This window comes from Taudactylus pleione, unplaced genomic scaffold, assembly GCF_031769625.1.
Source record: "Taudactylus pleione unplaced genomic scaffold, aTauple2 ptg000632l, whole genome shotgun sequence".
NCBI classification, from domain to species: domain Eukaryota; kingdom Metazoa; phylum Chordata; class Amphibia; order Anura; family Myobatrachidae; genus Taudactylus; species Taudactylus pleione.
Window position 1 is genome coordinate 2,131,563 of NW_028285034.1, and position 143,732 is coordinate 2,275,294.

General features: G+C 49.1%; 1 protein-coding gene across 3 annotated transcripts; it reads right to left on the minus strand.

The window, feature by feature from the left end:
- Nucleotides 1–17,196: 17,196 nt before the first annotated feature.
- LOC148479207 (uncharacterized) lies at nt 17,197–115,334 on the minus strand. Of its 3 annotated transcripts, none has more exons than XM_088454793.1 (4): nt 115,273–115,334; nt 59,233–59,303; nt 57,255–57,360; nt 17,197–17,703 (listed from the first exon to the last, which is right to left on the minus strand). In XM_088454793.1, the coding sequence occupies exons 1-4, from the start codon at nt 115,280–115,282 to the stop codon at nt 17,372–17,374; spliced, it is 519 nt and encodes a 172-aa protein (XP_088310919.1). In that variant the 5' UTR covers nt 115,283–115,334; the 3' UTR covers nt 17,197–17,371. The 3 variants fall into 3 exon arrangements, with proteins under 3 accessions (XP_088310919.1, XP_088310920.1, XP_088310921.1); XM_088454794.1 differs by lacking the exon at nt 115,273–115,334 and adding an exon at nt 73,390–73,412; XM_088454795.1 differs by lacking the exon at nt 115,273–115,334 and adding an exon at nt 65,346–65,395.
- Nucleotides 115,335–143,732: the final 28,398 nt, after the last annotated feature.

The window sequence follows — 143,732 nt, forward strand, 5'->3', positions numbered from 1 at the left end:
CACGAATAAAGGCACGACACATGATTACATACAAACAGTTTGTGGTTAAAAAAAATGAGAAAGAAAAACATACCGGGAGCCAAAACGGGAGCTCCGGAAGTCCCTCCATGTTCCTCCTCGGAGGAGCCTTCATTCCCCAAAGAACGGGGAGGGGTAATGATGGACTCCGGGGAGGGGGTAATTGGAAGAGGGGTGGGTGGAGGAGAGGGGGAAGTGGGACGGAGGGGAAGGAGGCCCGACAGTTCCGGGAGAGGGTCTGGGAAGGCTGGGGAGGAGTGGGGTATAGGGGAAATATTTGGGGTGGAGTGTTGTCTGGGGGTTGGGGATAGTGGCCGGGAACGCTGTCTGGCCGGACGGTGACGGCGTAGTCTTGGCTGTCCTCCTAAAATATGTCAAACAAATTGAGGTTAGTTTCTGGGCAAATCCGGGGCCCAAATAAAAAAAAAAAAACCAGCAACAAAAAACATGCAAAAAGGAGTAGAATGAAAAAAACAGAAATAGAGGGAAAACAAGCACACGCTGATATGAGGACAAATAATTAATAGGACAGACAGGAAAACATGCACACGCAGATATGAGGACAAATAATTAATAGGACAGACAGGAAAACATGCACACGCAGATATGAGGACAAATAATTAATAGGACAGACAGGAAAACATGCACACGCAGATATGAGGACAAATAATTAATAGGACAGACAGGAAAACATGCACACGCAGTTTGCCCCACAAACACAAACATGAAAACCACAATACATAACACTTACTTTCAAGGATCTGCATGCGAAAGCATGCCAGCAAGCGGGGCGTTCGCCGTTGCAGGTCTGACCACCTGCGCTCAAGCTGCCCGATGTTGCGGCGTGAACCCAACGACCGCAGGCGGGACCGTGCCTCCGCATACGCGGAGCGCTTCTGCCGGTTGGTGATGGGTGGAGGCTGGCTGGTGATCCGCCTATCCATCACCTCCGTAAGCACCAGCAGCTCGCGCCTGGTGAATGCGGAGGCTCTCATGATGGCAATGGAGTTTTTCATACAAAACATTTTTGATAAAGTGTGGCAAAAATTTATGATTGGCTAATGTATTTTGGAAATTAACAGGAGCAATTTTATTGGTTAGTGTATGAGTCATGTGTTCAACAGGGCCAGAAATCTCTGGAGAGTTAGGATAGGCTTGATGCAGTGACATGCGTAAGCAAATTTAAATAAAGAAATGAACCCCGGAAAATATGCGGGGATCCACAGCAATAGAACAATTGTTTAATTGTGGATCACATGTTTTTTGAACAATAAAAGCGAATGTTCCATCCGTACGTATTCTGCGGGTAAACACAAACACCGACAAGAGTAAAGTTTCTTGCATTGTGTTGAAAAAAACAAAACAATTAAGCTAATTGATACATTGATTGGCATGATACGATTGAGGGAGGTAGGCAGAATAAAGGAGCAGGTAATCGACATCTGACAAGGCCACTTCCGGGTTCACTTGTGCGTGCGTTCCCTTCAAGCCATTTCGGGGATGTACGCTCGCTATTTCGCACGCTCGTTAGTTAAAGGAGGGGTCGCCTGAGTTTAGGGAGGAATTTTAGATGCGAACGAAAATACGCGCGAGCCATTGAATTTAAATAATTTTGTACGTACGCCTAACGTACGTGCGCCCGCTTGCGAGTGGGTCTGAATCAGGCCCATAGACACAGATAGAGGGTGAGAATATTATGGAGGGAAGAGACACAGATACAGATAGAGGGTAGGATAACATGGAGGGAAGAGACACAGATACAGATAGAGGGTGAGAATAACATGGAGGGAAGAGACAGACACAGATAGAGGGAGAGAATAACATGGAGGGAAGAGACACAGATACAGATAGAGGGTGAGAATAACATGGAGGGAAGAGACACAGACACAGATAGAGGGTGAGAATAACATGGAGGGAAGAGACAGACACAGATAGAGGGGAGAATAACATGGAGGGAAGAGACACAGACACAGATAGAGGGTGAGAATAACATGGAGGGAAGAGACACAGATAGAGGGAGAGAATAACATGGAGGGAAGAGACACAGACACAGATAGAGGGTGAGAATAATATGGAGGGAAGAGACACAGACACAGATAGAGGGTAGGATAACATGGAGGGAGGAGACACAGATACAGATAGAGGGTGAGAATAACATGGAGGGAAGAGACACAGACACAGATAGAGGGTGAGAATAACATGGAGGGAAGAGACACAGACACAGATAGAGGGTGAGAATAACATGGAGGGAAGAGACACAGATACAGATAGAGGGTGAGAATAACATGGAGGGAAGCGACACAGATAGAGGGAGAGAATAACATGGAGGGAAGAGACACAGACACAGATAGAGGGTGAGAATAATATGGAGGGAAGAGACACAGACACAGATAGAGGGTAGGATAACATGGAGGGAAGAGACACAGATACAGATAGAGGGTGAGAATAACATGGAGGGAAGAGACACAGATAGAGGGAGAGAATAACATGGAGGGAAGAGACACAGATACAGATAGAGGATGAGAATAACATGGAGGGAAGAGACACAGAACACAGATAGAGGGTGAGAATAACATGGAGGGAAGAGACACAGACACAGATAGAGGGGAGAATAACATGGAGGGAAGAAACATAGACACAGATAGAGGGTGAGAATAACATGGAGGGAAGAGACACAGACACAGATAGAGGGTGAGAATAACATAGAGGGAAGCGACACAGACACAGAGGGGAGAATAACATGGAGGGAAGAGATACAGACACAGATAGAGGGTGAGAATAACATGGAGGGAAGAGACACAGATAGAGGGTGAGAATAACATGGAGGGAAGAGACACAGACACAGATAGAGGGTGAGAATAACATGGAGGGAAGAGATACAGATAGAGGGGAGAATAACATGGAGGGAAGAGACACAAACACAGATAGAGGGGAGAATAACATGGAGGGAAGAGACACAGACACAGATAGAGGGTGAGAATAACATGGAGGGAAGAGATACAGATAGAGGGGAGAATAACATGGAGTGAAGAGACACAAACACAGATAGAGGAGAGAATAACATGGAGGGAAGAGACAGACACAGATAGAGGGTGAGAATAACATGGAGGGAAGAGACACAGATAGAGGGGAGAATAACATGGAGGGAAGAGACACAGATACAGATAGAGGGTGAGAATAACATGGAGGGAAGAGACACAGACACAGATAGAGGGGAGAATAACATGGAGGGAAGAGACACAGATACAGATAGAGGGTGAGAATAACATGGAGGGAAGAGACACAGATAGAGGGGAGAATAACATGGAGGGAAGAGACACAGGCACAGATAGAGGGTGAGAATAACATGGAGGGAAGAGACACAGATAGAGGGTGAGAATAACATGGAGGGAAGAGATACAGACACAGACAGAGGGGAGAATAACATGGAGGGAAGAGACACAGACACAGATAGAGGGGAGAATAACATGGAGGGAAGAGACACAGACACAGATAGAGGGTGAGAATAACATGGAGGGAAGAGATACAGACACAGATAGAGGGTGAGAATAACATGGAGGGAAGAGACACAGATAGAGAAATAAGCGCAGGCCCAGCCGATGGTTGTGGAGAACTATGAATGAACTCTGTACGGGGTTGATATGTTGTCCAAACAGATTGGAAATCAGATATATAACATTTTAGGTATAATGACCGGTGTGTATGTTCTGTTTGACCCCATACTCTGCGGATAGAACAAGACCTGACACTGGGCAGAAGGTTTTCCAGATCTTTGAAACACACTTCAAAGTCGGGGGTCCTATAGGTCCATATCCCGATGCCGGAAGCCCAAAGGGAGCAGATGAGGACAAGGGAGGTAAGCAGGGCCAGATTAAGGTCTGTGGGGGCCCCTGCGCAATAAACTTGTGGGGGCCCCTATATACCACCATTTCTTGTCAGCCTAGGATTTTTTTTTCTTTCTATTCACCTTAATGCCCCTCTTGCAATGCCCACTGTAATGGTCCCCCCTATGCAGTGCTCCTTATGCAGTGCCCCATGTAGTAGTCCCCCCTATACAGTGTCCCCAGTAGTACTCCCCCCTATACAGTGTCCCCAGGAGTGTTCCCCCCTATACAGTGTCCCCAGTAGTAGACCCCCCTATACAGTGTCCCCAGTAGTAGACCCCCCTATACAGCACCCCCAGTAGTAGTCCCCTCATGCTCTGCCCCCAGTAGTAGTCCCCTCATGCTCTGGCCCCTGTAGTAGTCCCCCCTATACAGTGTCCCCAGTAGTAGTCCCCCCTATACAGTGTTCCCAGTAGTAGACCCCCTATACATTTTCCCCAGTAGTAGTCCCCCTATACAGTGTCCCCAGTAGTAGTCCCCCCTATACAGTGTCCCCAGTAGTAGTCCTCCCTATACAGTGTCCCCAGTAGTAGTCCCCCCTCATACAGTGTCCCCAGTAGTATTCCCCCCTACACAGTGTCCCCAGTAGTAGACCCCCCTACACAGTGTCCCCAGTAGTAGTCCCCCCTATACAGCACCCCCAGTAGTAGTCCCCTCATGCTCTGCCCCCAGTAGTAGTCCCCTCATGCTCTGGCCCCTGTAATAGTCCCCCCTATACAGTGTCCCCAGTAGTAGTCCCCCCTATACAGTGTTCCCAGTAGGAGTCCCCCCTATACATTGTCCCCAGTAGTAGTCCCCCTATACAGTGTCCCCAGTAGTAGTCCCCCCTATACAGTGTCCCCAGTAGTAGTCCTCCCTATACAGTGTCCCCAGTAGTAGTCCCCCCTCATACAGTGTCCCCAGTAGTAGACCCCCCTACACAGTGTCCCCAGTAGTAGTCCCCCCTATACAGCACCCTCCAGTAGTAGTCCCCTCATGCTCTGCCCCCAGTAGTAGTCCCCTCATGCTCTGGCCCCTGTAGTAGTCCCCCCTATACAGTGTCCTCAGTAGTAGTCCCCCCTATACAATGTTCCCAGTAGTAGTCCCCTCATGCTCTGGCCCCTGTAGTAGTCCCCCTATACAGTGTCCCCAGTAGTAGTCCTCCCTATACAGTGTCCCCAGTAGTAGTCCCCCCTCATACAGTGTCCCCAGTAGTAGACCCCCCTACACAGTGTCCCCAGTAGTAGTCCCCCCTATACAGCACCCCCAGTAGTAGTCCCCTCATGCTCTGCCCCCAGTAGTAGTCCCCTCATGCTCTGGCCCCTGTAGTAGTCCCCCCTATACAGTGTCCTCAGTAGTAGTCCCCCCTATACAATGTTCCCAGTAGTAGTCCCCTCATGCTCTGGCCCCTGTAGTAGTCCCCCCTATACAGTGTCCCCAGTAGTAGTCCCCCCTATACAGTGTTCCCAGTAGTAGACCCCCCTATACATTTTCCCCAGTAGTAGTCCCCCTATACAGTGTCCCCAGTAGTAGTCCCCCCTATACAGTGTCCCCAGTAGTAGTCCTCCCTATACAGTGTCCCCAGTAGTAGTCCCCCCTCATACAGTGTCCCCAGTAGTATTCCCCCCTACACAGTGTCCCCAGTAGTAGACCCCCTACACAGTGTCCCCAGTAGTAGTCCCCCCTATACAGCACCCCCAGTAGTAGTCCCCTCATGCTCTGGCCCCTGTAGTAGTCCCCCCTATACAGTGTCCCCAGTAGTAGTCCCCCCTATACAGTGTTCCCAGTAGGAGTCCCCCCTATACATTGTCCCCAGTAGTAGTCCCCCCTATACAGTGTCCCCAGTAGTAGTCCCCCCTATACAGTGTTCCCAGTAGTAGTCCTCCCTATACAGTGTCCCCAGTAGTAGTCCCCCCTCATACAGTGTCCCCAGTAGTAGACCCCCCTACACAGTGTCCCCAGTAGTAGTCCCCCCTATACAGCACCCCCAGTAGTAGTCCCCTCATGCTCTGCCCCCAGTAGTAGTCCCCTCATGCTCTGGCCCCTGTAGTAGTCCCCCCTATACAGTGTCCTCAGTAGTAGTCCTCCCTATACAGTGTCCCCAGTAGTAGTCCCCCCTCATACAGTGTCCCCAGTAGTAGACCCCCCTACACAGTGTCCCCAGTAGTAGTCCCCCCTATACAGCACCCCCAGTAGTAGTCCCCTCATGCTCTGCCCCCAGTAGTAGTCCCCTCATGCTCTGGCCCCTGTAGTAGTCCCCCCTATACAGTGTCCTCAGTAGTAGTCCCCCCTATACAATGTTCCCAGTAGTAGTCCCCCCTATACATTGTCCCCAGTAGTAGTCCCCCTATACAGTGTCCCCAGTAGTAGTCCCCCCTATACAGTGTCCCCAGTAGTAGTCCCCCCTATACAGTGTCCCCTGTAGTAGTCCCCCCTCATACAGTGTCCCCAGTAGTAGTCCCCCCTATACAGTGTCCCCAGTAGTAGTCCCCCCCCATACAGTGTCCCTAGTAGTAGTCCCCCCTATACAGTGTCCCCTGTAGTAGTCCCCCCCATACAGTGTCCCTAGTAGTAGTCCCCCCCATACAGTGTCCCCAGTAGTAGTCCAACCCTATGCATTGCCCCTAGTAGCACACACACCCCTAATACAGTGCCCCCATGAACATGAAGTGGTCCCTGTATACAGTGACGCTTGTAGCTGCCCCCCCCATAACAGGGACGCCGGTAGCGCTCCCCCCTATGCAGTGACAGTGCCCCACACACACAAAATAAAATTTACCTGAATCCCCGCTCCTGACGCGATCACCGCTGTCCGCTCCAAGTCCCGGCTCTTCAGTTGCACAGTTGGGAGAGACGTCAGGGTCATGACATCTCTCCCATCATCACCAGCTGCGGGGGAAGCCAGAGGGTGGAGCTCATGAGTGAGCTTCAGCCGGCTCCCTCAGTTGAGGAAGCAGCCAATGAAAGTCTGTGTGACTCTCATCGGCTACTGTAACATACACACAGCTGCTGCCGACGGCTGAGTGTATGTTACTGTGTAGTGTTGCCACGCTCACTGCGGTCTACACTAGCGGAGGGGACACTAGCGGCGGGTGCAGACAGCGCACCGCTGCTAGTGGGGGCCCCTCCATTTGTGGGGGCCCAGGGACGACCGCCCCTGTCGCCCCCCCCCCTTTAATCCGGCCCTGGAGGTAAGTACCCTAACCATACCACTTTCCCCCTCTAACCTTCCCTCAGTGGTGCCTTACCTCCCCCCGGTGGTGCCTAACCCTAACCTCCGCCCAGGGGGGGTGCCTGACCCCCCCCTTCCCGCACACTAAACCTAACCCTCCCAGGGGGGGGTGCCTAACCCTAACATCCCCCTGGGGCACCTAGCCCTAACCCCCCCTTCCACTAGCCTAACCCTCCCAGATGGTGCCTAACCCTCGGTCCCACGGAGGTGCCTAAACCCCCCCCCCCCCGCTGATAACAGCTAGAAAGCCCCACTTACCTTTGGTCGGGTTCCCGGGTGTCGGGATTTCATCGTTGGGCTAAAGATAGGTGTCGGTATTTCGACGCCTATCTTTAGTCCAGGGTCAGGATTATAACGTTGGGATTCCAATGGCCGGCATCCTGCCCGCTGGTAAATTAACTACATCCCTCCTATAGTGCCAGAAAATGTCCTGGAAAAAGAGGGGAGCTAAAAATTAGGCTGAAATAACTGGGTAGATCTATAATTCTGCTGAACTGATCCCCCCACCCACAGCGTTGAGCATTACAAAGAACAATGACGTGCACATTGCTAATATCAAGATATACTGCATAAGTACAACCTCTGAATGTATTTAACACCCACAGCCCCGGGGTGCAGGAAGAGCCTTGGTATAGGGCTGGTTTTCCCCAGTCCTGTTCTATCTGACCCAGGACTGGTATGACACTACGGTGAGGGGACCACACAGTGCGGGATTCCCAGCTATAGCGGTCCAGCCCTGACGGGTAAATCCTGGTGCTGCTGGAGGCATTTTCTGGGCGGGGAACACAGACCCCCCCCTCTTTTCTTCCCACCTACAGTATTAGTGCTGGATGTACTTTGAAACACATATTTTTTAAAACACAAATTATATCTATTTACTTTTTTTGTGTACTACTAATGCGAGATACGTGCTGATAAGTGTAATAAGGACCTTGCGCCAGGGGCGGAGTCACTGCAAGTCATCCGCCTGCACGACTGCCCGGTGTTCGGTGTCAGGCACATCTTACGCCTTTACCGTATTTCTGTAGCATCTGCACCCTCTCCCACCCCTCTTAGCCCTCCTCACATAAGGAGTCGTATTTGGTAAAGACGATTCGGCCCGCATGCGTACAATAATTGGCAGACATGGGGCGAAAATTCAGTAAAACCCTCAAAAATGCAATTTTCGGGGGTTTTACCGCATTCCCCATTTGTACCTTCAGGTGGCGTTACCCAATAGAAGCCTATGGGCTTCCTATTGGGACACTCTCCCTTGGGAGGGATCCGATCAGATCCCTCCCATCGTGGCCCGCGGCCTTCTGCGCATGGGCATAAGGAAGCCAGAGGGACTTCTGGGTGGTAAACTCCCTCTGTCCGGAGCCCTCGCAAAGGACAGTTCTTATCGGGAGAGCTGCCCCTTGCGACATTCTTGGTACATACCGCGGTAATGAACCGCGGTATGTACCCGAAGACGGGGAATGTACCACATTGCGGATGCGATGCTTAGTACATACTATGAAAAGATGCGTTTTGAAGGGAAGAACATCTGCAAAATGCATCTTGGGCCCCTTAATGTCTTCTGTAGTGACCACTAAACATTAATGATAAGGGGCCACACCGTGTGAACGAGGGGACCCCCGTCTAATAAATGAAGGTACCGTAGAATTTATTAAAGCCAGGATGAGGAACCTTATTACTTTTCCATCATTGTCTTTGTATTACGGATACAGCATTTCTCCGTACACAGCGTAAGTGTCGCAGTTATGTTCTTCCCCGCCTATGATGTTCGCATTTTACTACGCATTCCGGGGGGCGCTACAGGGAAAATACAGGTGGTAAATAAGGTCCCGTAAGACAAATACACCAATATTGCCAAATACCCCCTCTTTGTGCGCCATGTCCCGTGCAGCTCAGCCGCGCCGCCGGCCATTGTTTTCACTCAATGTTTGTCTTATTCGTATAGATAAAAGTGCTGAAGCGACAGAACTTTATAACTTGCGTGCGCTGGCCTTTGGGACATGTGTATGTCTGTATGTGACTGATACTGTATCTGTGGACAACGGGCTCCGATGCGTTCAGCCGCGGTAATTCCTCACGCCAAGGTGAGTTATGCTTCATCTGCGACACTGTATGTGTGTAACACCAATTCATGTGCGATTAACGTCGCAGAACAGCGTCTCTAGTACACTATGGGCATAATTATGCTGCTTCTGTGATACATACACGGCACAAAATGTAACAAAAAATGTGGCGCGCTCCTCCGCTTGCAGCATCTCGGTCGTGCCGTACAACATAAAGCTGGCCAATGAGGACACATCTGTATACAGATAATATACCTTAATGTCAGCGCTGACATATTTCCCGAGTGACTAGAGGGTAATGTAGGGGAATTAGCTGCACCGCGCCTGTAATTTGTACAATAATACATAACGCCGGTACTATCAGGAGACCTGAAAGGATTCAGCCAAACTTCTGCTGGGTCATTTATTGTCCAATCTCTCATTCCTCATCTCTCATGGAATAAAAGAGGTGACATCAGGAACAACCACAGGGGCCGGGGAGCCGTTTAGCTTCTTACATAGAGATGGTCACACAGAGAGTCCATATAATGGCTTAGATTGGCGCTGAGACCAGCTATCTCTGTTCTGCAATCTTCAGCTATTTAGAAATGTTAAATAATGTAATTCACACAAATAATGGAATCAGTCACCTGCGGCACCTTTCTGCAGTATATAGTGTTCTCCGTCTTATAGAGCTGACAGTGGGTGTACAGTATATAGTGTTCTCCGTCTTATAGAGCTGACAGTGTGTGTACAGTATATAGTGTTCTCCGTCTTATAGAGCTGACAGTGTGTGTACAGTATATAGTGTTCTCCGTCTTATAGAGCTGACAGTGTGTGTACAGTAAATAGTGTTCTCCGTCTTATAGAGCTGACAGTGTGTGTACAGTATATAGTGTTCTCCGTCTTATAGAGCTGACAGTGTGTGTACAGTAAATAGTGTTCTCCGTCTTACAGAGCTGACAGTGTGTGTACAGTATATAGTGTTCTCCGTCTTATAGAGCTGACAGTGTGTGTACAGTATATAGTGTTCTCCGTCTTATAGAGCTGACAGTGTGTGTACAGTATTTAGTGTTCTCCGTTTTATAGAGCTGACAGTGGGTGTACAGTATATAGTGTTCTCCGTCTTATAGAGCTGACAGTGTGTGTACAGTATATAGTGTTCTCCGTCTTATAGAGCTGACAGTGTGTGTACAGTATATAGTGTTCTCCGTCTTATAGAGCTGACAGTGTGTGTACAGTAAATAGTGTTCTCCGTCTTATAGAGCTGACAGTGTGTGTACAGTATATAGTGTTCTCCGTCTTATAGAGCTGACAGTGTGTGTACAGTAAATAGTGTTCTCCGTCTTACAGAGCTGACAGTGTGTGTACAGTATATAGTGTTCTCCGTCTTATAGAGCTGACAGTGTGTGTACAGTATATAGTGTTCTCCGTCTTATAGAGCTGACAGTGTGTGTACAGTATTTAGTGTTCTCCGTTTTATAGAGCTGACAGTGTGTGTACAGTATTTAGTGTTCTCCGTTTTATAGAGCTGACAGTGTGTGTACAGTATATAGGGTTCTCCATCTTATAGAGCTGACAGTGTTAGTACAGTATATAGTGTTCTCCGTCTTATAGAGCTGACAGTGTGTGTACAGTATATAGTGTTCTCCGTCTTATAGAGCTGACAGTGTGTGTACAGTATATAGTGTTCTCCGTCTTATAGAGCTGACAGTGTGTGTACAGTATATAGTGTTCTCCGTCTTATAGAGCTGACAGTGTGTGTACAGTATTTAGTGTTCTCCGTTTTATAGAGCTGACAGTGTGTGTACAGTATATAGTGTTCTCCATCTTATAGAGCTGACAGTGTTAGTACAGTATATAGTGTTCTCCGTCTTATAGAGCTGACAGTGTGTGTACAGTATATAGTGTTCTCTGTCTTATAGAGCTGACAGTGGGTGTACAGTATATAGTGTTCTCTGTCTTATAGAGCTGACAGTGGGTGTACAGTATATAGTGTTCTCTGTCTTATAGAGCTGACAGTGTGTGTACAGTATATAGTGTTCTCTGTCTTATAGAGCTGACAGTGTGTGTACAGTATATAGTGTTCTCTGTCTTATAGAGCTGACAGTGTGTGTACAGTATATAGTGTTCTCTGTCTTATAGAGCTGACAGTGTGTGTACAGTATATAGTGTTCTCCGTCTTATAGAGCTGACAGTGGGTGTACAGTATATAGTGTTCTCCGTCTTATAGAGCTGACAGTGTGTGTACAGTATATAGTGTTCTCCGTCTTATAGAGCTGACAGTGTGTGTACAGTATATAGTGTTCTCCGTCTTATAGAGCTGACAGTGTGTGTACAGTATATAGTGTTCTCCGTCTTATAGAGCTGACAGTGGGTGTACAGTATATAGTTTTCTCCATCTTATAGAGCTGACAGTGTGTGTACAGTCTATAGTGTTCTCCGTCTTATAGAGCTGACAGTGGGTGTATACAAGTTCTGTATACTGAGATATGTGACACTGCATAGTACTACTTCTCCTATTCTGTATACAGAACTGGGATATGTGACACTGCATAGTATCACTCCCCAAGTTCCACCTGCTGGGTTTTCTTATTCTGGGCCTCATTTAATATGGGATGTAGTTATATTTGGGAATGTTTTCTGTAAATTTTTAAGTTGCTAATTTTTATTTTATTCTATGTGGATTTGCAAGAAATAAGTATTCCCAGGTCACTAGGTCTTAGTAAGGTGGTAATAGGTCACTAGGTCTTAGTAAGGTGGTAACAGGTCACTAGGTCTTAGTAAGGTGGTAATAGGTCACTAGGTCTTAGTAAATTGGTAATAGGTCACTAGGTCTTAGTAAGGTGGTAATAGGTCACTAGGTCTCAGTAAGGTGGTAACAGGTCACTAGGTCTTAGTAAAGTGGTAATAGGTCACTAGATCCTAGTAAGGTGGTAATAGATCACTAGGTCTTAGTAAGGTGGTAACAGTTCACTAGGTCTTAGTAAGGTGGTAACAGTTCACTAGGTCTTAGTAAGGTGGTAATAGGTCACTAGGTCTTGGTAAAGTATTAATAGGTCCCTGGGTCTTAGTAAGGTGGTAATAGGTTACTAGGTCTTACTAAGGTGGTAATAGGTCACTATGTCTTAGTAAGGTGGTAATAGGTCACTAGGTCTTAGTAAAGTGGTAATAGGTCACTAGGTCTTAGTAAAGTGGTAATAGGTCACTAGGTCTTAGTAAAGTGGTAATAGGTCACTAGGTCTTAGTAAGGTGGTAATAGGTCACTAGGTCTTAGTAAAGTGGTAATAGGTAACTAGGTCTTAGTAAGTTGGTAATAGGTAACTAGGTCTTAGTAAAGTGGTAATAGGTCACTAGGTCTTAGTAAAGTGGTAATAGGGTCACTAGGTCTTGGGTCACTAGGTCTTAGTAAGGTGGTAATAGATCACTAGGTCTTAGTAAGGTGGTAATAGGTCACTAGGTCTTATTAAAGTGATAATAGGTCACTAGGTCTTAGTAAGGTGGTAACAGGTCACTAGATCCTAGTAAGGTGGTAAAACAGTAAGTTACTAGGTCTTAGTAAGGTGGTAATAGGTCACTTGGTCTTAGTAAGGTGGAAATAGGTCACTAGGTCTTAGTAAGGTGGTAATAGATCACTAGGTCTTAGTAAGGTTGTAATAGGTCACTAGGTCTTAGTAAAGTGGTAATAGGTCACTAGGTCTTAGTAAGGTGGTAATAGATCACTAGGTCTTAGTAAGGTTGTAATAGGTCACTAGGTCTTAGTAAAGTGGTAATCGGTCACTAGGTCTTAGTTAAGTGGTAATAGATCACTAGATCCTAGTAAGGTGGTAATACATTAGGTCACTAGATCTTAGTAAAGTGGTAATAGGTCACTTGGTCTTTGTAAGGTGGTAATAGGTCACTAGGTCTTATTAAAGTGATAATAAGTCACTAGGTCTTAGTAAGGTGGTAATAGGTCACTTGGTCTTAGTAAGGTGTTAATAGGTCACTTGGTCTTAGTAAGGTGGTAATACAGTAGGTCACTAGGTCTTAGTAAGGTGGTAATAGGTCACTAGGTCTTAGTAAGGTGGTAATAGGTCACTAGGTCTTAGTAAGGTGGTAATAGGTCACTAGGTCTTAGTAAGGTGGTAATAGGTCACTTGGTCTAAGTAAGGTGTTAATAGGTCACTTGGTCTTAGTAAGGTGTTAATAGGTCACTTGGTCTTAGTAAGGTGGTAAAAGTGAGTTTTTAGGAGTCTTTAATTTTATTAAAAGTAAAAAATGTGCCTGTTTTATTTGCGACGTGTTCCACATGTTGCATAATGGGCATAGGGATCTCACTATTAGTCTGTAGTCTATTTGGGGTGGCACATTTTCCACTCCAGGGTCCCCTGGCATTTATAGCCCTTGTGTGGCAGGAAGTTCCACCACGCTGTACAGCACAGGGCTGTTAATCTTTGATAGGGAGGGTCGCTGTCTTTGTGTGGACTTCCTTGTAAGAGGCTGGAGTCCTGCTCACTGGTCTCCCCCTTACTAGTGAGAGAGGTGCTGGCCTGTGTGTAGCCTGCGGCTGGTCTCCACCTTACTAGTGAGAGAGGGACTGGCCTGTGTGTAGCCTGCGGCTGATCTCCACCTTACTAGTGAGAGCGGGACTGGCCTGAGTGTAGACTGCGGCTGGTCTCCCCCTTACTAGTGAGAGAGGGACCGGGCTGTGTGTAGCCTGCGGCTGGTCTCCCCCTTAATAGTGAGAGAGGGACTGGCCTGAGTGTAGCCTGTGGCTGGTCTCCCCCTTACTAGTGAGAGAGGGACTGGCCTGTGTGTAGCCTGCGGCTGGTCTCCCCCTTACTAGTGAGAGAGGGGCTGGCCTGAGTGTAGACTGCGGCTGGTCTCCCCTTACTAGTGAGAGAGGGACTGGCCTGTGTGTAGCCTGTGGCTGGTCTCCCCCTTACTAGTGAGAGAGGGACTGGCCTGTGTGTAGCCTGCGGCTGGTCTCCCCCTTACTAGTGAGAGAGGGACTGGCCAGAGTGTAGCCTGTGGCTGGTCTCCCCCTTACTATTGAGAGAGGGACTTGCCTGAGTGTAGCCTGTGGCTGGTCTCCCCCTTACTAGTGAGAGAGGGGCTGGCCTGAGTGTAGCCTGAGGCTGGTCTCCCCCTTACTAGTGAGAGAGGGACTGGCCTGAGTGTAGCCTGCGGCTGGTCTCCCCCTTACTAGTGAGAGAGGGACTGGCCTGTGTGTAGCCTGCGGCTGGTCTCCCCCTTACTAGTGAGAGAGGGACTGGCCTGTGTGTAGCCTGCGGCTGATCTCCACCTTACTAGTGAGAGAGGGACTGGCCTGAGTGTAGACTGCGGCTGGTCTCCCCCTTACTAGTGAGAGAGGGACCGGGCTGTGTGTAGCCTGCGGCTGGTCTCCCCCTTAATAGTGAGAGAGGGACTGGCCTGAGTGTAGCCTGCGGCTGGTCTCCCCCTTACTAGTGAGAGAGGGACTGGCCTGTGTGTAGCCTGCGGCTGGTCTCCCCCTTACTAGTGAGAGAGGGACTGGCCTGTGTGTAGCCTGCGGCTGGTCTCCCCCTTACTAGTGAGAGAGGGGCTGGCCTGAGTGTAGACTGCGGCTGGTCTCCCCCTTACTAGTGAGAGAGGGGCTGGCCTGAGTGTAGACTGCGGCTGGTCTCCCCCTTACTAGTGAGAGAGGGACTGGCCTGTGTGTAGCCTGCGGCTGGTCTCCCCCTTACTAGTGAGAGAGGGACTGGCCAGAGTGTAGCCTGCGGCTGGTCTCCCCCTTACTAGTGAGAGAGGGACTGGCCTGAGTGTAGCCTGTGGCTGGTCTCCCCCTTACTAGTGAGAGAGGGACTGGCCTGAGTGTAGCTTGCGGCTGGTCTTCCCCTTACTAGTGAGAGAGGGACCGGCCTGAGTGTAGCCTGCGGCTGGTCTCCCCCTTACTAGTGAGAGAGGGACTGGCCTGTGTGTAGCCTGCGGCTGGTCTCCCCCTTACTAGTGAGAGAGGGACTGGCCTGTGTGTAGCCTGCGGCTGGTCTCCCCCTAACTAGTGAGAGAGGGACTGGCCTGTGTGTAGCCTGCGGCTGGTCTCCCCTTACTAGTGAGAGAGGGACTGGCCTGAGTGTAGCCTGCGGCTGGTCTCCCCTTACTAGTGAGAGAGGGACTGGCCTGAGTGTAGCCTGCAGCTGGTCTCCCCCTTACTAGTGAGAGAGGGACCGGGCTGTGTGTAGCCTGCGGCTGGTCTCCCCCTTACTAGTGAGAGAGGGACTGGCCTGAGTGTAGCCTGAGGCTGGTCTCCCCCTTACTAGTGAGAGAGGGGCTGGCCTGTGTAGACAGAGGTTGGTCTCCCCCTTACTAGTGAGAGAGGGACCGGGCTGTGTGTAGCCTGCGGCTGGTCTCCCCCTTACTAGTGAGAGAGGGACTGGCCTGTGTGTAGCCTGCGGCTGGTCTCCCCCCTACTAGTGAGAGAGGGACCGGGCTGTGTGTAGCCTGCGGCTGGTCTCCCCCTTACTAGTGAGAGAGGGACCGGGCTGTGTGTAGCCTGAGGCTGGTCTCCCCCTTAATAGTGAGAGAGGGGCTGGCCTGAGTGTAGACTGTGGCTGGTCTCCCCCTTACTAGTGAGAGAGGGACCGGGCTGTGTGTAGCCTGCGGCTGGTCTCCACCTTACTAGTGAGAGAGGGACTGGCCTGTGTGTAGCCTGTGGCTGGTCTCCCCCTTACTAGTGAGAGAGGGACTGGCCTGAGTGTAGCCTGCGGCTGGTCTCCCCCTTACTAGTGAGAGAGGGACTGGCCTGTGTGTAGCCTGCGGCTGGTCTCCCCCTTACTAGTGAGAGAGGGATTGGCCTGTGTGTAGCCTGCGGCTGGTCTCCCCCTTACTAGTGAGAGAGGGACTGGCCTGAGTGTAGCCTGTGGCTGGTCTCCCCCTTACTAGTGAGAGAGGGACTGGCCTGAGTGTAGCTTGCGGCTGGTCTTCCCCTTACTAGTGAGAGAGGGACCGGCCTGAGTGTAGCCTGCGGCTGGTCTCCCCCTTACTAGTGAGAGAGGGACTGGCCTGTGTGTAGCCTGCGGCTGGTCTCCCCCTTACTAGTGAGAGAGGGACTGGCCTGTGTGTAGCCTGCGGCTGGTCTCCCCCTTACTAGTGAGAGAGGGACTGGCCTGTGTGTAGCCTGCGGCTGGTCTCCCCTTACTAGTGAGAGAGGGACTGGCCTGAGTGTAGCCTGCGGCTGGTCTCCCCTTACTAGTGAGAGAGGGACTGGACTGAGTGTAGCCTGCAGCTGGTCTCCCCTTACTAGTGAGAGAGGGACCGGGCTGTGTGTAGCCTGCGGCTGGTCTCCCCCTTACTAGTGAGAGAGGGACTGGCCTGAGTGTAGCCTGAGGCTGGTCTCCCCCTTACTAGTGAGAGAGGGGCTGGCCTGTGTATAGCCTGCGGCTGGTCTCCCCCTTACTAGTGAGAGAGGGACTGGCCTGAGTATAGCCTGAGGCTGGTCTCCCCCTTACTAGTGAGAGAGGGACTGGCCTGAGTGTAGCCTGAGGCTGGTCTCCCCCTTACTAGTGAGAGAGGGACTGGCCTGAGTGTAGCCTGAGGCTGGTCTCCCCCTTACTAGTGAGAGAGGGACTGGCCTGAGTATAGCCTGCGGCTGGTCTCCCCCTTACTAGTGAGAGAGGGACTGGCCTGAGTATAGCCTGCGGCTGGTCTCCCCCTTACTAGTGAGAGAGGGACTGGCCTGAGTGTAGCCTGAGGCTGGTCTCCCCCTTACTAGTGAGAGAGGGACTGGCCTGTGTGCACCTCTCCTCTGTCCCTGAGTCCAATGCCTGGATATCAGCCCGGACCCTGCCCTGTTTGTCTTCCTCTGCAACCAGCGCACGTCTGACAATGGCGCCGGCCTGAGAACGGGCAGATAACCGGCACAATGATCTGACACAAGAGGAGAGAGCTGCTGCGCTGCGACAGATATCTGCTTAATTACAGCAGTAACGTAACCAACAAAGCCGCCATTGTCTCCCCAGACAGACACATCCCACTTCAGGCGCAATAAATGGATTTTATTGGATTACTGCTTAGAAATGGGGACAGACGCAGCACCACAACAGCGATACAGGGTCAGTCGGGGGTGTAATTGTATTGCAGAAAATTCCCGTTTGCATTTCCCCAGCAACACGAAATCATACAGAAACATAAGAACTAAACAGAAGTGATCTAGGACGTGAATGAACATAATAATGACATTAATATAAAATGGCTGCCAGCTAGCACCACTGGCCGGACAGCTCTCCGCACAATGCCATCGGCCTGGCTCTAAGTCTGAGAAGGTACGGTAGGAGCGTATCGCTGGAAGTCGCTGGGGCTCGCTTGGTGATGATATCGCTGTGTTCTCGCTTCCCAAAGCGAAGTCCAAAAGGGTTAATGTTAAACTTACTCCTGGCAAAGCGATGGCGACAGGCGACCCGACTCTCCGACTGACCCTCACGTGTAAAGTAACAGAGGTTCGGGCGCTCGGCCCGGATTAAGGCATCGGTGCTTCTAAGCAGCTGATAAGTCCTTCTTTTGTCCGGTATATCGCTGTCTGGGTAATCGGCACCTGCGGATATAACGCACAGTCAGGATATTCTGTACAGGAAACACAATGTCTAATGTAACGTAACGTAGCTGGGCCCCCATGTATCAACCAAGGCAAGCACCAGCGGTATCACTGTGATACAAAGGATAAAGCCACTGGTATTTACCAACACTTACCCCTCCGGCGAGGTCCCCCGCTGGGGTCTTGTATAATGCACATGCGCAACGGTCCGTCTGTACTCTGCACACATGCATGACACGGGGACCCGGCAGTGCGTGGAAGGCTTCGCTGAAGCCGGAATGGCAGCGCCGGGTCTCCATGCAATCAATGGGGACCTCATCGCTATCGCCATCTAAAGATGGGCAGAACCATGCAGTGAGAAACAGCGGTAATCTGAGATTTACCGCATTTTCCCCTTTAGTACATCCCGCCCTTAGTAAGGAGTGGGGGTGCTGCTTGGGTGATATTAGTGAATTAGGGGTGTGGGTGCTGCTGCGGTGTTATTAGTGAATTAGGGGTGTGAGTGCTGCTGGGGTGTTATTAGTGAATTAGGGGTGTGAGTGCTGCTGGGGTGTTATTAGTGAATTAGGGGTGTGAGTGCTGCTGGGGTGTTATTAGGGGTGTTGGTGCTGTTGGGGTGTTATTAGTGAATTAGGGGTGGGGGTGCTGCTGGGGTGATATTAGTGAATTAGGGGTGTAGGTGCTGCTGGGGTGATATTAGTGAATTAGGGGTGGAGGTGCTGCTGGGGTGTTATTAGTGAATTAGGGGTGTGGGTGCTGCTGGGGTGATATTAGTGAATTAGGGGTGGAGGTGCTGCTGGGGAGTTATTAGAGAATTAGGGGTGTGGGTGCTGCTGGGGTGTTATTAGGGGTGTAGGTGCAGCTGGGGTGTTAGTGAATTAGGGGTGGGGGTGCTGTTGGGGTGTTAGTGAATTAGGGGTGGGGGTGCTGTTGGGGTGTTATTAGTGAATTAGGGGTGGGGGTGCTGCTGGGGTGTTATTAGTGAATTAGGGGTGTGGGTGTTGCTAGGGTGTTATTAGTGAATTAGGGGTGGGGGTGCTGCTGGGGTGTTATTAGTGAATTAGGGGTGTAGGTGCTGCTGGGGTGTTAGTGAATTAGGGGTGTGGGTGCTGCTGGGGTGTTATTAGTGAATTAGGGGTGTAGGTGCTGTTGGGGTGTTATTAGTGAATTAGGGGTGTGGGTGCTGCTGGGGTGTTAGTGAATTAGGGGTGTAGGTGCTGCTGGGGTGTTATTAGTGAATTAGGGGTGTAGGTGCTGCTGGGTATTATTAGTGAATTAGGGGTGTATGTGCTGCTGGGGTGTTATTAGTGAATTAGGGGTGTGAGTGCTGCTGGGGTGTTATTAGAGAATTAGGGGTGTAGGTGCTGCTGGGGTGTTATTAGTGAATTCGGGGTGTGAGTGCTGCAGGGGTGTTATTAGTGAATTAGGGGTATGGGTGCTGCTGGGGTGTTATTAGTGAATTAGGGCTGTGAGTGCTGCTGGGGTATTATTAGTGAATTAGGGGTGGGGTGCTGCTGGGGTGTTATTAGTGAATTAGGGGTGTGGGTGCTGCTGGGGTGTTATTAGTGAATTAGGGGTGGGGGTGCTGCTGGGATATTAGTGAATTAGGGATGTGAGTGCTGCTGGGGTGTTGTAAGTGAATTAGGGGTGGAGGTGCTGCTGGGGTGTTATTAGTGAATTAGGGGTGGAGGTGCTGCTGGGGTGTTATTAGTGAATTAGGGGTGGAGGTGCTGCTGGGGTGTTATTAGTGAATTAGGGGTGTGGGTGCTGCAGGGGTGTTATTAGTGAATTAGGGGTGTGAGTGCTGCTGGGGTGTTATTAGTGAATTAGGGGTGTCGGTGCTGCTGGGGTGTTATTAGTGAATTAGGGGTGTAGGTGATGCTGGGTTGCTATTAGTGAATTAGGGGTGTGGGTGTTGCTGGGGTGTTATTAGTGAATTAGGGGTGGAGGTGCTGCTGGGATGTTATTAGTGAATTAGGGGTGTTGGTGCTGTTGGGGTGTTATTAGTGAATTAGGGGTGGGGGTGCTGCTGGAGTGTTATTAGTGAATTAGGGGTGGTGGTGCTGCTGGGGTGTTATTAGTGAATTAGGGGTGTAGGTGCTGCTGGGGTGTTATTAGTGAATTAGGGGTGTGAGTGCTGCAGGGGTGTTATTAGTGAATTAGGGGTATGGGTGCTGCTGGGGTGTTATTAGTGAATTAGGGCTGTGAGTGCTGCTGGGGTATTATTAGTGAATTAGGGGTGGGGTGCTGCTGGGGTGTTATTAGTGAATTAGGGGTGTGGGTGCTGCTGGGGTGTTATTAGTGAATTAGGGGTGGGGGTGCTGCTGGGATATTAGTGAATTAGGGATGTGAGTGCTGCTGGGGTGTTATAAGTGAATTAGGGGTGGAGGTGCTGCTGGGGTGTTATTAGTGAATTAGGGGTGGAGGTGCTGCTGGGGTGTTATTAGTGAATTAGGGGTGTGGGTGCTGCAGGGGTGTTATTAGTGAATTAGGGGTGTGAGTGCTGCTGGGGTGTTATTAGTGAATTAGGGGTGTAGGTGCTGCTGGGGTGTTATTAGTGAATTAGGGGTGTAGGTGTTCCTGGGGTGTTATTAGTGAATTAGGGGTGTTGGTGCTGTTGGGATGTTATTAGTTAATTAGGGGTGTAGGTGCTGCTGCGGTGTTAGTGAATTAAGGGTGTAGGTGGTGCTGGGTATTATTAGTGAATTAGGGGTGTATGTGCTGCTGGGGTGTTATTAGTGAATTAGGGGTGTGAGTGCTGCTGGGGGTGTTATTAGTGAATTAGGGGTGTAGGTGCTGCTGGGGTGTTATTAGTGAATTAGGGGTGTAGGTGATGCTGGGTTGCTATTAGTGAATTAGGGGTGTGGGTGTTGTTGGGGTGTTATTAGTGAATTAGGGGTGTAGGTGCTGCTGCGGTGTTAGTGAATTAAGGGTGTAGGTGGTGCTGGGTATTATTAGTGAATTAGGGGTGTGAGTGCTGCTGGGGGTGTTAGTGAATTAGGGGTGTAGGTGCTGCTGGGGTGTTATTAGTGAATTAGGGGTGTGGGTGCTGCTGGGGTGTTATTAGTGAATTAGGGGTGTAGGTGCTGCTGGGGTGTTATTAGTGAATTAGGGGTGTGGGTGCTGCAGGGGTGTTATTAGTGAATTAGGGGTTTGAGTGCTGCTGGGGTGTTATTAGTGAATTAGGGGTGTAGGTGCTGCTGGGGTGTTATTAGTGAATTAGGGGTGTAGGTGATGCTGGGTTGCTATTAGTGAATTAGGGGTGTGGGTGTTGCTGGGGTGTTATTAGTGAATTAGGGGTGGAGGTGCTGCTGGGATGTTATTAGTGAATTAGGGGTGTTGGTGCTGTTGGGGTGTTATTAGTGAATTAGGGGTGGGGGTGCTGCTGGAGTGTTATTAGTGAATTAGGGGTGGTGGTGCTGCTGGGGTATTATTAGTGAATTAGGGGTGTGGATGTTGCTGGGGTGTCATAAGTGAATTAGGGGTGGGGGTGCTGCTGGGGTATTATTAGTGAATTAGGGGTGTAGGTGCTGCTGGAGTGTTATTAGTGAATTAGGGGTGTAGGTGCTGCTAGGGTGTTATTAGTGAATTAGGGGTGTGGGTTCTGTTGGGGTGTTATTAGTGAATTAGGGGTTTTGGTGCTGTTGGAGTGTTAGTGAATTAGGGGTGGGGGTGCTGCTGGGGTGCTATTAGTGAATTAGGGGTGTGGATGTTGCTGGGGTGTCATAAGTGAATTAGGGGTGTAGGTGCTGCTGGGGTGTTAATAGTGAATTAAGGGTGGGGGTGCTGCTGGAGTGTTATTAGTGAATTAGGGGTGTGAGTGCTGCTGGGGTGTTATTAGTGATTTAGGGGTGTAGTTGCTGCTTGGGTGTTAGTAAATTAGGGGTGTAGGTGCTGCTGGAGTGTTATTAGTGAATTAGGGGTGTAGGTGCTGCTGGGGTGTAATTAGTGAATTAGGGGTGTGGGTTCTGTTGGGGTGTTATTAGTGAATTAGGGGTTTTGGTGCTGTTGGAGTGTTATTAGTGAATTAGGGGTGGGGGTGCTGCTGGGGTGTTATTAGTGAATTAGGGGTGTTGGTGCTGTTGGGATGTTATTAGTGAATTAGGGGTGTGGGTGCTGCTGGGGTGTTATTAGTGAATTAGGGGTGTAGGTGTGAGTGCTGCTGGGGTATTATTAGTGAATTAGGGGTGTGGATGCTGCTGGGGTGTTATTAGTGAAATAGGGGTGTGAGAGTGGCTGGGGTTTTAGTGAATTAGGGGTGTAGGTGCTGCTGGGGTGTTATTAGTGAATTAGGGGTGTGGGTGCTGCTGGGGTGTTATTAGTGAATTAGGGGTGGGGGTGCTGCTGGGGTGATATTAGTGAATTAGGGGTGGAGGTGCTGCTGGGCTGTTATTAGTGAATTAGGGGTGTAGGTGCTGCTGGGGTGTAATAGTGAATTAGGGGTGGGGGTGCTGCTGGGGTGTTATTAGTGAATTAGGGGTGTGGGTGCTGCTGGGGTGTAGTAGTGAATTAGGGGTATTAGTGCTGCTGGGGTGTTATTAGTGAATTAGGAGTGTAGGAGTGAGTGCTGCTGGGGTGTAATAGTGAATTAGGGGTGTGAGTGCTGCTGGGGTGTTATTAGTGAATTAGGGGTTTCGGTGCTGTTGGAGTGTTATTAGTGAATTAGGGGTGGGGATGCTGCTGGGGTGTTATTAGTGAATTAGGGGTGTGAGTGCTGCTGGGGTGTTATTAGTGAATTAGGGGTGGAGGTGCTGCTGGGGTGTTGTTAGTGAATTAGGGGTGTGGGTGTTGCTGGGGTGTTATTAGTGAATTAGGGGTGGGGGTGCTGCTGGAGTTTTATTAGTGAATTAGGGGTGTAGGTGCTGCTGGGGTGTTGTTAGTGAATTAGGGGTGTGGGATCTTCTGGGGTGTTATTAGTGAATTAGGGGAGGGGGTGCTGCTGTTGTTTTGTAAGTGAATTAGGGGTGGGGGTGCTGCTGGAGTGTTATTAGTGAATTAGGGGTGGGGGTGCTGCTGGAGTGTTATTAGTGAATTAGGGGTGTGGATGTTGCTGGGGTGTCATAAGTGAATTAGGGGTGTAGGAGCTGCTGGGGTGTTATTAGTGAATTAGGGGTGTAGGTGCTGCTGGGGTGTTATTAGTGAATTAGGGGTGTGGGTGCTGCTGGGGTGTTATTAGTGAATTAGGGGTGTGGGTGCTGTTGGGGTGTTAGTGAATTAGGGGTGGGGGTGCTGCTGGAGTGTTATTAGTGAACTAGGGGTGTGAGTGCTGCTGCGGTGTTATTAGTGAATTAGGGGTTTTGGTGCTGTTGGGATGTTATTAGTGAATTAGGGGTGTGGATGTTGCTGGGGTGTCATAAGTGAATTAGGGGTGTAGGAGCTGCTGGGGTGTTATTAGTGAATTAGGGGTGTAGGTGCTGTTGGAGTGTTATTAGTGAATTAGGGGTGGGGGTGTTGCTGGGGTGTTATTAGTGAATTAGGGGTGTTGGTGCTGTTGGGATGTTATTAGTGAATTAGGGGTGTGGGTGCTGCTGGGGTGTTAGTGAACTAGGGGTGTAGGAGTGAGAGCTGCTGGGGTGTAATAGTGAATTAGGGGTGTGAGTGCTGCTGGGGTGTTATTAGTGAATTAGGGGTTTTGGTGCTGTTGGAGTGTTATTAGTGAATTAGGGGTGGGGGTGCTGCTGGGGTGTTATTAGTGAATTAGGGGTGTTGGTGCTGTTGGAATGTTATTAGTGAATTAGGGGTGTGGGTGCTGCTGGGGTGTTATTAGTGAATTAGGGGTGTAGGTGGGGGTGCTGCTGGGGTGTTATTAGTGAATTAGGGGTGTGAGTGCTGCTTGGGTGTTATTAGTGAATTAGGGGTGTAGGTGCTGCTGGGGTGTTATTAGTGAATTAGGGGTGTAGGTGCTGCTGGGGTGTTATTAGTGAATTAGGGGTGTGAGTGCTGCTGGGGTGTTATTAGTGAATTAGGGATGGGGGTGCTGCTGGAGTGTTACTAGTGAATTAGGGGTGGGGGTGCTGCTGGGGTGTTAGTGGATTAGGGGTGTATGTGCTGCTGAGGTGTTATTAGTGAATTAGGGGTGTAGGTGCTGTTGGGGTGTTATTAGTGAATTAGGGGTGGGGGTGCTGCTGGGGTGATATTAGTGAATTAGGGGTGGGGGTGCTGCTGGGGTGGAGGTACTGCTAGGGGTGGAGGTACTGCTGGGCTGTTATTAGGGAATTAGGGGTGGGGGTGCTGCTGGAGTGTTATTAGAGAATTAGGGGTGGGGGTGCTGCTGGGGTGTTATTAGTGAATTAGGGGTGTGGATGTTGCTGGGGTGTCATAAGTGAATTGGGGTAGTAGGTGCTGCTTGGTTGTTATTAGTGAATTAGGGGTGTGGGTGCTGCTGGGGTGTTATTAGTGAATTAGGGGTGTTGGTGCTATTGGGATGTTATTAGTGAATTAGGGGTGTAGGTGCTGCTGGAGTGTTATTAGTGAATTAGGGGTGTAGGTGCTGCTGGGGTGTAATTAGTGAATTAGGGGTGTGGGTTCTGTTGGGGTGTTATTAGTGAATTAGGGGTTTTGGTGCTGTTGGGGTGTTATTAATGAATTAGGGGTGGGGGTGCTGCTGGGGTGTTATTAGTGAATTAGGTGTGTGGGTGCTGCTGGGGTGTTATTAGTGAATTAGGGGTGTAGGTGTGAGTGCTGCTGGGGTGTTATTAGTGAATTAGGGGTGTGGGTGCTGCTGGGGTGTTATTAGTGAAATAGGGGTGTGAGTGTTGCTGGCGTGTTAGTGAATTAGGGGTGTAGGTGCTGCAGGGGTGTTATTAGTGAATTAGGGGTGTAGGTGCTGCTGGGGTGTTATTAGTGAATTAGGGGTGTAGGTGCTGCTGGGGTGTAATAGTGAATTAGGGGTGGGGGTGCTGCTGGGGTGTTGTTAGTGAATTAGGGGTGTGGGTGTTGCTGGGGTGTTATTAGTGAATTAGGGGTTTCGGTGCTGTTGGAGTGTTATTAGTGAATTAGGGGTGGGGATGCTGCTGGGGTGTTATTAGTGAATTAGGGGTGTGGGTGCTGCTGGGGTGTTATTAGTGAATTAGGGGTGGAGGTGCTGCTGGGGTGTTGTTAGTGAATTAGGGGTGTGGGTGTTGCTGGGGTGTTATTAGTGAATTAGGGGTGGGGGTGCTGCTGGAGTTTTATTAGTGAATTAGGGGTGTAGGTGCTGCTGGGGTGTTGTTAGTGAATTAGGGGTGTGGGTTCTTCTGGGGTGTTATTAGTGAATTAGGGGAGGGGGTGCTGCTGGGGTTTTGTAAGTGAATTAGGGGTGGGGGTGCTGCTGGAGTGTTATTAGTGAATTAGGGGTGGGGGTGGTGCTGGAGTGTTATTAGTGAATTAGGGGTGTGGATGTTGCTGGGGTGTCATAAGTGAATTAGGGGTGTAGGAGCTGCTGGGGTGTTATTAGTGAATTAGGGGTGTAGGTGCTGCTGGGGTGTTATTAGTGAATTAGGGGTGTGGGTGCTGCTGGGGTGTTATTAGTGAATTAGGGGTGTGGGTGCTGTTGGGGTGTTAGTGAATTAGGGGTGGGGGTGCTGCTGGAGTGTTATTAGTGAACTAGGGGTGTGAGTGCTGCTGGGGTGTTATTAGTGAATTAGGGGTTTTGGTGCTGTTGGAGTGTTATTAGTGAATTAGGGGTGGGGGTGCTGCTGGGGTGTTATTAGTGAATTAGGGGTGTTGGTGCTGTTGGAATGTTATTAGTGAATTAGGGGTGTGGGTGCTGCTGGGGTGTTATTAGTGAATTAGGGGTGTAGGTGTGAGTGCTGCTGGGGTGTTATTAGTGAATTAGGGGTGTGGGTGCTGCTGGGGTGTTATTAGTGAATTAGGGGTGTGAGTGCTGCTTGGGTGTTATTAGTGAATTAGGGGTGTAGGTGCTGCTGGGGTGTTATTAATGAATTAGGGGTGTAGGTGCTGCTGGGGTGTTATTAGTGAATTAGGGGTGTGACTGCTGCTGGGGTGTTATTAGTGAATTAGGGATGGGGGTGCTGCTGGAGTGTTACTAGTGAATTAGGGGTGGGGGTGCTGCTGGGGTGTTAGTGGATTAGGGGTGTATGTGCTGCTGAGGTGTTATTAGTGAATTAGGGGTGTAGGTGCTGTTGGGGTGTTATTAGTGAATTAGGGGTGGGGGTGCTGCTGGGGTGATATTAGTGAATTAGGGGTGGGGGTGCTGCTGGGGTGGAGGTACTGCTAGGGGTGGAGGTACTGCTGGGCTGTTATTAGTGAATTAGGGGTGTGAGTGCTGCTGGGGTGTTATTAGTGAATTAGGGGTGGGGGTGCTGCTGGAGTGTTATTAGTGAATTAGGGGTGGGGGTGCTGCTGGGGTGTTATTAGTGAATTAGGGGTGTGGATGTTGCTGGGGTGTCATAAGTGAATTAGGGGTGTAGGTGCTGCTTGGTTGTTATTAGTGAATTAGGGGTGTGGGTGCTGCTGGGGTGTTATTAGTGAATTAGGGGTGTAGGTGCTGCTGGGGTGTAATTAGTGAATTAGGGGTGTGGGTTCTGTTGGGGTGTTATTAGTGAATTAGGGGTTTTGGTGCTGTTGGAGTGTTATTAATGAATTAGGGGTGTGGGTTCTGTTGGGGTGTTATTAGTGAATTAGGGGTTTTGGTGCTGTTGGAGTGTTATTAGTGAATTAGGGGTGTGGGTGCTGCTGGGGTGTTATTAGTGAATTAGGGGTGTAGGTGTGAGTGCTGCTGGGGTGTTATTAGTGAATTAGGGGTGTGGGTGCTGCTGGGGTGTTATTAGTGAAATAGGGGTGTGAGTGTTGCTGGCGTGTTAGTGAATTAGGGGTGTAGGTGCTGCAGGGGTGTTATTAGTGAATTAGGGGTGTAGGTGCTGCTGGGGTGTTATTAGTGAATTAGGGGTGTAGGTGCTGCTGGGGTGTAATAGTGAATTAGGGGTGGGGGTGCTGCTGGGGTGTTATTAGTGAATTAGGGGTGTGGGTGCTGCTGGGGTGTAGTAGTGAATTAGGGGTATGAGTGCTGCTGGGGTGTTATTAGTTAATTAGGAGTGTAGGAGTGAGTGCTGCTGGGGTGTAATAGTGAATTAGGGGTGTGAGTGCTGCTGGGGTGTTATTAGTGAATTAGGGGTGTTGGTGCTGTTGGGATGTTATTAGTGAATTAGGGGTGTGGGTGCTGCTGGGGTGTTATTAGTGAATTAGGGGTGTTGGTGCTGTTGGGATGTTATTAGTGAATTAGGGGTGTGGGTGCTGCTGGGGTGTTATTAGTGAATTAGGGGTGTAGCTGTGAGTGCTGCTGGGGTGTTATTAGTGAATTAGGGGTGTTGGTGCTGTTGGGATGTTATTAGTGAATTAGGGGTGGGGGTGCTGCTGGGTTGTTATTTGTGAATTGGGGTGGGGGTGGTGCTGGGGTGTTATTAGTGAATTAGGGGTGTGGGTGCTGCTGGGGTGTTATTAGTGAATATGGGGTGGGGGTGCTGCTGGAGTGTTATTAGTGAATTAGGGGTGTGGGTGCTGCTGGGGTGTTATTAGTGAATTAGGGGTGTGGGTTCTGCTGGGATGTTATTAGTGAATATGGGGTGGGGGTGCTGCTGGAGTGTTATTAGTGAATTAGGGGTGTGAGTGCTGCTGGGGTGTTATTAGTGAATTAGGGGTGTAGGTGCTGCTGGAGTGTTATTAGTGAATTAGGGGTGTAGGTGCTGCTGGGGTGTTATTAGTGAATTAGGGGTGTGGGTTCTGCTGGGGTGTTATTACTGAATTAGGGGTGGGGGTGCTGCTGGGGTGTTATAAGTGAATTAGGGGTGGGGGTGCTGCTGGAGTGTTATTAGTGAATTAGGGGTGTGAGTGCTGCTGGGGTGTTATTAGTGAATTAGGGGTATGAGTGCTGCTGGGGTGTTATTAGTGAATTATGAGTGTAGGTGCTGATGGGGTGTAATAATGAATTAGGGGTGGGGGTGCTGCTGGGGTGTTAGTGAATTAGGGGTGTGGGTGCTGCTGGGGTGTAGTAGTGAATTAGGGGTATGAGTGCTGCTGGGGTGTTATTAGTGAGTTAGGAGTGTAGGAGTGAGTGCTGCTGGGGTGTAATAGTGAATTAGGGGTGTAAGTGCTGCTGGGGTGTTATTAGTGAATTAGGGGTTTTGGTGCTGTTGGAGTGTTATTAGTGAATTAGGGGTGGGGGTGTTCCTGGGGTGTTATTAGTGAATTAGGGGTGTTGGTGCTGTTGGGATGTTATTAGTTAATTAGGGGTGTGGGTGCTGCTGGGGTGTTATTAGTGAATTAGGGGTGTAGGTGTGAGTGCTGCTGGGGTGTTATTAGTGAATTAGGGGTGTTGGTGCTGTTGGGATGTTATTAGTGAATTAGGGGTGTAGGTGTGAGTGCTGCTGGGGTGTTATTAGTGAATTAGGGGTTTTGGTGCTGTTGGAGTGTTATTAGTGAATTAGGGGTGGGGGTGTTCCTGGGGTGTTATTAGTGAATTAGGGGTGTTGGTGCTGTTGGGATGTTATTAGTGAATTAGGGGTGTGGGTGCTGCTGGGGTGTTATTAGTGAATTAGGGGTGTAGGTGTGAGTGCTGCTGGGGTGTTATTAGTGAATTAGGGGTGTTGGTGCTGTTGGGATGTTATTAGTGAATTAGGGGTGGGGGTGCTGCTGGGGTGTTATTAGTGAATTAGGGGTGTCGGTGCTGCTGGGGTGTTATTAGTGAATTGGGGTGGGGGTGGTGCTGGGGTGTTATTAGTGAATTAGGGGTGTGGGTGCTGCTGGGGTGTTATTAGTGAATTAGGGGTGTAGGTGTGAGTGCTGCTGGGGTGTTATTAGTGAATTAGGGGTGTTGGTGCTGTTGGGGTGTTATTAGTGAATTAGGGGTGTGGGTGCTGCTGGGGTGTTATTCGTGAATTAGGGGTGTAGGTGTGAGTGCTGCTGGGGTGTTATTAGTGAATTAGGGGTGTGGGTGCTGCTGGGGTGTTATTAGTGAATTAGGGGTGGGGGTGTTGCTGGGGTGTTATTAGTGAATTAGGGGTGTTGGTGCAGTTGGGGTGTTATTAGTGAATTAGGGGTGGGGGTGTTGCTGGGGTGTTATTAGTGATTTTGGGGTGTTGGTGCAGTTGGGGTGTTAGTGAATTAGGGGTGTGGGTGCTGCTGGGGTGTTATTAGTGAATTAGGGGTGTAGGTGCTGCTGGGGTGTTATTAGTGAATTAGGGGTGTGGGTGCTGCTGGGGTGTTAGTGAATTAGGGGTGTTGGTGCAGTTGGGGTGTTATTAGTGAATTAGGGGTGGGGGTGTTGCTGGGGTGTTATTAGTGATTTTGGGGTGTTGGTGCAGTTGGGGTGTTAGTGAATTAGGGGTGTGGGTGCTGCTGGGGTGTTATTAGTGAATTAGGGGTGTGGGTGCTGCTGGGGTGTTATTAGTGAATTAGGGGTGTGAGTGCTGCTTGGGTGTTATTAGTGAATTAGGGGTGTAGGTGCTGCTGGGGTGTTATTAGTGAATTAGGGGTGTAGGTGCTGCTGGGGTGTTATTAGTGAATTAGGGGTGTGAGTGCTGCTGGGGTGTTATTAGTGAATTAGGGATGGGGGTGCTGCTGGAGTGTTACTAGTGAATTAGGGGTGGGGGTGCTGCTGGGGTGTTAGTGGATTAGGGGTGTATGTGCTGCTGAGGTGTTATTAGTGAATTAGGGGTGTAGGTGCTGTTGGGGTGTTATTAGTGAATTAGGGGTGGGGGTGCTGCTGGGGTGATATTAGTGAATTAGGGGTGGGGGTGCTGCTGGGGTGGAGGTACTGCTAGGGGTGGAGGTACTGCTGGGGTGTTATTAGTGAATTAGGGGTGTGAGTGCTGCTGGGGTGTTATTAGTGAATTAGGGGTGGGGGTGCTGCTGGAGTGTTATTAGTGAATTAGGGGTGGGGGTGCTGCTGGGGTGTTATTAGTGAATTAGGGGTGTGGATGTTGCTGGGGTGTCATAAGTGAATTGGGGTAGTAGGTGCTGCTTGGTTGTTATTAGTGAATTAGGGGTGGGGGTGCTGCTGGAGTGTTATTAGTGAATTAGGGGTGTTGGTGCTGTTGGGATGTTATTAGTGAATTAGGGGTGTAGGTGCTGCTGGAGTGTTATTAGTGAATTAGGGGTGTAGGTGCTGCTGGGGTGTAATTAGTGAATTAGGGGTGTGGGTTCTGTTGGGGTGTTATTAGTGAATTAGGGGTTTTGGTGCTGTTGGAGTGTTATTAATGAATTAGGGGTGTGGGTTCTGTTGGGGTGTTATTAGTGAATTAGGGGTTTTGGTGCTGTTGGAGTGTTATTAATGAATTAGGGGTGGGGGTGCTGCTGGGGTGTTATTAGTGAATTAGGGGTGTGGGTGCTGCTGGGGTGTTATTAGTGAATTAGGGGTGTAGGTGTGAGTGCTGCTGGGGTGTTATTAGTGAATTAGGGGTGTAGGTGTGAGTGCTGCTGGGGTGTTATTAGTGAATTAGGGGTGTAGGTGCTGCTGGGGTGTTATTAGTGAAATAGGGGTGTGAGTGTTGCTGGCGTGTTAGTGAATTAGGGGTGTAGGTGCTGCAGGGGTGTTATTAGTGAATTAGGGGTGTAGGTGCTGCTGGGGTGTTATTAGTGAATTAGGGGTGTAGGTGCTGCTGGGGTGTAATAGTGAATTAGGGGTGGGGGTGCTGCTGGGGTGTTATTAGTGAATTAGGGGTGTGGGTGCTGCTGGGGTGTAGTAGTGAATTAGGGGTATGAGTGCTGCTGGGGTGTTATTAGTTAATTAGGAGTGTAGGAGTGAGTGCTGCTGGGGTGTAATAGTGAATTAGGGGTGTGAGTGCTGCTGGGGTGTTATTAGTGAATTAGGGGTGTTGGTGCTGTTGGGATGTTATTAGTGAATTAGGGGTGTGGGTGCTGCTGGGGTGTTATTAGTGAATTAGGGGTGTTGGTGCTGTTGGGATGTTATTAGTGAATTAGGGGTGTGGGTGCTGCTGGGGTGTTATTAGTGAATTAGGGGTGTAGCTGTGAGTGCTGCTGGGGTGTTATTAGTGAATTAGGGGTGTTGGTGCTGTTGGGATGTTATTAGTGAATTAGGGGTGGGGGTGCTGCTGGGTTGTTATTTGTGAATTGGGGTGGGGGTGGTGCTGGGGTGTTATTAGTGAATTAGGGGTGTGGGTGCTGCTGGGGTGTTATTAGTGAATATGGGGTGGGGGTGCTGCTGGAGTGTTATTAGTGAATTAGGGGTGTGGGTGCTGCTGGGGTGTTATTAGTGAATTAGGGGTGTGGGTTCTGCTGGGGTGTTATTAGTGAATATGGGGTGGGGGTGCTGCTGGAGTGTTATTAGTGAATTAGGGGTGTGAGTGCTGCTGGGGTGTTATTAGTGAATTAGGGGTGTAGGTGCTGCTGGAGTGTTATTAGTGAATTAGGGGTGTAGGTGCTGCTGGGGTGTTATTAGTGAATTAGGGGTGTGGGTTCTGCTGGGGTGTTATTACTGAATTAGGGGTGGGGGTGCTGCTGGGGTGTTATAAGTGAATTAGGGGTGGGGGTGCTGCTGGAGTGTTATTAGTGAATTAGGGGTGTGAGTGCTGCTGGGGTGTTATTAGTGAATTAGGGGTATGAGTGCTGCTGGGGTGTTATTAGTGAATTATGAGTGTAGGTGCTGCTGGGGTGTAATAATGAATTAGGGGTGGGGGTGCTGCTGGGGTGTTAGTGAATTAGGGGTGTGGGTGCTGCTGGGGTGTAGTAGTGAATTAGGGGTATGAGTGCTGCTGGGGTGTTATTAGTGAGTTAGGAGTGTAGGAGTGAGTGCTGCTGGGGTGTAATAGTGAATTAGGGGTGTGAGTGCTGCTGGGGTGTTATTAGTGAATTAGGGGTTTTGGTGCTGTTGGAGTGTTATTAGTGAATTAGGGGTGGGGGTGTTCCTGGGGTGTTATTAGTGAATTAGGGGTGTTGGTGCTGTTGGGATGTTATTAGTTATTTAGGGGTGTGGGTGCTGCTGGGGTGTTATTAGTGAATTAGGGGTGTAGGTGTGAGTGCTGCTGGGGTGTTATTAGTGAATTAGGGGTGTTGGTGCTGTTGGGATGTTATTAGTGTATTAGGGGTGTAGGTGTGAGTGCTGCTGGGGTGTTATTAGTGAATTAGGGGTTTTGGTGCTGTTGGAGTGTTATTAGTGAATTAGGGGTGGGGGTGTTCCTGGGGTGTTATTAGTGAATTAGGGGTGTTGGTGCTGTTGGGATGTTATTAGTGAATTAGGGGTGTGGGTGCTGCTGGGGTGTTATTAGTGAATTAGGGGTGTAGGTGTGAGTGCTGCTGGGGTGTTATTAGTGAATTAGGGGTGTTGGTGCTGTTGGGATGTTATTAGTGAATTAGGGGTGGGGGTGCTGCTGGGGTGTTATTAGTGAATTAGGGGTGTCGGTGCTGCTGGGGTGTTATTAGTGAATTGGGGTGGGGGTGGTGCTGGGGTGTTATTAGTGAATTAGGGGTGTGGGTGCTGCTGGGGTGTTATTAGTGAATTAGGGGTGTAGATGTGAGTGCTGCTGGGGTGTTATTAGTGAATTAGGGGTGTTGGTGCTGTTGGGGGTGTTATTAGTGAATTAGGGGTGTGGGTGCTGCTGGGGTGTTATTCGTGAATTAGGGGGTGTAGGTGTGAGTGCTGCTGGGGTGTTATTAGTGAATTAGGGGTGTGGGTGCTGCTGGGGTGTTATTAGTGAATTAGGGGTGGGGGTGTTGCTGGGGTGTTATTAGTGAATTAGGGGTGTTGGTGCAGTTGGGGTGTTATTAGTGAATTAGGGGTGGGGGTGTTGCTGGGGTGTTATTAGTGATTTTGGGGTGTTGGTGCAGTTGGGGTGTTAGTGAATTAGGGGTGTGGGTGCTGCTGGGGTGTTATTAGTGAATTAGGGGGTGTAGGTGCTGCTGGGGTGTTATTAGTGAATTAGGGGTGTGGGTGCTGCTGGGGTGTTAGTGAATTAGGGGTGTAGGTTCTGCTGGGGGTGTTATTATTGAATTAGGGGTGTAGGTGCTGCTGGGTATTATTTGTGAATTAGGGGTGTATGTGCTGCTGGGGTGTTATTAGTGAATTAGGGGTGTGAGTGCTGCTGGGGTGTTATTAGAGAATTAGGGGTGTAGGTGCTGCTGGGGTATTATTAGTGAATTAGGGGTGTAGGTGCTGCTGGGTATTATTAGTGAATTAGGGGTGTATGTGCTGCTGGGGTGTTATTAGTGAATTAGGGGTGTGGGTACTGCTGGGGTGTTATTAGTGAATTAGGGGTGTAGGTGCTGCTGGGGTGTTATTAGTGAATTAGGGGTGTAGGTGCTGCTGGGGTGTTATTAGTGAATTAGGGGTGTGAGTGCTGCTGGGTATTATTTGTGAATTAGGGGTGTATGTGCTGCTGGGGTGTTATTAGTGAATTAGGGGTGTGAGTGCTGCTGGGGTGTTATTAGAGAATTAGGGGTGTAGGTGCTGCTGGGGTGTTATTAGTGAATTAGGGGTGTGGGTACTGCTGGGGTGGTTATTAGTGAATTAGGGGTGTAGGTGCTGCTGGGGTGTTATTAGTGAATTAGGGGGTGTAGGTGCTGCTGGGGTGTTATTAGTGAATTAGGGGTGTGAGTGCTGCTGGGGTGTTATTAGTGAATTAGGGGTATGGGTGCTGCTGGGGTGTTATTAGTGAATTAGGGCTGTGAGTGCTGCTGGGGTATTATTAGTGAATTAGGGGTGGGGTGCTGCTGGGGTGTTATTAGTGAATTAGGGGTGTGGGTGCTGCTGGGGTGATATTAGTGAATTAGGGGTGGGGTGCTGCTGGGGTATTATTAGTGAATTAGGGGTGTTGGTGCTGCTGGGGAGTTATTAGAGAATTAGGGGTGTGGGTGCTGCTGGGGTGTTATTAGTGAATTAGGGGTGTAGGTGCTGCTGGGGTGTTAGTGAATTAGGGGTGGGGGTGCTGTTGGGGTGTTAGTGAATTAGGGGGTGTGGGTGCTGTTGGGGTGTTATTAGTGAATTAGGGGTGGGGGTGCTGCTGGGGTGTTATTAGTGAATTAGGGGTGTGGGTGTTGCTGGGGTGTTATTAGTGAATTAGGGGTGGGGGTGCTGCTGGGGTGTTATTAGTGAATTAGGGGTGTAGGTGCTGCTGGGGTGTTAGTGAATTAGGGGTGTGGGTGCTGCTGGGGTGTTATTAGTGAATTAGGGGTGTAGGTGCTGTTGGGGTTTTATTAGTGAATTAGGGGTGTGGGTGCTGCTGGGGTGTTAGTGAATTAGGGGTGTAGGTGCTGCTGGGGTGTTATTAGTGAATTAGGGGTGTAGGTGCTGCTGGGTATTATTAGTGAATTAGGGGTGTATGTGCTGCTGGGGTGTTATTAGTGAATTAGGGGTGTGAGTGCTGCTGGGGTGTTATTAGAGAATTAGGGGTGTAGGTGCTGCTGGGGTGTTATTAGTGAATTAGGGGTGTAGGTGCTGCTTGTTATTAGTGAATTAGGGGTGTATGTGCTGCTGGGGTGTTATTAGTGAATTAGGGGTGTAGGTGCTGCTGGGGTGTTATTAGTGAATTAGGGGTGTAGGTGCTGCTGGGGTGTTATTAGTGAATTAGGGGTGTAGGTGCTGCTGGGGTTTTATTAGTGAATTAGGGGTGTGAGTGCTGCAGGGGTGTTATTAGTGAATTAGGGGTATGGGTGCTGCTGGGGTGTTATTAGTGAATTAGGGCTGTGAGTGCTGCTGGGGTATTATTAGTGAATTAGGGGTGGGGTGCTGCTGGGGTGTTATTAGTGAATTAGGGGTGTGGGTGCTGCTGGGGTGTTATTAGTGAATTAGGGGTGGGGGTGCTGCTGGGATATTAGTGAATTAGGGATGTGAGTGCTGCTGGGGTGTTATAAGTGAATTAGGGGTGGAGGTGCTGCTGGGGTGTTATTAGTGAATTAGGGGTGTGGGTGCTGCAGGGGTGTTATTAGTGAATTAGGGGTGTGGGTGCTGCAGGGGTGTTATTAGTGAATTAGGGGTGTGAGTGCTGCTGGGGTGTTATTAGTGAATTAGGGGTGTAGGTGCTGCTGGGGTGTTATTAGTGAATTAGGGGTGTAGGTGATGCTGGGTTGCTATTAGTGAATTAGGGGTGTGGGTGTTGCTGGGGTGTTATTAGTGAATTAGGGGTGTAGGTGCTGCTGGGGTGTTAGTGAATTAAGGGTGTAGGTGGTGCTGGGTATTATTAGTGAATTAGGGGTGTATGTGCTGCTGGGGTGTTATTAGTGAATTAGGGGTGTGAGTGCTGCTGGGGGTGTTAGTGAATTAGGGGTGTAGGTGCTGCTGGGGTGTTATTAGTGAATTAGGGGTGTGGGTGCTGCTGGGGTGTTATTAGTGAATTATGGGTGTAGGTGCTGCTGGGGTGTTATTAGTGAATTAGGGGTGTGGGTGCTGCAGGGGTGTTATTAGTGAATTAGGGGTGTGAGTGCTGCTGGGGTGTTATTAGTGAATTAGGGGTGTAGGTGCTGCTGGGGTGTTATTAGTGAATTAGGGGTGTAGGTGATGCTGGGTTGCTATTAGTGAATTAGGGGTGTGGGTGTTGCTGGGGTGTTATTAGTGAATTAGGGGTGGAGGTGCTGCTGGGATGTTATTAGTGAATTAGGGGTGTTGGTGCTGTTGGGGTGTTATTAGTGAATTAGGGGTGGGGGTGCTGCTGGAGTGTTATTAGTGAATTAGGGGTGGGGGTGCTGCTGGGGTGTTATTAGTGAATTAGGGGTGTGGATGTTGCTGGGGTGTCATAAGTGAATTAGGGGTGGGGGTGCTGCTGGGGTATTATTAGTGAATTAGGGGTGTAGGTGCTGCTGGAGTGTTATTAGTGAATTAGGGGTGTAGGTGCTGCTGGGGTGTTATTAGTGAATTAGGGTTGTGGGTTCTGTTGGGGTGTTATTAGTGAATTAGGGGTTTTGGTGCTGTTGGAGTGTTAGTGAATTAGGGGTGGGGGTGCTGCTGGGGTGCTATTAGTGAATTAGGGGTGTGGATGTTGCTGGGGTGTCATAAGTGAATTAGGGGTGTAGGTGCTGCTGGGGTGTTATTAGTGAATTAAGGGTGGGGGTGCTGCTGGAGTGTTATTAGTGAATTAGGGGTGTGAGTGCTGCTGGGGTGTTATTAGTGAATTAGGGGTGTAGGTGCTGCTGGGGTGTAATTAGTGAATTAGGGGTGTGGGTTCTGTTGGGGTGTTATTAGTGAATTAGGGGTTTTGGTGCTGTTGGAGTGTTATTAGTGAATTAGGGGTGGGGGTGCTGCTGGGGTGTTATTAGTGAATTAGGGGTGTTGGTGCTGTTGGGATGTTATTAGTGAATTAGGGGTGTGGGTGCTGCTGGGGTGTTATTAGTGAATTAGGGGTGTAGGTGTGAGTGCTGCTGGGGTGTTATTAGTGAATTAGGGGTGTGGGTGCTGCTGGGGTGTTATTAGTGAAATAGGGGTGTGAGTGTTGCTGGGGTTTTAGTGAATTAGGTGTGTAGGTGCTGCTGGGGTGTTATTAGTGAATTAGGGGTGTAGGTGCTGCTGTGGTGTTATTAGTGAATTAGGGGTGGGGGTACTGCTGGGGTGTTATTAGTGAATTAGTGGTGGGGGTGCTGCTGGGGTGATATTAGTGAATTAGGGGTGGAGGTGCTGCTGGGCTGTTATTAGTGAATTAGGGGTGTAGGTGCTGCTGGGGTGTAATAGTGAATTAGGGGTGGGGGTGCTGCTGGGGTGTTATTAGTGAATTAGGGGTGTGGGTGCTGCTGGGGTGTAGTAGTGAATTAGGGGTATTAGTGCTGCTGGGGTGTTATTAGTGAATTAGGAGTGTAGGAGTGAGTGCTGCTGGGGTGTAATAGTGAATTAGGGGTGTGAGTGCTGCTGGGGTGTTATTAGTGAATTAGGGGTTTTGGTGCTGTTGGAGTGTTATTAGTGAATTAGGGGTGGGGATGCTGCTGGGGTGTTATTAGTGAATTAGGGGAGGGGGTGCTGCTGGGGTTTTGTAAGTGAATTAGGGGTGGGGGTGCTGCTTGAGTGTTATTAGTGAATTAGGGGTGGGGGTGCTGCTGGAGTGTTATTAGTGAATTAGGGGTGTATATGTTGCTGGGGTGTCATAAGTGAATTAGGGGTGTAGGTGCTGCTGGGGTGTTATTAGTGAATTAGGGGTGTAGGTGCTGCTGGGGTGTTATTAGTGAATTAGGGGTGTGGGTGCTGCTTGGGTGTTATTAGTGAATTAGGGGTGTGGGTGCTGTTGGGGTGTTAGTGAATTAGGGGTGGGGGTGCTGCTGGAGTGTTATTAGTGAATTAGGGGTGTGAGTGCTGCTGGGGTGTTATTAGTGAATTAGGGGTTTTGGTGCTGTTGGAGTGTTATTAGTGAATTAGGGGTGGGGGTGTTGCTGGGGTGTTATTAGTGAATTAGGGGTGTTGGTGCTGTTGGGATGTTATTAGTGAATTAGGGGTGTGGGTGCTGCTGGGGTGTTAGTGAACTAGGGGTGTAGGAGTGAGTGCTGCTGGGGTGTAATAGTGAATTAGGGGTGTGAGTGCTGCTGGGGTGTTATTAGTGAATTAGGGGTTTTGGTGCTGTTGGAGTGTTATTAGTGAATTAGGGGTGGGGGTGCTGCTGGGGTGTTATTAGTGAATTAGGGGTGTTGATGCTGTTGGAATGTTATTAGTGAATTAGGGGTGTAGGTGTGAGTGCTGCTGGGGTGTTATTAGTGAATTAGGGGTGTGGGTGCTGCTGGGGTGTTATTAGTGAATTAGGGGTGTGAGTGCTGCTTGGGTGTTATTAGTGAATTAGGGGTGTAGGTGCTGCTGGGGTGTTATTAGTGAATTAGGGGTGTAGGTGCTGCTGGGGTGTTATTAGTGAATTAGGGGTGTGAGTGCTGCTGGGGTGTTATTAGTGAATTAGGGATGGGGGTGCTGCTGGAGTGTTACTAGTGAATTAGGGGTGGGGGTGCTGCTGGGGTGTTAGTGGATTAGGGGTGTAGGTGCTGCTGGGGTGTTATTAGTGAATTAGAGGTGTGGGTGCTGTTGGGGTGTTATTAGTGAATTAGGGGTGGGGGTGCTGCTGGGGTGATATTAGTGAATTAGGGGTGGGGGTGCTGCTGGGGTGGAGGTACTGCTAGGGGTGGAGGTACTGCTGGGCTGTTATTAGTGAATTAGGGGTGTGAGTGCTGCTGGGGTGTTATTAGTGAATTAGGGGTGGGGGTGCTGCTGGAGTGTTATTAGTGAATTAGGGGTGGGGGTGCTGCTGGGGTGTTATTAGTGAATTAGGGGTGTGGATGTTGCTGGGGTGTCATAAGTGAATTGGGGTAGGTGCTGCTTGGTTGTTATTAGTGAATTAGGGGTGTGGGTGCTGCTGGGGTGTTATTAGTGAATTAGGGGTGTGGGTGCTGTTGGGGTGTTAGTGAATTAGGGGTGGGGGTGCTGCTGGAGTGTTATTAGTGTATTAGGGGTGTGAGTGCTGCTGGGGTGTTATTAGTGAATTAGGGGTGTAGGTGCTGCTGGAGTGTTATTAGTGAATTAGGGGTGTAGGTGCTGCTGGGGTGTAATTAGTGAATTAGGGGTGTGGGTTCTGTTGGGGTGTTATTAGTGAATTAGGGGTTTTGGTGCTGTTGGAGTGTTATTAATGAATTAGGGGTGGGGGTGCTGCTGGGGTGTTATTAGTGAATTAGGGGTGTTGGTGCTGTTGGGATGTTATTAGTGAATTAGGGGTGTAGGTGCTGCTGGAGTGTTATTAGTGAATTAGGGGTGTAGGTGCTGCTGGGGTGTAATTAGTGAATTAGGGGTGTGGGTTCTGTTGGGGTGTTATTAGTGAATTAGGGGTTTTGGTGCTGTTGGAGTGTTATTAATGAATTAGGGGTGTGGGTTCTGTTGGGGTGTTATTAGTGAATTAGGGGTGTAGGTGTGAGTGCTGCTGGGGTGTTATTAGTGAATTAGGGGTGTGGGTGCTGCTGGGGTGTTATTAGTGAAATAGGGGTGTGAGTGTTGCTGGGGTGTTAGTGAATTAGGGGTGTAGGTGCTGCAGGGGTGTTATTAGTGAATTAGGGGTGTAGGTGCTGCTGGGGTGTTATTAGTGAATTAGGGGTGTAGGTGCTGCTGGGGTGTAATAGTGAATTAGGGGTGGGGGTGCTGCTGGGGTGTTATTAGTGAATTAGGGGTATGAGTGCTGCTGGGGTGTTATTAGTTAATTAGGAGTGTAGGAGTGAGTGCTGCTGGGGTTTAATAGTGAATTAGGGGTGTGAGTGCTGCTGGGGTGTTATTAGTGAATTAGGGGTTTTGGTGCTGTTGGAGTGTTATTAGTGAATTAGGTGTGGGGGTGTTGCTGGGGTGTTATTAGTGAATTAGGGGTGTTGGTGCTGTTGGGATGTTATTAGTGAATTATAGGTGTGGGTGCTGCTGGGGTGTTATTAGTGAATTAGGGGTGTTGGTGCTGTTGGGATGTTATTAGTGAATTAGGGGTGTGGGTGCTGCTGGGGTGTTATTAGTGAATTAGGGGTGTAGCTGTGAGTGCTGCTGGGGTGTTATTAGTGAATTAGGGGTGTTGGTGCTGTTGGGATGTTATTAGTGAATTAGGGGTGGGGGTGCTGCTGGGTTGTTATTTGTGAATTGGGGTGGGGGTGGTGCTGGGGTGTTATTAGTGAATTAGGGGTGTAGGTGCTGCTGGGGTGATAGTGAGTTAGGGGTGTGAGTGCTGCTGGGGTGTTATTAGTGAATTAGGGGTGTGGGTTCTCCTGGGGTGTTATTAGTGAATATGGGGTGGGGGTGCTGCTGGAGTGTTATTAGTGAATTAGGGGTGTGAGTGCTGCTGGGGTGTTATTAGTGAATTAGGGGTGTAGGTGCTGCTGGAGTGTTATTAGTGAATTAGGGGTGTATGTGCTGCTGGGGTGTTATTAGTGAATTAGGGGTGTGGGTTCTGCTGGGGTGTTATTACTGAATTAGGGGTGGGGGTGCTGCTGGGGTGTTATAAGTGAATTAGGGGTGGGGGTGCTGCTGGAGTGTTATTAGTGAATTAGGGGTGTGAGTGCTGCTGGGGTGTTATTAGTGAATTAGGGGTGTAGGTGCTGCTGGGGTGTTATTAGTGAATTATGAGTGTAGTTGCTGCTGGGGTGTAATAATGAATTAGGGGTGGGGGTGCTGCTGGGGTGTTAGTGAATTAGGGGTGTGGGTGCTGCTGGGGTGTAGTAGTGAATTAGGGGTATGATTGCTGCTGGGGTGTTATTAGTGAATTAGGAGTGTAGGAGTGAGAGCTGCTGGGGTGTAATAGTGAATTAGGGGTGTGAGTGCTGCTGGGGTGTTATTAGTGAATTAGGGGTTTTGGTGCTGTTGGAGTGTTATTAGTGAATTCGGGGTGGGGGTGTTCCTGGGGTGTTATTAGTGAATTAGGGGTGTTGGTGCTGTTGGGATGTTATTAGTGAATTAGGGGTGTAGGTGCTGCTGGAGTGTTATTAGTGAATTAGGGGTGTAGGTGCTGCTGGGGTGTAATTAGTGAAATAGGGGTGTGGGTTCTGTTGGGGTGTTATTAGTGAATTAGGGGTTTTGGTGCTGTTGGAGTGTTATTAATGAATTAGGGGTGTGGGTTCTGTTGGGGTGTTATTAGTGAATTAGGGGTGTGGGTGCTGCTGGGGTGTTATTAGTGAATTAGGGGTGTAGGTGTGAGTGCTGCTGGGGTGTTATTAGTGAATTAGGGGTGTGGGTGCTGCTGGGGTGTTATTAGTGAAATAGGGGTGTGAGTGTTGCTGGGGTGTTAGTGAATTAGGGGTGTAGGTGCTGCAGGGGTGTTATTAGTGAATTAGGGGTGTAGGTGCTGCTGGGGTGTTATTAGTGAATTAGGGGTGTAGGTGCTGCTGGGGTGTAATAGTGAATTAGGGGTGGGGGTGCTGCTGGGGTGTTATTAGTGAATTAGGGGTGTGGGTGCTGCTGGGGTGTAGTAGTGAATTAGGGGTATGAGTGCTGCTGGGGTGTTATTAGTTAATTAGGAGTGTAGGAGTGAGTGCTGCTGGGGTGTAATAGTGAATTAGGGGTGTGAGTGCTGCTGGGGTGTTATTAGTGAATTAGGGGTTTTGGTGCTGTTGGAGTGTTATTAGTGATTTAGGTGTGGGGGTGTTGCTGGGGTGTTATTAGTGAATTAGGGGTGTTGGTGCTGTTGGGATGTTATTAGTGAATTATAGGTGTGGGTGCTGCTGGGGTGTTATTAGTGAATTAGGGGTGTTGGTGCTGTTGGGATGTTATTAGTGAATTAGGGGTGTGGGTGCTGCTGGGGTGTTATTAGTGAATTAGGGGTGTAGCTGTGAGTGCTGCTGGGGTGTTATTAGTGAATTAGGGGTGTTGGTGCTGTTGGGATGTTATTAGTGAATTAGGGGTGGGGGTGCTGCTGGGTTGTTATTTGTGAATTGGGGTGGGGGTGGTGCTGGGGTGTTATTAGTGAATTAGGGGTGTGGGTGCTGCTGGGGTGTTATTAGTGAATTAGGGGTGTGGGTGCTGCTGGAGTGTTATTAGTGAATTAGGGGTGTGAGTGCTGCTGGGGTGTTATTAGTGAATTAGGGGTGTAGGTGCTGCTGGAGTGTTATTAGTGAATTAGGGGTGTAGGTGCTGCTGGGGTGTTATTAGTGAATTAGGGGTGTGGGTTCTGCTGGGGTGTTATTACTGAATTAGGGGTGGGGGTGCTGCTGGGGTGTTATAAGTGAATTAGGGGTGGGGTGCTGCTGGAGTGTTATTAGTGAATTAGGGGTGTGAGTGCTGCTGGGGTGTTATTAGTGAATTAGGGTTATGAGTGCTGCTGGGGTGTAGTAGTGAATTATGAGTGTAGTTGCTGCTGGGGTGTAATAATGAATTAGGGGTGGGGGTGCTGCTGGGGTGTTAGTGAATTAGGGGTGTGGGTGCTGCTGGGGTGTAGTAGTGAATTAGGGGTATGAGTGCTGCTGGGGTGTTATTAGTGAATTAGGAGTGTAGGAGTGAGTGCTGCTGGGGTGTAATAGTGAATTAGGGGTGTGAGTGCTGCTGGGGTGTTATTAGTGAATTAGGGGTTTTGGTGCTGTTGGAGTGTTATTAGTGAATTAGGGGTGGGGGTGTTCCTGGGTTGTTATTAGTGATTTAGGGGTGTTGGTGCTGTTGGGATGTTATTAGTGAATTAAGGGTGTGGGTGCTGCTGGGGTGTTATTAGTGAATTAGGGGTGTAGGTGTGAGTGCTGCTGGGGTGTTATTAGTGAATTAGGGGTGTTGGTGCTGTTGGGATGTTATTAGTGAATTAGGGGTGTAGGTGTGAGTGCTGCTGGGGTGTTATTAGTGAATTAGGGGTTTTGGTGCTGTTGGAGTGTTATTAGTGAATTAGGGGTGGGGGTGTTCCTGGGGTGTTATTAGTGAATTAGGGGTGTTGGTGCTGTTGGGATGTTATTAGTGAATTAGGGGTGTGGGTGCTGCTGGGGTGTTATTAGTGAATTAGGCGTGTAGGTGTGAGTGCTGCTGGGGTGTTATTAGTGAATTAGGGGTGTTGGTGCTGTTGGGATGTTATTAGTGAATTAGGGGTGGGGGTGCTGCTGGGGTGTTATTAGTGAATTAGGGGTGTCGGTGCTGCTGGGGTGTTATTAGTGAATTGGGGTGGGGGTGGTGCTGGGGTGTTATTAGTGAATTAGGGGTGTGGGTGCTGCTGGGGTGTTATTAGTGAATTAGGGGTGTAGGTGTGAGTGCTGCTGGGGTGTTATTAGTGAATTAGGGGTGTTGGTGCTGTTGGGGTGTTATTAGTGAATTAGGGGTGTGGGTGCTGCTGGGGTGTTATTCGTGAATTAGGGGTGTAGGTGTGAGTGCTGCTGGGGTGTTATTAGTGAATTAGGGGTGTGGGTGCTGCTGGGGTGTTATTAGTGAATTAGGGGTGGGGGTGTTGCTGGGGTGTTATTAGTGAATTAGGGGTGTTGGTGCAGTTGGGGTGTTATTAGTGAATTAGGGGTGGGGGTGTTGCTGGGGTGTTATTAGTGATTTTGGGGTGTTGGTGCAGTTGGGGTGTTAGTGAATTAGGGGTGTGGGTGCTGCTGGGGTGTTATTAGTGAATTAGGGGTGTAGGTGCTGCTGGGGTGTTATTAGTGAATTCGGGGTGGTGTTGCTTCTGGTGTGTTATTAGTGAAATAGGGGTGTGAGTGCTGCTGGGGTGTTATTCATGAATTAGGGGTGTAGGTGCTTCTGGAGTGTTATTAGTGAATTAGGGGTGTAGGTGCTGCTGGGGTGTTATTAGTGAATTAGGGGTGTGGGTTCGGCTGGGGTGTTATTAGTGAATTAGGGGTGGGGGTGCTGCTGGGGTGTTATAACTGAATTAGGGGTGGGGGTGCTGCTGGAGTGTTATTAGTGAATTAGGGGTGTTGGTGCTGTTGGGATGTTATTAGTGAATTATAGGTGTGGGTGCTGCTGGGGTGTTATTAGTGAATTAGGGGTGTAGGTGCTGCTGGGGTGTAATAGTGAATTAGGGGTGGGGGTGCTGCTGGGGTGTTATTAGTGAATTAGGGGTGTGGGTGCTGCTGGGGTGTAGTAGTGAATTAGGGGTATGAGTGCTGCTGGGGTGTTATTAGTTAATTAGGAGTGTAGGAGTGAGTGCTGCTGGGGTGTAATAGTGAATTAGGGGTGTGAGTGCTGCTGGGGTGTTATTAGTGAATTAGGGGTTTTGGTGCTGTTGGAGTGTTATTAGTGAATTAGGTGTGGGGGTGTTGCTGGGGTGTTATTAGTGAATTAGGGGTGTTGGTGCTGTTGGGATGTTATTAGTGAATTATAGGTGTGGGTGCTGCTGGGGTGTTATTAGTGAATTAGGGGTGTTGGTGCTGTTGGGATGTTATTAGTGAATTAGGGGTGTGGGTGCTGCTGGGGTGTTATTAGTGAATTAGGGGTGTAGCTGTGAGTGCTGCTGGGGTGTTATTAGTGAATTAGGGGTGTTGGTGCTGTTGGGATGTTATTAGTGAATTAGGGGTGGGGGTGCTGCTGGGTTGTTATTTGTGAATTGGGGTGGGGGTGGTGCTGGGGTGTTATTAGTGAATTAGGGGTGTGGGTGCTGCTGGGGTGTTATTAGTGAATTAGGGGTGTAGAAGTGAGTGCTGCTGGGGTGATAGTGAATTAGGGGTGTGAGTGCTGCTGGGGTGTTATTAGTGAATTAGGGGTGTGGGTTCTGCTGGGGTGTTATTAGTGAATATGGGGTGGGGGTGCTGCTGGAGTGTTATTAGTGAATTAGGGGTGTGAGTGCTGCTGGGGTGTTATTAGTGAATTAGGGGTGTAGGTGCTGCTGGAGTGTTATTAGTGAATTAGGGGTGTAGGTGCTGCTGGGGTGTTATTAGTGAATTAGGGGTGTGGGTTCTGCTGGGGTGTTATTACTGAATTAGGGGTGGGGGTGCTGCTGGGGTGTTATAAGTGAATTAGGGGTGTTGGTGCTGTTGGGATGTTATTAGTGAATTAGGGGTGTGGGTGCTGCTGGGGTGTTATTAGTGAATTAGGGGTGTAGGTGTTAGTGCTGCTGGGGTGTTATTAGTGAATTAGGGGTGTTGGTGCTGTTGGGATGTTATTAGTGAATTAGGGGTGTAGGTGTGAGTGCTGCTGGGGTGTTATTAGTGAATTAGGGGTTTTGGTGCTGTTGGAGTGTTATTAGTGAATTAGGGGTGGGGGTGTTCCTGGGGTGTTATTAGTGAATTAGGGGTGTTGGTGCCGTTGGGATGTTATTAGTGAATTAGGGGTGTGGGTGCTGCTGGGGTGTTATTAGTGAATTAGGGGTGTAGGTGTGAGTGCTGCTGGGGTGTTATTAGTGAATTAGGGGTGTTGGTGCTGTTGGGATGTTATTAGTGAATTAGGGGTGGGGGTGCTGCTGGGGTGTTATTAGTGAATTAGGGGTGTCGGTGCTGCTGGGGTGTTATTAGTGAATTGGGGTGGGGGTGGTGCTGGGGTGTTATTAGTGAATTAGGGGTGTGGGTGCTGCTGGGGTGTTATTAGTGAATTAGGGGTGTAGGTGTGAGTGCTGCTGGGGTGTTATTAGTGAATTAGGGGTGTTGGTGCTGTTGGGGTGTTATTAGTGAATTAGGGGTGTGGGTGCTGCTGGGGTGTTATTCGTGAATTAGGGGTGTAGGTGTGAGTGCTGCTGGGGTGTTATTAGTGAATTAGGGGTGTGGGTGCTGCTGGGGTGTTATTAGTGAATTAGGGGTGGGGGTGTTGCTGGGGTGTTATTAGTGAATTAGGGGTGTTGGTGCAGTTGGGGTGTTATTAGTGAATTAGGGGTGGGGGTGTTGCTGGGGTGTTATTAGTGATTTTGGGGTGTTGGTGCAGTTGGGGTGTTAGTGAATTAGGGGTGTGGGTGCTGCTGGGGTGTTATTAGTGAATTAGGGGTGTAGGTGCTGCTGGGGTGTTATTAGTGAATTAGGGGTGTGGGTGCTGCTGGGGTGTTATTAGTGAATTCGGGGTGGTGTTGCTGCTGGTGTGTTATTAGTGAATTAGGGGTGTGAGTGCTGCTGGGGTGTTATTCGTGAATTAGGGGTGTAGGTGCTGCTGGGGTGTTATTAGTGAATTAGGGGTGTAGGTGCTGCTGGGGTGTTATTAGTGAATTAGGGGTGTGGGTTCGGCTGGGGTGTTATTAGTGAATTAGGGGTGGGGGTGCTGCTGGGGTGTTATAACTGAATTAGGGGTGGGGGTGCTGCTGGAGTGTTATTAGTGAATTAGGGGTGTGAGTGCTGCTGGGGTGTTATTAATGAATTAGGGGTGTGAGTGCTGCTGGGGTGTTATTAGTGAATTATGAGTGTAGGTGCTGCTGGGGTGTAATAGTGAATTAGGGGTGGGGGTGCTGCTGGGGTGTTATTAGTGAATTAGGGGTGTGGGTGCTGCTTGGGTGTAGTAGTGAATTAGGGGTATGAGTGCTGCTGGGGTGTTATTAGTGAATTAGGAGTGTAGGAGTGAGTGCTGCTGGGGTGTAATAGTGAATTAGGGGTGTGAGTGCTGCTGGGGTGTTATTAGTGAATTAGGGGTGTGGGTGCTGTTGGGGTGTTAGTGAATTAGGGGTGGGGGTGCTGCTGGAGTGTTATTAGTGTATTAGGGGTGTGAGTGCTGCTGGGGTGTTATTAGTGAATTAGGGGTGTAGGTGCTGCTGGAGTGTTATTAGTGAATTAGGGGTGTAGGTGCTGCTGGGGTGTAATTAGTGAATTAGGGGTGTGGGTTCTGTTGGGGTGTTATTAGTGAATTAGGGGTTTTGGTGCTGTTGGAGTGTTATTAATGAATTAGGGGTGGGGGTGCTGCTGGGGTGTTATTAGTGAATTAGGGGTGTTGGTGCTGTTGGGATGTTATTAGTGAATTAGGGGTGTAGGTGCTGCTGGAGTGTTATTAGTGAATTAGGGGTGTAGGTGCTGCTGGGGTGTAATTAGTGAATTAGGGGTGTGGGTTCTGTTGGGGTGTTATTAGTGAATTAGGGGTTTTGGTGCTGTTGGAGTGTTATTAATGAATTAGGGGTGTGGGTTCTGTTGGGGTGTTATTAGTGAATTAGGGGTTTTGGTGCTGTTGGAGTGTTATTAATGAATTAGGGGTGGGGGTGCTGCTGGGGTGTTATTAGTGAATTAGGGGTGTGGGTGCTGCTGGGGTGTTATTAGTGAATTAGGGGTGTAGGTGTGAGTGCTGCTGGGGTGTTATTAGTGAATTAGGGGTGTGGGTGCTGCTGGGGTGTTATTAGTGAAATAGGGGTGTGAGTGTTGCTGGGGTGTTAGTGAATTAGGGGTGTAGGTGCTGCAGGGGTGTTATTAGTGAATTAGGGGTGTAGGTGCTGCTGGGGTGTTATTAGTGAATTAGGGGTGTAGGTGCTGCTGGGGTGTAATAGTGAATTAGGGGTGGGGGTGCTGCTGGGGTGTTATTAGTGAATTAGGGGTATGAGTGCTGCTGGGGTGTTATTAGTTAATTAGGAGTGTAGGAGTGAGTGCTGCTGGGGTTTAATAGTGAATTAGGGGTGTGAGTGCTGCAGGGGTGTTATTAGTGAATTAGGGGTGTAGGTGCTGCTGGGGTGTTATTAGTGAATTAGGGGTGTGGGTTCTCCTGGGGTGTTATTAGTGAATATGGGGTGGGGGTGCTGCTGGAGTGTTATTAGTGAATTAGGGGTGTGAGTGCTGCTGGGGTGTTATTAGTGAATTAGGGGTGTAGGTGCTGCTGGAGTGTTATTAGTGAATTAGGGGTGTAGGTGCTGCTGGGGTGTTATTAGTGAATTAGGGGTGTGGGTTCTGCTGGGGTGTTATTACTGAATTAGGGGTGGGGGTGCTGCTGGGGTGTTATAAGTGAATTAGGGGTGGGGTGCTGCTGGAGTGTTATTAGTGAATTAGGGGTGTGAGTGCTGCTGGGGTGTTATTAGTGAATTAGGGGTATGAGTGCTGCTGGGGTGTTATTAGTGAATTATGAGTGTAGTTGCTGCTGGGGTGTAATAATGAATTAGGGGTGGGGGTGCTGCTGGGGTGTTAGTGAATTAGGGGTGTGGGTGCTGCTGGGGTGTAGTAGTGAATTAGGGGTATGAGTGCTGCTGGGGTGTTATTAGTGAATTAGGGGTGTAGGTGCTGCTGGGGTGTAATAGTGAATTAGGGGTGTGAGTGCTGCTGGGGTGTTATTAGTGAATTAGGGGTTTTGGTGCTGTTGGAGTGTTATTAGTGAATTAGGGGTGGGGGTGTTCCTGGGGTGTTATTAGTGAATTAGGGGTGTTGGTGCTGTTGGGATGTTATTAGTGAATTAAGGGTGTGGGTGCTGCTGGGGTGTTATTAGTGAATTAGGGGTGTAGGTGTGAGTGCTGCTGGGGTGTTATTAGTGAATTAGGGGTGTTGGTGCTGTTGGGATGTTATTAGTGAATTAGGGGTGTAGGTGTGAGTGCTGCTGGGGTGTTATTAGTGAATTAGGGGTTTTGGTGCTGTTGGAGTGTTATTAGTGAATTAGGGGTGGGGGTGTTCCTGGGGTGTTATTAGTGAATTAGGGGTGTTGGTGCTGTTGGGATGTTATTAGTGAATTAGGGGTGTGGGTGCTGCTGGGGTGTTATTAGTGAATTAGGGGTGTAGGTGTGAGTGCTGCTGGGGTGTTATTAGTGAATTAGGGGTGTTGGTGCTGTTGGGATGTTATTAGTGAATTAGGGGTGGGGGTGCTGCTGGGGTGTTATTAGTGAATTAGGGGTGTCGGTGCTGCTGGGGTGTTATTAGTGAATTGGGGTGGGGGTGGTGCTGGGGTGTTATTAGTGAATTAGGGGTGTGGGTGCTGCTGGGGTGTTATTAGTGAATTAGGGGTGTAGGTGTGAGTGCTGCTGGGGTGTTATTAGTGAATTAGGGGTGTTGGTGCTGTTGGGGTGTTATTAGTGAATTAGGGGTGTGGGTGCTGCTGGGGTGTTATTCGTGAATTAGGGGTGTAGGTGTGAGTGCTGCTGGGGTGTTATTAGTGAATTAGGGGTGTGGGTGCTGCTGGGGTGTTATTAGTGAATTAGGGGTGGGGGTGTTGCTGGGGTGTTATTAGTGAATTAGGGGTGTTGGTGCAGTTGGGGTGTTATTAGTGAATTAGGGGTGGGGGTGTTGCTGGGGTGTTATTAGTGATTTTGGGGTGTTGGTGCAGTTGGGGTGTTAGTGAATTAGGGGTGTGGGTGCTGCTGGGGTGTTATTAGTGAATTAGGGGTGTAGGTGCTGCTGGGGTGTTATTAGTGAATTCGGGGTGGTGTTGCTTCTGGTGTGTTATTAGTGAAATAGGGGTGTGAGTGCTGCTGGGGTGTTATTCATGAATTAGGGGTGTAGGTGCTTCTGGAGTGTTATTAGTGAATTAGGGGTGTAGGTGCTGCTGGGGTGTTATTAGTGAATTAGGGGTGTGGGTTCGGCTGGGGTGTTATTAGTGAATTAGGGGTGGGGGTGCTGCTGGGGTGTTATAACTGAATTAGGGGTGGGGGTGCTGCTGGAGTGTTATTAGTGAATTAGGGGTGTTGGTGCTGTTGGGATGTTATTAGTGAATTATAGGTGTGGGTGCTGCTGGGGTGTTATTAGTGAATTAGGGGTGTAGGTGCTGCTGGGGTGTAATAGTGAATTAGGGGTGGGGGTGCTGCTGGGGTGTTATTAGTGAATTAGGGGTGTGGGTGCTGCTGGGGTGTAGTAGTGAATTAGGGGTATGAGTGCTGCTGGGGTGTTATTAGTTAATTAGGAGTGTAGGAGTGAGTGCTGCTGGGGTGTAATAGTGAATTAGGGGTGTGAGTGCTGCTGGGGTGTTATTAGTGAATTAGGGGTTTTGGTGCTGTTGGAGTGTTATTAGTGAATTAGGTGTGGGGGTGTTGCTGGGGTGTTATTAGTGAATTAGGGGTGTTGGTGCTGTTGGGATGTTATTAGTGAATTATAGGTGTGGGTGCTGCTGGGGTGTTATTAGTGAATTAGGGGTGTTGGTGCTGTTGGGATGTTATTAGTGAATTAGGGGTGTGGGTGCTGCTGGGGTGTTATTAGTGAATTAGGGGTGTAGCTGTGAGTGCTGCTGGGGTGTTATTAGTGAATTAGGGGTGTTGGTGCTGTTGGGATGTTATTAGTGAATTAGGGGTGGGGGTGCTGCTGGGTTGTTATTTGTGAATTGGGGTGGGGGTGGTGCTGGGGTGTTATTAGTGAATTAGGGGTGTGGGTGCTGCTGGGGTGTTATTAGTGAATTAGGGGTGTAGAAGTGAGTGCTGCTGGGGTGATAGTGAATTAGGGGTGTGAGTGCTGCTGGGGTGTTATTAGTGAATTAGGGGTGTGGGTTCTGCTGGGGTGTTATTAGTGAATATGGGGTGGGGGTGCTGCTGGAGTGTTATTAGTGAATTAGGGGTGTGAGTGCTGCTGGGGTGTTATTAGTGAATTAGGGGTGTAGGTGCTGCTGGAGTGTTATTAGTGAATTAGGGGTGTAGGTGCTGCTGGGGTGTTATTAGTGAATTAGGGGTGTGGGTTCTGCTGGGGTGTTATTACTGAATTAGGGGTGGGGGTGCTGCTGGGGTGTTATAAGTGAATTAGGGGTGTTGGTGCTGTTGGGATGTTATTAGTGAATTAGGGGTGTGGGTGCTGCTGGGGTTTTTTTTAGTGAATTAGGGGTGTAGGTGTTAGTGCTGCTGGGGTGTTATTAGTGAATTAGGGGTGTTGGTGCTGTTGGGATGTTATTAGTGAATTAGGGGTGTAGGTGTGAGTGCTGCTGGGGTGTTATTAGTGAATTAAGGGTTTTGGTGCTGTTGGAGTGTTATTAGTGAATTAGGGGTGGGGGTGTTCCTGGGGTGTTATTAGTGAATTAGGGGTGTTGGTGCCGTTGGGATGTTATTAGTGAATTAGGGGTGTGGGTGCTGCTGGGGTGTTATTAGTGAATTAGGGGTGTAGGTGTGAGTGCTGCTGGGGTGTTATTAGTGAATTAGGGGTGTTGGTGCTGTTGGGATGTTATTAGTGAATTAGGGGTGGGGGTGCTGCTGGGGTGTTATTAGTGAATTAGGGGTGTAGGTGTGAGTGCTGCTGGGGTGTTATTAGTGAATTAGGGGTGTTGGTGCTGTTGGGATGTTATTAGTGAATTAGGGGTGGGGGTGCTGCTGGGGTGTTATTAGTGAATTAGGGGTGTCGGTGCTGCTGGGGTGTTATTAGTGAATTGGGGTGGGGGTGGTGCTGGGGTGTTATTAGTGAATTAGGGGTGTGGGTGCTGCTGGGGTGTTATTAGTGAATTAGGGGTGTAGGTGTGAGTGCTGCTGGGGTGTTATTAGTGAATTAGGGGTGTTGGTGCTGTTGGGGTGTTATTAGTGAATTAGGGGTGTGGGTGCTGCTGGGGTGTTATTCGTGAATTAGGGGTGTAGGTGTGAGTGCTGCTGGGGTGTTATTAGTGAATTAGGGGTGTGGGTGCTGCTGGGGTGTTATTAGTGAATTAGGGGTGGGGGTGTTGCTGGGGTGTTATTAGTGAATTAGGGGTGTTGGTGCAGTTGGGGTGTTATTAGTGAATTAGGGGTGGGGGTGTTGCTGGGGTGTTATTAGTGATTTTGGGGTGTTGGTGCAGTTGGGGTGTTAGTGAATTAGGGGTGTGGGTGCTGCTGGGGTGTTATTAGTGAATTAGGGGTGTAGGTGCTGCTGGGGTGTTATTAGTGAATTCGGGGTGGTGTTGCTTCTGGTGTGTTATTAGTGAAATAGGGGTGTGAGTGCTGCTGGGGTGTTATTCATGAATTAGGGGTGTAGGTGCTTCTGGAGTGTTATTAGTGAATTAGGGGTGTAGGTGCTGCTGGGGTGTTATTAGTGAATTAGGGGTGTGGGTTCGGCTGGGGTGTTATTAGTGAATTAGGGGTGGGGGTGCTGCTGGGGTGTTATAACTGAATTAGGGGTGGGGGTGCTGCTGGAGTGTTATTAGTGAATTAGGGGTGTTGGTGCTGTTGGGATGTTATTAGTGAATTATAGGTGTGGGTGCTGCTGGGGTGTTATTAGTGAATTAGGGGTGTAGGTGCTGCTGGGGTGTAATAGTGAATTAGGGGTGGGGGTGCTGCTGGGGTGTTATTAGTGAATTAGGGGTGTGGGTGCTGCTGGGGTGTAGTAGTGAATTAGGGGTATGAGTGCTGCTGGGGTGTTATTAGTTAATTAGGAGTGTAGGAGTGAGTGCTGCTGGGGTGTAATAGTGAATTAGGGGTGTGAGTGCTGCTGGGGTGTTATTAGTGAATTAGGGGTTTTGGTGCTGTTGGAGTGTTATTAGTGAATTAGGTGTGGGGGTGTTGCTGGGGTGTTATTAGTGAATTAGGGGTGTTGGTGCTGTTGGGATGTTATTAGTGAATTATAGGTGTGGGTGCTGCTGGGGTGTTATTAGTAAATTAGGGGTGTTGGTGCTGTTGGGATGTTATTAGTGAATTAGGGGTGTGGGTGCTGCTGGGGTGTTATTAGTGAATTAGGGGTGTAGCTGTGAGTGCTGCTGGGGTGTTATTAGTGAATTAGGGGTGTTGGTGCTGTTGGGATGTTATTAGTGAATTAGGGGTGGGGGTGCTGCTGGGTTGTTATTTGTGAATTGGGGTGGGGGTGGTGCTGGGGTGTTATTAGTGAATTAGGGGTGTGGGTGCTGCTGGGGTGTTATTAGTGAATTAGGGGTGTAGAAGTGAGTGCTGCTGGGGTGATAGTGAATTAGGGGTGTGAGTGCTGCTGGGGTGTTATTAGTGAATTAGGGGTGTGGGTTCTGCTGGGGTGTTATTAGTGAATATGGGGTGGGGGTGCTGCTGGAGTGTTATTAGTGAATTAGGGGTGTGAGTGCTGCTGGGGTGTTATTAGTGAATTAGGGGTGTAGGTGCTGCTGGAGTGTTATTAGTGAATTAGGGGTGTAGGTGCTGCTGGGGTGTTATTAGTGAATTAGGGGTGTGGGTTCTGCTGGGGTGTTATTACTGAATTAGGGGTGGGGGTGCTGCTGGGGTGTTATAAGTGAATTAGGGGTGTTGGTGCTGTTGGGATGTTATTAGTGAATTAGGGGTGTGGGTGCTGCTGGGGTGTTATTAGTGAATTAGGGGTGTAGGTGTTAGTGCTGCTGGGGTGTTATTAGTGAATTAGGGGTGTTGGTGCTGTTGGGATGTTATTAGTGAATTAGGGGTGTAGGTGTGAGTGCTGCTGGGGTGTTATTAGTGAATTAAGGGTTTTGGTGCTGTTGGAGTGTTATTAGTGAATTAGGGGTGGGGGTGTTCCTGGGGTGTTATTAGTGAATTAGGGGTGTTGGTGCCGTTGGGATGTTATTAGTGAATTAGGGGTGTGGGTGCTGCTGGGGTGTTATTAGTGAATTAGGGGTGTAGGTGTGAGTGCTGCTGGGGTGTTATTAGTGAATTAGGGGTGTTGGTGCTGTTGGGATGTTATTAGTGAATTAGGGGTGGGGGTACTGCTGGGGTGTTATTAGTGAATTAGGGGTGTCGGTGCTGCTGGGGTGTTATTAGTGAATTGGGGTGGGGGTGGTGCTGGGGTGTTATTAGTGAATTAGGGGTGTGGGTGCTGCTGGGGTGTTATTAGTGAATTAGGGGTGTAGGTGTGAGGTGCTGCTGGGGTGTTATTAGTGAATTAGGGGTGTTGGTGCTGTTGGGGTGTTATTAGTGAATTAGGGGTGTAGGTGTGAGTGCTGCTGGGGTGTTATTAGTGAATTAGGGGTGTGGGTGCTGCTGGGGTGTTATTAGTGAATTAGGGGTGGGGGTGTTGCTGGGGTGTTATTAGTGAATTAGGGGTGTTGGTGCAGTTGGGGTGTTATTAGTGAATTAGGGGTGGGGGTGTTGCTGGGGTGTTATTAGTGATTTTGGGGTGTTGGTGCAGTTGGGGTGTTAGTGAATTAGGGGTGTGGGTGCTGCTGGGGTGTTATTAGTGAATTAGGGGTGTAGGTGCTGCTGGGGTGTTATTAGTGAATTAGGGGTGTGGGTGCTGCTGGGGTGTTATTAGTGAATTCGGGGTGGTGTTGCTGCTGGTGTGTTATTAGTGAATTAGGGGTGTGAGTGCTGCTGGGGTGTTATTCGTGAATTAGGGGTGTAGGTGCTGCTGGAGTGTTATTAGTGAATTAGGGGTGTAGGTGCTGCTGGGGTGTTATTAGTGAATTAGGGGTGTGGGTTCGGCTGGGGTGTTATTAGTGAATTAGGGGTGGGGGTGCTGCTGGGGTGTTATAACTGAATTAGGGGTGGGGGTGCTGCTGGAGTGTTATTAGTGAATTAGGGGTGTGAGTGCTGCTGGGGTGTTATTAATGAATTAGGGGTGTGAGTGCTGCTGGGGTGTTATTAGTGAATTATGAGTGTAGGTGCTGCTGGGGTGTAATAGTGAATTAGGGGTGGGGGTGCTGCTGGGGTGTTATTAGTGAATTAGGGGTGTGGGTGCTGCTGGGGTGTAGTAGTGAATTAGGGGTATGAGTGCTGCTGGGGTGTTATTAGTGAATTAGGAGTGTAGGAGTGAGTGCTGCTGGGGTGTAATAGTGAATTAGGGGTGTGAGTGCTGCTGGGGTGTTATTATTGAATTAGGGGTTTTGGTGCTGTTGGAGTGTTATTATTGAAATAGGGGTGGGGGTGTTGCTGGGGTGTTGTTAGTGAATTAGGGGTGTTGGTGCTGTTGGGATGTTATTAGTGAATTAGGAGTGTGGGTGCTGCTGGGGTGTTATTAGTGAATTAGGGGTGTAGGTGTGAGTGCTGCTGGGGTGTTATTAGTGAATTAGGGGTGTTGGTGCTGTTGGGATGTTATTAGTGAATTAGGGGTGGGGGTACTGCTGGGGTGTTATTAGTGAATTAGGGGTGTCGGTGCTGCTGGGGTGTTATTAGTGAATTGGGGTGGGGGTGGTGCTGGGGTGTTATTAGTGAATTAGGGGTGTGGGTGCTGCTGGGGTGTTATTAGTGAATTAGGGGTGTAGGTGTGAGGTGCTGCTGGGGTGTTATTAGTGAATTAGGGGTGTTGGTGCTGTTGGGGTGTTATTAGTGAATTAGGGGTGTAGGTGTGAGTGCTGCTGGGGTGTTATTAGTGAATTAGGGGTGTGGGTGCTGCTGGGGTGTTATTAGTGAATTAGGGGTGGGGGTGTTGCTGGGGTGTTATTAGTGAATTAGGGGTGTTGGTGCAGTTGGGGTGTTATTAGTGAATTAGGGGTGGGGGTGTTGCTGGGGTGTTATTAGTGATTTTGGGGTGTTGGTGCAGTTGGGGTGTTAGTGAATTAGGGGTGTGGGTGCTGCTGGGGTGTTATTAGTGAATTAGGGGTGTAGGTGCTGCTGGGGTGTTATTAGTGAATTAGGGGTGTGGGTGCTGCTGGGGTGTTATTAGTGAATTCGGGGTGGTGTTGCTGCTGGTGTGTTATTAGTGAATTAGGGGTGTGAGTGCTGCTGGGGTGTTATTCGTGAATTAGGGGTGTAGGTGCTGCTGGAGTGTTATTAGTGAATTAGGGGTGTAGGTGCTGCTGGGGTGTTATTAGTGAATTAGGGGTGTGGGTTCGGCTGGGGTGTTATTAGTGAATTAGGGGTGGGGGTGCTGCTGGGGTGTTATAACTGAATTAGGGGTGGGGGTGCTGCTGGAGTGTTATTAGTGAATTAGGGGTGTGAGTGCTGCTGGGGTGTTATTAATGAATTAGGGGTGTGAGTGCTGCTGGGGTGTTATTAGTGAATTATGAGTGTAGGTGCTGCTGGGGTGTAATAGTGAATTAGGGGTGGGGGTGCTGCTGGGGTGTTATTAGTGAATTAGGGGTGTGGGTGCTGCTGGGGTGTAGTAGTGAATTAGGGGTATGAGTGCTGCTGGGGTGTTATTAGTGAATTAGGAGTGTAGGAGTGAGTGCTGCTGGGGTGTAATAGTGAATTAGGGGTGTGAGTGCTGCTGGGGTGTTATTATTGAATTAGGGGTTTTGGTGCTGTTGGAGTGTTATTATTGAAATAGGGGTGGGGGTGTTGCTGGGGTGTTGTTAGTGAATTAGGGGTGTTGGTGCTGTTGGGATGTTATTAGTGAATTAGGAGTGTGGGTGCTGCTGGGGTGTTATTAGTGAATTAGGGGTGTAGGTGTGAGTGCTGCTGGGGTGTTATTAGTGAATTAGGGGTGTAGGTGTGAGTGCTGTTGGGATGTTATTAGTGAATTAGGGGTCGGGGTGCTGCTGGGGTGTTATTAGTGAATTAGGGGTGTAGGTGTGAGTGCTGTTGGGATGTTATTAGTGAATTAGGGGTGGGGGTGCTGCTGGGGTGTTATTATTGAATTAGGGGTGGGGGTGCTGCTGGGGTGTTATTAGTGAATTAGGGGTTTGGGTGCTGCTGGGGTGTTATTAGTGAATTAGGGGTGTAGGTGTGAGTGCTGCTGGGGTGTTAGTGAATTAGGGGTGTGGGTGCTGCTGCGGTGTTATTAGTGAATTAGGGGTGGGGGTGTTGCTGGGGTGTTATTAGTGATTTTGGGGTGTTGGTGCAGTTGGGGTGTTATTGGTGAATTAGGGGTGTGGGTGCTGCTGGGGTGTTATTAGTGAATTAGGGGTGTGGGTGCTGCTGCGGTGTTATTAGTGAATTAGGGGTGGGGGTGTTGCTGGGGTGTTATTAGTGATTTTGGGGTGTTGGTGCAGTTGGGGTGTTATTGGTGAATTAGGGGTGTGGGTGCTGCTGGGGTGTAGTAGTGAATTAGGGGTATGAGTGCTGCTGGGGTGTTATTAGTGAATTAGGAGTGTAGGAGTGAGTGCTGCTGGGGTGTAATAGTGAATTAGGGGTGTGAGTGCTGCTGGGGTGTTATTATTGAATTAGGGGTTTTGGTGCTGTTGGAGTGTTATTATTGAAATAGGAGTGTGGGTGCTGCTGGGGTGTTATTAGTGAATTAGTGGTGTAGGTGTGAGTGCTGCTGGGGTGTTATTAGTGAATTAGGGGTGTAGGTGTGAGTGCTGTTGGGATGTTATTAGTGAATTAGGGGTCGGAGTGCTGCTGGGGTGTTATTAGTGAATTAGGGGTGTAGGTGTGAGTGCTGTTGGGATGTTATTAGTGAATTAGGGGTGGGGGTGCTGCTGGGGTGTTATTATTGAATTAGGGGTGGGGGTGCTGCTGGGGTGTTATTAGTGAATTAGGGGTTTGGGTGCTGCTGGGGTGTTATTAGTGAATTAGGGGTGTAGGTGTGAGTGCTGCTGGGGTGTTAGTGAATTAGGGGTGTGGGTGCTGCTGCGGTGTTATTAGTGAATTAGGGGTGGGGGTGTTGCTGGGGTGTTATTAGTGATTTTGGGGTGTTGGTGCAGTTGGGGTGTTATTGGTGAATTAGGGGTGTGGGTGCTGCTGGGGTGTTATTAGTGAATTAGGGGTGTGGGTGCTGCTGGAGTGTTATTAGTGAATTATGGGCCTGATTCAGACCCACTCGCGAGCGGCTGTCCGCTTGCAAGTGGGTCGATGTTATGGACTGAGCATGCGCACAACGGAGGGAGCTCCGTCGTGCGCATGCGCCAGACGCGACGAGCGAAGGAAAGTCCTTCATCGTTGTGTCCGATCAAAGGGGGCGTGCTGTCAATGTTGATTGACAGCACGCCCCCTTTGGTGGGCGTGCCGGGGGCGTGCCTCCCTTGGACGCCTCCCGTCAGAAGCCGGCCCACTGACATCACTAGTGATGTCAGTGGGTGTGATTTTGGCTCTGATAGAGCCAAAATCACTCCGGAGCTTGCGGTTGAAAACCTCAACCGCAGGCTCCGGCTCGCAATTTCGATGGTCGCGATGGTCTCGACCATCGCGGCCATCACAATGCACGCTCGTATAGCCTGTGGGTGGTGACCCACAGCTATACGAGCGTCCAGGAGGACGCTCCATGAAAATGGAGCCCGGCCCTCATTCAGAGCATGCGCTCTGCTCAGAGCGTACGGCTCTGAATGAGGGCCAATGAGTGTAGGTGAGATGCAGTATGGGGGCAGTTGGTCAACTCAGGGATCACTGGGGCTGGTGCTTTTCATCTGATATATTAAATAAAATAGATGTAAAGTGGGGGCACCAGTGACTGCGGCATAAAATCAATACACACATAAAGGGGTGGGGGGCAGTCAAAGAGCAAAATGATGCCGATGGAGAGACTCAGGGAGGATGATGCTTCAGAGATGCAGGGCGTGAGAGCACTGCAGAGACACAGGGGGCATGAGCTGGAGAGATGCTGGGGGAAGGTACTGAAGGCTTGCAAGCCCCGGTCCCTATCATATAGTCGCTGATGTTTAGCTGGGAGCCTCTTACCAGAGTACATGTACTATGTGTGTTCCTGGGAACATTCCTGAAAGTTACCTGAGAGACCTTCGAGTCCTGTGATTGTTCGGCTCCCAAAACAGCTATCCCGATACACCGCCATTGGGATCAATGCAAAAAAGAAGAATCTGATCATGTCCCAGTCCTTCAAGAGACAATGTAAATGTATATGTTAGTGACGTCACTATTGTTTTACATATGTATCACATAGGTGAGAAGATTGTGTTCTTACAGAAACTAAACATATATGAGACAAATGTTTATGTAATCCGGGATCTCATCGTTACTTTTATCCTGAGATTTCACTTTACTGTTTAAACTAATAGTATGGAAATTGCTGATCTGCAGAACATTGCACTGCCCCATCTATCTGCTGACCATTGTATCCTGCAGATTATTACATTACTGACCTCCCTAGTGACCTGCAGAACATTGCTCTGTTCCATCTACCCCTGACAAGTACATAGTGATAAATCCTGCAGATTATTACATTACTGACCTCTCTAGTGACCTGCAGAACATTGCTCTGTTCCATCTACCCCTGACAAGTACATAGTGATAAATCCTGCAGATTATTACATTACTGACCTCTCTAGTGATCTGCAGAACATTGCTCTGTACCGTCTACCCCCTGACAGGTACATAGTAATATATCCTGCAGATTATTACATTACTGACCTCTCTAGAGAACTGCAGAACATTGCTCTGTACCATCTACCCCCTGACAGGTACATAGTGATATATCCTGCAGATTATTACATTACTGGCCTCCCTAGTGATCTGCAGAACATTGCTCTGTACCATTTACCCCCGACAAATACATAGTGATATATTCTGCAGATTATTACATTACTAAAGTCTATAGTGATCTGCAGAACATTGCTCTGTCTCATCTATCCCCTGACACTTGATAATCCTTCACATGCAGAAACAATTTGTATTCAACAATTATTCACGCCTGTAACTCCCTGATAATAGGCCGTTCTTACAGGAACTCAAGCTGATAAATTCCTACAGGATCCTGTTGCTTCCCATTCTATCCTGAGAGCTCCCAGTATATGTGTGTAGGCACCCGCTGTGACTATGCCTGGCATAGGGGGGTGAGATAATGTGACTATGCCTGGCATAGGGGGGTGAGGTAATGTGACTTCCATGCCTGGTATAAGGGGGTGAGGTAATGTGACTATGCCTGGCATAGGGGGGGTGAGGTAATGTGACTATGCCTGGCATAGGGGGGTGAGGTAATGTGACCATGCCTGGCATAGGGGGGTGAGGTAATGTGACTATGCCTGGCATAGGGGGGTGAGGTAATGTGACTATGCCTGGCATAGGGGGGGTGAGGTAATGTGACTATGCCTGGCATAGGGGGGTGATATAATGTGACTATGCCTGGCATAGGGGGGTGATATAATGTGACTATGCCTGGCATAGGGGGGTGAAGTAATGTGACTATGCCTGGCATGGGGGGTGAGGTAATGTGACCATGCCTGGCATAGGGGGTGAGGTAATGTGACTATGCCTGGCATAGGGGGGTGAGGTAATGTGACTATGCCTGGCATAGGGGGGTGAGGTAATGTGACCATGCCTGGCATAGGGGGGTGAGGTAAGGTGACTATGCCTGGCATAAGGGGGTGAGATAATGTGACTATGCCTGGCATAAGGGGGGTGAGATAATGTGACTATGCCTGGCATAGGGGGGTGAGGTAATGTGACTATGCCTGACATAAGGGGGTGAGATAATGTGACTATGCCTGGCATAGGGGGGTGAGGTAATGTGACTTCTATGCCTGGCATAAGGGGGTGAGGTAATGTGACTATGCCTGGCATAGGGGGGTGAGGTAATGTGAGCACCCCAAATCTTTTATAAAACGTGTCTCCTTTATGTAGCAGCACTGGTAATTATCAGTTAGCGCTATAAGCAATGAGGTGAATGTAAATCCCCCGCACATGTGACAGACACTGATAGGAGCTGAGATTGTCACATAGAGACCCAGCATTCATCACCCCTCGTACTTACCGTTCTCGCAGCAGTGACTGGCGGTGTCAGTGGGTGGTAGCGGTAAGTGCTCTCTGCTTCCTGAGGATTATCTAGAGAAATACATCTCTATTAATAAAGTAATAATATCACAGGGCAGACACACTATTATACAATGGTGGTAGTATTATTAGGTCATAGTGACACCATGTCCCTGAATTGTGTATTTCTCATGTCCTTGTGCAAATGGTGAAGTAAGTGCTAATTACACCAGAGGGAAACTCTCTATAAGCCAGCAACGTCTTGTCCTGTTCCCGTTAGTTACACTCCTGGTGCTTGTTACCATGTTATTGTCACATACTGCACTCACTATTCACCTATTTCCTCACATGTACTGCATTATTTTTATAGATAACAGTTTATACGTTTTTTCATAATATTTACAGAACCAACGATACAATGTTCCTTTGTCTGTTTGTTGCTTTGTCTTGTTCTTTGTTTATAATCTGTGTCCAGTAATAATATACAACAGGTAACTGGTTATTTCCTTAAATACTGTTACAACACCGTCTTCCTTATATAAACACATTGTTACATTTTTCCTGTGGAATAAATTGCACATCTACAAAAGATATGAACATTTATTAAGCCAGGTACACACTGGAGCAATGTCGGGCTGATATGCCATTTGATAACGACATATCTCCTACATCACTCAGTGTGTACGCATGATTGCGCGCTCCCACTGTCGCTGGTGAAGGTCGCCAGGTTTGATGTGCAGCACATCGCTAGCGGCCAGTGCATTGTTAATGAATGACATAAAGGGGATCGTTCCGTCGTTCATTAAAGTTGTCCAGTGTGGACGCACAATCAGTGTTCACGGGCATTCATTCCGATGTCGGAAAGAATGCCAGTTGCGCCAGGATGTACCCAGCCAGCATTCAAAAATGAGTCTTATCTCATACTTTCACATACCACGGTCCTGTTACAGTGCTTTCAATATTATGATAGAAAGAAATAAAACAACAGGAAATATGCAAAAAATATTCCCGATTACTTTCAGATATTTAAAAATAAAATCAACATTAATTCACTTGAGTGCAGAGATGCTCCCTAATCTACCTGTACCTGTGTCTCCCAGCTGCACTCCTGTACCTGTGTCTCCCAGCTGCACTCCTGTACCTGTGTCTCCCAGCTGCACTCCTGTACCTGTGTCTCCCAGCTGCATTTCTGTACCTGTGTCTCCCAGCTGCACTCCTGTATTTGTGTCTCCCAGCTGCACTCCTTTACCTATGTCTCCCAGCTACACTCCTGTACCTGTGTCTCCCAGCTGCACTCCTGTACCTGTGTCTGCCAGCTGCATTCCTGTGTGTCTCCCAGCTGCACTCCTGTACCTGTGTCTCCCAGCTGCACTCCTGTACCTGTGTCTCCCAGCTGCACTCCTGTACCTGTGTCTCCAAGCTGCACTCCTGTACCTGTGTCTCCCAGCTGCACTCCTGTACTTGTATCTCCCAGCAGCACTCCTGTACCTGTCTTCCAGCTGCATTCCTGTACCTGTATCTCCCAGCTGCAATCCTGTTCTTTTGTCTCCCAGCTGCATTTCTGTACCTGTGTCTCCCAGCTGCACTCCTGTATTTGTGTCTCCCAGCTGCACTCCTGTACCTGTGTCTACCAGCTGCATTCCTGTGTGTCTCCCAGCTGCACTCCTGTACCTGTGTCTCCCAGCTGCACTCCTGTACCTGTGTCTCCCAGCTGCACTCCTGTACCTGTGTCTCCCAGCTGCACTCCTGTACCTGTGTCTCCCAGCTGCACTCCTGTACTTGTATCTCCCAGCAGCACTCCTGTACCTGTTTTCCAGCTGCATTCCTGTACCTGTATCTCCCAGCTACAATCCTATACTTGTATCTCCCAGCAGCACTCCTGTACCTGTCTTCCAGCTGCAGTCCTGTACCTGTGTCTCCCAGCTGCACTCCTGTACCTGTGTCTCCCAGCAGCACTCCTGTACGTGTCTCCCAGCAGCACTCCTGTATGTGTCATCCAGCTGCATTCCTGTACCAGTGTCTCCCAGCTGCACTCCTGTACCAGTCTCCCAGCTGCACTCCTGTACCAGTCTCCCAGCTGCACTCCTGTACCTGTGTCTCCCAGCTGCACTCCTGTACCTGTGTCTCCCAGCTGCACTCCTGTAGCTGTGTCTCCCAGCAGCACTCCTGTACCTGTGTCTCCCAGCTGCACTCCTGTACCTGTGTCTCCCAGCAGCACTCCTGTACCTGTGTCTCCCAGCTGCACTCCTGTACTTGTATCTCCCAGCAGCACTCCTGTACCTGTCTTCCAGCTGCATTCCTGTACCTGTATCTCCCAGCTGCACTCCTGTACCTGTGTCTCCCAGCTGCACTCCTGTACCTGTGTCTCCCAGCTGCACTCCTGTACCTGTGTCTCCAAGCTGCACTCCTGTACCTGTGTCTCCCAGCTGCACTCCTGTACTTGTATCTCCCAGCAGCACTCCTGTACCTGTCTTCCAGCTGCATTCCTGTACCTGTATCTCCCAGCTGCAATCCTGTTCTTTTGTCTCCCAGCTGCATTTCTGTACCTGTGTCTCCCAGCTGCACTCCTGTATTTGTGTCTCCCAGCTGCACTCCTGTACCTGTGTCTACCAGCTGCATTCCTGTGTGTCTCCCAGCTGCACTCCTGTACCTGTGTCTCCCAGCTGCACTCCTGTACCTGTGTCTCCCAGCTGCACTCCTGTACCTGTGTCTCCCAGCTGCACTCCTGTACCTGTGTCTCCCAGCTGCACTCCTGTACCTGTGTCTCCCAGCTGCACTCCTGTACCTGTGTCTCCCAGCTGCACTCCTGTACCTGTGTCTCCCAGCTGCACTCCTGTACCTGTGTCTCCCAGCTGCACTCCTGTACTTGTATCTCCCAGCAGCACTCCTGTACCTGTTTTCCAGCTGCATTCCTGTACCTGTATCTCCCAGCTACAATCCTATACTTGTATCTCCCAGCAGCACTCCTGTACCTGTCTTCCAGCTGCAGTCCTGTACCTGTGTCTCCCAGCTGCACTCCTGTACCTGTGTCTCCCAGCAGCACTCCTGTACGTGTCTCCCAGCAGCACTCCTGTATGTGTCATCCAGCTGCATTCCTGTACCAGTGTCTCCCAGCTGCACTCCTGTACCAGTCTCCCAGCTGCACTCCTGTACCAGTCTCCCAGCTGCACTCCTGTACCTGTGTCTCCCAGCTGCACTCCTGTACCTGTGTCTCCCAGCTGCACTCCTGTAGCTGTGTCTCCCAGCAGCACTCCTGTACCTGTGTCTCCCAGCTGCACTCCTGTACCTGTGTCTCCCAGCAGCACTCCTGTACCTGTGTCTCCCAGCTGCACTCCTGTACTTGTATCTCCCAGCAGCACTCCTGTACCTGTCTTCCAGCTGCATTCCTGTACCTGTATCTCCCAGCTGCACTCCTGTACCTGTGTCTCCCAGCTGCACTCCTGTACCTGTGTCTCCCAGCTGCACTCCTGTACCTGTGTCTCCAAGCTGCACTCCTGTACCTGTGTCTCCCAGCTGCACTCCTGTACTTGTATCTCCCAGCAGCACTCCTGTACCTGTCTTCCAGCTGCATTCCTGTACCTGTATCTCCCAGCTGCAATCCTGTTCTTTTGTCTCCCAGCTGCATTTCTGTACCTGTGTCTCCCAGCTGCACTCCTGTATTTGTGTCTCCCAGCTGCACTCCTGTACCTGTGTCTACCAGCTGCATTCCTGTGTGTCTCCCAGCTGCACTCCTGTACCTGTGTCTCCCAGCTGCACTCCTGTACCTGTGTCTCCCAGCTGCACTCCTGTACCTGTGTCTCCCAGCTGCACTCCTGTACCTGTGTCTCCCAGCTGCACTCCTGTACTTGTATCTCCCAGCAGCACTCCTGTACCTGTTTTCCAGCTGCATTCCTGTACCTGTATCTCCCAGCTACAATCCTATACTTGTATCTCCCAGCAGCACTCCTGTACCTGTCTTCCAGCTGCAGTCCTGTACCTGTGTCTCCCAGCTGCACTCCTGTACCTGTGTCTCCCAGCAGCACTCCTGTACGTGTCTCCCAGCAGCACTCCTGTATGTGTCATCCAGCTGCATTCCTGTACCAGTGTCTCCCAGCTGCACTCCTGTACCAGTCTCCCAGCTGCACTCCTGTACCAGTCTCCAAGCTGCACTCCTGTACCTGTGTCTCCCAGCTGCACTCCTGTACTTGTATCTCCCAGCAGCACTCCTGTACCTGTCTTCCAGCTGCATTCCTGTACCTGTATCTCCCAGCTGCAATCCTGTTCTTTTGTCTCCCAGCTGCATTTCTGTACCTGTGTCTCCCAGCTGCACTCCTGTATTTGTGTCTCCCAGCTGCACTCCTGTACCTGTGTCTACCAGCTGCATTCCTGTGTGTCTCCCAGCTGCACTCCTGTACCTGTGTCTCCCAGCTGCACTCCTGTACCTGTGCCTCCCAGCTGCACTCCTGTTCTTTTGTCTCCCAGCTGCACTCCTGTACCTGTGCCTCCCAGCTGCACTCCTGTACCTGTGTCTCCCAGCTGCACTCCTGTACCTGTGTCTCCCAGCTGCACTCCTGTACCTGTGTCTCCCAGCTGCACTCCTGTACCTGTGTCTCCCAGCTGTACTCCTGTAACTGTGTCTTTTAGCTGTACTCCTGTACCTGTGTCTTTTAGCTGCACTCCTGTACCTGTGTCTCCCAGCTGTACTCCTGTAACTGTGTCTTTTAGCTGCACTCCTGTACCTGTGTCTCCCAGCTGCACTCCTGTACCTGTCTTCCAGCTGCACTCCTGTACCTGTCTCCCAGCTGCACTCCTGTACCTGTGTCTCCCAGCTGCACTCCTGTACCTGTGTCTCCCAGCTGCACTCCTGTACCTGTGTCTCCCAGCTGCACTGTACCTGTGTCTCCCAGCTGCACTCCTGTACCTGTGTCTCCCAGCAGCACTCCTGTACCTGTGTCTCCCAGCTGCACTCCTGTACCTGTGTCTCCCAGCTGCACTCCTGTACCTGTGTCTCCCAGCTGTACTCCTGTAACTGTGTCTTTTAGCTGCACTCCTGTACCTGTGTCTCCCAGCTGCACTCCTGTACCTGTGTCTCCCAGCTGCACTCCTGTACCTGTGTCCCCAGCTGCACTCCTGTACCTGTGTCTCCCAGCTGCACTCCTGTACCTGTGTCTCCCAGCTGCACTCCTGTACCTGTGTCTCCCAGCTGCACTCCTGTACCTGTGTCTCCCAGCTGCAGTCCTGTACCTGTGTCTTTTAGCTGTACTCCTGTACCTGTGTCTCCCAGCTGCACTCCTGTACCTGTGTCTCCCAGCTGCAGTCCTGTACCTGTGTCTATTAGCTGCACTCCTGTACCTGTGTCTCCCAGCTGCACTCCTGTACCTGTGTCTCCCAGCTGCACTCCTGTACCTGTGTCTCCCAGCTGTACTCCTGTACCTGTGTCTCCCAGCTGCACTCCTGTACCTGTGTCTCCCAGCTGCAGTCCTGTACCTGTGTCTCCCAGCTGTACTCCTGTACCTGTGTCTCCCAGCTGCAGTCCTGTACCTGTGTCTATTAGCTGCACTCCTGTACCTGTGTCTCCCAGCTGCACTCCTGTACCTGTGTCTCCCAGCTGCACTCCTGTACCTGTGTCTCCCAGCTGTACTCCTGTACCTGTGTCTCCCAGCTGCACTCCTGTACCTGTGTCTCCCAGCTGCACTCCTGTACCTGTGTCTCCCAGCTGTACTCCTGTACCTGTGTCTCCCAGCTGCACTCCTGTACCTGTGTCTCCCAGCTGCACTCCTGTACCTGTGTCTCCCAGCTGCACTCCTGTACCTGTGTCTCCCAGCTGCACTCCTGTACCTGTGTCTTTTAGCTGTACTCCTGTACCTGTGTCTCCCAGCTGTACTCCTGTACCTGTGTCTCCCAGCTGCACTCCTGTACCTGTGTCTCCCAGCTGCACTCCTGTACCTGTGTCTCCCAGCTGTACTCCTGTAACTGTGTCTCCCAGCTGCACTCCTGTACCTGTGTCTCCCAGCTGCACTCCTGTACCTGTGTCTTTTAGCTGTACTCCTGTACCTGTGTCTCCCAGCTGTACTCCTGTTACTGTGTCTCCCAGCTGTACTCCTGTACCTGTGTCTTTTAGCTGCAGTCCAGTACCTGTGTTTCTCCGTCACTCTGCCGGTGTAAATGCTCCAGTGTTGCTGTCTTTGTGGGTTTTAGGAAATGATTACTTTCATCTATCCTGGTAAAGTAACAATTACTAAGAACCACGATGTAACAGCTTATTGGTGTCACTAGTGCCACCTACTGCTCACTCTGCATATGACACAGCTGAGCTCACCGTTCATTAGCTGATCTGGGTCCCCCATGATTTTATTTTTCTACCCTTATGTGTATTATAAGCTCTCAGACTAATTATGTATTATATATTAACAGGTCAGCTACTTTCCAAACATGGAAGTAACAGAAAGAGGAAGTACTGTAGCTCAGAGACTCCCTAACAATGTCCTCAAGGCTCCCCAACAGTTCAGGTGTTAGGGCCCCCATACATCAGAGATTGATTGCAGCAATCGTGCAATTTGCAATTGATTTGTGTATAAAAAGCTTTCCCTTTTTCAATCGATTGTGGCAATTCTGCAATCTGCAATCGATTGAAACAGGGAAAGATTTTCTCTGATATATGGGGGCCTTTAGAGCTATCCATGGTTGAGCACAGGTGGTTAAATCAAATTGACTGAGGTACTAATTAACTCACCTGTGCTCAGTCATGGATCTCTCTAACACCTGAACTGTTGGGGGGCCTTGAGGAGCGCGTTTAGGAACCTCTGCTGTAGCTATAAAGTAGCCATGGAAGCTGTAACACATCAGACTTCACCTGGGTCAGGGGACAAGCTCCTGACACTTACACCAGTATACACCTGAGGAGTCTCCTAGGATATGGAGCGCTGTTTGCCAGGTGCAGTCAAGGCTGTTGTAATATAGATTATAAACAATAACGAGCAGGGCCCTCTTCTCTCATGTGCCTATACTATCATATCTTCCATATTACCAATGGGATGGGTATAGGATGCTAAAAATCCTGATGCCAGCAGCCCGACAGGGTTAGGATACCAACACCTGTCGGTCAGTATCCTAACCCTCCACCTCTCTCTACCATTAACCCTCCACCCTTAGTGCCTAAACCTAACCCCCTCCCGCCCAATGACTAAACCTAACCTCCCCCTGTACAGTGACTAAACCTAATCCTTCCCCCTTAGGGCCTGATTCAGAGCCGGACGCAAGTGGCCGTACGCTCGTCCGCCGTACGAGCGAAAATATTTAAATTCAAGCGCTCGCTTGTAAGTTCGCTCGTTGCTAATTTTCCGCCCTATAGTCTCCCAACCCCTCCTCTAGCTAGCGTCCGTTCAAAATAGCGACCGTCCGTCTCCTCTTTGGTTGCGTTCGACGCTCGCACAAGTCAATTCCGGAAGTGGCCCTGTCAGTTTTCGATTGCCTGCTATTTCATTCTTCCAACATACTTTAATCGTTTCATGCCAATCAAAAGATTAATTACCTTAATTGCTCTTCACATGTTTTCAATCCTTTTTTTTTTTTCATTTTCAATAAACTTTATTCTTGTCAGTGTGTGTCATTTGTACCGCAGAATACGTACGGTTTCACCAATGTTTTCTTTTTCAAAATTAAATGTTTTTAGGAATGATACTAATGTTTTCCGTTGTTTGTGATAGGCATATTTTAGTACTTTAATTTGTTTATTTAAATTAGCTTACGCATGTCACTGCATCAAGCCTATCATAACTCACATTATATTTCTGAGGCTGGAGGTCACATGACTCATACAATAACCAATAGAATGGTTCCTGTTAATTTACAAAGTACATTAGCCAATCAAATTTTTTTTAGGGCCTTTATTAAAACTGTTTTGTGTAAAAAAAATCATTGCCATCATGAGAGCCTCCGCGATTAGTAGGCGGGAGCTCATGGTCCTCACCGAGGTCATGGACCAGAGGATCACTAGCCAGCCTTCCCCCATCACCAACCTCCGCAAGCGTATGGCGTACACGGAGGTGCGCCGCCGCCTGCGCTCCTTCGGCTATCGCCAAAATATCGGCCAATTGGAGCGCAGGTGGTCGGATCTGCGCTGCCGCACGCCACGCCTGCTAGCATGTTTGCGGTTGCAGATCAGTCAAAGTAAGTTTTTTTTTTTTTTGCTTTTTTTGCGGCCCTACCTGCGTGTGCATGTTTCCGGTATCCATCATTTAGGGGCTGAGCGCAGACTCCAACGTCGAGTCCGAAACCGACGTCGCCCTCGTCCCCTATCCCCCACTCCCAGCCAAACCTCCTCTCCCCAACCTTCCCCAAATTCCCCCTCCACCCCAGACCGGCCAGTCCTGAGGCCCCTCCCTCTCCAATTTTGCCCATCCCTCCAAATTCTCCCTCCCCTCCACCCCCCCTCTCTTTTCATCCCCCTCCACACCGAGCCACATATTCCCTCCTCCATTGGACCAGCACTGGCCCACCTCAGAGGAGGAGGATGTCTGGGCTCAACAAGCAGGCATCCTGATGACCGGTATGTTTCCCTTTTAAACTATGGTTGTGTTTGCATTTTTGTGTTTTTGGGTGATGTTGTCCTTTTTCCTGTGCATTTCCAAATTGTTAAGTATTTCAAATGTTTTGGTTATATATTTTTGCTAAACAATGTCTAGGATGTTTTCCCCTGACACATATCACACATGTCCAAACACTCATACTTGTGTCTTTCTAGTTTACGGTACCAACAAATGCATTTTTTTGGTGTACTTCGCCCTTTTTTTGGTTGGCTTTTTATGTGTAATATTTATAGTTTGTATTTATACCATCTTTGCGTTTGCCATTAATTTTGGGGGGGTCAAATTTTTATTTTTTTTTTTTAAAGTAGAGTCTGATTTTTAACTTGTTTGCTAACATATAATTTAAGGTGTCATTTTATTAATACACACATTTTTTTTCCCCACAGAGGACCAGAGGTGACTGCAAGAAATGCATGCAGGCTTGCAGACATTGCGGGGCCATGTAATTGGCATGCTTGTGGTCCTTGACCACATGTTGGCGGTCCTGCGCCATTAATTTTTTTTGTTTTTTTACCCCCCTAAAAATTTTGTTAGCAATAAAATATATTTTTTGTTTAAAAAGTCTCATTCCTTGTCTGTAAATATTAGATTGTTTAACCTTCCATAAGTCGACTATTGGAGCATGTTTTTTATAGTAAGGTAAATCAGATTGTAGAAAATGCCAGTAAGTATGTAAGCTGGCACATTAAACACCTAACAATACCAATAGGTTTGGAGAATTATCAGCATTTTTATTTAATATTTTTGGTGGGTAATGTAAATATTAATTCAAACCTGCTTAGGCCTAGTTTAGAAAACATACTGTTTCACCATAATACCTTTGGTGTTTGTTTTTAGCCTCAAAGCATATAAAATACTTTACAATTTAACACATTACAGGATTAGCCATTAAGAAAGTTTGCCTTTTTTGGGCCAGGTTACCCGTGCTTGTAATTTACCAAGGAAAAGTCTTTTTAACATAAAATAAAAATTTAATACACACAAATAATAAACACAAAGTGAATTGTGACAAACAATTCACACAGTGCAAACACACACCAAAAAACAACCAACACTCAAAAAAAAAAAAAAACCACTCAAGAACTGTTTGAAGAAGTAGCAGGCCAACATGAATACACAAATGAGGCAAAGAAATAATTGTTCCCGAAGTTAGATCCAATGTGGCCACATGAAGACAATTTTGGGGATCAGGTAGTAGGCATCATTTTTTCGGGAAATTTTAGGGAATAAAAGACAAAAAAAAACAACAAATATTAAAATTGGCCATTAAAATCTTACATGTCTACATTGTGTCAATTAACTAAATGTTTTACAATAATTACCTAAAATATCTGGCCACCACATCATCGCGTATGGCCCCCCCACATACTGACCTCCGACCAACCTCGGGGGGGCCATCCTTAGGCAAGGCATCCTCTGGCTGCATTGGGACCCCACTCCTTATGGCGATGTTGTGAAATATCCCACACAGGACCACAGTTTTCGAAACCATATCCGGCAAATACATGAGGTCGCCACCAGAGCGGTGGAGGCATCTGAATCGGCCTTTTAATCAGCCTGGTGGCTGTAAGTGCAGAATTATACTCACTTTGTGGCCCTGGTGTGGGAGCCAAATAAGGAGTGAGCAGCCAGGGCGTGCAAGGGTAACCACTGTCTCCTGTGAAAATAAATAAACATCAGGACCATTGTGTAACAAGCTTTGCAGTGGTTGCAACAGAAGGTGTCAACTTACCCAGAAGCCATGCATCACCAGCTTGTAGGTTGTCTAATTTGTGCCAAATCCCTGATTGCCGGAGAAGAAGGAATCATGTGTACTCCCGGGGAATTTGGCATTCAGGGACAGGATATGGAGGGAGGCATCACATACCACCATTACATTCAGTGAATGAAAGTGTTTGCGGTTCCTAAAAATAGCCTCCAGCCTTGCTGGAGGCTGAAGTGGTATGTGAGTGCCATCCACAACCCCTATGATGTGTGGGATGCCAGCTATTTGGTAAAAATTGGCCTTCGCCACACTAAGGGAACCCATATCCACTGGTATTTTAATAAAATGATAGAGGTGCTTAAAAATGGCCTCCATCTTTGCCCTCAGGATCCTTGAAAAGGAGGATTGGGAGATTCCGGCAACTATTCCCACCGTGGTTTGAAAGGATCCTGAGGCACAGAAATGTAACACCAACATTATTTGCGTAAGTGGTGGTATTGCTGTAGGACTGACAATTTGCCATTCAAGATCACTCGCTATTAATGAGAGAGTGTCTATGATGATTTGTGGAGGAAGACGGTATCATCTTAAGACCTCATCATCTGGCATTCCAAAAAGGGTGACACGTGTTCTATATATCTGGGGCCTTGCATGCCTACAAAGCCTATGCCTGGGACGAAGTTGAGGTTGGTTGGGTTCTGGAACCATGGCCAAGATAATACGACCAACATCAACCTGAAATGATAAGCCAGGTAGTTATTGTTTGAGACAAATGTGTAAAGAAAAATATACTTATCTTTTTAAAGAAATCCAAAGATGCTTACAGGCCGGGGTCTTGTCATGAGTAGACCAACCTACATTTCAAAAGTAGAAAATATATTTTCTATTTTTGGGCGAAACTTGGATTGTAAAGACATATTTGACGTTAAAAAAAAAGAGAAGGGAGCACACATTAGTTTGGATAAACGCACGCTACGTTTAGTGGTAAAACATGATTTTACACTAAAAAAAAGCAGACATTAGTGCGCTAAATAGTTTGCAATTTTTACTAATTAATAAGCAGACATTAGTGCGCTAAATAGTTCGCAATTTTTACTATTTAATAAGCAGACATTAGTGTGTTAAATAGTTCGCAATTTTTACTATTTAATAAGCAGACATTAGTGCGCTAAATAGTTTGCAATTTTTACTAATTAATAAGCAGACATTAGTGCGCTAAATAGTTCGCAATTTTTACTAATTAATAAGCAGACATTAGTGCGCTAAATAGTTCGCAATTTTTACTATTTAATAAGCAGACATTAGTGCGCTAAATAGTTCACAATTTTTACTATTTAATAAGCAATCATTAGTGCGCTAAATAGTTCGCAATTTTTACTAATTAATAAGCAGACATTAGTGTGCTAAATAGTTCAAAATTTTTACTATTTAATAAGCAGACATTAGTGCGCTAAATAGTTCGCAATTTTTACTAATTAATAAGCAGACATTAGTGCGCTAAATAGTTTGCAATTTTTACTATTTAATAAGCAGACATTAGTGCGCTAAATAGTTCACAATTTTTACTATTTAATAAGCAGACAGTGCGCTAAATAGTTTGGAATTTTTACTAATTAATAAGCAGACATTAGTGCGCTAAATAGTTTGCAATTTTTACTATTTAATAAGCAGACATTAGTGCACTAAATAGTTCGCTCATTTAACATTAAAAACAACTCAAACAAAATTTTGCTAAAGAGTACGCTATATTTCGTGTTAAGACATGATTGGTTAAAGAAAAATTAAAAAATTACTTAGCAAAACATATGCGAAGACCAACACATCGAAACTGTCACTTCATTAAACAAAAAACACTTACCAAAATCAGACAAATAACACAAAGTCCAAAAATGTCACGGGGGCAATGCCAAAATAACTGTAAAAATAAAATAAAAAAACATAAGTACTAACATTTTTAAAGTATTTAATTTTTTTTTTACGAGTGTTTTTAAAAAGACTTACTTAAAAACGCAACAAAAAAGAAAAAAAACCAATCCAAAAAAAACGAACGTAAATTAAATAACTAAGAAAACAAACAAAACAATTAGAACCCAAAAAACCGCCTCAAACTCCGAAACACGCCAACAATCAACTCCTCCAAGCAAAACCTCCAACATTCAACACCCGCCACCTCGACTTGAGTCACACCAAGCCATAAATAGGGTTTATTTTCCTGCATAAAAATAAGGACGGACAATAGGAGCGCACAATCAATGATGCGGCCGAATAATGCTGACGCATGTATAAAAACGTCACTGAAAACCCCAATCGGTCTGCTGTAGTGAGACCTGAAAGTCAAAAATGGCTACAGAACAGCAAAGCACTGGCCAAGAGGCGCCCGGTAAGTATTTGTCTTTTGGGCCTAAAGGATTATGTGGAACCAATATATTAGATACATTTTACATTATAAATTTTATTACCAATTTACAAAAAGGTGTTGAGGATGTAATGGAAGAGGCTGCTGGTCCTAGTAGGCCCACTAAACAAAATCCAAAAAAAAAGAAGCCACCAAACACAAGAAAGGAGATGGAGGTTTTGATCCAAATGTGTGTTGACACCCTGCCCCAGGCCCCAAGGAATATGGGTGCAAGCCAGAAATAGAAAATGTGGGATGGCATAGCCAGTGCTGACAATATGGTGGGTGAGTTTGAACGTGCAACTCGGGATGTCAAACGCCGGTACATACAAACTACATTTTATTAAAAAGTGTTTACAGGTCCAAATACTGCAGGAATAATGCCAACTTTTTAACCCACAGATGGAGCGACTTCAAATATCGGCTGAAGCAAAAACTGGCTGATAGGGCTAGGCATGCAGGGGGGACAGGTGGGGGTCCCACCCCTGTGTCACTGGAGCTCAACGATTTGGAGGAGCAGGCCCAGGGTGTGTGCAGGATGAGGAGGTGTTTGGCATGTTGAACATGGATACCGACATGCCAGACTTTGCGGCTCCTCATGTTGCCTCAGGTAAATGTAGTAATGTTAATAACTCAGAAATGTGTTTGGGACAATATCTACATTATAATGGTACTCTTTTCTCTTTTTTTTCACAGAGACACAGGCGGATGAGTCTGCTCCAGAGGGGAGCTTTGGCCGCAGAACTTCTGCTGGCTCTGCAGGGGAGGAACCAGTAGATCCGGATGGGGACCCTGTGGTAGACATTCCAGGGCAATCCCCCTCGCAGGCAGTGTCACTCCTCACTGATCTCAATCTTAAAACGGATCAGCACACTGAGATTCTGATGAGGCTGGACACCACTCTGCTATGGGTGGCGGAGGCCCTGGAGCAAAGTGCTGCAGCCAACGTGACCATTGCTCAGGCCCTAGCAGAAAATACTGGGGCCAACGTCCGTATTGCAAATTCCCTGGAGCAGCTCGTTCGCCAGCACATTTTGGAGTTGGCCTCCCTTCCTGCCGGAACATCAGGACCCTCCACCTCTGGCACAACAACAGCCATCCCTCCAAATGTGCCTAGCCCTATGCCTAGTCCAGAGGACCTAAAAATAGAAATGGAAGAGAAGGGTACCTTTGGTGCGCTACAACTTTGAGTAATAATTGAATAGAAGAAATTTCCACCACTTAGGGGGATTTATTACAATATTAGCTGTTGGTCATACACAACCTTCTAGTTAGTCTTCAAATCACCATAAGTTTATGTTTTGGATATTGTTCATAAAATAAAAGCCCTATGGTAGCCCATAATTCTTATACCTGAATATTTGATTCTTGGTATATCAACAGAGGTAAAAATATAAACAATTTACAATACAAATAAATACATAAATAGCATAAAACAACTTTTAGTAAACCTGCCCCAGTACAGAAGCATAGATGTGATCTGCCACCTACACTTTTACAGGTGTGAGCTCTTATGTGGTAGGTGCAGGTTTTTCAAAGCGATGACCCTATGCGTTTCGTCCACCTACGGGACTTCATCAGGGGTAAACACTTTAAAAAAATAAAACATATGGTGATAAATACAATTGCATATTTACAGCGTATAACATATATCCATAATTATGTACTTGTAATCAATTTTGATTAATATTTATACAACATGAAGACAGAAGAGAAGGTTCAAATAACAGAAGTTTATCCAACCAGAGGTTTAACAATGGCTACTGACAGCAGACACATAATATAAGTACATACCAAAAATGGAACTGGTCTGAACAAACACCTGATGATATGGAACTGGTTAGAACGCTCAGTGGTATAAGCTTATTTTCTGTCCCTTGATAGGGAGAAATTCCTAGAAAGGCTTTTAAAAGCCTAATAGGAGATGCAGAAAATTAATATTACATTATAAAATTTGGTATTTATTTTCAATATAGTCACATGTGCCAAAAAACATAAGAATAAAATTCATGATAAATTCAGTATATACCAGATGGTTTTTATAACCCTTATATTGTAGTGATTGGGTCTGAATACCCCTCAATAATATAAGTTTATTTTCTGTCCCTTATTTGGGAAACAACTGTGTGCACCTCTGTTTATCCTGGAATATATATGTGTGTGTTTGTGTGTGGGCGTGCGTGTGTGTAGTATATTTACATATACAGTATATACATTTATACACACATATGAACATACACATGCATATTTATTTATTACAATCTTTTCTGTGCCAGCAGCTGTGAGCCAGCCTGACACCTCCCTCCCCCGGCCTGACACCTCCCTCCCCCCAGCCTGACACCTCCCTCCCCCGGCCTGACACCTCCCTTCCCCAGCATGACACCTCCCTCCCCCGGCCTGACACCTCCCTCCCCCCAGCCTGACACCTCCCTCCCCCGGCCTGACACCTCCCTTCCCCAGCATGACACCTCCCTCCCCCGGCCTGACACCTCCCTTCCCCAGCATGACACCTCCCTCCCCCGGCCTGACACCTCCCTCCCCCCAGCCTGACACTTCCCTCCCCCGGCCTGACACCTCCCTTCCCCAGCCTGACACCTCCCTCCCCAGCCTGACACCTCCCTCCTCCCAGCCTGACACCTCCCTCCCCCCAGCCTGACACCTCCCTCCCCCGGCCTGACACCTCCCTCCCCCAACCTGACACCTCCCTCCCCCGGCCTGACACCTCCCTCCCCCGGCCTGACACCTCCCTCCCCAGCCTGACACCTCCCTCCCCCCAGCCTGACACCTCCCTCCCCCCAGCCTGACACCTCCCTCCCCCGGCCTGACACCTCCCTCCCCCGGCCTGACACCTCCCTCCCCCAACCTGACACCTCCCTCCCCCGGCCTGACACCTCCCTCCCCCGGCCTGCACAGGGCTCAGGCTCCTCAGCTCACACTGACTGGTCGCTTTGGAGTTGGACAACTACCCTTTGGACAAGGCTGCTTCATCTCAGCGCGGACCAGTAAAGACGTTGTACGGAGCGGAGGTGCGTAAGTGGCGCAGCCGCAGGGAGGGCAAGAGAAGCTTTTCACTGCTCCTCCATAGTGTCAGTGTAATAAAACAGATTACGGTGTTTGAGCCCCCGTGGCCGTAAAGTGGGGGAGGGGTTGCGTCCCGCAGATGCGGGGGGCGGGGCCTCATGTGACCACTGTCAGGTTGCTGTAGCAGGAATAAATTATTCCTGTTTACAGCAACACATATGCCGATGGGCCTATTCTGATGGGCGGCCTGGACCTGCCCCATTGTTATCCCGCCCTGCCGCTGACAGAGGGCAGATTTTGTGCTGGGAGTAGAGCATATAAACAACAAGTAACTGTGCCCCTGGGTAACACCGTGCTGCACTGCAGGGGGGCAGATGTAACTTGTGCAGGGAAATTAGATTTGGGAGGGGGGTGTCCAAACTGAAATCTAAATTGCAGTGTAAATATAAAGCTGTCCAGCATTTATGGGCTACATGCAAAAGCAGCCGTATTTACCTTACATGCGAAATGATAAATAAATACGGTTTGTTTCAGGTGCAAAGTTTCTAGCTCTTTTTTTCTTTCCTCCTACCTCAGAATCAGGCACAGAGACCGCTGGGTCCTTCTTCCAGAGGTACATACAGGGCCGGAATAGGGCTTGTGGGAGCCCCCTCCAAGCCACATGGAGCCTACTGCCTCCTTCCCCGTCCGATTGGTCACCTGACCTCCCGAATGTGGCAGAGCTCATGTGATGTGTCACGTGACGCTGATGAGGGGACTCAGTAGCCGTCCTGTGCTGCATGCAGCGGAACACAGAGCCGCTGCAGCTGAGCCCCCATTCGGGTACAGGTGCAGCTGGAAACCTGTTCTTGGCAGGGTCACACCAGCCCTGTGTGGGAGTTCCTCTGTGTGTGGGGGGCCCTGGGTGACCACCCTTGTCCAGCCCTGGGTACATAGGGAGAGGACTGTGGAGAGTTAAAGGTGGAGTGTTTGCGACACATTACTGCAGCCCGACACAGTGTGAGTCATGTTAGGATCTCATGGGGTCCTAGGCAAGGTGCTGCGTCCCTACAAATACCCAGTAACTAAGACGTACCTCACAGTATAGTGTAAATCTGGCCACACACTAGACCAACTTACATCCAACCAGCCAACTAGTTGATTGGTTGGAATGAAAATCTGGTAACGTATGGGAGTAACTGATGATCAGCAATTTGCTCCTAAATGCCAGAAAACAGATGAAAATGACGTCAGACAAGTTTGTTAAATGTTTGATCTAAACAATTTGTTCAAACAACAGTTTTTGTCCATTTTCCGGCATTTGGGAGCAAATTGCTGATTGTCATTTGCTCTCATACATTACCAGATTTTCATTCCAACCAATCACCTAGTTGGCTGGTTGGACAGATTATCTTTAGATGTGTGGCCAGCTTTAGTCATTTCCCCGGTACCCCGGAGTAAAGTGGTCCTCACAGGCAGAGTCCGGACAGTGCCGCTTATTTCCGGACTGTTCGGTGGAATCCCAGATGGGCAGAAACCTTATATAGTGCTCACTGGAGAGCGGATCCAGGGTGAGTGTCTGCTTCAGGGCACAGCTTTCTCTCTGTGGTCCCATGTTTTGCCTCTAGACAGCGGGATGTGCGTGCAGCACACACAGGACCTATTGCAGGCAGATGCTGATGTGAAATCAGCCACCCTACTGCTTGCCAGCCGATGCAGCAGTCATATGACCGGACAGCACGATGGACCTATTTGCATATGGGGCCTGGGGCTGAAGTCCCATCAATCCTATTGTTGGCTAAGTGGTGTCAGTGGAGCTTGTGCTGAGCCTCGTTGGACAACTGATCAGTGTGTCTGAGGCTATCCCCCCTCTCCCACTCGCAGCCGGACTCCCCTCTCACTCTTAGCTTGACCCCCCCCTTTTCAGCATTAGACAGGTCCCCTTGGTGGCACCAGACCCTAGACATCCTTGTCCATAATCCGGCCCTGAACACGAGCCATCACAGTCTGTTCTGGGGGACCCTATGACAAAGCGGGGCCCAGGACACATGCCCCATGATCCCCTTTCATTTATCTCTGTGCCAATGTTAGCTGGCCTTGGGAGCAAGAGAGGCGGGCCCTGGAGGTAAGCCTCCTATGCCTCTAGGCCCCATAGCAATGGCACCCATGCACCCACTATACAGTAGTTATGCCCCTGGGTACAGCTCTTCTGGCACAGGGATCCTGTCCTGGTATAGCAGTGGCAATTTCCTCAGGAAGTAAAACAGTCACAGTGGCTGGAGCTGGGCAGTGGGCAGTGGGCATTGGTAAGTATATCAGTTTGCAGTAATCGGCTCCATACTGTAAGCTCCTTATTGTGGCCTGTGTCACAGGAGAATACTGTTCAGTAATGTCACCTAACCGGGTAACAGCTAATGGTGCTTGGCCTGGTGGGAGAAATTAGTACCGCGGTCACACAGCCAGAGCCGCAGTCATAGAGTAGAGAAGTTAGAGCTGCAGTTACACAGCAGAGGAGGAGGAGCCATGGCAGGGGTAGCAGTCACACAGCAGAGGAGGAGCCACTGTCACACACAGGAGGAGGAGTCATGGCAGGGGTAGCAGTCACACAGCAGAGGAGGAGCCACTGTCATACATAGGAGGAGGAGCCATGGTGGGGGTAGCTGTCACAGCAGAGGAGGAGCCACTGTCATATATAGGAGGAGCTGCAGTTACATAGCAGTGGAGGAGGAGCCATGGCAGGGGTAGCAGTCACACAGCAGAGGAGGAGCCACTGTCACACACAGGAGGAGGAGTCATGGCAGGGGTAGCAGTCACACAGCAGAGGAGGAGCCACTGTCATACACAGGAGGAGGAGCCATGGTGGGGGTAGCTGTCACAGCAGAGGAGGAGCCACTGTCATATATAGGAGGAGCTGCAGTTACATAGCAGTGGAGGAGGAGCCATGGCAGGGGTAGCAGTCACACAGCAGAGGAGGAGCCACTGTCATACACAGGAGGAGGAGCCATGGCAGGGGTAGCGGTCACAGCAGAGGAGGAGCCACTGTCATATATAGGAGGAGGAGCTGCAGTTACATAGCAAAGGAGGATGAGGAGCCATGGCAGGGGTAGCAGTCACACAGCAGAGGAGGAGCCAATGTCATACACATGAGGAGGAGCCATGGCAGGGGTAGCGGTCACACAGCAGAGGAGGAGCCACTGTCATATATAGGAGGAGGAGCTGCAGTTACATAGCAAAGGAGGATGAGGAGCCATGGCAGGGGTAGCGGTCACACAGCAGAGGAGGAGCCACTGTCATACACAGGAGGAGGAGCCATGGCAGGGGTATCAGTCACACAGCAGAGGAGGAGCCACTGTCATACACAGGAGGAGGAGCCATGGCAGGGGTAGCGGTCACACAGCAGAGGAGGAGCCACTGTCATACACAGGAGGAGGAGCCATGGCAAGGGTAGCGGTCACACAGCAGAGGAGGAGCCACTGTCATACACAGGAGGAGGAGCCATGGCAGGGGTAGCGGTCACACAGCAGAGGAGGAGCCATGGCAGGGGTAGCGGTCACAGCAGAGGAGGAGCCACTGTCATACACAGGAGGAGGAGCCATGGCAGTGTGAAACCCTACTGGTACTGTGGTACACTTACATGGAGTACCTGAATACTGTCTCTCACCTCTTCACGGTGACTCTCCTTTGTTCCGGCTATGGCATTGTTATGGCATCCATGACGCGCAGGGCCCCCGAATACTCGGGTGCTTAGCACAAAGTACTTGATGGAGGGAACACATGTGGACAACAGGTACAGTGCGATAAAGTAATGTTGGGCGTCAGACCATCTCATGATGCAATAACAGGAAAACTTTATTTACACTCCTCCATATCCTCCAGCACAGTAAGAGTAACGGTTACAAGCTCTACTTCACCAACTTCCTCCAGCACAATACTTGCAGCAGATGGTAAATGCTGTAATTTAAGCTTATTGGTTACAGATTAGTTACATTCCACTCCAAATGAACACCTCCAGCACAGTAATACACATATGACACAGCAGTGAATTGGTAGCACATACCTGGTGTTGCTGGGTTCAGTAGTTCTCCCAAAAGTCAGTCCAATAAATACATCACACAGCATACAGGGGACTCCAGACTCGAAGTTCATCGCACTCGTCTCTATCCTCACGAGAGACTGCTAACGTCCTGCACATCCCATTACACAGGGATCCTCTCTCCTTCCATCACCCCGCATACACTTTCTTCAGGCATACTAACGTCCTGTATATCCCAGGACTCTGCCTCTAGTACACGTCCCACTATCCAGGAACCTTTCATCTGACGTGCTGGCAACTTCATGCAGGCCATTAACCCTTTCACTGCTGGGCTTCTCAACTTCAGCACATGGTTACAAAGGATTCTTCCATAGGACTCCCCTCTGGCCATGCTGCCATCTTGCACCGACCCCTCTCTCACTATGGGGCACTTCTCCAGGGGCTATCAACCAGGAATCCAGCATTATGCATCACAGACACTCACCCTCTCATCACATGGGCTGTCTCTTTACAGGAGATCTCTCATCCTCCACTGTGGCACCAGGCAGCACTTCCCTTGAGATCCCCTGCAGTGACTTCCTCACTCCACACTCTGGCTCCAGCTCCTACCTCTGCAGCACTCCCCAATCCTCTTCTTAGATGGGGCTCAATATCAGTGGGGCTGCTCTTTATCTGCAGCTCCCTTGCAGGACTGTGGGGAGGGATGACTTCCCCCCTTGTCTGTACCCAGGGACCTCTCTAGAACCCCTAATAGCCACCCTAGGGTCTTCTTGCAGGGGGCCCCTTACTGTATTCCATTCCCCTGTACATATAACATGTGGCTCATGACAGCCACCATGCACCCTCCCCAGAACACCAGGGTACCGGCGGGGCCTCCCTCCTCCCGTCCCAAGGCCCTAGACTAAGATGGCCGCATTCCTTCTTTTCGAGGATGCCGGGAACCTGAGTCTTTATAGACTCAGGCCCCGACCTCACAGGCTGCAGCAACGGCTGGGACACATTCGTGCCTTCTGCAAGGCCACACCTCCTTGGTCCCGCGAGGCCAAACCCCCTGAGCATCCTGCTTTCTCCTTACTCCCGGTGATTAACGGATGATGTTACAGGAGGGCGGGGCTTAATCGCGGCAGCACTGAGAGGTGGCACTTAATTGTGTGGGCGGAGCTTAAGTCCCGTGTATTGCAGCAGGGCCAGTCCTGCCCAATTTGGTGCCCTAGACAAGATTTTAAGGGTGCCCCCCATGGCTGTGGACCTAACGTCTGACACCCTGGTGGTCTAGCATGGTAATGAGTAAAGGTAGGGTATCCCACTTGGATCTCACTCGCTTTGCCACAGGGAAATAGCCCCACTCCACAGTTTACCTCTCTAAGTTGGCTTGACTCTACTGGTTACAGTACCCTAACTGGGATTTTCCTAATTTTGCAAAATAAAACCGTGCCGCCAGGGTTTAGGCATGCTGAAGTCTTCTGACTTGACCAGGCCTCTCTTGTCTTCCTTCTGCTGCCTCTTCCCGTCTGTCTTCCAGCATGGCATCTTCTGTGCCTCTTTGGGAGTTCATGTGTGCTCCCCCTCCACTGTCATACTGACTTTGCAATGCTCACACCAGTTAATAAGAGCCAAAGTGAGTGGGTAGAACATTGACCTGGCTCACGGAGATTGAGGAGATGGAGCAGATTTGTGCACGATCACTGAGCGATTGCACGATTACGATGTCGTAATCGTGCAGTGTGTACGCACCTCATTACTAAACTTTTTTTAAGAGTATAGCAGAGCAATCCCAAATCTAAGTTACTGCTCAGATACCCCATAAATATTTTTCTTTTTTTAAAAGCTGTTTATTATTTCAAATAAAACAATACACATTACAGTAAAGTGTGCAACATTTTTTACAAAAATTCCAAATAGTGGTATAAAAGAACCATGTTCAATATACAAACATTCAAAATATATATCTATTTCCTGTACTAGAACAAAAATGATTCTATAATTTAAAATTTAAAGCCAGATATTTGACCACATACATAAAAATTCTAATTCACAATACCGTAAATTGTATTAAATTATAAATACAAAAGAAATAGCATAAAATAAAATAAAGAAAAAGGGGGCGAGGGGAATTGAAGGGTAATTAATCATGCAATAATATGAGGTTGAGCTGTCACTATGATCAAGACTGTTCCCAAATGGAATAACTCAGAGAAATATTTATTTTTAATGATTTATGGTGATACATTTTTTTTTTGTATCGCAACAATAAGATATCATAAAAAATAGTATTAAGCAATTTACTAGAATAAAATAGCATTCTTCCCATTATAGAGCTACTCCCATGTATGTAATTACGCTGTTACACCAGAGAGGATTGGAGGCTGCCATCTTCATTCACCTGTACGGTGACTAGGCCTAAACTCTGAGCATGACCCGTAATAACATTGTAATAAAAGTTCCGTTTGTGTAATGTGGTGCGTAAGTGGCTGATCTCAGGAGCACCGACGCGTCACAGCCGACACAAAAACAATTAAACTTTGCTCAACTTTCAAATGAATATTCTGTGTTTGGAAAGCAGCCTGGAAATCTCTGTGTAGCAGTAATCATTTCTACTAATTAGCCAGAATAAATGGAAGACAGCCTCTGTGGTAATACTGGACGTAGGAGAAAGCGTGAGCCCACTCGCCCAGCTATATTATTGTACACACAGCGGAGACCTGGGAGATGGCGATTCCGCCCACAGACTTTTCTTGCCTTTGGTCTGATGTCTTTATTTCTCTGTTAGTTTAAGATAAAGGTTATTCTACAGCGCAGAACGTTCCTATAACGTCATATAATGCACATAGGAGTAATATAAAGATTATTCTACAGCGCAGAACATTCCTATAACGTCATATAATGCACATAGGAGTAAGATAAAGATTATTCTACAGCGCAGAACGTTCCTATAACGTCATATAATGCACATAGGAGTAAGATATACAACAAGAGATGATTGTAAAAGCCGATCTCCCCCTAAATATTCTGGTATGTAAAAACCGGAGCCAACTTCCCTGCAGTACGTTCATGTTACATAATGGTGAGAGCGACTGGGGGGGCTGGAAGTCGGTCGCACTGGCACAGACGCAATCTGCGATGTTACACTGAGGCTCCCACCTTGTCCGTCTCTGTAGCACTCGCCTGTGGGGTACGGTGGTGCGGTTAGGTATGGAGAATCGGGTACACTGCTGCACCCTGACGGGTAAATAAGCGCGCTTTCTCCTTCTGTGGCAGAGAGGTGATGGGCTCCCGACCTCAGTCACAATAATCACACAAATTATAAATACGTGCACTTAGAGAACAATAGTTTTTAAACATAAAGCCATACTTACCTAGACTCCCGGAAGTTGCGGGAGTCTCCCGAATTTTCGGATAGCCCCCCGCACCCCAGAAGTGTCTGAATCTCCTGCACCCCACCCACTTCCTAGTGACGTGGGCAAGGTGGGGAGATAAGTGCCAGGAATTGCGGCTTTTTATGGAGGGTAAAAATGTGTCATTTAGCCCCACCCCTTCCTTGCGGTGCCACGATTCGTGGCAATTTACCGTGACAGGGGCGGGGCCTAATGATATATCGGCACCCAGCCCTTTCCCCGAAGTGTCGCGCTGCATCTCCAGGAGAGAAGGTATAAGAAGTCGGAAGTATGTGTATAGCCTTAAGGTGCGTACCCACTTGTAGATCGTGGAACGACAGTACGATTATAACATTGTAATCGGACAGTCGTTCCTCATCCCCTGTACGATATGACGGTTAGTGCAGGCACCCTCCCTCATCCCTGGACATGGCCAATCTGTTATCGGCAGACTGACCGTCGTGTTCAGGCGATGATTGGTATCGGAAACAACCAGTGGGCGCGCGCATCACTGGTCGTTTCTGACATTATACTGGATGATTTATGCACGATTAATGAGAGATTGAACAATTACGATGTCATAATCGTTCAATCGCTCTGTTTTATTGGCAAGTGGATACGCGGCTTTAGATTACATACAGTTTTATAGTATATATGTTTTTATTAAGCTGGAAACGCTTCTCTGACAGAACTGGACGCTCCTGTATAGATGTCAGTATTGCTACAAAGACTGCAATGCAATATCCTTTCCTCAACCATTTTCAGTAAGCGCAAGTTAAATCGTAACAATTACCACATCTATCTACACAATACCTTAGTGTGATCATATAACACTTTCTTTTTTGAGAAATACGTTTATTGAGGTTTTGCAGAAAAAAGCAATAACACACAGGCATATAAACGGTATCCGATAATAACCACACAGTGTTGTAATCAGAATACAGGTAACCCTAAAACTCCCAGGGTGGTGCCTTACCCTAACCCAACCCGCACCCTAAACCTAACCCTCCAAGGGGAGTGCCTACCCCTAACTCCCTCCTCCCCCCCCCCCCCGGCCTAACCCTCCCAGGGCGGGGTTCCTATCCCTCAGTCCCCCCCGGGGATGCCTAATCCTAACCCTCCTCCCCCCCCTCACAGCTACATGCTACGATTCTCCGCTTACCTTAATTCGAGATGCAGGCATCTGGCTTCAGGTAGGCGTTGGGATTTAGACGCCTATCTTTAGTACCAGGTCGGGTTTGCAGCGTCGGTATCCCGTCACTCGGCATTCCGGATGCCGGTAATTTAACTGCATCCTGCAGTGCCCCCAGTAGTGGTCCCCTCTATGTCATGCCCCCAGTAGTAGTCCCCCTTATACAGTACCCGGCCCTAGTAGTAGTCCCCCCTATGCAGTGCTCCCAGTAGTAGTCCCCTTATACAGTACCCCTAGTAGTGGTCCCCCCTATGCAGTGCCCCCATTAGTGGTCCCCTCTATGTCATGCCCCCAGTAGTAGTCCCCCCTATGCAGTGCCCCCAGTAGTAGTCCCCCCTATGCAGTACCCCCAGTAGTAGTCCCCCTTATACAGTACCCCTAGTAGTAGTCCCCCCCTATGCAGTGCCCCCAGTAGTAGTCCCCTTATACAGTACCCCTAGTAGTGGTCCCCCCCTATGCAGTGCCCCCAGTAGTAGTCCCCCTTATACAGTACCCCTAGTAGTGCTCCTAATATAATGCCCCCAGTAGTGGTCCACCCCTATGCAGTGCCCCCAGTGGTGGTCCACCCCTATGCAGTGCCACTTACATATATAGGACAAAGACACACACACAAAAAAAAGCCCACACCTGAATCCCCGCTTCTGCCACTGTCCTCCCAGCCCCCTCTGCACTATAACCACTGCGGGAGCCGGAAGATGGAGCTCATGAGTGAGCTCCAGCCAGGGTCCGGCCATGGGGGCAGCAGCCAATGAGTCTCCCTGACTCTCTTTGGCTGCCAAAACAAACACACCGCTGCCGGGTATTGTGAGTGTAGTACAGACCACACTCACTGCAGTCCCCACTACACTAACCATCGGCGGGCCACGGGGAACAACTCCATGGGTTGAAGACCCCTGCCATAGCGTATCTATAATGGGTGCGGGGTGAGTGGTGCAGACGGGCCCCTAGTTCCAGGGGGGCCACACTGCACCCATATATTGTTATACTGACCTCACCAAAGTTCTGCTCAAAGAAAAAAGTTTAGCCACAGATGTGCCCGGAACATAGCGCCCGCCTACCATGCCTATGGGACTTGCCTCCCTCACACAGGGCCCAGCAATGTGTTGTCCTTCCCCGGATCAGGGATAGTTATTAGGTGCTACATGGTAAAACGTGTTGGGGGGTTAGTTGAGTGGATATTTTCACCCCCAGCACCTGATACAATAACACCACAAAACAAACGTAATATGTAACACAAAGCAACGATTAAAACACTGTTAATATTCACCTAATTAGACCAGTTCACATATAAAACCATCCAAGAACTCACAGATAACAATGCAACCGGCTCCCTGTTTGTGAACTAAAATGCTCTAAAAGAAACAAATAATTACGTATCCATTAAGTGTCATTATCTAGAACAATAGTCAGAATGTGTATAATGCTCGTCTATTCTGGCTCATATGATTTACACATCACATCACTGGCTGTCACTCAGAGACAATAGGGAACATGCTAATGGCACCGCAAAGCCCTCGCCGTGCTCCGCATTACAAAACACAATAAACATGTAATTCTGAAACATATGAATATTATGGACCAGGCTGACCCATGGAGGCGGCCAGAATCATTGTCCGCACTATCAATAGCCACACTCATCTTTCCAATTAGCCGCGGCCATAGAAGAAGGAGCTACGGAGTGGTGAGGACAAAATGCTGCGTCCGGGGACAAGGGGCTGTGGAATTTAGATTACATTTCACACCGGCAGCAGAACATTACCCGGCAAATACATTTATTTTAATTGAGTTGTATTATGTGCACCTGTGAGTCACATAGATTTCTCCTCTCAGTGTTAATGGCTGCAGGTGGACAAGACGGAATATTTATCACCCAGGAAAAACACTACAAGCAGACAATTGCTCTATATACAAAAGTCTAATCTAGTAACAAGGTCTAAATATTACATATAACAGCAATAGCAGCGAGACACACAGAGGACATGAGATAGGACGTAGAGAGGACCCTCCATGTGAGGGTGACATTGATGCTGGGACTATAGGAGTTATAGTAATGGGACTCAGAGAGGACATGAGATAGGAGGTAGAGAGGACCCTCCATATGAGGGTGACACTGATGCTGAGACTATAGGAGCTATAGTAATGGGACTCAGAGAGGACATGAGATAGGAGGTAGAGAGGACCCTCCATGTGAGGGTCAGTGATGCTGAGACTATAGCAGCTATAGTAATGGGACTCAGAGAGGACCTGAGATAGGAGGGAGAGAGGACCCTCCATGTGAGGGTGACAGTGATGCTGAGACTATAGGAGCTATAGTAATGGGACTCACAGAGGATATGAGATAGCAGGTAGAGAGGACCCTCAATGTGAGGGTGATAGTGATGCTGAGACAATAGGAGCTATAGTAATAGGACTCAGAGAGGACATAAGATAGGAGGGAGAGAGGACCCTCTATGTGAGGGTGACAGTGATGCTGAGACTATAGGAGCTATACTAATGGGACTCAGAGAGGATATGAGATAGGAGGGAGAGAGGACCCTCCATGTGAGGGTGACACTGATGCTGAGACTATAGGAGCTATAGTAATGGGACTCACAGAGGACATAAGATAGGAGGGAGAGAGGACCCTACATGTGAGGGTGACAGTGATGCTGAGACCATAGGTGCTATACTAATGGGACTCAGAGAGGACATGAGATAGGAGGTAGAGAGGACCCTCCATGTGAGGGTGACAGTGATGTTGAGACTATAGGAGCTATAGTAATGGGACTCAGAGAGGACATGAGATAGGAGGTAGAGAGGACCCTCCATATGAGGGTGACAGTGATGCTGAGACTATAGGAGCTATAGTAATGGGACTCAGAGAGGACATGAGATAGGAGGGAGAGAGGACCCTCCATGTGAGGGTGACAGTGATGCTGAGACTATAGGAGCTATAGTAATGGGACTCAGAGAGGACATGAGATAGGAGGTAGAGAGGACCCTCCATGTGATGGTGACAGATGCTGAGACTATAGAAGCTATAGTAAAGGGAATCAGAGAGGACCTGAGATAGGAGGTAGAGAGGACCCTCCATGTGAGGGTGACAGTGATGATGAGACTATAGGAGCTATAGTAATGGGACTCAGAGAGGACATGAGATAGGAGGAAGAGAGGACCCTCCATGTGAGGGTGACAGTGATGCTGAGAATATAGGAGCTATAGTAATGGGATTCACAGAGGACCTGAGATAGGAGGTAGAGAAGACCCTCCATGTGAGGGTGACAGCGATGCTGAGACTATAGGAGCTAAAGTAATGGGACTCAGAGAGGACATGAGATAGGAGGTAGAGAGGACCCTCCATGTGAGGGTGACAGATGCTTAGACTATAGGAGCTATAGTAATGGGACTCACAGAGGACATGAGATAGGAGGTAGAGAGGACACTCCATGTGAGGGTGACAGTGATGCTAAGACTATAGGAGCTATAGTAATGGGACTCAGGGAGGACCTGAGATAGGAGGTAGTGAGGACCCTCCATGTGAGGGTGACACTGATGCTGAGACTATAGGAGCTATAGTACTGGGACTCAGAGAGGACATGAGATAGGAGGTAGAGAGGACCCTCCATGTGAGGGTGACAGTGATGCTGAGACTATAGGAGCTATAGTAATGGGGCTCAGAGAGGACCTGAGATAGGAGGTAGAGAGGACCCTCCATGTGAGGGTGACAGTGATGCTGAGACTATAGGAGCTATAGTAATGGGACACAGGACATGAGACAGGAGGGAGAGAGGACCCTCTATGTGAGGTAGATGCTGAGAATATAGGAGCTATAGTAATGGGACTCAGAGAGGACCTGAGATAGGAGGTAGAGAGGGCCCTCCATATGAGGGTGACACTGATGCTGAGACTATAGGAGCTATAGTAATGGGACTCAGAGAGGACATGAGATAGGAGGTAGAGAGGACCCTCCATGTGAGGGTCAGTGATGCTGAGACTATAGGAGCTATAGTAATGGGCCTCAGAGAGGACCTGAGATAGGAGGTAGAGAGGACCCTCCATGTGAGGGTGACAGTGATGCTGAGACTATAGGAGCTATAGTAATGGGACTCACAGAGGACATGAGATAGCAGGTAGAGAGGACCCTCAATGTGAGGGTGATAGTGATGCTGAGACAATAGGAGCTATAGTAATAGGACTCAGAGAGGACATAAGATAGGAGGGAGAGAGGACCCTCTATGTGAGGGTGACAGTGATGCTGAGACTATAGGAGCTATACTAATGGGACTCAGAGAGGATATGAGATAGGAGGGAGAGAGGACCCTCCATGTGAGGGTGACACTGATGCTGAGACTATAGGAGCTATAGTAATGGGACTCACAGAGGACATAAGATAGGAGGGAGAGAGGACCCTACATGTGAGGGTGACAGTGATGCTGAGACCATAGGAGCTATACTAATGGGACTCAGAGAGGACATGAGATAGGAGGTAGAGAGGACCCTCCATGTGAGGGTGACAGTGATGCTGAGACTATAGGAGCTATAGTAATGGGACTCAGAGAGGACATGAGATAGGAGGTAGAGAGGATCCTCCATGTGAGGGTGACAGTGATGCTGAGACTATAGGAGCTATAGTAATGGGACTCAGAGAGGACATGAGATAGGAGGGAGAGAGGACCCTCCATGTGTGGGGGACAGTGATGATGAGACTATAGGAGCTATAGTAATGGGACTCAGAGAGGACATGAGATAGGAGGAAGAGAGGACCCTCCATGTGAGGGTGACAGTGATGCTGAGAATATAGGAGCTATAGTAATGGGACTCAGAGAGGATATGAGATAGGAGGGAGAGAGGACCCTCCATGTGAGGGTGACAGTGATGCTGACACTATAGGAGCTATAGTAATGGGATTCACAGAGGACCTGAGATAGGAGGTAGAGAAGACCCTCCTTGTGAGGGTGACAGCGATGCTGAGACTAAAAGAGCTATAGTAATGGGACTCAGAGAGGACATGAGATAGTAGGTAGAGAGGACCCTCCATGTGAGGGTGACAGATGCTTAGACTATAGGAGCTATAGTAATGGGACTCACAGAGGACATGAGATAGGAGGTAGAGAGGACCCTCCATGTGAGGGTGACAGTGATGCTGAGACTATAGGAGCTATAGTAATGGGACTCAGGGAGGACCAGAGATAGGAGGTAGAGAGGACCCTCCATGTGAGGGTGACACTGATGCTGAGACTATAGGAGCTATAGTACTGGGACTCAGAGAGGACATGAGATAGGAGGTAGAGAGGACCCTCCATGTGAGGGTGACAGTGATGCTGAGACTATAGGAGCTATAGTAATGGGGCTCAGAGAGGACCTGAGATAGGAGGTAGAGAGGACCCTCCATGTGAGGGTGACAGTGATGCTGAGACTATAGGAGCTATAGTAATGGGACAGACAGGACATGAGATAGGAGGGAGAGAGGACCCTCTATGTGACGTGACAGATGCTGAGAATATAGGAGCTATAGTAATGGGACTCAGAGAGGACATGAGATAGGAGGTAGAGAGGATCCTCCATATGAGGGTGACAGTGATGATGAGACTATAGGAGCTGTAGTAATGGGAGTCAGAGAGGACATGAGATAGGAGGGAGAGAGGACCCTCCATGTGAGGGTGACAGTGATGCTGACACTATAGGAGCTATAGTAATGGGATTCACAGAGGACCTGAGATAGGAGGTAGAGAGACCCTCCATGTGAGGGTGACAGCGATGCTGAGACTATAGGAGCTATAGTAATGGGACTCAGGGAGGACCCTCCAAGTGAGGGTGACAGATGCTTAGACTATAGGAGCTATAGTAATGGGACTCAGAGGACATGATATAAGAGGTAGAGAAGACCCTCCTTGTGAGGGTGACAGTGATGCTTAGACTATAGGAGCTATAGTAATGGGACTCACAGAGGACATGAGATAGGAGGTAGAGAGGACCCTCCATGTGACGGTGACAGTGATGCTGAGACTATAGGAACTATAGTAATGGGACTCAGGGAGGACCTGAGATAGGAGGTAGAGAGGACCGTCCATGTGAGGGTGACACTGATGCTGAGACTATAGGAGCTATAGTAATGGGACTCAGAGAGGACATGAGATAGGAGGTAGAGAGGACCCTCCATGTGAGGGTTACAGTGATGCAGAGACTATAGGAGCTATAGTAATGGGACTCAGAGAGGACCTGAGATAGGAGGTAGAGAGGACCCTCCATGTGAGGGTGACAGTGATGCTGAGACTATAGGAGCTATAGTAAAGGTACAGACAGGACATGAGATAGGAGGGAGAGAGGACCCTCTATGTGAGGTGATAGATGCTGAGAATATAGGAGCTATAGTAATGGGACTCAGAGAGGACATGAGATAGGAGGTAGAGAGGATCCTCCATATGACGGTGACAGTGATGATGAGACTATAGGAGCTATAGTAATGGGACTCAGAGAGGACATGAGATAGGAGAGATAGAGGACCCTCCATGTGAGGGTGACAGTGATGCTGACACTATAGGAGCTATAGTAATGGGATTCACAGAGGACCTGAGATAGGAGGTAGAGAGGACCCTCCATGTGAGGGTGACAGCGATGCTGAGACTATAGGAGCCATAGTAATGGGACTCAGAGAGGACCCTCCATGTGAGGGTGACAGATGCTTAGACTATAGGAGCTATAGTAATGGGACTCAGAGGACATGATATAGGAGGTAGAGAGGACCCTCCATGTGATGGTGACAGATGCTGAGACTATAGAAGCTATAGTAATGGGAATCAGAGAGGACCTGAGATAGGAGGTAGAGAGGACCCTCCATGTGAGGGTGACACTGATGATGAGACTATAGGAGCTATAGTAATGGGACTCAGAGAGGACATGAGATTGGAGGGAGAGAAGACCCTCCATGTGAGGGTGACAGTGATGCTGAGAATATAGGAGCTATAGTAATGGGACTCAGAGAGGATATGAGATAGGAGGGAGAGAGGACCCTCCATGTGAGGGTGACAGTGATGCTGACACTATAGGAGCTATAGTAATGGGATTCACAGAGGACCTATGATAGGAGGTAGAGAGGACCCTCCATGTGAGGGTGACAGATGCTTAGACTATAGGAGCTATAGTAATGGGACTCACAGAGGACATGAGTTAGGAGGTAGAGAAGACCCTCCATGTGAGGGTGACAGCGATGCTGAGACTATAGGAGCTATAGTAATGGGACTCAGAGAGGACATGAGATAGGAGGTAGAGAGGACCCTCCATATGAGGGTGACACTGATGCTGAGACTATAGGAGCTATAGTAATGGGACTCAGAGAGGACATGAGATAGGAGGTAGAGAGGACCCTCCATGTGAGGGTCAGTGATGCTGAGACTATAGCAGCTATAGTAATGGGACTCAGAGAGGACCTGAGATAGGAGGTAGAGAGGACCCTCCATGTGAGGGTGACAGTGATGCTGAGACTATAGGAGCTATAGTAATGGGACTCACAGAGGATATGAGATAGCAGGTAGAGAGGACCCTCAATGTGAGGGTGATAGTGATGCTGAGACAATAGGAGCTATAGTAATAGGACTCAGAGAGGACATAAGATAGGAGGGAGAGAGGACCCTCTATGTGAGGGTGACAGTGATGCTGAGACTATAGGAGCTATACTAATGGGACTCAGAGACGATATGAGATAGGAGGGAGAGAGGACCCTCCATGTGAGGGTGACACTGATGCTGAGACTATAGGAGCTATAGTAATGGGACTCACAGAGGACATAAGATAGGAGGGAGAGAGGACCCTACATGTGAGGGTGACAGTGATGCTGAGACCATAGGAGCTATACTAATGGGACTCAGAGAGGACATGAGATAGGAGGTAGAGAGGACCCTCCATGTGAGGGTGACAGTGATGCTGAGACTATAGGAGCTATAGTAATGGGACTCAGAGAGGACATGAGATAGGAGGTAGAGAGGACACTCCATATGAGGGTGACAGTGATGCTGAGACTATAGGAGCTATAGTAATGGGACTCAGAGAGGACATGAGATAGGAGGGAGAGAGGACCCTCCATGTGAGGGTGACAGTGATGCTGAGACTATAGGAGCTATAGTAATGGGACTCAGAGAGGACATGAGATAGGAGGTAGAGAGGACCCTCCATGTGATGGTGACAGATGCTGAGACTATAGAAGCTATAGTAAAGGGAATCAGAGAGGACCTGAGATAGGAGGTAGAGAGGACCCTCCATGTGAGGGTGACAGTGATGATGAGACTATAGGAGCTATAGTAATGGGACTCAGAGAGGACATGAGATAGGAGGAAGAGAGGACCCTCCATGTGAGGGTGACAGTGATGCTGAGAATATAGGAGCTATAGTAATGGGATTCACAGAGGACCTGAGATAGGAGGTAGAGAAGACCCTCCATGTGAGGGTGACAGCGATGCTGAGACTATAGGAGCTAAAGTAATGGGACTCAGAGAGGACATGAGATAGGAGGTAGAGAGGACCCTCCATGTGAGGGTGACAGATGCTTAGACTATAGGAGCTATAGTAATGGGACTCACAGAGGACATGAGATAGGAGGTAGAGAGGACCCTCCATGTGAGGGTGACAGTGATGCTAAGACTATAGGAGCTATAGTAATGGGACTCAGGGAGGACCTGAGATAGGAGGTAGTGAGGACCCTCCATGTGAGGGTGACACTGATGCTGAGACTATAGGAGCTATAGTACTGGGACTCAGAGAGGACATGAGATAGGAGGTAGAGAGGACCCTCCATGTGAGGGTGACAGTGATGCTGAGACTATAGGAGCTATAGTAATGGGGCTCAGAGAGGACCTGAGATAGGAGGTAGAGAGGTCCCTCCATGTGAGGGTGACAGTGATGCTGAGACTATAGGAGATATAGTAATGGGACACAGGACATGAGACAGGAGGGAGAGAGGACCCTCTATGTGAGGTAGATGCTGAGAATATAGGAGCTATAGTAATGGGACTCAGAGGACATGAGATAGGAGGTAGAGAGGACCCTCCATGTGAGGGTGACAGTGATGCTGAGACTATAGGAGCTATAGTAATGGGGCTCAGAGAGGACCTGAGATAGGAGGTAGAGAGGACCGTCCATGTGAGGGTGACACTGATGCTGAGACTATAGGAGCTATAGTAATGGGACTCAGAGAGGACATGAGATAGGAGGTAGAGAGGACCCTCCATGTGAGGGTTACAGTGATGCAGAGACTATAGGAGCTATAGTAATGGGACTCAGAGAGGACCTGAGATAGGAGGTAGAGAGGACCCTCCATGTGAGGGTGACAGTGATGCTGAGACTATAGGAGCTATAGTAATGGGACTCAGAGGACATGATATAAGAGGTAGAGAGGACCCTCCTTGTGAGGGTGACAGTGATGCTGAGACTATAGGAGCTATAGTAATGGGACTCAGGGAGGACCTGAGATAGGAGGTAGAGAGGACCCTCCATGTGAGGGTGACACTGATGCTGAGACTATAGGAGCTATAGTAATGGGACTCAGAGAGGACCTGAGATAGGAGGTAGAGAGGACCATCCATGGGAGGGTGACAGTGATGCTGAGACTATAGGAGCTATAGTAATGGGACTCACAGAGGACATGAGATAGGAGGTAGAGAGGACCCTCAATGTGAGGGTGATAGTGATGCTGAGACAATAGGAGCTATAGTAATAGGACTCAGAGAGAACATAAGATAGGAGGGAGAGAGGACCCTCCATGGGAGGGTGACACTGATGCTGAGACTATAGGAGCTATAGTAATGGGACTCAGAGAGGACATGAGATAGGAGGTAGAGAGGACCCTCCATGTGAGGGTGACAGTGATGCTGAGACTATAGGAGCTATAGTAATGGGACTCAGAGAGGACATGAGATAGGAGGTAGAGAGGACCCTCCATGTGAGGGTGACAGTGATGCTGAGACTATAGGAGCTATAGTAATGGGACGCAGAGAGGACATGAGATAGGAGGGAGAGAGGACCCTCCATGTGAGGGTGACAGTGATGCTGAGACTATAGGAGCTATAGTAATGGGACTCAGAGAGGACATGAGATAGGAGGTAGAGAGGACCCTCCATGTGATGGTGACAGATACTGAGACTATAGACGCTATAGTAATGGGAATCAGAGAGAACCTGAGATAGGAGGTAGAGAGGACCCTCCATGTGAGGATGACAGTGATGATGAGACTATAGGAGCTATAGTAATGGGACTCAGAGAGGACATGAGATAGGAGGAAGAGAGGACCCTCCATGTGAGGGTGACAGTGATGCTGAGAATATAGGAGCTATAGTAATGGGACTCAGAGAGGATATGAGATAGGAGGGAGAGAGGACCCTCCATGTGAGGGTGACAGTGATGCTGACACTATAGGAGCTATAGTAATGGGATTCACAGAGGACCTGAGATAGGAGGTAGAGAGGACCCTTCATGTGAGGGTGACAGCGATGCTGAGACTATAGGAGCTATAGTAATGGGACTCAGAGAGGACATGAGATAGGAGGTAGAGAGGACCCTCCATGTGAGGGTGACAGATGCTTAGACTATAGGAGCTATAGTAATGGGACTCACAGAGGACATGAGATAGGAGGTAGAGAGGACACTCCATGTGAGGGTGACAGTGATGCTGAGACTATAGGAGCTATAGTAATGGGACTCAGGGAGGACATGAGATAGGAGGTAGAGAGGACCCTCCATGTGAGGGTGACAGTGATGCTGAGACTATAGGAGCTATAGTAATGGGGCTCAGAGAGGACCTGAGATAGGAGGTAGAGAGGACCCTCCATGTGAGGGTGACAGTGATGTTGAGACTATAGGAGCTATAGTAATGGGACAGACAGGACATGAGATAGGAGGGAGAGAGGACCCTCTTTGTGAGGTGACAGATGCTGAGAATATAGGAGCTATAGTAATGGGACTCAGAGAGGACATGAGATAGGAGGTAGAGAGGATCCTCCATATGAGGGTGACAGTGATGATGAGACTATAGGAGCAATAGTAATGGGACTCAGAGAGGACATGAGATAGGAGGGAGAGTGGACCCTCCGTGTGAGGGTGACAGTGATGCTGACACTATAGGAGCTATAGTAATGGGATTCACAGAGGACCTGAGATAGGAGGTAAAGAGGACCCTCCATGTGAGGGTGACAGCGATGCTGAGACTATAGGAGCTATAGTAATGGGACTCAGAGAGGACCCTCCATGTGAGGGTGACAGATGCTTAGACTATAGGAGCTATAGTAATGGGACTCACAGAGGACATGAGATAGGAGGTAGAAAAGACCCTCCATGTGAGGGTGACAGTGATGCTGAGACTATAGGAGCTATAGTAATGGGACTCAGGGAGGACCTGAGATAGGAGGTAGAGAGGACCCTCCATGTGAGGGTGACAGTGATGCTGAGACTATAGGAGCTATAGTAATGGGACTCAGAGAGGACATGAGCTAGGAGGGAGAGAGGACCCTCCATGTGAGGGTGACAGTGATGCTGAGACTATAGGAGCTACAGTAATGGGACTCAGAGAGGACATGAGATAGGAGGGAGAGAGGACCCTCCATGTGAGGGTGACAGTGATGCAGAATCTATAGGAGCTTAAGTAATGGGACTCACAAAGAACATGAGATAGGAGGTAGAGAGGACCCTCCATGTGAGGGTGATAGTGATGCTGAGACAATAGGAGCTATAGTAATAGGACTCAGAGAGGACATAAGATAGGAGGGAGAGAGGACCCTCTATGTGAGGGTGACAGTGATGCTGAGACTATAGGAGCTATAGTAATGGGACTCACAGAGGACATGAGAAAGGAGGTAGAGAGGACCCTCCATGTGAGGGTGACAGTGATGCTGAGACTATAGGAGCTATAGTAATGGGAATCAGAGAGGATATGAGATAGGAGGGAGAGAAGACCCTCCATGTGAGGGTGACAGTGATGCTGAGACTATAGGAGCTATAGTAATGGGACAGACAGGACATGAGATAGGAGGGAGAGAGGACCCTCTATGTGAGGTGACAGATGCTGAGAATATAGGAGCTATAGTAATGGGACTCAGAGAGGACATGAGATAGGAGGTAGAGAGGATCCTCCATGTGAGGGTGACAGTGATGCAGAGACTATAGGAGCTATAGTAATGGGACTCAGAGAGGACCTGAGATAGGAGGTAGAGAGGACCCTCCATGTGAGGGTGACAGTGATGCTGAGACTATAGGAGCTATAGTAATGGGACTCAGAGGACATGATATAAGAGGTAGAGAGGACCCTCCTTGTGAGGGTGACAGTGATGCTGAGACTATAGGAGCTATAGTAATGGGACTCAGGGAGGACCTGAGATAGGAGGTAGAGAGGACCCTCCATGTGAGGGTGACACTGATGCTGAGACTATAGGAGCTATAGTAATGGGACTCAGAGAGGACCTGAGATAGGAGGTAGAGAGGACCATCCATGGGAGGGTGACAGTGATGCTGAGACTATAGGAGCTATAGTAATGGGACTCACAGAGGACATGAGATAGGAGGTAGAGAGGACCCTCAATGTGAGGGTGATAGTGATGCTGAGACAATAGGAGCTATAGTAATAGGACTCAGAGAGAACATAAGATAGGAGGGAGAGAGGACCCTCCATGGGAGGGTGACACTGATGCTGAGACTATAGGAGCTATAGTAATGGGACTCAGAGAGGACATGAGATAGGAGGTAGAGAGGACCCTCCATGTGAGGGTGACAGTGATGCTGAGACTATAGGAGCTATAGTAATGGGACTCAGAGAGGACATGAGATAGGAGGTAGAGAGGACCCTCCATGTGAGGGTGACAGTGATGCTGAGACTATAGGAGCTATAGTAATGGGACGCAGAGAGGACATGAGATAGGAGGGAGAGAGGACCCTCCATGTGAGGGTGACAGTGATGCTGAGACTATAGGAGCTATAGTAATGGGACTCAGAGAGGACATGAGATAGGAGGTAGAGAGGACCCTCCATGTGATGGTGACAGATACTGAGACTATAGACGCTATAGTAATGGGAATCAGAGAGAACCTGAGATAGGAGGTAGAGAGGACCCTCCATGTGAGGATGACAGTGATGATGAGACTATAGGAGCTATAGTAATGGGACTCAGAGAGGACATGAGATAGGAGGAAGAGAGGACCCTCCATGTGAGGGTGACAGTGATGCTGAGAATATAGGAGCTATAGTAATGGGACTCAGAGAGGATATGAGATAGGAGGGAGAGAGGACCCTCCATGTGAGGGTGACAGTGATGCTGACACTATAGGAGCTATAGTAATGGGATTCACAGAGGACCTGAGATAGGAGGTAGAGAGGACCCTTCATGTGGGGGTGACAGCGATGCTGAGACTATAGGAGCTATAGTAATGGGACTCAGAGAGGACATGAGATAGGAGGTAGAGAGGACCCTCCATGTGAGGGTGACAGATGCTTAGACTATAGGAGCTATAGTAATGGGACTCACAGAGGACATGAGATAGGAGGTAGAGAGGACCCTCCATGTGAGGGTGACAGTGATGCTGAGACTATAGGAGCTATAGTAATGGGACTCAGGGAGGACATGAGATAGGAGGTAGAGAGGACCCTCCATGTGAGGGTGACAGTGATGATGAGACTATAGGAGCAATAGTAATGGGACTCAGAGAGGACATGAGATAGGAGGGAGAGTGGACCCTCCGTGTGAGGGTGACAGTGATGCTGACACTATAGGAGCTATAGTAATGGGATTCACAGAGGACCTGAGATAGGAGGTAAAGAGGACCCTCCATGTGAGGGTGACAGCGATGCTGAGACTATAGGAGCTATAGTAATGGGACTCAGAGAGGACCCTCCATGTGAGGGTGACAGATGCTTAGACTATAGGAGCTATAGTAATGGGACTCACAGAGGACATGAGATAGGAGGTAGAAAAGACCCTCCATGTGAGGGTGACAGTGATGCTGAGACTATAGGAGCTATAGTAATGGGACTCAGGGAGGACCTGAGATAGGAGGTAGAGAGGACCATCCATGTGAGGGTGACAGTGATGCTGAGACTATAGGAGCTATAGTAATGGGACTCAGAGAGGACATGAGCTAGGAGGGAGAGAGGACCCTCCATGTGAGGGTGACAGTGATGCTGAGACTATAGGAGCTACAGTAATGGGACTCAGAGAGGACATGAGATAGGAGGGAGAGAGGACCCTCCATGTGAGGGTGACAGTGATGCAGAATCTATAGGAGCTATAGTAATGGGACTCACAAAGAACATGAGATAGGAGGTAGAGAGGACCCTCCATGTGAGGGTGATAGTGATGCTGAGACAATAGGAGCTATAGTAATAGGACTCAGAGAGGACATAAGATAGGAGGGAGAGAGGACCCTCTATGTGAGGGTGACAGTGATGCTGAGACTATAGGAGCTATAGTAATGGGACTCACAGAGGACATGAGAAAGGAGGTAGAGAGGACCCTCCATGTGAGGGTGACAGTGATGCTGAGACTATAGGAGCTATAGTAATGGGAATCAGAGAGGATATGAGATAGGAGGGAGAGAAGACCCTCCATGTGAGGGTGACAGTGATGCTGAGACTATAAGAGCTATAGTAATGGGACAGACAGGACATGAGATAGGAGGGAGAGAGGACCCTCTATGTGAGGTGACAGATGCTGAGAATATAGGAGCTATAGTAATGGGACTCAGAGAGGACATGAGATAGGAGGTAGAGAGGATCCTCCATGTGAGGGTGACAGTGATGCTGAGACTATAGGAGCTATAGTAATGGGACTCAGAGAGGACCTGAGATAGGAGGTAGAGAGGAACGTCCATGTGAGGGTGACAGTGATGCTGAGACTATAGGAGCTATAGTAATGGGACTCAGAGAGGACATGAGATAGGAGGTAGAGAGGAACCTCCATGTGATGGTGACAGATGCTGAGACTATAGAAGCTATAGTAATGGGAATCAGAGAGGACCTGAGATAGGAGGTAGAGAGGACCCTCCATGTGAGGGTGAAAGTGATGATGAGACTTTAGGAGCTATAGTAATGGGACTCAGAAAGGACATGAGATTGGAGGAAGAGAGGACCCTCCATGTGAGGGTGACAGTTATGCTGAGAATATAGGAGCTATAGTAATGGGACTCAGAGAGGATATCAGATAGGAGGGAGAGAGGACCCTCCATGTGAGGGTGATAGTGATGCTGACACTATAGGAGCTATAGTAATGGGATTCACAGAGGACCTGAGATAGGAGGTAGAGAGGACCCTCCATGTGAGGGTGACAGCGATGCTGAGACTATAGGAGCTATAGTAATGGGACTCAGAGAGGACATGAGATAGGAGGTAGAGAGGACCCTCCATGTGAGGGTGACAGATGCTTAGACTATAGGAGCTATAGTAATGGGACTCACAGAGGACATGAGATAGGAGGTAGAGAGGACCCTCCATGTGAGGGTGACAGAGATGCTGAGACTATAGGAGCTATAGTAATGGGACTCAGGGAGGACCTGAGATAGGAGGTAGAGAGGACCCTCCATGTGAGGGTTACACTGATGCTGAGACTATAGGAGCTATAGTAATGGGACTCAGAGAGGACATGAGATAGGAGGTAGAGAGGACCCTCCATGTGAGGGTGACAGTGATGCAGAGACTATAGGAGCTATAGTAATGGACCTCAGAGAGGACCTGAGATAGGAGGTAGAGAGGACCCTCCATGTGAGGGTAACAGTGATGCTGAGACTATAGGAGCTATAGTAATTGGACAGACAGGAAATGAGATAGGAGGGAGAGAGGACCCTCTATGTGAGGTGATAGATGCTGAGAATATAGGAGCTATAGTAATGGGACTCAGAGAGGACATGAGATAGGAGGTAGAGAGGATCCTCCATATGAGTGTGACAGTAATGATGAGACTATAAGAGCTATAGTAATGGGACTCAGAGAGGACATGAGATAGGAGAGATAGAGGACCCTCCATGTGAGGGTGACAGTGATGCTGACCCTATATTCACAGAGGACCTGAGATAGGAGGTAGAGAGGACCCTCCATGTGAGGGTGACAGCGATGCTGAGACTATAGGAGCTATAGTAATGGGACTCAGAGAGGACCCTCCATGTGAGGGTGACAGATGCTTAGACTATAGGAGCTATAGTAATAGGACTCAGAGGACATGATATAGGAGGTAGAGAGGACCCTCCATGTGAGGGTGACAGTGATGCTGAGACTATAGGAGCTATAGTAATGGGACTCAGGGAGGACCTGAGATAGGAGGTAGAGAGGACCCTCCATGTGAGGGTGACACTGATGCTGAGACTATAGGAGATATAGTAATGGGACTCAGAGAGGACATGAGATAGGAGGGAGAGAGGAACATCCATGTGAGGGTGACAGTGATGCTGAGACTATAGGAGCTATAGTAAGGGGACTCAGAGAGGACATGAGATAGGAGGTAGAGAGGACCCTCCATGTGATGGTGACAGATGCTGAGACTATAGAAGCTATAATAATGGGAATCAGAGAGGACCTGAGATAGGAGGTAGAGAGGACCCTCCATGTGAGGGTGACACTGATGATGAGACTATAGGAGCTATAGTAATGGGACTCAGAGAGGACATGAGATAGGAGGGAGAGAGGACCCTCGATGTGAGGGTGACAGTGATGCTGAGAATATAGGAGCTATAGTAATGGGACTCAGAGTGTATATGAGATAGGAGGGAGAGAGGACCCTCCATGTGAGGGTGACAGTGATGCTGACACTATAGGAGCTATAGTAATGGGATTCACAGAGGACCTGAGATAGGAGGTAGAGAGGACCCTCCATGTGAGGGTGACAGCGATGCTGAGACTATAGGAGCTATAGTAATGGGACTCAGAGAGGACATGAGATAGGAGGTAGAGAGGACCCTCCATGTGAGGGTGACAGATGCTTAGACTATAGGAGCTATAGTAATGGGACTCACAGAGGACATGAGATAGGAGGTAGAGAAGACCCTCCATGTGAGGGTGACAGTGATGCTGATCCTATAGGAGCTATAGTAATGGGATTCACAGAGGACCTGAGATAGGAGGTAGAGAGGACCCTCCATGTGAGGGTGACAGCGATGCTGAGACTATAGGAGCTATAGTAATGGGACTCAGAGAGGACCCTCCATGTGAGGGTGACAGATGCTTAGACTATAGGAGCTATAGTAATGGGACTCAGAGGACATGATATAGGAGGTAGAGAGGACCCTCCATGTGAGGGTGACAGTGATGCTGAGACTATAGGAGCTATAGTAATGGGACTCAGGGAGGACCTGAGATAGGAGGTAGAGAGGACCCTCCATGTGAGGGTGACACTGATGCTGAGACTATAGGAGCTATAGTAATGGGACTCAGAGAGGACATGAGATAGGAGGGAGAGAGGAACCTCCATGTGAGGGTGACAGTATTGCTGAGACTATAGGAGCTATAGTAAGGGGACTCAGAGAGGACATGAGATAGGAGGTAGAGAGGACCCTCCATGTGATGGTGACAGATGCTGAGAATATAGAAGCAATAATAATGGGAATCAGAGAGTACCTGAGATAGGAGGTAGAGAGGACCCTCCATGTGAGGGTGACACTGATGATGAGACTATAGGAGCTATAGTAATGGGACTCAGAGAGGACATGAGATAGGAGGGAGAGAGGACCCTCCATGTGAGGGTGACAGTGATGCTGAGAATATAGGAGCTATAGTAATGGGACTCAGAGAGTATATGAGATAGGAGGGAGAGAGGACCCTCCATGTGAGGGTGACAGTGATGCTGACACTATAGGAGCTATAGTAATGGGATTCACAGAGGACCTGAGATAGGAGGTAGAGAGGACCCTCCATGTGAGGGTGACAGCGATGCTGAGACTATAGGAGCTATAGTAATGGGACTCAGAGAGGACATGAGATAGGAGGTAGAGAGGACCCTCCATGTGAGGGTGACAGATGCTTAGACTATAGGAGCTATAGTAATGGGACTCACAGAGGACATGAGATAGGAGGTAGAGAAGACCCTCCATGTGAGGGTGACAGTGATGCTGAGACTATAGGAGCTATAGTAATGGGACTCAGGGAGGACCTGAGATAGGAGGTAGAGAGGACCCTCCGTATGAGGGTGACACTGATGCTGAAACTATAGGAGCTATAGTAATGGGACTCAGAGAGGACATGAGATTGGAGGTAGAGAGGACCCTCCATGTGAGGGTGACAGTGATGCTGACTATAGGAGCTATAGTAATGGGACTCAGAGTGGACCTGAGATAGGAGGTAGAGAGGACCATCCATGGGAGGGTGACAGTGATGCTGAGACTATAGGAGCTATAGTAATGGGACTCACAGAGGACATGAGATAGGAGGTAGAGAGGACCCTCAATGTGAGGGTGATAGTGATGCTGAGACAATAGGAGCTATAGTAATAGGACTCAGAGTGGACATAAGATAGGAGGGAGAGAGGACCCTCTATGTGAGGGTGACAGTGATGCTGAGACTATAGGAGCTATACTAATGGGACTCAGAGAGGATATGAGATAGGAGGGAGAGAGGACCCTCCATGTGAGGGTGACACTGATGCAGAGACTATAGGAGCTATAGTAATGGGACTCACAGAGGACATAAGATAGGAGGGAGAGAGGACCCTCCATGTGAGGTTGATATTGATGCTGAGACAATAGGAGCTATAGTAATAGGACTCAGAGAGGACATAAGATAGGAGGGAGAGAGGACCCTCTATGTGAGGGTGACAGTGATGCTGAGACTATAGGAGCTATAGTAATGGGACTCACAGAGGACATGAGAAAGGAGGTAGAGAGGACCCTCCATATGAGGTTGACAGTGATGCTGAGACTATAGGAGCTACAGTAATGGGACTCAGAGAGGACATGAGATAGGAGGGAGAGAGGACCCTCCATGTGAGGGTGACAGTGATGCTGAGACTATAGGAGCTATAGTAATGGGACTCAGAGAGGACCTGAGATAGGAGGTAGAGAGGATCGTCCATGTGAGGGTGACAGTGATGCTGAGACTATAGGAGCTATAGTAATGGGACTCAGAGAGGACATGAGATAGGAGGTAGAGAGGAACCTCCATGTGATGGTGACAAATGCTGAGACTATAGAAGCTATAGTAATGGGAATCAGAGAGGACCTGAGATAGGAGGTAGAGAGGACCCTCCATATGAGGGTGACAGTGATGATGAGACTATAGGAGCTATAGTAATGGGACTCACAGAGGACATGAGAAAGGAGGTAGAGAGGACCCTCCATGTGAGGGTGACAGTGATGCTGAGACTATAGGAGCTATAGTAATGGGACTCAGAGAGGACATGAGATAGGAGGGAGAGAGGACCCTCCATGTGAGGGTGACAGTGATGCAGAATCTATATGAGCTTAAGTAATGGGACTCACAGAGGACATGAGATAGGAGGTAGAGAGGACCCTCCATGTGAGGGTGACAGTGATGCTGAGACCATAGGAGCTATAGTAATGGGAATCAGAGAGGATATGAGATAGGAGGGAGAGAAGACCCTCCATGTGAGGGTGACAGTGATGCTGAGACTATAGGAGCTATAGTAATGGGACAGACAGGACATGAGATAGGAGGGAGAGAGGACCCTCTATGTGAGGTGACCGATGCTGAGAATATAGGAGCTATAGTAATGGGACTCAGAGAGGACATGAGATAGGAGGTATAGAGGATCCTCCATGTGAGGGTGACAGTGATGCTGAGACTATAGGAGCTATAGTAATGGGACTCAGAGAGGACCTGAGATAGGAGGTAGAGAGGATCGTCCATGTGAGGGTGACAGTGATGCTGAGACTATAGGGGCTATAGTAATGGGACTCAGAGAGGACTTGAGATAGGAGGTAGAGAGGAACCTCCATGTGATGGTGACAAATGCTGAGACTATAGGAGCTATAGTAATGGGAATCAGAGAGGACCTGAGATAGGAGGTAGAGAGGACCCTCCATGTGAGGGTGACAGTTATGCTGAGAATATAGGAGCTATAGTAATGGGACTCAGAGAGGATATGAGATAGGAGGGAGAGAGGACCCTCCATGTGAGGGTGATAGTGATGCTGACACTATAGGAGCTATAGTAATGGGATTCACAGAGGACCTGAGATAGGAGGTAGAGAGGACCCTCCATGTGAGGGTGACAGCGATGCTGAGACTATAGGAGCTATAGTAATGGGACTCAGAGAGGACATGAGATAGGAGGTAGAGAGGACCCTCCATGTGAGGGTAACAGATGCTTAGACTATAGGAGCTATAGTAATGGGACTCACAGAGGACATGAGATAGGAGGTAGAGAGGACCCTCCATGTGAGGGTGACAGTGATGCTGAGACTATAGGAGCTCTAGTAATGGGACTCAGGGAGGACCTGAGATAGGAGGTAGAGAGGACCCTCCATGTGAGGGTGACACTGATGCTGAGACTATAGGAGCTATAGTAATGGGACTCAGAGAGGACATGAGATGGGAGGTAGAGAGGACCCTCCATGTGAGGGTGACAGTGATGCAGAGACTATAGGAGCTATAGTAATGGGACTCAGAGAGGACCTGAGATAGGAGGTAGAGAGGACCCTCCATGTGAGGGTGACAGTGATGCTGAGACTATAGGAGCTATAGTAATGGGACAGACAGGAAATGAGATAGGAGGGAGAGAGGACCCTCTATGTGAGGTGATAGATGCTGAGAATATAGGAGCTATAGTAATGGGACTCAGAGAGGACATGAGATAGGAGGTAGAGAGGATCCTCCATATGAGGGTGACAGTGATGATGAGACTATAGGAGCTATAGTAATGGGACTCAGAGAGGACATGAGATAGGAGAGATAGAGGACCCTCCATGTGAGGGTGACAGTGATGCTGACACTATAGGAGCTATAGTAATGGGATTCACAGAGGACCTGAGATAGGAGGTAGAGAGGACCCTCCATGTGAGGGTGACAGCGATGCTGAGACTATAGGAGCTATAGTAATGGGACTCAGAGAGGACCCTCCATGTGAGGGTGACAGATGCTTAGACTATAGGAGCTATAGTAATGGGACTCAGAGGACATGATATAGGAGGTAGAGAGGACCCTCCATGTGAGGGTGACAGTGATGCTGAGACTATAGGAGCTATAGTAATGGGACTCAGGGAGGACCTGAGATAGGAGGTAGAGAGGACCCTCCATGTGAGGGTGACACTGATGCTGAGACTATAGGAGCTATAGTAATGGGACTCAGAGAGGACATGAGATAGGAGGGAAAGAGGACCCTCCATGTGAGGGTGACAGTGATGCTGAGCCTATAGGAGCTATAGTAAGGGGACTCAGAGAGGACATGAGATAGGAGGTAGAGAGGACCCTCCATATGATGGTGACAGATGCTGAGACTATAGAAGCTATAGTAATGGGAATCAGAGAGGACCTGAGATAGGAGGTAGAGAGGACCCTCCATGTGAGGGTGACACTGATGATGAGACTATAGGAGCTATAGTAATGGGACTCAGAGAGAACATGAGATAGGAGGGAGAGAGGACCCTCCATGTGAGAGTGACAGTGATGCTGAGAATATAGGAGCTATAGTAATGGGACTCAGAGAGTATATGAGATAGGAGGGAGAGAGGACCCTCCATGTGAGGGTGACAGTGATGCTGACACTATAGGAGCTATAGTAATGGGATTCACAGAGGACCTGAGATAGGAGGTAGAGAGGACCCTCCATGTGAGGGTGACAGCGATGCTGAGACTATAGGAGCTATAGTAATGGGACTCAGAGAGGACATGAGATAGGAGGTAGAGAAGACCCTCCATGTGAGGGTGACAGTGATGCTGAGACTATAGGAGCTATAGTAATGGGACTCAGGGAGGACATGAGAGGTAGAGAGGACCCTCCATGTGAGGGTGACAGTGATGCTGACTATAGGAGCTATAGTAATGAGACTCAGAGAGGACCTGAGATAGGAGGTAGAGAGGACCATCCATGGGAGGGTGACACTGATGCTGAGACTATAGGAGCTATAGTAATGGGACTCACAGAGGACATGAGATAGGAGGTAGAGAGGACCCTCAATGTGAGGGTGATAGTGATGCTGAGACAATAGGAGCTATAGTAATAGGACTCAGAGTGGACATAAGATAGAAGGGAGAGAGGACCCTCTATGTGAGGGTGACAGTGATGCTGGGACTATAGGAGCTATACTAATGGGACTCAGAGAGGATATGAGATAGGAGGGAGAGAGGACCCTCCATGTGAGGGTGACACTGATGCTGAGACTATAGGAGCTATAGTAATGGGACTCACAGAGGACATAAGATAGGAGGGAGAGAGGACCCTCCATGTGAGGGTGGCAGTGATGCTGACACTATAGGAGCTATAGTAATGGGATTCACAGAGGACCTGAGATAGGAGGTAGAGAGGACCCTCCATGTGAGGGTGACAGCGATGCTGAGACTATAGGAGCTATAGTAATGGGACTCAGAGAGGACATGAGATAGGAGGTAGAGAAGACCCTCCATGTGAGGGTGACAGTGATGCTGAGACTATAGGAGCTATAGTAATGGGACTCAGGGAGGACATGAGATTGGAGGTAGAGAGGACCCTCCATGTGAGGGTGACAGTGATGCTGACTATAGGAGCTATAGTAATGAGACTCAGAGAGGACCTGAGATAGGAGGTAGAGAGGACCATCCATGGGAGGGTGACACTGATGCTGAGACTATAGGAGCTATAGTAATGGGACTCACAGAGGACATGAGATAGGAGGTAGAGAGGACCCTCAATGTGAGGGTGATAGTGATGCTGAGACAATAGGAGCTATAGTAATAGGACTCAGAGTGGACATAAGATAGGAGGGAGAGAGGACACTCTATGTGAGGGTGACAGTGATGCTGGGACTATAGGAGCTATACTAATGGGACTCAGAGAGGATATGAGATAGGAGGGAGAGAGGACCCTCCATGTTAGGGTGACAGTGATGCTGAGACTATAGGAGCTACAGTAATGGGACTCAGAGAGGACATGAGATAGGAGGGAGAGAGGACCCTCCATGTGAGGGTGACAGTGATGCAGAATCTATAGGAGCTTAAGTAATGGGACTCACAGAGAACATGAGATAGGAGGTAGAGAGGACCCTCCATGTGAGGGTGATAGTGATGCTGAGACAATAGGAGCTATAGTAATAGGACTCAGAGAGGACATAAGATAGGAGGGAGAGAGGACCCTCTATGTGAGGGTGACAGTGATGCTGAGACTATAGGAGCTATAGTAATGGGACTCACAGAGGACATGAGAAAGGAGGTAGAGAGGACCCTCCATGTGAGGGTGACAGTGATGCTGAGACTATAGGAGCTATAGTAATGGGACTCAGAGAGGACATGAGATAGCAGGGAGAGAGGACCCTCCATGTGAGGGTGACAGTGATTCTGAGACTATAGGAGCTACAGTAATGGGACTCAGAGAGGACATGAGATAGGAGGGAGAGAGGACCCTCCATGTGAGGGTGACAGTGATGCAGAATCTATAGGAGCTTAAGTAATGGGACTCACAGAGGACATGAGATAGGAGGTAGAGAGGACCCTCCATGTGAGGGTGACAGTGATGCTGAGACTATAGGAGCTATAGTAATGGGAATCAGAAAGGATATGAGATAGGAGGGAGAGAAGACCCTCCATGTGAGGGTGACAGTGATGCTGAGACTATAGGAGCTATAGTAATGGGACAGACAGGACATGAGATAGGAGGGAGAGAGGACCCTCTATGTGAGGTGACCGATGCTGAGAATATAGGAGCTATAGTAATGGGACTCAGAGAGGACATGAGATAGGAGGTAGAGAGGATCCTCCATGTGAGGGTGACAGTGATGCTGAGACTATATGAGCTATAGTAATGGGACTCAGAGAGGACCTGAGATAGGAGGTAGAGAGGATCGTCCTTGTGAGGGTGACAGTGATGCTGAGACTATAGGAGCTATAGTAATGGGACTCAGAGAGGACCTGAGATAGGAGGTAGAGAGGATCGTCCATGTGAGGGTGACAGTATTGCTGAGACTATAGGAGCTATAGTAAGGGGACTCAGAGAGGACATGAGATAGGAGGTAGAGAGGACCCTCCATGTGATGGTGACAGATGCTGAGAATATAGAAGCAATAATAATGGGAATCAGAGAGTACCTGAGATAGGAGGTAGAGAGGACCCTCCATGTGAGGGTGACACTGATGATGAGACTATAGGAGCTATAGTAATGGGACTCAGAGAGGACATGAGATAGGAGGGAGAGAGGACCCTCCATGTGAGGGTGACAGTGATGCTGAGAATATAGGAGCTATAGTAATGGGACTCAGAGAGTATATGAGATAGGAGGGAGAGAGGACCCTCCATGTGAGGGTGACAGTGATGCTGACACTATAGGAGCTATAGTAATGGGATTCACAGAGGACCTGAGATAGGAGGTAGAGAGGACCCTCCATGTGAGGGTGACAGCGATGCTGAGACTATAGGAGCTATAGTAATGGGACTCAGAGAGGACATGAGATAGGAGGTAGAGAGGACCCTCCATGTGAGGGTGACAGATGCTTAGACTATAGGAGCTATAGTAATGGGACTCACAGAGGACATGAGATAGGAGGTAGAGAAGACCCTCCATGTGAGGGTGACAGTGATGCTGAGACTATAGGAGCTATAGTAATGGGACTCAGGGAGGACCTGAGATAGGAGGTAGAGAGGACCCTCCGTATGAGGGTGACACTGATGCTGAGACTATAGGAGCTATAGTAATGGGACTCAGAGAGGACATGAGATTGGAGGTAGAGAGGACCCTCCATGTGAGGGTGACAGTGATGCTGACTATAGGAGCTATAGTAATGGGACTCAGAGTGGACCTGAGATAGGAGGTAGAGAGGACCATCCATGGGAGGGTGACAGTGATGCTGAGACTATAGGAGCTATAGTAATGGGACTCACAGAGGACATGAGATAGGAGGTAGAGAGGACCCTCAATGTGAGGGTGATAGTGATGCTGAGACAATAGGAGCTATAGTAATAGGACTCAGAGTGGACATAAGATAGGAGGGAGAGAGGACCCTCTATGTGAGGGTGACAGTGATGCTGAGACTATAGGAGCTATACTAATGGGACTCAGAGAGGATATGAGATAGGAGGGAGAGAGGACCCTCCATGTGAGGGTGACACTGATGCAGAGACTATAGGAGCTATAGTAATGGGACTCACAGAGGACATAAGATAGGAGGGAGAGAGGACCCTCCATGTGAGGTTGATATTGATGCTGAGACAATAGGAGCTATAGTAATAGGACTCAGAGAGGACATAAGATAGGAGGGAGAGAGGACCCTCTATGTGAGGGTGACAGTGATGCTGAGACTATAGGAGCTATAGTAATGGGACTCACAGAGGACATGAGAAAGGAGGTAGAGAGGACCCTCCATATGAGGGTGACAGTGATGCTGAGACTATAGGAGCTACAGTAATGGGACTCAGAGAGGACATGAGATAGGAGGGAGAGAGGACCCTCCATGTGAGGGTGACAGTGATGCTGAGACTATAGGAGCTATAGTAATGGGACTCAGAGAGGACCTGAGATAGGAGGTAGAGAGGATCGTCCATGTGAGGGTGACAGTGATGCTGAGACTATAGGAGCTATAGTAATGGGACTCAGAGAGGACATGAGATAGGAGGTAGAGAGGAACCTCCATGTGATGGTGACAAATGCTGAGACTATAGAAGCTATAGTAATGGGAATCAGAGAGGACCTGAGATAGGAGGTAGAGAGGACCCTCCATATGAGGGTGACAGTGATGATGAGACTATAGGAGCTATAGTAATGGGACTCACAGAGGACATGAGAAAGGAGGTAGAGAGGACCCTCCATGTGAGGGTGACAGTGATGCTGAGACTATAGGAGCTATAGTAATGGGACTCAGAGAGGACATGAGATAGGAGGGAGAGAGGACCCTCCATGTGAGGGTGACAGTGATGCAGAATCTATATGAGCTTAAGTAATGGGACTCACAGAGGACATGAGATAGGAGGTAGAGAGGACCCTCCATGTGAGGGTGACAGTGATGCTGAGACCATAGGAGCTATAGTAATGGGAATCAGAGAGGATATGAGATAGGAGGGAGAGAAGACCCTCCATGTGAGGGTGACAGTGATGCTGAGACTATAGGAGCTATAGTAATGGGACAGACAGGACATGAGATAGGAGGGAGAGAGGACCCTCTATGTGAGGTGACCGATGCTGAGAATATAGGAGCTATAGTAATGGGACTCAGAGAGGACATGAGATAGGAGGTATAGAGGATCCTCCATGTGAGGGTGACAGTGATGCTGAGACTATAGGAGCTATAGTAATGGGACTCAGAGAGGACCTGAGATAGGAGGTAGAGAGGATCGTCCATGTGAGGGTGACAGTGATGCTGAGACTATAGGGGCTATAGTAATGGGACTCAGAGAGGACTTGAGATAGGAGGTAGAGAGGAACCTCCATGTGATGGTGACAAATGCTGAGACTATAGGAGCTATAGTAATGGGAATCAGAGAGGACCTGAGATAGGAGGTAGAGAGGACCCTCCATGTGAGGGTGACAGTTATGCTGAGAATATAGGAGCTATAGTAATGGGACTCAGAGAGGATATGAGATAGGAGGGAGAGAGGACCCTCCATGTGAGGGTGATAGTGATGCTGACACTATAGGAGCTATAGTAATGGGATTCACAGAGGACCTGAGATAGGAGGTAGAGAGGACCCTCCATGTGAGGGTGACAGCGATGCTGAGACTATAGGAGCTATAGTAATGGGACTCAGAGAGGACATGAGATAGGAGGTAGAGAGGACCCTCCATGTGAGGGTAACAGATGCTTAGACTATAGGAGCTATAGTAATGGGACTCACAGAGGACATGAGATAGGAGGTAGAGAGGACCCTCCATGTGAGGGTGACAGTGATGCTGAGACTATAGGAGCTATAGTAATGGGACTCAGGGAGGACATGAGAGGTAGAGAGGACCCTCCATGTGAGGGTGACAGTGATGCTGACTATAGGAGCTATAGTAATGAGACTCAGAGAGGACCTGAGATAGGAGGTAGAGAGGACCATCCATGGGAGGGTGACACTGATGCTGAGACTATAGGAGCTATAGTAATGGGACTCACAGAGGACATGAGATAGGAGGTAGAGAGGACCCTCAATGTGAGGGTGATAGTGATGCTGAGACAATAGGAGCTATAGTAATAGGACTCAGAGTGGACATAAGATAGAAGGGAGAGAGGACCCTCTATGTGAGGGTGACAGTGATGCTGGGACTATAGGAGCTATACTAATGGGACTCAGAGAGGATATGAGATAGGAGGGAGAGAGGACCCTCCATGTGAGGGTGACACTGATGCTGAGACTATAGGAGCTATAGTAATGGGACTCACAGAGGACATAAGATAGGAGGGAGAGAGGACCCTCCATGTGAGGGTGGCAGTGATGCTGACACTATAGGAGCTATAGTAATGGGATTCACAGAGGACCTGAGATAGGAGGTAGAGAGGACCCTCCATGTGAGGGTGACAGCAATGCTGAGACTATAGGAGCTATAGTAATGGGACTCAGAGAGGACATGAGATAGGAGGTAGAGAAGACCCTCCATGTGAGGGTGACAGTGATGCTGAGACTATAGGAGCTATAGTAATGGGACTCAGGGAGGACATGAGATTGGAGGTAGAGAGGACCCTCCATGTGAGGGTGACAGTGATGCTGACTATAGGAGCTATAGTAATGAGACTCAGAGAGGACCTGAGATAGGAGGTAGAGAGGACCATCCATGGGAGGGTGACACTGATGCTGAGACTATAGGAGCTATAGTAATGGGACTCACAGAGGACATGAGATAGGAGGTAGAGAGGACCCTCAATGTGAGGGTGATAGTGATGCTGAGACAATAGGAGCTATAGTAATAGGACTCAGAGTGGACATAAGATAGGAGGGAGAGAGGACACTCTATGTGAGGGTGACAGTGATGCTGGGACTATAGGAGCTATACTAATGGGACTCAGAGAGGATATGAGATAGGAGGGAGAGAGGACCCTCCATGTGAGGGTGACAGTGATGCTGAGACTATAGGAGCTACAGTAATGGGACTCAGAGAGGACATGAGATAGGAGGGAGAGAGGACCCTCCATGTGAGGGTGACAGTGATGCAGAATCTATAGGAGCTTAAGTAATGGGACTCACAGAGAACATGAGATAGGAGGTAGAGAGGACCCTCCATGTGAGGGTGATAGTGATGCTGAGACAATAGGAGCTATAGTAATAGGACTCAGAGAGGACATAAGATAGGAGGGAGAGAGGACCCTCTATGTGAGGGTGACAGTGATGCTGAGACTATAGGAGCTATAGTAATGGGACTCACAGAGGACATGAGAAAGGAGGTAGAGAGGACCCTCCATGTGAGGGTGACAGTGATGCTGAGACTATAGGAGCTATAGTAATGGGACTCAGAGAGGACATGAGATAGCAGGGAGAGAGGACCCTCCATGTGAGGGTGACAGTGATTCTGAGACTATAGGAGCTACAGTAATGGGACTCAGAGAGGACATGAGATAGGAGGGAGAGAGGACCCTCCATGTGAGGGTGACAGTGATGCAGAATCTATAGGAGCTTAAGTAATGGGACTCACAGAGGACATGAGATAGGAGGTAGAGAGGACCCTCCATGTGAGGGTGACAGTGATGCTGAGACTATAGGAGCTATAGTAATGGGAATCAGAAAGGATATGAGATAGGAGGGAGAGAAGACCCTCCATGTGAGGGTGACAGTGATGCTGAGACTATAGGAGCTATAGTAATGGGACAGACAGGACATGAGATAGGAGGGAGAGAGGACCCTCTATGTGAGGTGACCGATGCTGAGAATATAGGAGCTATAGTAATGGGACTCAGAGAGGACATGAGATAGGAGGTAGAGAGGATCCTCCATGTGAGGGTGACAGTGATGCTGAGACTATATGAGCTATAGTAATGGGACTCAGAGAGGACCTGAGATAGGAGGTAGAGAGGATCGTCCTTGTGAGGGTGACAGTGATGCTGAGACTATAGGAGCTATAGTAATGGGACTCAGAGAGGACATGAGATAGGAGGTAGAGAGGAACCTCCATGTGATGGTGACAAATGCTGAGACTATAGAAGCTATAGTAATGGGAATCAGAGAGGACCTGAGATAGGAGGTAGAGAGGACCCTCCATGTGAGGGTGACAGTGATGATGAGACTATAGGAGCTATAGTAATGGGACTCAGAAAGGACATGAGATTGGAGGAAGAGAGGACCCTCCATGTGAGGGTGACAGTTATGCTGAGAATATAGGAGCTATAGTAATGGGACTCAGAGAGGATATGAGATAGGAGGGAGAGAGGACCCTCCATGTGAGGGTGATAGTGATTCTGACACTATAGGAGCTATAGTAATGGGATTCACAGAGGACCTGAGATAGGAGGTAGAGAGGACCCTCCATGTGAGGGTGACAGCGATGCTGAGACTATAGGAGCTATAGTAATGGGACTCAGAGAGGACATGAGATAGGAGGTAGAGAGGACCCTCCATGTGAGGGTGACAGATGCTTAGACTATAGGAGCTATAGTAATGGGACTCACAGAGGACATGAGATAGGAGGTAGAGAGGACCCTCCATGTGAGGGTGACAGTGATGCTGAGACTATAGGAGCTATAGTAATGGGACTCAGGGAGGACCTGAGATAGGAGGTAGAGAGGACCCTCCATGTGAGGGTGACACTGATGCTGAGACTATAGGAGCTATAGTAATGGGACTCAGAGAGGACATGAGATGGGAGGTAGAGAGGACCCTCCATGTGAGGGTGACAGTGATGCTGAGACTATAGGAGCTATAGTAATGGGACAGACAGGACATGAGATAGGAGGGAGAGAGGACCCTCTTTGTGAGGTGACAGATGCTGAGAATATAGGAGCTATAGTAATGGGACTCAGAGAGGACATGAGATTGGAGGTAGAGAGGATCCTCCATATGAGGGTGACAGTGATGATGAGACTATAGGAGCTATAGTAATGGGACTCAGAGAGGACATGAGATAGGAGGGAGAGAGGACCCTCCGTGTGAGGGTGACAGTGATGCTGACACTATAGGAGCTATAGTAATGGGATTCACAGAGGACCTGAGATAGGAGGTAGAGAGGACCCTCCATGTGAGGGTGACAGCGATGCTGAGACTATAGGAGCTATAGTAATGGGACTCAGAGAGGACCCTCCATGTGAGGGTGACAGATGCTTAGACTATAGGAGCTATAGTAATGGGACTCACAGAGGACATGAGATAGGAGGTAGAGAAGACCCTCCATGTGAGGGTGACAGTGATGCTGAGACTATAGGTGCTATAGTAATGGGACTCAGGGAGGACCTGAGATAGGAGGTAGAGAGGACCCTCCATATGAGGGTGACACTGATGCTGAGACTATAGGAGCTATAGTAATGGGACTCAGAGGACATGATATAGGAGGTAGAGAGGACCCTCCATGTGAGGGTGACAGTGATGCTGAGACTATAGGAGCTATAGTAATGGGACTCAGAGAGGACCTGAGATAGGAGGTAGAGAGGACCCTCCATGTAAGGGTGACAGTGATGCTGAGACTATAGGAGCTATAGTAATGGGACTCACAGAGGACATGAGATAGGAGGTAGAGAGGACCCTCAATGTGAGGGTGATAGTGATGCTGAGACTATAGGAAAGAACTGGAAGCAAAGTGATAGCATAAACCATCATAACATAAGCTATTACTTCCAAACATCCACGTCTACTGCGCATGGCCGCCCCATAGGCAAATGGTGTTAGCTGCCGGGGCCAGACTCCATAATGGCGGTCCCTACATGTAAAGTCATAGGGATGCTTAATACTTGTGGGTACTCTCTGAATATGGGTATTTTGTGGGGGGATATCACCTACAGTGAGTAAAAGGTCAGGATCAGAAGAGGTGTACTAAGCCTTGGAGAGGTACAGTGGAGAGATATAAAGTACCAGCCAATCAGCTCCTAACTGTCACTTTACAGGCTGTGATTGAAAAATGGCAGTTAGGAGCTGATTGGTTGGTACTTTATTACTCTCCACTTTATCTCTCTCCCCATAGATCACTTAGAGGTTACCATCTAGATGTCGCTGAGTACACATGGATGTGGGTGCATGTTGGGGGGCTGGAGAGAGGTTGAGGTAATAGTGTGGGAGGCTGAAGATGGCACAGCCTGTGGGGAGTGACCTGCGGATAACTGGCAATGACTGGTAGAATCAGTTACTGTAGGTGCGATAGCTGCCGGACCCCGTTACACATCCATAACATAAATACATGGGACGTTGGGCTGAATATAGATTTACTGACTACCCCAATTCACTTGGGACGGGTTCCTACCTCGCAGCTGTGAGTATTAAGGACATGGGGTAATTATACTCCTGAAGATTACTTTTATGAAGTAATCTGTGCATTATACCAAAGATACAGGGACTGTATTTCCGATATTATTGCTTCGCCATCGTACACTTGGAGCATTATTTATGGATTTTTAATATTTTAGTTATTTATATTGTGTACATGTTGTTCGTGTTTAAGGTGTATGCCGGTATTAGAATTCTCCCGGCATAGACCCTATTACTTTTATTCCTACTGGTGTCCCCACTGCAAGATGCTACTGTTTTTCATTTGTTTTACTGATGCTGTTTATTTAATTGATATTATCATCATTATTATTAGTAAATTCCATTGACATATACCTGTCTGCATGTCATGCTCCGGACACTTAAAACCACCTTTTTACCTCTCCGATGCCTGTCCAGGCTAGCGCTGAGGTCCACTCGCTCTGAGCATCACTCCCAGATAGCACAGAGGTCCCCTCACGCTGCCCAAGGCTCCCGGCTGGTGCTGAGGTCTACTCCTGCCCGGTCCGCCTAGTGTCCTGTCACTGAGCATGGAGACGGCTCTCCGCAGCCTCTTGCTCACAGCGTGTCTCCCCAGTATGATGGTACACAGGCTGCATGCCAGAGTTCCCTCCTAAACCTCAGTATGGGTGCAGCCATGTTGGACTCTGTCACCTGACTCTCCCACACCACTCAGAGTGCTGCTCCCAGACCAGCTGATAGTAGCATCCAATCCCTGGGGATCCTCTCCTATAAATTCCATTTCCTGACTGGCCCCTGTTGCCAGTACAACGTCACTTGTCGCTGAAGTTACAGCTCAGTGCTGAGCTCCCAGGTACTCTGTATCGGAACAGTCCCAGTCTGTTATATCCAGTTCCTATATCTGGTAAACAAGTCTCCTATACCATCTCGCACACCAGTCTGGTTTTTGCCACTGAAACTTGTTCTTACAGCCACCATCGGTTCCAGCTGATACCTCCAACCATCGGTCTCATCCGATGCTTCCAACATTTGACTCATATTACGTTCTTCAATTCAACATCGGTCCCAACTGATCAAGTTCATCAATTCATTAATATCGTATTCAATTCCATCATTCTTCAAATCATCAACATCTGTCTCACACCGATCCAGCTCTCAATCCAGCATCATTGGTCCCAGGGCCTGATTCAGCAAGGATCGCAAGTAAGAGATTGCATGCCGCTGCGAGAACATGGCTATCAGAACACAAGATGTAGACGCCCAGCACTACATAAAGCCAGCCCACCTTCCTTTACTCTATGCCTGATCAGTACGCAGGCTATCAAAAACATCGGTAACATCGACAACCGTCAAACCCATACGCAACTGTGGTAGCCCTGACCTGCCGCAGGATTGTCCAGGAATGATGATGTTTGTCCATGCAAGATGACGTTTAGCCTCTTTCTGAGTTCCGTTTTTTTTGAGGGAAAAATCCGAACTCGGCGTGCAAAGTCGAACCTATCCGAGCCTGCACATCCCTAATATATATATACTAGGGGTGAGCGGGTTCGGATTTCTGAAATCCGAGCCCCCCCGATCTGAGGCCGATCCGAGTCAGGCTCGACTTTTCCCGCCTGAATCGGATCTGAAATCGAGGCAAAATGTCATCATCCCGCCTTCCGGGTCTCGCGGGTTTTAGATCCTATATAAGGTACCCGCGTCGGTGCCATTTTCTCACTCGGCTGTGGACAGTGAAGAGGGAGGGTGGGAGTTAGGGCTGGCTGGGCTGTGTAGTGTAGTGTAGTATTGTGCTGTGCTGTGCTGTGCTGCTGTTGTCCATAGGGGCTGCGTCCACTCCTCCAAAGTCCATAGGGGCTGGCTGTGTTGTGCTGTGCTGCTGTTGTCCATAGGGGCTGCGTCCACTCCTCCAAAGTCCATAGGGGCTGGCTGTGTTGTGCCATGCTGCTGTTGTCCATAGGGGCTGTGTCCACTCCTCCAAAGTCCATAGGGGCTGGCTGGACTGTGCTGTGCAGTCAGTTGTCCATAGGGGCTGTGTCCACTCAAAAGTCCTGTGCAGTGTCCCAGTCCTAAAGGGGTGCTGTAGTGTTGTCCAGGGGGTGCTCTGTCCATCAGGGGTGCTCCTCCCAAGTGCAAAAAAATAAATATTTTTTCTGTGTTTGTGAATTGTGTGCGCAGTAGCCGCACGTGCATCAACAAAGTAGCGCCAATCGTGCGCCTGTGTCATAAGTAAAGGGCCAGCTGGCTTGACCGTTAAAGGGTGCTGTAACCCCCAAAGTGCACTCCAAACCAAATAAAAAAATATTTTCTGTGTTTCTGAATTGTGTGCACTGTGGCTGCACGTGCATCAACAAAGGAGCAGCGCCAAGAGTGCGCCTGTGTCCCATAAGTAAAGGGCTAGCTGGCTTGTCCATTAAAGGGTGCTGTAACCCCCAAAGTGCACTCCAAAAAAAATAAAAAAATATATTTTTTTGTGTTTGTGAATTGTGTGCGCAGTAGCTGCACGTGCATCAACAAAGTAGCGCCAAGCGTGCACCTGTGTCATAGGTAAAGGGCCGGCTGGCTTGCCCATTAAAGGGTGCTGTAACCCTCAGAGTGCACTCCACAAAAAATAAAAAATTCTCCTTTTTTTTTCTGTCTTTGTGATTTGTGTGGGCTGTAGCTGCGCCTGCATCCTCAAAGCAGCAGCGCGAAGTGTGTGTCTGTCTGTTAAAGGGTGGTGTAACCCCCAAAGTCCACTCCAACAAAAATAAAATATTTTCTTCTGTGTTTGTGAATTGTCTGCACTGTACGTGCATCCTCAAAGCAGCAGCGCCAAGTGTGCATCTGTCTGTTAAAGGGTGGTGTAACCCTCAAAGTGCGCTCCTCAAAGAATAAAAAATTCTTATTTTTTTTCTGTGTTTGTGAATTGTGTGCACTGTAGCTGCACGTGCATCAACAAAGGAGCAGTGCCAAGCGTGTGCCTGTGTCCCATAAGTAAAGAGCCGGCTGGCTCATTTCTTAAATGGTGGTGTAACCCACAAAGTGCACTAGTGTCCAACAAAAATAAAAAATTATTTTCTGTGTTTGTGTGCGCCTTAGCCACACGTATATATCAATATAACATAAATGGAGGACCAAACTTTCTCCGATAAAAATAAAATAGGGAAAGATCAAGAACCACTTCCTCCTAGTGCTGAAGCTGCTGCCACTAGTCATGACATAGACGATAACATGCCATCAACGTCATCTGCCAAGGCCGATGCCCAATGTCATAGTAGAGGGTACATACAATCCCAAATGATAAAGTTCAGGAAAATTACCTTAAAAAAAACATTTAAATCATTGGGGAGAAACGTAAACTTGCCAATATGCCATTTACGACACGGAGTGGCAAGGAACGGCTAAGGTCTTTCCCTATGTTCATGACTAGTGGTTCAGCTTCACATGACGATGGAAGCCCTCCTCCCGCTAAAAAAATGAAACGAGTTAAGCTGGCAAAAGCACAGCGAAGAACTGTGCGTTCTAAGAAGATATCACAAATCCCCAAGGAGAGTCCAAGGGGGTCATTCAGACCCGGTCGTTAGCGCCGATGCGCTCGGACAGGGTCGATGGCCGCCCACAGAGCATGCGCACGCCGGCGCCATCGTGCGCATGCGTGAGACCCGCTACGACCGACAGCGCCGGTCGTAGCGGGTCTCGATCCAAAGGGGACGAGCTGTCGATGTTGATTGACAGCTCGCCCCATTTGGAAGGCGGGCCGGGGGGGTGGCAGCCCAAACGGAGGCGTTCCCATGGGAACGCCTACCATTTGGGGGAGGCCCCAATGACATGACTAGTGCTGTCAGTGGAGAGCTTCCGCCTCAGACAGAGCCAGAAGCTCTCCGGGGCTTACGACAAGGGAGACCCTACCCTAGGGTCTCGTCGTAAGCCCCGATGGTCTCTGACCATCGCGACCATCGCTTGGAGTGGTCGTTAGAGCTGTGGGTGCTAACCCACAGCCTAACGACCGCAACAGAGGCGGGCGGTCAGGATGCAAGCGGCCGCCCAGTTTCTGAGCGACCGCTTGCATCCTCCGACCGCCTCTGAATGAGGCCCCAAGTGTGGTGGCGGTTGCGATGCCTGACCTTCCCAGCTCTGGACGGGAAGAGGTGGCTCTTTCCACCATTTGCACGCCCCCTGCAAGTGCTGAAAGGAGCACCCACAGTCCACTTGCTGATATGCAAATTGCAGATGTCACTGTTGAAGTACAACAGGATGAGGATACTGGTGTAGCTGCCGCTGAGGAGGAAGTTGGCGAGGAGGATTCTGATGGTGATATGGTTTGTTTAAATCAGGCTCCGGGGGAGACAGTTGTTGTCCGTGGGATGAAAAAGCCCATCACGGTCATGCCTGGGCAGAAGACCAAACATTCCACCTCTTTGGTCTGGCAATATTTCTATCCAAATCCAGACAACAACTGTCTTGCCATATCTACCATATGTAAAGGTGAAATAAGTAGGGGTAGGGACGTTAACCACCTAGGAACATCTTCCCTTATACGGCACCTGCAGCGCGTTCATAAAAAGTTACTGTCAAGTTCAGAAACTTTGGATAAGACCGTAAGCAGTCCAGGGACACCTAAATCCTGTTGTCCTGTTGTATCCAAGCGCCTGCAAACCACACCGTCAACTCCCTCCTCGTCAATTTCCTCCTTAGTCAGGATCGGAAGTAGTCCTGCAGGCCATGTCACTGGCATGACTGACTCTCCTATTCGGGATTCCTCCGGAGGATCCTGCATTGCTACGCCTCCTGCTGCCACTGCTGCTGCTGTTGCTGCTGGGAGTTGTTCATCATCCCAGAGAGGAAGTAGGAACACCACTACTTTTACTAAACAATTGACCCTCCAACAGTCCTTAGCGAGGAGGATGAAGTACGACAGCAATCATCCAGAAGCAAAACGTATAACTGAGGCCTTGACTGCTATGTTGGTGTTAGACGTGCGTCCGGTATCCGCCATTAGTGCAGTGGGATTTAGACAATTGATGGAGGTAGTGTATCCCCGGTTCCAAATCCCATCTAGATTCCACTTCACTAGGCAGGCGATACTGAGACTGTACAGAAACGTCAGAAAAAGTGTCCTCAGTGTCCTGAAAAATGCGGTTGTACCCAATGTCCACTTAACCATGGACATGTGGACAACTGGAACAGGGCAGACTAAGGACTATATGACTGTGATAGCCCACTGGGTAGATGTATCACCTTACGCAGCAACAACAGCAGCGTCACCAGTAACAGCATCTCAGAAACGCCAGCTCGTTCCAAGGCAGGCTACGCTGTGTATCACCGGTTTCAGTAAGAGGCACACTGCCAACAACCTCTTAGAGAAATTGAGGGAAATCATCGCCCAGTGGCTTACCCCACTTAAACTCTCCTGGGGATTTGTGATATCTGACAACGCCACCAATATTGTGCGGGCATTACATCTGGGCAAATTCCAGCACGTCCCATGTTTTGCTCACACAATAAACTTGGTGGTGCAGAATTTTCTGAAAAGCGACAGGGGCATGCAGGAGACGCTTTGGGTGGCCCGAAAAATTTCTGGCCACTTTTGCCATTCAGTGACTGCGTGCCGAAGACTGGAGCGCCAGTAAACACTCTTGAACCTGCCCCGCCATCACCTGAAGCAAGAGGTTGTGGCGCAGTGGAACTCAACCCTCTATATGATTCAGAGGATGGAGGAGCAGCAAAAGGCCATTCAAGCCTATACATCCACCTATGACAAAGGAGGGGGTATGCACCTGACTCAAGTGCAGTGGAGAATGATTCCATGTTGTGCAAGGTTCTCCAGCCCTTCGAACTTGCCACATGTGAAGTCAGTTCAGACACTGCCAGCTTGAGTCAGGTCATTCCCCTCATCAGGCTTTTGCAGAAGCAGCTGGAGAAAGTGAAGGAGGAGCTAAGACGGAGCGATTCCGCTCGGCATGTGGGACTTGTGGATGAAGCCCTTAATTCGCTTTGCCAGGATTCCAGGGTGGTCAATCTGTTGAAATCAGACCACTACATTTTGGCCACCGTGTTCGATCCTAGGTTTAAAGCCTATGTGGTGTCTCTCTTTCCGGCCGACACAAGCCTGCAGAGGTGCAAAGACCTGCTGGTGAAAACACTGTCAGCTGAAGTGGAACGTGACACATCAACAGCTCCTTCTTCATTTTCTCCCGCAACTGGGGCTACCAGGATAAAACTTAGGTATCCTAAGCAACCCGCTGGCGGTGATGCAGGGCAGGCAGGACCAAGTTTGGACATCTGGTCCGGACCGAAGGACCTGGCAACAATTTCTGACATGTCTACTGTCACTGCATATGATACTGTCATCATTGACAGAATGGTGGAGGATTACATCGGTGACAGCATCCAAGTAGGCATGTCAGACAGTCCGTACCTATACTGGCAGGAAAAAGAGGCAATTTGGAGGCCCCTGTACAAACTGGTTCTATTTTACCTGAGTTGCCCCCCCTTCAGTGTGTACTCCGAAAGAGTGTTTAGTGCAGCCAAGAACCTTGTCAGCGAAAGGCGTAGGAGGTTGCTTCCACAAAATGTGGAGAAGATGATGTTCATAAAAATGAATTATCAACTCTTCCAGGGAGACCAGCCTCCAGAACGTACAGAGGGACCTGTGGTGGTGGATTCCAGCGGGGACAAATTAATACTCTGTGAGGATGAGGATGTACACAACACTGAAGAGGGTGAGGAATCGGTGGATGAGGAGGATGAGGACGACATCTTGCCTCCGTAGAGCCAGTTTGTGCAGGGACAGATTAATTGCCAGCTTGTTTTGTGGGGGCCCAAATGAACCAATCATTTCAGCCACAGTCATGTGGCAGACCCTGGCGCTGAAATGATTGGTTTGTTAAAATGTGCATGTCCTGTTTATACAACATAAGGGTGGGTGGGAGGGCCCAAGGACAATTCCATCTTGCACCTCTTTTTTTTCTTTGCATTATGTACTGTTTGGGGCCTAGTTTTTCAAACTGCCATCCTGTCTGCCACTGCAGTGTCACTCCTAGATGGGCCACGTGTTTGTGCCGCCCACTCGTGTCGCTTAGCATAGTCATCCAGCTACCTCGGTGCAACCTTGTGGACATACAACACTATTGTGAGGTGTGAGGTGTTCAGAATAGACTGGAAATGAGTGGAAATTAAGGTTATTGAGGTTAATAATAGCATAGGAGCAGAAAAACCAACACATTATGTGATTTTAGCTGTTTTTATGCTTTTTTTAAAAAAAAATACTGATCCAAAACACAAAACCCAGAACCCAAAACACAGAAGGGTGGTTTTGGCAAAACCAATCCAGATCCAAAACACGAAGAAAGATCCAAAACCAAAACACAAAACACGAAAAGTGGCCGGTGCACACCCCTAGTGTGAAGTCATCAAATGTACCATGAAGCCCCAAAGTAGATGGACTTACAGAAGGGAATCGGTATGATTTACCGCCGGACCCATGCCCAGCATCTGGCCCGCAGAGGAGGAAATCCCGATCGACCTAAGGTAAGTATTGACTAACCTATTTCTACCCCCTAACCCTCCCTTAGGGGTGCCTAACCCTAACCCCCCCTTCCCTGCCGCCTAAACCTAAGTCCCCCGGGGGAGGTGCCTAACCTAACCCTCCCTTCCCCTAGCCTAAACCTAAGCTCCCTGGGGCGGTGCCTAACCCCAAGTCCCCCCCCCTGGGAACCCTAAACCTAACCTTCCCCCCCAGCTGCTATTCGCGCTCAGCGTCCCTTCGATCGGGATGCCGGTCTCCTGGCATCAGTAAAATGACAGGCGTCTAGATTTAGACGCCTGTCATTTAACCCTCGCCGGGATTAAGCAGTCGGGAAGCCGGCTGTCGGGATTAGGTCCGCCGGCTTCCCGACTGCATACCTACAGAAGACTTACTGTGTTTCTTCTGCCCTGACTGGGAGATACAGGAGGACGAGCATTCAGAGGCGGCAGTGCCAGGACGGTGATCAATGGGATCCCCTGGAGTAAGAGTAGGTTGGTCAGAGACAGGAAGTGAGAAAGCCGGGGAGCAAGGCAGTCATGGAATTGGGAAAGTTGGCTGGGAGGCGATAGAGGACATCAACGTGGATATGGGAATAGACGTAGGAAAGGAGGAGAAGGATGGTGGGATGGTTGTTATGGGGTGGTCCTGGTGCCCTTGGGGTCTCCCGGGGGAACTTAAAGTTAGGCACCCCCCAGGAGGGTTAGGGTTAGGCTAGGGGAAGGAGAGGGTTAGGTTTAGGCACCCCCCTGGGACGGTTAGGCACTAGGGGGGGTAGGGTTAGGCACCCCTAAGGGAGGGTTAGGGGGGGGGAGAGGGGAGGGTTAGGGTAGTCACTCACCTGTCGGGATTTTCATCTGCTGGCCTTCCGACGTCGGGATTTCATCCGCCGGGCTGAGGTCCGGCAGTCATACATACTGATTCCAGCTCTGAGATATGCAGAGCAATAACACGGAAGACTAATAAGTAGATACAAGTTCCTAAATCTTGCCTGACAAAATGGTTCACATGCACAAAAGTCCAGAAACATCCAAGTGCTGGGAACACAGAGCACTAGCAGGGATACCTCAGCTTTGCAGACAGGAAGAATCCAATGACTAGACAGGCAGAACTGGAACACAGACCGTTTTCAATGTTAGGATAACAAACAATGACCAGCAGCACTCCATACTGGTTCCAAGCAGCCTAACAGGTGTAGCTCATTAGCAGTGATTCACCAAGAAACTTGGTCAAGAAATGTCCAGAGAGCAGCACCTCTGGCAGGGAAGAGAACTGCAGGTCATTTCTGCAGGGCATAGTGACCCCTGCTGGTGACAAATCATACACAAGGATGACACAAAACAGACAATACTAACGGGGGGTTTCTAATAGATATATGTGTGTGTGTTTATTAACACAAAATTCTATATAATATATGCAGTATATAGCTAACATATATATTCTATATAACACACATAAATACACATTAACACATAAATATATATATATTATATATTATATATATATATATATATTTATCTACACACTAACATGCATAAACATATACATACCTCTCAACTGTCAGGTATTCAGCGGGACAGTCCCGTTTTTCTGGGACTGTCCAGCTGTCCCACCCACGGGCTGCTGTGTCCCGCGGTGGGGGGGAAGTTGGGGAGAGCACAAGGTGAACAGAAGCCTGGGGGCTGCCCAGCATCTCGGAGAGTGCTGGGCATGCCTCTTATAGTGACATTAACGGGGGTTGCCGCGCAACTCCGCCCCTTTTCTGTTAGGCCCACCCCTTTCAATGAGGCTCCACCCCCTTTCCGGAATGCAAAGTGTCCCTGTTCATCTTGCACAAAAGTTGGGAGGTATGCATATATACACACTATCACCATACTTGCCGACAATCAGCTCCAGCCTTCCGGGAGGGAGCTGATTGTCGGCTAATAGCGGGGGGGCGGGGCCGGCCATTGGTGGCGGAGCCGGAGGCGGTCATTTTGTGTCACACTGGGGGCGGAGCCGGGGGCGCAGCCGCACGATTGCGTCATCGTGACTCCGCCCCCTCTTCACAATGCCGTGATTTTCGGCATTGTGAAACAGGGCGGGGCCACGATGACGCGATTCTGCGCAAATCACTTCACCGGGCCCCCTGCTGCGGGTATGTCTGTTTTTTTCAGTGGGGGAGGTGGGGAGGGTCGGAGACTTCCGGGAGGCTTGCCTGCATTTCCGGGGGGCTGGGAGCGGCACCCAAAAATCGGGAGGCTCCCGGCCAAATCGTGAGGGTAGGCAAGCCTGACTAACACATACATACACACTAACACATATATATATATATATATATACACACACACTCTAACACATACTTACACATGCTAAAACAAAGACACAAATACATACTACTTACACTGCCAAAATGATGCTATTCGTGGGTGTATGGGGGTGGGGTTGCTGCATTGGCTCCGCCCCCATTGCAATCAGAGTCTGAAGAGGGAATGGGGAATCGGTCCATGGGGGGGTCTGTGCAGCGGTGGAAGGAGCGGGCACAGGCCCCATCCCGTTCTGCTAATGTCCGGGCCCCGGCAGTCCCCCCTGATGGCAACCCTGAACACAAGTGATGTCAATGAAATAACCATGCAGCACTATACCACATAATAAGTCAGCAATTACACTTCTATTAAAACAATAAAAAGAAAACATAATATAAATAAATCAGGGTTATTCTGACCATTTAGCATACGCACTAGGGAAAAAGCTATTGTGCAACTGTTTTGTATGTGATCGCAGAGCTCTTAAAGGTGCATATTTGATGGTAACTTCTTACCTTTGTTAACTCTATTTCTTCGAAGTCCACCGGGATACCATGGGTTGTGTGTGCTTGGAGTGATCCGGGCAGTGGCGTAACTAGGGCAGGGCGAGCGGGGTGCGTGCCCTGGGCGCCGTTGGACCGGCGTCGCCATGGTACCGGCCCCCCGCCCTAGTTAGCCAGTGTAGCGCCGACCACAATGAGTGCGGTCAGCGCTACACATTTACACAGGATCGGCGCTAGGCTTCCAGCGCCGGTACTGTGCTTCACAGCTGAGCCCGTTCCCTCCCCCTGCTTGCCCAATAGCGCCAGGAGGCGGGCTCAGGCTGTGCATAACACACGCATCGCCGCCAGCGCTGGCGGCGATGCATGTGTTAAACAGCAGCCAATTAGAGTCAGATAGACTCTCATTGACTGCTGCAGCACCCACTGCAAGATCCGGACTTCCGTCCGGCTCCTGCAGTGGGTAATGGGACAGACGTCATGACGTCATGACATCTGTCCCATAATGCTGAGCGCGCCAGCCCGGGAGGACCGGCAGGCGGCGGCGGCGGGAGGGGAACCTCTACTTTGGACTACTACTTGGGTGGGGGGAACTACCACTGGGGCCATTATAAAAGGGGCCTACTACTAGAGGCACTGCACTCGGGGGACCACTACTGGGGGAAATAATAGGAAGGACCACTACAGGGGGCACTAGATAGGGGGGATCACTACTGGGTGCCTGCATAAGGGGAACACTACTGGGAAAACTGCATGGGGAGGGACTACTGCTGGGTGCACCATATAAAGGGCACTGCATAAGGGGATACCGCTACTGGGCGCACTGCATTGTGGGGACTGCTACTAGGGGCACTGCATAAGGGGGAACACTACATGGGGCACTGCATTTGGGGGGGCCACTACTGGGGGTACTGAGTAAGGGGAACTAATTGGGGGCTGCATAAGGGGGACCACTACTGGGGATACTGTATAAGGGGCACTACTATGGGCCTGCGTAAGAGGGACCACAACTGCATACTGGGGGTACTGTATAAGGGGCACTACTGGGGTTAAGGTGCATATGGATAGGAATGCTCAGTGTGAAAATAAAGGTGTGTGTCATGTTGACACGCCTCATTTAAGTGACCACGCCCATTTTTTTTTGCCGAGCGTGCACATCGGGGGCGGGGCCTCCCTTTTCAAATTTGCCCTGGGCTCCAAATACCCTAGTTACGCCACTGGATCCAGGCACCAAACAGTCAAAGCTTTAGCTCCCAGGATGCACAGTTTTGTGAACAAGCCCAAGGCAGGAGAGAGGAGAAGGAAGAACAATGTACACAAGAAACACTTTCACAAAAGATGAGGGAATCCACGACCGAGGGATAATACCCACTGAAACCAGGTGCGTCAGGGTGGGCGCCCTGTGGATCCTATGGACTTAGAAGAAATAGAGTTAACAAAGGTAAGTCTACCATAACTCTTAATTTCTCCTTCAGGGTCAATAAGGATCCACAGGGATACCATGGGGATGTCCTAAAATAGTTTCTCCTAAGGGCGGGGACGCCCCTGAGCAGAAAGGAGAATCTGACGCCCAAAGGAAGCATCCTGAGAGGCAAAGGTATCAAAGGTGTAGTAACTGAGAAAGGTGTGGACGGAAGACGTGGCCAATTGTTCAGCAGAAGCGCCACGTCCAACTGCCCAAGAGGGTCCGTCCCACAGACCGAGTATAATTTGCTGTAATCCTGTTTGGAACAGGAAGATCAGCTTGCGTGTAGGCCTGAGAGATTGTCATGCGGAGCCAACGAGCCAGAGTCTTTGTTGTATGGCTTTCACAAGCGAGGCTGGCCAGCTAACACAAAGAGAGAATCTGATTTCCTAAAGGAATTAGTATGATCCATGTAGATCCGAAGAGCACGAACCACATCCAGAGAGGCTTCACTTGCAGAGAGGTCTGAGGACTGGAAGGCCGAAAACCACAAGCTCTTAATTCAAATGGAACTGAGATACCACTTTAGGAAGGTAACCAGCCCGGGTACAGGGGACAGCTCTGTCCAGATGAAAGATCAAGAAGGGGAAGCGACAGGAGACCGCTGCCAAATCAGATAAGCAGAGGAGATAGAGTGTCTTCGTCGTCAGCCACTTGAGGTCTACTGAGTCCAGAGGAGCACCATTGAAAGTAAGAGTGCCAAACTCTGTAATAGATGTGGACTGAGGAAGGCTTACGCGCAATGAGCATCATCTGGACCACAGAGTGAGAGAAACCCTTGGCTCTTAAGAGGGATTCCTCAAGAGCCACTCCGTAAAAACAGACAAGGTAGGTCCGGATGCAGACAAGGACCCTGCGCTAACAGATCCTGCCATAGAGAAAGTGGAAGGGCAGTTTTTATGGAGAGACTCCATAGGTCGGTGAACCAATGGCGCCTGAGCCAGGCTGGAGATATCAGTATCACCGTGCCGCCTTCTCGCTTGAATTTTCGGAGTACCCTCGGGAGGAGGGAGATTGGAGGAAAGAGGTATGCAAGATTGAAGTCCAACCTCACAGCCAGAGCATCCACGAAGGCGGCTGAGGGGTCTCTGGTCCCTGACCCGTACCTGGGGACCTTGTGGTTGTGACGCGAAGCCATGAGGTCCATCTGGCAGGCCCCATTTGTCCATCAGGAGTTGAAAGACATCTGGGTGGAGAGCCCACTCTCCAGCGTTTATGTTCTGATGGCTTAGAAAGTTCGCTTCAGTTAAGGACTCTGGGGATGAACACTGCGAAGATTGCTGGGAGATGACATTCAGCCCAGACTAGGATCTTTACCACTTCCTGCGTGGCTGTCTAACTTTGCGTGCTTCCCTGATGGTTGAGGTAGGCTACCGCAGTTGCGTTGTCAAACTGTATTTGGACCGGCCTGCCCCAGAGAAGGTCTTGCACCCGAATAAGTGCTCTATAAACTGCTCATACCCCTGAGAGACCACTTCTATGACCCAGGCATGTTTTGTTGTTTGACGCCAGGAGTCAGCAAATCGAAAAAGTCGGCCTCCCACCCTAGGATCCTCCAGGAGAAGACCTGCCCCATCAGGCAGAGGGTTTGTTGTCAGACTTGGAGGCTGGACATCTGGCCGACCAAGACTGCTTGGATCGGGGCTTGGTGGTCTTGTGAGAACTAGGCTGCCTGGGAAAGAACTGTCCTTTTGCTTTACCCTGGAGGTGAAAGGACCAAGCAGAGGCTGGCCTAGGCTTAGGGGCAGCTGCAGATGGCAGAAAGGCAGATTTCGAAGCTGCCACAGTAGCCATGATTTTATCCAACTCTGCACCAAACAGCCTGTCTCCCGAGAAGGGCGACTACTGAGGTCGCAGAAGCCTTAGAGGCAAGGAGTTCAGTATCCAACACAGCTTCTTCCAAACGAGAGGCCGCCTCCTGAATATGGGAGATGTAGGCCAATTGTTCCCTGGTAGTGTCTGATGGCAGGATGTCTTCCAGTGCCTCTGTCTATTCTACAATAGCCTTAGCTACTAAGGCCGTGGCCATAGCCGGACGACTAATAGCGCCAGAAAGCGAGTAGACTGACTTGAGACACGTTTCCAGTTTTTTATCTGTAGCTTCTAACTAACTGTGCTACATGGGAATCAACAGCAGGAGGGACTTCACACTTAGGCCCTGATTCAGAGCCGGACGCTCTGACAGAGCGCTCGCTCTGAATCAGGGCCGGGCTATTTTTTTTTTTGAACAGCCTCCTGGCCGCTCGCATAGCTGTGGGTGAGAGCCCCAGAGAGATTTCGGCTCTAACAGAGCCGAAATCTCTCCCACTGACATTATTCGTGATGTCAGTGGGGCCGTCCCCAAACGGAGGCGTTCTCATGGGAACGCCTCCGTTTGGGCAGCCACTCCTCCCGGCCCACCCACCAAAGGGGGCGTGCTGTCACTCAACATTGACAGCACGCCCCCTTTGGTGCGAGACCCGAGCGACGGCTTGCCCGTCGCTATCCGGTTCTCGCGCATGCGCACGACGGAGCCGGCTACATCGTGCGCATGCATAGTGACACACCATCGACCCGGTTGCGAGCGCACAGCGCTTGCGACCCGGTCTGAATCAGGCCCTTAGTACACTCACCAGTAGGAAGAGGGTATAAAGACGCTAGTCTTTTTGGAACCTGGAACTGTTTGCCAGGAGTACCCAAGCTTCCCCCATGAGCTCATTGAGCTGCTCTGATTGGGGAAATTCAGCCTTAACCACCTTAGGGGCCGGTTCATCATCCTCTATATTTAGGATTGATTTAACTGCCCTCACTAGAGAAGGGACACCCACTGTTGAATGACGTTCCTCCTCGCCCGAGGGCGACCCGGAGAAAGAACCCTGTGCATCATCTGTCTCCTTAGATGATGCATCAGAATCCAAAAGCTGGGTGGACTGAGAGGATGATACAGTCCGTCTATGTGCTTTGGCGGCTAACGGCCTGTCCGTCTGTAACATTTGCTGATAGGCGGAAGACGTTTGAGCCATATTCTGAACAGAGTGGGCAAAAACATCCATCCAAGGAGGATGAATAGGAAGTACAGACATAGTAGGCTGTAACAGCTGTGGGTACCCCGTGGTGGGAGACAGCGTGGGGGCTGATAAGCAGTGTACTAGCTGCGTCATAACCTGCGATAAGGAGGACACCCAGGGTGGCTCCTGGACAGGGGCTGGTATGGTGGACTGAACAGTTGGTACATAGCAAATAGCACACAGACCGTCCTGCACGGAATCCTGAGGGGACAAGCCCACTGACCAGGATCTGCAAGTAACCAGCACAGGGGCCACAGACTCCTGTTTATCCTTGCCTTTAGGAGACCTAGTAGCAGCACACAATCAGTGTATGGCTAGTAATGCAATGTGACACCTTCACAAACACAGGGAAATGTGAGGTAATACTGAGCACCTACACATCTGGTAGTTGAGGGTTAAACAAGAGCAGCAGAGATAGATATAACTAACAGTCAGAAAGTTTTAAGACCGTATATCACCACAGCAGCAAAGCTGGCACAAGTCACATACAATGCATATAAATATACTTATATAATGAGCACTGAATCAACTACTAAAGGCTCAAGGGGCTGGTATGATTTGCACACTGTATAACCTGCCCCAGGGAGAGGTATACAGGGAGACTGGACCCGAATCTCCTGAGACCTGTAGCTTCAGAAAAGCCCTGATTAAAGGCTGCTGAGCGTCTCATATAAGGGATGAGGAGGAGCAGCTCAGAGGCAGGGGGAGGGGCTGCCAGGGGTGAGCCTACCTCCCTGCTGCATCAACCGCCGGGTGCCGCTGGTCTCAATATGGTCCCCGACGCCAGACTTAACTGCCCTGGTGGTCTAGTCGGAGTGTGGATGAACCAGACGCCCAGCTACAGCATCCTCTGGCAGGTCTCCACAACCAGATATATGGACTGCATAAACACGCGATTCCCCGCGAGCATGGAATCGCCTTACCTGTCTTCCCCGTCTGTCCGGCTGCAGCCCTGGGATGCAGTGAAGTGGCTAGCCGAGCTCTGCTGGTGCCCGTCGTAATCACTGGAGGCTCACCGGTGTTGCAGCACCGGCAGGGGTAGATGGAGCAGTAGCGCAGGTGCCCATCAGTACGTCTTGCTGCTTGCTCTGATATAAAAGAGAGAGAAAAAAAAACTCTCATAAAAATAAAGCTTGGGGCTGCTAAAGCAGTCCCCCTGTCTATAGGTGCAACCGGTCCTGCCGGCACCAAACGTAAAACTGTCTGCCTGTGGCTGGGGGCGGGGTATATGTGGAGGAGGACCGGTGCATCCTGAGAGCTAAAGCTTTGACTGTTTGGTGACCGGATCACTGCAACCACACATACCCCATGGTATCCCTGTGGATCCCTATGGACCCTGAAGAAGACAACAACTTTTCTACCAGTCGTCCTAATCACCCGAATCCATGGCCTTATGTTCTGCAGCAGTACAGCTCCCAAACCAAATGGCAATCCCGTAGGTCAGGATACTCTCCACGATGCTGCGATAAAAATTCAACAAGGTCCTTCTACCCACACATGCCGGTCATAAGCGTCTTAAGAAAAAAAGGCGTTGATGTTGCTGAAATAAAAAAAAAAACAATAATTTACAGGATGACTCTATCTCAAAACCCAGACAGGGCCTCTGGCAAAACACTATGCTTCCTAAAATCAACAATCGTTTCCTTGGTTTTCAAAGTGTTTAAGAGTCGGCCGTTCTCCTTGCTCCACTCAAACATTCTGACAACCTCAGTTCTGTATGCGTGTTCACCCCATTGCGATATCATCATCTGCAAACTTGACAATCTTAGCAGACTGGGAGTTAGACTCGCCAGCGTGGCTGAACAACGAATACACAAATTCGGGCTCAGAACGCACGAGGTGCTTCTCCCCTGCTTAACCACCTGGGGCCTATCAGATAAAAAGTTTAGCAGCCACCTACAAGTAAAACTATTCAATCTCAGCCCACATAGTTTAGCAATCACTGAACTGGGGGCCTGATTCAGACCCGCTCGCTAGATACGTACGCTCGCACCCAGCGTATGCAAATCTGGCAAAGGCAGGCGATCGCACGGCAAGGCATTAACACGCCCACTATGTCTTGGCGTGCGATCGCAGTGTGTATGCAGGCACCCACCAGCCAGTCTTAAGATGCCCACTTATGAACGTCATCTCCAGGAAGTGTATGTAACCATCGGTACCTTCGAGTACCATCGGATGCGATCACAGCACTTGTAGCTGACCATACCCTGCCGCAAGCACTGCGAGTGACTCAGTGTTTAAAACAACTAAGTGACGTGTACTATGACGCTGCGTCTTAATTATGCACGCCTCTGACAGGGTATTAAGACGCTCAGGCATGCCTGTGTTTGCACCATCACTCCCCCGTTTACATCGACCGTCCCCTATCACCACGCACAAACGGCTAGTCCTGTCACTCATTCTAGTGAGCTGTCTATGCGCAGCGAGCGAACGCTTCCCAATCTAATGGACTAGTTCGCACACGAGCACAGCGATTCTTATGCATGCGCAGATTGCAAACATCGGCAGGCTGCGTGCGAATGCAGCCTAGCGAGCAGGTCTGGATCGGGCCCTGGGTACGATGGTATTGAATGCTGAACTAAAATCTACAAATAACATTTTTGCACGTGAGTGTCTAACTTCTTAATGTGACTGCACCTAGTGCAAGATAGATAAAACAGAGGGCCTGATTCAGAGCCGGACGCTATATGCGGACGCTCGTTCAGAAAAAGGGGCCGGCTATTTAAATTAAGCGCTCGCTCTTTGCGGTCTGTTGACGCCTCTATGTCTGAATGAGCGAACGAAACATGCGCTCACTATTTAGGAAAAAACGCCCCCTGGCCGCTGGCATCCTACGTCATCTCCGCTATTTATTAGATTAATCGAGTACATTGAAAGGCATATGAACTGCTCGCAGTGCTTGTGGTTGGATTTTCCTACCGCAATCATGCGAACAGTTCAGGCTAAAAGACAACCAAGTGACGTGGTCGATGACGCTGCTTTGTTAATTATGCACACCCTTAAAGCGCCCGTTTTGACCGTTAGGCACGCCTGCGTTCGGATCTCCACTCCCCGTTTTCAAGCACCTTCCCCTGTTACCACCCACATACGCCTCCTCCTGTCACTCAAATTAGCAGGCATTCCCTATTTTGCGAGCACACGATTTTCGACCGCACTGACTGGTTCGCACATGCGTACTAAAACCCATACGCATGCGCAGATGTGCGAACATCGCTCGGAGCGAATGAGCGGCCGCTTACAAGCGGCTCTGAATCAGGCCCAGAATCCTCCGTCAAGCGGATTGCCCTAAAGGCAAACAGCCAGGGATCAAAACCCACTAAAGAGTGTGACCTAACATGGTTCAACATTAACCTCTCGATGCATTTCATCACTAGTGACGTCAAAGCTATTGGATGATAATCATTTAAACATTTCGGGATTCAGCTCCTGGGAATAGGAACTATAGTAGTTGACTTCAGCATGTAGGGACCATACAGTAGGCCAAAGATAATTGAAAATTAACGTAAAACCCCCCCAGCTAACTGATCACTGCACTCCCTCAAGACTTTGCCCTTGATACCATCCGGACCTGCAGCCTTCCTAGGGTCCACAGAACGCAGACACTGATGGACAGCTGATTCGTGTAGCACCAGGAGAACGTCCCCTAATCTCTGCTCCAGGGTCGGGACATTTAGCTTATTTGCTTTATTAAATCTGGAGTAGAACCCAATTAGATCCTCTACCGGGGAATTACCTTCACACCCAACATCATCTGATCAACGGGTCTATTTACTAAGCAGTGTTAGGAGACAGTGGGCCTGATTCAGACCCGGTCGCAAGCGCTGAGCACTCGCAACCAGGTCGATGGTGGCCCAGTGCGCATGCGCACGACGGAGCCGGCTCCATCGTGCGCATGCGTGAGACCCAGATAGCGACGGGCAAACCGTTGCTCCGGGTCTCGCAACAAAGGGGGCGTGCTGTTGATGTTGAGTGGCAGCACGCCCCCTTTGGTGGGCAGGCCGGGGGGGTGGCTGCCCAAACGGAGGCGTTCCCATGTGAACGCCTACCATTTGGGGCTGGCCCCACTGACATCACAAGTGATGTCAGTGGAGAGATTCCGGCTCTGTTAGAGCCGAAATCTCTCTGGGGCTTGCGGCAATGAGACCCTACCACAAGGGTCTCGTCGCAAGCCTGATGGTCATGATGGTCTTGACCATCGCGACCATCTTCCTGGCCACTCGCTATAACTGTGGGTGGTCACCCACAGCTATGCGAGCGGCCAGGAGGCAGTTCTAAAAAAAAAAAGGCCGGCCCTGATTCAGAGCGAGCGCTCTGTCAGAGCGTCCAGCTCTGAATCAGGCCCAGTGTGAAAAGTGACAAGAAAGTGATAAGGTACCAGCCAATCAGCTCCCAACTGTCATTTTTCAAACATAGCCTGTGACATGGCTGTTGAGAGCTGATTGTCATGGTGTGCCAGACAACGGCTACCACTTACCGGGTCCGGCTGCACTGGAATCTGCAGCGGGCAACGGGCAGGGGAGTCACGGCGCCTGCTGCCATGACGTCCGTTCTGGGTCCCCCGCATGCCGGCTGGAAGTGCAGGCGACCGCGGCTCTCCTAGGAAATTTAAAGGGGGAGGCGCGCCAAACGTGAAGTCATGTTTGGCGCGAGATTTGAACCTCCTCTATAAGAGGAAGTCTCTGGCACCAGACAGGCTCCATACCATACTCCAGTGTTCCTAGTACTTACCTGTTATCCTGATCCTGACCTTGGCTTGTTGTGACTCCGAATTCATCTGACCCCTTGTACTGCTCCTGATATCTGGTTCTGACCTCGGCTGCTCCCTGTGACCCGTTTATGTCTGCTCCCTGGTACCGTCTCGTCTATTTGGTTCTGACCCGGCCTGTCGACTACGTTTAGTCTTCTGCACCTCTTCCAGTGTCCACCAGCACATATATAGGGGAACCAAACATGAGGGCCGCGACCTGTGTGGCAGACGCAGCCAAGTCCATACCTTCTTGCGAGGGTCCCTGGTGAATACCGCCGGCACATTAGACTCCGCGCCTCAGGCATAGGTCTAGCCAATTCCCTAAATACGGGCCGCATCCACAATCCGTCCAAGAGTTGTGACAGAATACTCTGGCCAACAACATGGATGCTACTGGTAAGCCGTCACCATGAGACCTGCTCGGGAACTTACTTGCTAGAGTTGAGAAGCAAGAACAAGACCAGGCTCAGATTATGCAGTGTTTGCAGACACTTATGCAGCAAGTCGGTGTCGCTCAACCAGGTCCATCTACTACAGCACCAGCCGCAGGGGCTTCCGCACCAATACGGATTCCGAATCCAACAAAGTATGATGGGGATCCGACAGGCTGTCGTGGATTCCTCAACCAGTGCTCAATTCAATTCGAAGTCCAGGCAGCAAGTTTCCCTTCAGACAGGACTAAAGTGGCTTATATAATCTCGCTATTGTCAGGTCAAGCATTGGATGGGCCTCTCCATTGTGGGAAAGGAATGATCCACTTGTCAACAACAGTGCCAAGTTTCTGAGAGCCTTTCGGAAGGTCTGATGAACCTGGGCGAGTATCCTACGCAGGATCGGCCATCTTGCTGCTGAAACAGGGGAACCAATCTGCGGGACAGTATGCCGTACAGTTCCGAATCCTTGCTCAGAGTAGGGGTGGAACAATGAAGCCTTGGTTGCCGCATTTATGAAGGGACTGTCGGATCAAATTAAAGATGTCCTTGCATCCAGGGAATTGCCAACTTCCTTGGACGACTTGATCTCCTTGTGTATCCGAGTAGACCTTCGCCACAGGGAGAGAGCACAAGAAAAGGAACAGTCTCATCGGTTCACTTTTAAGCCGGCCCCATGAATCACGGCACCTACTGAGTCTCCAGAAGAACCAATGTAGATTGGGAAATCTCGCCTGCCCGCCGCAGAAAGAGAAAGGAGGTTCAAGAATAAACTTTGTTTGTACTGTGGCGAATCAGACCACCTCCTCTCTGGCTGTCCAAAGCGTCTGGGAAATGAGAAGGCCTAAATGATCGAGGGGTGGTCAGTTTAGGTGCGTTGAAATACACCACAAAAAACCAAGTTACTTCCCAATTTTCCATCGATGTAACCCTGGTCGTGGGAAATTCCTTTGAAGCAGTACTGCCTTCAGGTGCAGATGGCAATTTCATCATGGCTAAAAAGGTCCAAGAGTTAGGTATTGCTAGCATGCCGCTGCAAAAACCCCTTGGCATCATTGGTGTGGATGGAAATAAACTTCCCATGGCTACCATTCACTCACGGACGACAGAAATCACCATGCAAATAGGGGCTCTTCATCGGAAATCAATAACATTCTATATCCTCCCATCAGCCGAAAGTCCTGTTATCCTGGGTCTTCCTTGGCTTCCCAAGCATGCCCATGTTCTGGACTGGAGAGAGCCTCAAATCCTGTCATGGAGTTCTCAATGCTGAGGGTCTTCTTTATTGTCTGTCAAACCACCTCATCGCATCATTCGGACCACCATTCAGCTTCCGGCTCCATACCAGTCCTTCAGAGATGTGTTCAGCAAAAAGGCAGCAGAGACGCTTCCTGCCCATCGGGAGTGGGATTGCGCTATTGATTTATTTCCTGGAAAGGTCCCACCTCGTGGAAGAATTTTTCCCATCTCACTTACCGAATCCCAGGCAGTTACTGAATACATTACAGAGAACCTGGAACGTGGATTTATCAGAGAGTCTAAATCACCTGCTGGAGCTGGTCTCTTTTTTGTTAAAAAGAAGGATGGAGGTTTGAAACCATGCATCGATTACAAGGGCCTGAATGCAATTACCATCAAGGATCGGTTCCCTCTACCTCTGATTTCAGAACTCTTTGATCGGATTAAGGGGGCAACGATTTTCACTAAGCTAGATCTTCGCAGGGCCTACAACTTAATCAGAGTCCGATCTGGAGACGAGTGTAAAAATGGCCTTTAACACTGGAGATGGCCACTAGGAATACTTAGTTATGCCTTTCGGATTAAGCAACGCCCCAGCTGTATTTCAAAAATACATGAATCGTATTTTCCGGGATCTGTTGTATAAATACGTAGTGGTGTATTTGGACGATATCCTAATATTCTCTGAAGATATAGCAAGTAATCGCCAACATGTTTGTGAGGTGCTGTCTCCGAGCTAATCAGCTTTTCTGCAAACTTCAGAAATGCTCTTTTGAACAAAATGAACTGACATTTCTGGGGTACATCATTTCGGGTTCCTGCCTTCGAATGGACCCAGAGAAGCTTGCAGCTATTGTCAACTGGTCCCGCCCAGTTGGGTTGAAAGCAATACAATGTTTCCTGGGTTTTTGCAACTTCTACCGCCAATTCATCAGGAACTACTCTTCCATCGCTGCTCCCATCACTGCTCTTACCAGGAAGGGTCAGGACACTCGTGAATGGTCAACTGAGGCAGAGGAAGCCTTTGTCCATTTAAAGCACCACTTCCTTTCAGCACCCATCCTGAGACAACCTGATTGTGACCAACCATTTTTTCTGGAGGTGGACGCTTCCACGGTTGGGGTTGGGGCAGTCCTGTCACAGAGAGACAAAGGAAATAAGTGGTACTCCTGTGGGTTCTTCTCCCGAAACTCCTCTACATCGGAGAGGTATTATGCTGTTGGTGATAAGGAACTACTTGCCATCAAACTGGCTCTACAAGAATGGCAATACTTTTTAGAAGGAGCTAAACTCCCCGTGACAGTCTACACCAATCATAAGAATTTTACGTACCTCAGGACAGCTCACTGTTTAAATTATCGTCAGTCCAGATGGTCATTATTCTTCGATCGATTTAATCTAGTGATTACTTACCGGCCGGGTAATAAGAACATCAAGGCCGATGCCCTGTCTTGAGTATTTAGTTCTGCTGAAATGGAAGAAGCAAAGGAGAATAAGGCCATTCTAAACCCTGCCTGTTTCTTAGCAGCCACCAAGAGGGTCAAGATTCCACTGGGGAAAACATTCATAGCCTCAGAACTTCGGGCTAAACTACTTCAGTGGGCGCATTCATCACGTTTCAGTGGGCATGCAGGCATCAAAAAAACCTTGGAACTGATCCTCAGGTGGTACTGGTGGCCGACGATCCATCAGGATGTAAAGGACTTCGTGGCAGCCTGTCATATTTGTGCTCAGCACAAGATTCCACTGCACTCTCCATCGGATTCCCTGTTGCCACTACCAGTGCCTGATTGCCCTTGGACTCACATTTCCATGGACTTTGTGACTGATCTGCCTTCATGCCAAGGGTGTATGTCTCAGCCAATCAAGATGACTGGGTCTCTCTGCTACCTTGGGCTGAACTTGCCCACAATTATTATTATTATTATTATTATTATTATTATTATCCTTTATTTATATGGTGCCACAAGGGTTCCGCAGCGCCTTACAAAGTACAAAAACAAATGAGCACACAAGACAACAGTTATTAACAGTACAGACAATGTAGGACAAGTACATGATTTATACACAATGCTGCATAACACCTAAATAAGCAGCAGGGTGTCAGTAAGCAGTTTTAGGCACCATTGTAAATGAAAGTAAAAGTAAGGCAAGAAGAAGCACGTGAGGAAAGAGGGCCCTGCTCATGAGAGCTTACATTTTGAGGGGAGGGTCAGACAAACAGGGGTGACACAGATGGGCTAGATAGTGAGGAAGGAGCATAGAGTAGTGGGTTAGGATGAGTGCTGGAAAGCATTGAGGAAGAAATGGGTCTTGAGGGCCCAGTTGAAGATTAAAAGCCAGGAAGCCAAGTGATGGAGGAATTTTACAGGAGCAGTGGTGTCAGAGGGGTATAGCCAGGGTTTGGTGATGGCAAGGAGAATCAAGGCATTACAGATGAAGTGCTCATGAACAGGGACCAGTTTATTATAGACAAAACTGGCTTTCCAGAGGGAACAGGAGAGAGGGATAGAGTTAAGAGGCGAGAGGAGAATGAGATTATTAGGGTTGATGTAGTGTGGAGGTGATATTGATCTAGAGAAGGGGGATTAGGAGTGTGGGGTTATGTGGCTGGCTTCTGAATGAGGAAGGGTGACAGCAGGTGATGGGTAAGGTGGAGGTTTAGTGTGGTGTGGGGGGGGGAGAAGGATAAGTATCTTGGAGAAAAGAGAGGGTGCAGGGTTTAGTGGTGGTGCAGCAGGACCATGGTGGAAGAGTAGTGAATAATACTGGAGTTGTGGGAGATGCAGTTGAGAGACTAATATGTGATGAAGAGAGACAGAGGAGGGGGAGAATGTAGAGGGGACTATGGATGGAGAAAAGAGGTGAAAACTGGTGGTAGAGGAGAAAATAATGTAGCAGCTGAGTGAGGGAGGAGTAGAAGAAAAGAGACATCGTGTAGATGAGGCAGTCGGGGGGGGGGGGAAGTCAGTAGTAGTAATGAGTGTGAGATGAGGGAGCAGTACAGGTCAAAGGTCAAAATCAGATAAAAGGAAGAACAGTGCAGGAAGATGTAAAGGCACAACTACAATAGTATATTATAACCAAAAAAAAGAGTATAGAGCTGTTAAAGTAGCAAGACTTGAGAATTAGTCTAAAGTATAAAATATATATATATATATAAAAAGAAAAAGGTATACGTGTGAAACAATGGTAGATACTACAGTGGTATAAAGATAAATTGACAGTGGTATTGGAATGAGTTAAACAATGTAGAGAAGAAACGCAAACATACAAGTATTAAATGTTCAGTAAGCAGGGTGTTTCAATAACCTGTACCATGAGGCATTGGGACATTCTCCATTCTTTGTTCAGTATGGTCTGCATCCAGTGTTACCCGAGTTACCAGGCCTTCAGCCAGTACCACTTCCAGCCGTATGTGGTACAGTGAATCAATTCTTTAGGGTCTGGAAGATGGTAAAGAGGAATTTGTGTAGAACTTCTTCAAGGTACAAGCTGTTTGCAGATAGGAGAAGGAGGAGGGGTCCGGTGCTGGCCCCTGGTGATAAAGTCAGGCTGTCAACCAAACATCTGAGATTAAGGATTCCAACAATGAAATTCGCTCCCAGATTCATTGGTCCTTTTCAGATCTTACAGGTGATCAACCCAGTGGCATATCGTTTGAAACTTCCAAACACTCTAAGAATACCCAATGTGTTTCACGTTTCTCTTCCCAAACCCTTGGTGCTCAATCATTTCTCAACTCATTGCTGCCCTCCTCTTGCGATTCCGGTAGACCATCGAGAGGATTATGAAATTAAACAGATTCTGGACTCTAGGATTTCTAGAGGAGCTGTTCAGTATCTAGTAGATTGGAGGGGGTATGGTCCTGAGGAACGTTGCTGGGTCAAGGCCTCTGACATTCATACGCCTCAGCTTCTTCAGAAATTCCACCGGAAGTTTCCCAACAAACCATTTGTGGGGTGTTCGGTGCCCACCCCTAGAAGGGGGGGTAATGTCACAGTGTGCCGGACACCGGCTACCACTTACCGGGTCTGGCAGCACTGGAATCTGAGGCGGGCAGCAGGCGGGGAGTCCCGGTGCCTGCTGCCATGACGTCCGCTCCAGGTCCCCCGCGTGCCGGCTGGAAGTGCAGGTGGCCACGGCTCTCCTAGGAGCGAGCGCGCCGTCCTGCAAAGAAATTTAAATGGACAGGCGCGCCAAACGTGAAGTCACGTTTGGCATGAGATTTGAACCTCCTCTATAAGAGGAAGTCTCTGGCACCAGACAGGCTCCATACCATACTCCAGTGTTCCTAGTACTTACCTGTTATCCTGATCCTGACCTTGGCTTGTTGTGACTCCGAATTCATCTGACCCCTTGTACTACTCCTGATATCTGGTTCTGACCTCGGCTGCTCCCTGTGACCCGTTTATGTCTGCTCCCCGGTACCGTCTCATCTGTTTGGTTCTGACCTGGCCTGTCGACTACGTTTAATCTTCTGCATCTCATCCAGTGTCCACCAGTACCTGTAAAGGGGAACCTAACCTGACGGCCGCGACCTCTGTGTTGGATGCAGCCAAGTCCATACCTTCTTGCGAGGGTCCCTGTTGAATACCGCCGACACATTAGACTCCGCGCCTCAGGCATAGGTCTAGCCAATTCCCTAAATACGGGCTGCATCCAGAATCCGTCCGAGAGTTGTGACACTGATTGGCTGGCACCTTATCACTTTTCTCTCTGTCTCCTAACACTACTTAGTAAATAGCCCCCTTAGTGTTATAATCTGTGAGCCTCTGCGAGCATTGCCACATGCGCCTAGAATCACTATTTTGACTAAAATTCTCAGTTTTTACTGCATAGGCTGCTTTGGCCGCCTAATTCCCCCCATAGCTCTGCCCTAGCGACTCGGTACCCATCCTTGTCGCCAGACCTAAAGGCCCTATCTCGTGTCCTTCCTAAGTAGAGGACATTCAGTCAGGTGGGGGGAGGAATGTGGTCAGATAGTGGGCACTGTGTTGGGAGAAATGTCACCTGCAGACTAGAGGTGGAGGTGGGTGAGTAAGAGGAGCAGGGAGGGAGCGCTTTGGGTGAGAGGGTAGTCACAGTGTAGGATGACCCCTGATTAGGGGGAAGTAAGGGAAGGGTAGGGCTGCGAGGTTGGGGAGAGGGGAGAAGGTAAGTACGTAGAGGGTGGTGCAATTCTGTGTGGATCAGGGTGGGGGTCTGTGTGATCAGGGTGGGGGTCTGTGTGGATCAGTGTGGGGGTTTGTGTGGATCAGGGTGGGGGCCTGTGTGGATCAGTGTGGGGGTTTGTGTGGTTCAGGGTGGGGGCCTGTGTGGATCAGGGTGGGTGTTTGTGTGGATCAGGGTGGGGGTCTGTGTGGATCAGTGTGGGGGCCTGTGTGGATCAGTGTGGGGGTTTGTGTGGATCAGGGTGGGGGTCTGTGTGGATCAGTATGGGAGCCTGTGTGGATCAGGGTGGGGGCCTGTGTGGATCAGAGTGGGGGCCTGTGTGGATCAGGGTGGGGGCCTGTGTGGATCAGGGTGGGTGTTTGTGTGGATCAGGGTGGGGGTCTGTGTGGATCAGTGTGGGGGCCTGTGTGGATCAGTGTGGGGGTTTGTGTGGATCAGGGTGGGGGTTTGTGTGGTTCAGGGAGGGGGCCTGTGTGGATCAGGGTGGGGGCCTGTGTGGATCAGGGTGGGTGTTTGTGTGGATCAGGGTGGGCATCTGTGTGGATCAGTGTGGGGGCCTGTGTGGATCAGTGTGGGGGCCTGTGTGGATCAGTGTGGGGGTTTGTGTGGATCAGGGTGGGGGTTTGTGTGGTTCAGGGAGGGGGCCTGTGTGGATCAGGGTGGGGGTTTGTGTGGATCAGGGTGGGGGTCTGTGTGGATCAGTATGGGGGCCTGTGTGGATCAGGGTGGGGGCCTGTGTGGATCAGAGTGGGGGCCTGTGTGGATCAGGGTAGGGGGCCTGTGTGGATCAGGGTGGGGGTTTGTGTGGATCAGGGTGGGGGCCTGTGTGGATCAGGAACAGTTTTAAGAATCATTGGGCCTGATTCAGACCCACTCGCGAGCGGCTGTCCGCTCGCAAGTGGGTCGATGTTATGGACTGAGCATGCGCACGACGGAGGGAGCTCCGTCGTGCGCATGCGCCAGACGCGACGAGCGAAGGAAAGTCCTTCGCTCGTTGTGTCCGATCAAAGGGGGCGTGCTGTCAATGTTGATTGACAGCACGCCCCCTTTGGTGGGCGTGCTGGGGGCGTGCCTCCCTTACGGGGGCGTTCCCACGGGAACGCCTCCCGTCAAAAGCCGGCCCACTGACATCACTAGTGATGTCAGTGGGAGTGATTTTGGCTCTGATAGAGCCAAAATCACTCCGGAGCTTGCGGTTGAAAACCTCAACCGCAGGCTCCGGCTCGCAATTTCGATGGTCGCGATGGTCACGACATTGCGGCCATCACAATACACGCTCGTATAGCCTGTGGGTGGTGACCCACAGCTATACGAGCATCCAGGAGGACGCTCCATTTTCATGGAGCCCGGCCCTCATTCAGAGCGTGCGCTCTGCTCAGAGTGTACGGCTCTGAATGAGGGCCATTGTTTGCAAACAGTTAAATATTATGGCGAGTGAGCATAAAATGTGTCAGTGGGATGAGAAATGGGCAGAAGGAGACATGAGAGGGGGCAATAATGGTGGCAGTGAGAAATGGGCACAATGAGACATGAGAGGGGGCAATAATGGTGGTAGTGAGAAATGGGCACAATGATATGAGAGGGGGCAATAATGGTGGCAGTGAGAAATGGGCACAATGACATGAGAGGGGGCAATAATGGTGGCAATGAGAAATGGGCACAATGAGACATGAGAGGGGGCAATAATGGTGGCAGTGAGAAATGGGCACAATGACATGAGAGGGGGCAATAATGGTGGCAGTGAGAAATGAGCACAATGACATGAGAGGGGGCAATAATGGTGGCAGTGAGAAATGGGCACAATGACATGAGAGGGGGCAATAATGGTGGCAGTGAGAAATGGGCACAATGAGACATGAGAGGGGGCAATAATGGTGGCAGTGAGAAATGGGCAGAATGAGACATGAGAGGGGGCAATAATGGTGGCAGTGAGAAATGGGCACAATGACATGAGAGGGGGCAATAATGGTGGCAGTGAGAAATGGGCACAATGAGACATGAGAGGGGGCAATAAAGGCAGCAGTGAGAAATGGGCACAATGACATGAGAGGGGGCAATAATGGTGGCAGTGAGAAATGGGCACAATGACATGAGAGGGGGCAATAATGGTGGCAATGAGAAATGGGCACAATGACATGAGAGGGGGCAATAATGGTGGCAGTGAGAAATGGGCACAATGACATGAGAGGGGGCAATAATGGTGGCAGTGAGAAATGGGCACAATGACATGAGAGGGGGCAATAATGGTGGCAATGAGAAATGGGCACAATGAGACATGAAAGGGGGCAAAAATGGTGGCAGTGAGAAATGGGCACAATGACATGAGAGGGGGCAATAATGGTGGCAGTGAGAAATGGGCACAATGAGACATGAAAGGGGGCAATAACGGTGGCAATGAGAAATGGGCACAATGACATGAGAGGGGGCAATAATGGTGGCAGT

What these genes read in the sequence shown, in the direction of transcription:
- LOC148479207 (XM_088454793.1), bottom strand. An exon ending in CAGTCACTGCTGCGAGAACG is followed by an intron (nt 57,361 to 59,232) that starts GTAAGTACGAGG and finishes TGTCTCTTGAAG; the next exon opens with GACTGGGACATGATCAGATT. An exon ending in AGGACTCGAAGGTCTCTCAG is followed by an intron (nt 17,704 to 57,254) that starts GTAACTTTCAGG and finishes TTATATCCGCAG; the next exon opens with GTGCCGATTACCCAGACAGC.